General features: G+C 24.9%; 9 protein-coding genes across 10 annotated transcripts; 4 read left to right on the forward strand and 5 right to left on the reverse strand.

Annotated features, from left to right (window-relative positions):
- Positions 1-3,421: 3,421 nt before the first annotated feature.
- LOC145840330 (uncharacterized) lies at positions 3,422-7,862 on the reverse strand. Its single transcript, XM_082947553.1, has 2 exons — positions 7,725-7,862; positions 3,422-6,544 (listed from the first exon to the last, which is right to left on the reverse strand). The coding sequence occupies exon 2, from the start codon at positions 6,523-6,525 to the stop codon at positions 4,858-4,860; it is 1,668 nt and encodes a 555-aa protein (XP_082803679.1). The 5' UTR covers positions 6,526-6,544; positions 7,725-7,862; the 3' UTR covers positions 3,422-4,857.
- Positions 7,863-18,478: 10,616 nt separating this feature from the next.
- On the reverse strand, positions 18,479-30,042 carry LOC145840303 (uncharacterized). The gene is made up of 13 exons (XM_082947512.1): positions 29,828-30,042; positions 29,559-29,747; positions 29,224-29,345; positions 28,854-28,998; positions 28,172-28,312; positions 27,515-27,676; positions 27,093-27,263; positions 26,798-26,941; positions 24,897-24,976; positions 22,165-22,261; positions 21,631-21,842; positions 19,031-19,181; positions 18,479-18,710 (listed from the first exon to the last, which is right to left on the reverse strand). The coding sequence occupies exons 1-13, from the start codon at positions 29,900-29,902 to the stop codon at positions 18,609-18,611; spliced, it is 1,791 nt and encodes a 596-aa protein (XP_082803638.1). The 5' UTR covers positions 29,903-30,042; the 3' UTR covers positions 18,479-18,608.
- A 4,596-nt stretch (positions 30,043-34,638) lies between these two features.
- LOC145841491 (uncharacterized) lies at positions 34,639-55,488 on the forward strand. The gene is made up of 19 exons (XM_082948851.1): positions 34,639-34,730; positions 37,508-37,518; positions 38,035-38,079; positions 38,161-38,334; positions 41,167-41,256; positions 41,418-41,569; positions 42,768-42,933; positions 43,741-43,895; positions 44,253-44,307; positions 44,517-44,561; positions 45,756-45,938; positions 45,992-46,167; positions 47,285-47,450; positions 47,927-48,084; positions 50,204-50,273; positions 50,334-50,411; positions 50,876-51,016; positions 52,835-52,879; positions 55,436-55,488. The coding sequence occupies exons 1-19, from the start codon at positions 34,639-34,641 to the stop codon at positions 55,441-55,443; spliced, it is 2,010 nt and encodes a 669-aa protein (XP_082804977.1). The 3' UTR covers positions 55,444-55,488.
- An 11,179-nt stretch (positions 55,489-66,667) lies between these two features.
- LOC145841769 (uncharacterized) lies at positions 66,668-72,018 on the forward strand. 2 transcript variants are annotated; one of them, XM_082949125.1, is made up of 9 exons: positions 66,668-66,869; positions 67,200-67,313; positions 67,585-67,683; positions 68,680-68,778; positions 69,116-69,313; positions 69,442-69,533; positions 69,600-69,751; positions 70,285-70,422; positions 71,824-72,018. In XM_082949125.1, the coding sequence occupies exons 2-8, from the start codon at positions 67,212-67,214 to the stop codon at positions 70,413-70,415; spliced, it is 873 nt and encodes a 290-aa protein (XP_082805251.1). In that variant the 5' UTR covers positions 66,668-66,869; positions 67,200-67,211; the 3' UTR covers positions 70,416-70,422; positions 71,824-72,018. The 2 variants fall into 2 exon arrangements, with proteins under 2 accessions (XP_082805251.1, XP_082805250.1); XM_082949124.1 differs by having other exon boundaries at positions 69,600-69,702; positions 70,324-70,422.
- An 8,774-nt stretch (positions 72,019-80,792) lies between these two features.
- Positions 80,793-88,939, reverse strand: LOC145840401 (tetratricopeptide repeat protein 5-like). The gene is made up of 6 exons (XM_082947653.1): positions 88,367-88,939; positions 86,158-86,258; positions 85,364-85,563; positions 83,408-83,505; positions 82,879-82,995; positions 80,793-81,771 (listed from the first exon to the last, which is right to left on the reverse strand). The coding sequence occupies exons 1-6, from the start codon at positions 88,937-88,939 to the stop codon at positions 81,553-81,555; spliced, it is 1,308 nt and encodes a 435-aa protein (XP_082803779.1). The 3' UTR covers positions 80,793-81,552.
- A 1,027-nt stretch (positions 88,940-89,966) lies between these two features.
- Positions 89,967-96,925, forward strand: LOC145840217 (protein O-mannose kinase-like). The gene is made up of 7 exons (XM_082947388.1): positions 89,967-90,074; positions 90,147-90,226; positions 90,670-90,807; positions 91,122-91,271; positions 93,261-93,479; positions 95,126-95,229; positions 96,336-96,925. The coding sequence occupies exons 3-7, from the start codon at positions 90,718-90,720 to the stop codon at positions 96,640-96,642; spliced, it is 870 nt and encodes a 289-aa protein (XP_082803514.1). The 5' UTR covers positions 89,967-90,074; positions 90,147-90,226; positions 90,670-90,717; the 3' UTR covers positions 96,643-96,925.
- LOC145840218 (meiosis expressed gene 1 protein homolog) lies at positions 95,986-97,636 on the reverse strand. Its single transcript, XM_082947389.1, has one exon. The coding sequence runs from the start codon at positions 97,592-97,594 to the stop codon at positions 97,319-97,321; it is 276 nt and encodes a 91-aa protein (XP_082803515.1). The 5' UTR covers positions 97,595-97,636; the 3' UTR covers positions 95,986-97,318.
- Positions 97,637-135,119: 37,483 nt separating this feature from the next.
- Positions 135,120-135,763, forward strand: LOC145841492 (uncharacterized). Its single transcript, XM_082948852.1, has 3 exons — positions 135,120-135,127; positions 135,181-135,361; positions 135,518-135,763. The coding sequence occupies exons 1-3, from the start codon at positions 135,120-135,122 to the stop codon at positions 135,761-135,763; spliced, it is 435 nt and encodes a 144-aa protein (XP_082804978.1).
- Positions 135,764-136,721: 958 nt separating this feature from the next.
- On the reverse strand, positions 136,722-143,212 carry LOC145841493 (angiopoietin-4-like). The gene is made up of 7 exons (XM_082948853.1): positions 143,100-143,212; positions 142,252-142,371; positions 141,683-141,828; positions 140,387-140,483; positions 138,583-138,679; positions 138,349-138,413; positions 136,722-136,912 (listed from the first exon to the last, which is right to left on the reverse strand). Exons 3-7 carry the CDS (start codon positions 141,707-141,709, stop codon positions 136,722-136,724), a joined length of 477 nt encoding a protein of 158 aa, XP_082804979.1. The 5' UTR covers positions 141,710-141,828; positions 142,252-142,371; positions 143,100-143,212.
- Between the last annotated feature and the right edge of the window lie 967 nt (positions 143,213-144,179).

The following is a 144,179-nucleotide window of genomic DNA, read 5'->3' on the forward strand; positions in this document are numbered from 1 at the left end:
TGCTTAAGTTCAAAACTCACAAAGTAACACCTAAAGAAGCAAACAAACTTATCATATTAACTTATTTTCAAATCTTTTCAGTGTGATTAACAAGAAATAGAATAATGAGTTACTCAAAGTTAGGACCATGCTAAAAAAAACTTTATAAGTTTACCTGTTATATAGCAAGGTACAAGCTGTTATATAACAAATTAAATTTGTTTTTAAATCTTAAACTAATTTGTTACAAACTACTCGGAAGATTAGGTTGATTCCGATTTTTCTGTTTATTTTTGATAATTATGATGAGACTAGAACCTATATCTGAAAGAATTAACAAAACAATGTTATGACAACTGTAATTTGTAAAAATAAACTGCTGTAATAGTTAATAAGTTACTTCATTTATTAAGTAAAGTTTAGATAAGTAAAACACTCAAACACATTATTCGTCACCTGATGAAGTAAAAAACGAAAAAATAAGTTGTCAATAAAAATAAGTTTGTCAAAAAGTACCGAATGTCATATTATTACTTTTTATATCATAAGTATTTTATTTTATTAGTTTCTTCACGTTATAAATCATAATAAAAATAACCCTTTAAAAAACTAATTTAATGATAAATAAATTTTGAAAGCATTTGTGTTTTTAACTAAACAATGGTGTTATACATTATAAAAAAAAAATTATCACTTAAAAACGACCCTTTAGTAAACAAAAAAAAGTCAATGATTCTTTTGTTTACAATAGTTTTTTTAGTATTTTCAATTTTATCCTGTTCTTTTAAATAAAGTTGAGCTTTTTCAGTGTAGAACGATTTACTAGCTTAAACTTAAAAAAATTAAATAATGATAAAAAAGGAAGTAAGTTTTTTGAAGACGAACATAAGTGTATAGATTTTAGTTAGATAAAGTAGTCTTAAGAAGTACATTTATGGGGCTGTAAAAACAAAAGTTTTATTGGGTTAAAAAAGCAATAAATAATTGAATGAAAGAAACCTTGTTCACCAAATTTAAAGATAAATAAAACTTGAGTAACGAGGTATATTAAACCTTAAATTTTTTTATTTTAACTTCACCAAAGTTTGAACTTAGATCAAAAAAAACTGTTGTTGTACTGCTTAAGTTTCTACTGATTTAGCTTAAGTACATTAAAGGGTTTTAGAAAGTTTAAAACTATTTCACAAAACGTAAGTAAATGTTTATTAATGATTAATATTTAAAAATCAACTTATAACAGAAAACAAACTGAATTTATCTAGGTAAACTATTTTTAATTTTAATAATTTTATCTTTGAAAAGCTTATTTTGGGTATTCCTATCAGTTCAACAAATTATAACGAAATAAATGCGATTCTTAATTCGATGTTTCGTAAAAACTGTTACTTAACTTACTACCAAAACTTATTTTATTGCTTATAAAAAGCTAGCTTTTAACTGATAAATATCTAACGCACCTCAGATTTTGATTAAATTTTATCTGTTGTATTGTGGAAAACCATTTTATAGTTTTTCAATAATTGGTATACATAAAAAATCATTATACTTCAAAAAATGCAACAAAGCTTTTATTTTATACCCATCGTTATTGTTTGAAGTACTTTTAAATGCTTCATCAGCAAGCTTTTTAATAATCGCAAATTTTTGTCCCGTGAAGTATTTTTTGTGAAGATTATCAGGACATAATTAGCTTACTTAATGGTCATTTAAACTCAACTTTGCTAAAAACAGCATCATTTTTTTTTAATTTCATTGTCCGCTAACACTTTCCAATAAGCTAGCTAACACTCATAGGAACATCGAAAATTAACCAATTTTTCATCCAAAATTCGGCAAGTTACAGCTTCTGAAAACACTTTGGAACATTTTTGTTTGTATATAATTTCTAGTGTTTTTTTCTAGCCGTTGTTTACTATACAAGGCTTTTAAAAGTTTTTTTAAACAGGGTTGTTTTAACAAAAAAATACTGAGCATTATTAGGGTGCAAATAAAAATTGTTTTACACGTGGCAATAATCACAAAGCAGGGTTGCCAAATGTTCTCCAAGTTTTTAATATTTCTTCCAGGTTTATAAAATAACACGTTTAAGGGTCTATTTTTTTAGTTTATAATTTAGTCAAAGGTAAAAAGCTAAGATAAATTGTATAACGACACTGAACAGATATATTAAAACCTCTTTAAATGTTTTTACTAATAAAAATATTTTTTACAATGAGAATTGTTTTTTATCTATACGATAATTTTTTTGTGTCAAATCGAAATTTTACTACTTAACATATAAAAATTGTTTAAAACTCCAGGTTTTTTAGTGATTTTCGTCAAAATTCCAGATTTTTTAGCCTAACTTGTCAAATTCCAGATTTTTTGGCTACCCTGACAAAAACACTTTTGCGGAGTTTAAGACGTTTTTAAAAAATCATCATAGAGGCTTTTTCTTTCTGTAATTTTCTATAACTGTTCGTTAATAATTTTTGAAAAAGTCAAGAAGTTTCTCCATTAAACTTTTTTCAAATCGTCTTAAACTTTGCACATGTTGTTTTGTAAAAATTGCCACATTTAAAACAATTTTATGCTAGCAACTTGGGTATCGAGTTTTAAAATTCCCTTACAGTTTATATTGAGGTGGTTTTTAGAAAATCGAGCCAAGCTTCCCTGAAATTTTTTCAAATCACCTCAAACTTTGCACAAGTTATTTCTTTGATGTTTTATGAACAAAAACATTGTACAGCTGAAAATACAAAAAATCCTTTTTTTGTAAGCACGTTTAATGAGCATGTTTAAATAGCTAAGAATTAAGAAAATTTTTAAATTTAATCTTTAGCTAGAACTTGCAATAAATATGGATTTTTAAAACATATAATTACAAAATTTCAGTTAGTATTACAACTTGGGTAGATTAACATCAATCGATTTAAAGAAAATATTAAAGTAGTTTAAAAAGTAGAGAAAATCTTAGTACTAACAGACCTTAGACGAGCACAATTACTTTATTCTAAGGATAAAAGTTAATTATGAATTATAAAAGTTAGCTTATAAACAGTAATTGTTTTTGCATCAACCAGTGAACTATTGTTTACTTATCAGAAAAATTGATTGTGTTAAAATATTAAAAAAAAATACAATAATACACTTTTGAAGTTTTATTTTTTGATTTTTAAAACAAACAACAGAAAAGTTTATGAATAAAAAACTATTAAATTATTGAAAAACATTTTAAAAGTTAATTTTTTGCTTAGTTTTTAATAATAAAAAAGTTAATTAATATACCAATTTGAAATGATACATTGAATAATGTCATGATAACCAATTTAAATTTGTATTAAAAAAATTACTTAAAATAAGTGTTTTCTAAATATGTCTCCGATATCTTAATATCATTAACATCTAGTGTATGCTAGCTTAAAAAATTTTCATTAACAAAAACTTTATCTGTTTAGTTCGAAAAAAAAAATATCACAAAAGCTTGAAACATTAAAATGCAATTCATAATATTTTCATGAGATAAAAAAATACATAGTCCAAATACTTAGAAAGTTTTATCTGGATAAAATTCTGTTTTTACTTACATAAAGTAAGTTCAAATTTTAAAATGTATAAACAACGATTGAAAAAAGTGTTTTCTGCTTGCGAAAGTTAAAAAAAAATCTTTTAAGCTTATGAGCAAACAACTGAAAGTATAACTTTTTTTATTGGCCAGTTACACCTACCTAACCATAATTAATTTCATATACAAACACTCTAGTTGAAATTAAGCACCTAAAAAATATTAAGAAAAACTTGATCAATACACAAAAACTATAGTCGTACTATGTAAAGGGGGTGAAAAACATGATTAAAACACGATTTGAACGTATGATTTTTGAAATTAGCCAGTATTTTTTTTTTAAGTTTCTTCATAACTTTCAAAAACGGATTAAAAAAACGGAAAGTTCGGCAAGTGTCTCACAGACATGTAAAGTTCAAGTTTTTAATCAACTTTTAACGTACATTTGTTAGCAGCGAATATTTTTATCAGAAGTTTAAACATTTTCAATGTTGTGCAAATTTTAAATTTATACTATATATAGTCAACACATATGATTTGTATGATAAAAATCTCTTTGTAATTAATATTAAAATTTGTTAAAAAATAGTGCATGAATTTTTCAAAAAACAAACAGTTCTGTTGCAAATAAAAAAAATTACCTAAATACTATAGTGGTTGGTCACATCACTCTTATTTGTAAAAATAATTCTTTCGTTTACTTTTACTAATAGTATGAAATATTACATGCTTTTTACACAGTATAAAACCGATTTACTTTTAGATGTTATGCTTTGTGAAAATATTTCTGTACGTACTGTATTGAACATCACTGTTTATGTGCTTTAAGTTCATTAAAATAAAGCATAGTTTTGTTTCTTTCAAAAACTTTAAGAATATATATCTTTAGTTATCTAAGTTTACATACATGAAACATTACAAGCAATAAAAATGCATAAGTTTGATGAACAATTCCAAAAAAAGAAAACTTACTTCCAATTTGAAACTGTTTCTATTTATAGATTTTTTTAAATGAGTTAAAAGTTAGTTTTTTATGGTTCTGATGTAAAAAAAGTAGTAGGAGATACAACTTTGATCAAGTAAAGTTTCTTCAACTTTTTGGTTTAATCATTCCAGTAATAAACTATTGAAGTTTAAAAATCCGAAATGTTATGTGATATAGTCAGCTTATTTTAAGCTGTATTAATAACATGTAGTCAAGAAATCAAAATTAACATTAAAAAGTGGACCGGATGTTCTTAACCTTTTATTTTTTGAGTTAAGCTAAATACCACAATTGCAATTTAATGCCCTTTTGTGTTTTAATTTAATCAATAAAATTTCGTATTTTAGTTTTATTCCATATACATTGGTGAAATTACATCTAATCTAATAAGATCAGTACCTTCTTCTAATGGTGGTTCTACATAAATTTTTGTGTTAAAATTTGAACTCTTCTCTACAATTTCTCCATTTCGATAATTTTCAATAAACTCTTTAAATTCTTCATCAATATTATCGGATATATTTAGGGTTATTTCTTGACCGGGAGCGTAACTTTTTCTTTCAACAAGTCTCATGTAAAACTCCATTAGCTGTTCAGTCAACAAAAAAGTCAAATCGCTAAGACGTTTAAAAGAGTCTGGTATCAATTCAAGTGCACAAGAGTCAAAGCAAACGGATAAAACTTCTGAGCTCGTTTTTGTCGCATTGATGAGTTCGGATTTTAGTAAACCTACAACTGGAAAAAAGCAGCTACTACTAGACACGCTAGATTGGTTTTGTTTCGGACTGTTAAATAAGTCGACTGCACCTTGAGACCAAACTATAACGAACTTGTCGCACGACATTACTGTATCGTGTATGTACTGATGCACGCTGTTCAATATTAATCTCTGATTCCAGTTGTCATAAACTACTTCCACACCGACGCTTACAAGGAACCTGGACAACTTTTGCGCAAGAATCTCTACACTATTGTCAGTGTCAAAAAAGCACACATAAACTCTTGTTTTTTTTTCAATGAATTTATCTTCTTCTTTTAAACTTATTTCAGATTGATTTGAAAACAATTTTTTAAACTTTTTTTTCTTTACGTTTTTCAATATAAAGTAAACTGCAATACACAAGACGACAAAAACAAAAATAGTGACAACAATAACTATAGCAACATTTCTCAAACTAAAACTACTGGAGCATTCATCAATGAAAATTTTATCCCTTAGAGCTTTTTTACCGAACCTTACAGTTAATTTCATACTGCTTTGTTTAGGGTCGAAAAGAATTGTATCTCGCATATAAATATTTCTACAAGGTGAACGATAATAGGTTTTCATAATTTTATTTTGTGTTGTAGTTAAAACTACTTTGTTGTCACCATCTACAATATTTGATATTTTAGGCAGGTACACTCCTAAACTTATGCTACCGTTGAAACACAACGAAGTGTTGCTCAATACTTTTACATAAGGAAGGTCTTCACTTACGATTTCAAACTCATAGCTGTCATAAGAACTTTCTACAGGGGGACACGAAACAATGGTTGTAACAGTAAGCACCCCATTCAGTGTAGTCAAAGGTGAAACTTTGACCAGAAGAAAGTCATTGTGTCCTATTTCGTCAAACAGGTACATCGGAATCACCATTTGTCCGTAATCCTCTAAGCTATTTTTAAGACATACATACTTTTTGAGCCTCGATAATACTTTTTTCTCTATGTTAAATTTAGTAATGCTAACGGTGTAACCGTTTGTGTTTAGAAAAAAAGTGTCGAGTTCAGGAATAATGTTGAGTTTTATTGCGCTTGATGTTCCGTTTAAATATTTCAATTCCACATGAGGTGCAGATAAGTAATTGTTTGAAGTCTTGTTACAACTTTGATTACTAATGTAGCAGTCGACAGCTTGAAGTGTTTCGTTTTGGTCATCGACTTTTGTTACCCTTGTGGAACAATTTTGATTTAGAATATATGTGCTTGATACAACTTTTGAGACTACAAGGTAAAACAGTAGATAACGAAACATCACCCTATTTATAACAAATCTGAAAAAAGCTTTGCTATTTATTGAGTCTTGTATATAAACAACAAAAAGCGATATATAAAACCACACAATTTTTGTTTAATTTTACTCAAAGATTACAATAAAAAACAGTATTAAACTATTGATATTTTATAAAAATACAACTTTGCTTATAACAGGGTTCGTGCGCGAAATTTTTTTCATTTAGCCTGACAGGGACCAATTTAGCCTGACATTTTTTCAAAGTAAGGAAAATCCTCTTTAGAAGTCATTTTAGATATTGGGGGGTCTTGATTAGTACTATTGTAGTCTCCAACTTTAACCAGCTTAATATAAAAAATATTTTGAGCTTTAAAAATCTGCAAAAAGCAACTCATAGCTTAGTTACAAGTTACAACTCAATAAAATAAGACTAAATTGTGAAAAAGGTGATTGAACCCCCCTATGCCCTTAACATAACAAATTCAGTGATAAGTTTTAAAATAAGTGTTATATCTAATCTATTACTAGTATAAAATTTAATATATATTACTAAACACAATTGTTCAATGTAACAACATTATAACTAGAAGATTTATAATAAAACGACGTGCATTGTGGTGTTTTATTAAAATTTAAAATGAAACGCTTACACGAGTACTAAAATTCAGGCAAACAGCTAATTTGTTGAACTAAACTGTAATGTTTAAACTGTATATTTTTATGAATTTTCATAATTATGACGTATATAATCTACTCAGAATAAAATAATGAAGAATCTTAAAAATTTTTTAGAGATACAACAAAAGGTTTTAAGCATTTATTTTTACAAATACTGACTGATTTTGTCTTTAATAACTAAATCATTATTTATAAATTAATTCACATCTCAATTTGATCTTAAAAAGATTTCTCAATTTATTTTTTTATAAAAATTTTGAAGCATTTGAACTCAGAAAAACTGAAATTCTCAGATTTTTAAATAAAAAAACTGATTTAGCCTGACGTTTTTCAACTTTTTGCAAAAAAACTGATTTAGCCTGACTTAGCCTGATTTAGCCTGACGCGCACGAACCCTGTTATAATTTCTGCTATAAATATTATAAGTACCATGTTGTAAAAAATAACTTTTACAGCAAAACTCTAGTTAGTATTTGTTTCAGAAAACAAAATATTTTATTAGCTAGTGTGCTCTTGTACTGAAAAAGCAAATAATAACTTACTAATTTATTTCATCAAGCAGCCTTAATATATATATAAACTTTCATGTTGGTATTATAAATTACTTTTTTTTCTAAAGAATTTAAACAGTTTTAAATAAAAATATTTGTTAATAAAAGTTGTAAAACGTTAAAGTTATAAAGAGAGTACACAAAAAATTGAGCTAAGATTGAACAAATGTAATGATTAAATTACTGATAAAGACTAGTTATAGTAAAAGTATTAAAAAAGGTAGATGCTAAGAAGAATTACTAGTACGTATAGTATTTTTTGCAATCAAGTGTAACATGTTGAAAAAAAACAGCTAAAACTATTCAAAAGTCTATACTTAATAACTGTACCTACTCAATAATATATATTAATTCATAATACAAAAATTTAGTTCTAATAAATTGTTTTTTTAAACAATGAAAACTAATTTTTATATTTAACCAACTGTGATTTTTCAAAACAAAGTATATTTTTTCGGATGTTTAGAGTGTAATAATAAAATGTGTAACTGCAAAATTTTAAGACTAAAAATATATTACAATTATTCCAAGTACTTGAACTACTTTTTTTGGCAAAAAGTGCAAATTAACTTTTAATAAACTTATATAATAACAAAATACTTAACATATTGCTTTTTATCATTAATATTTAAAATAAAAAAACTTAGCTCTAAGATTATCAATCAAAGTTATTAAAATTAGTCATTCATTTAGTTATACTTGTCCTGGACATGACTTTAAACTGTATCCTGGTGTATGACTCGATAACCGAAAGGTTTTTTCGTACACCAGGTCCTTGGACCAAATATTTGAGCGTTTTTTTTTTGTTCAATAAACATTATATACATAGTTATTTTAAAAAAGTATAATTGAGATGTTTAACGAAAAGTAGTTATTTTTGTTTGTTTTGAATGAAATACAGTCGCAAGTTATAGAGTGTATAATTATTATTTAAAAATAAAAATTATACGATTTAATAAAACTGTCTTTTTTGTTTTTTTTTTTGAATTATCAAAAGCAGTAAATTAAATCAACTGAAGAAAAAAACATTTTAAATTGTGATTAATTTAAGGCATCAAAATTGTGACTAAGAAATTTATTTTAAGCTTTGAGTTGGAACTTTAAAATTTCTTTAAAATTCTTAACTGATTGGTCTATTCTAGCATAATGTTAAAAGATTGAAGCTAAACGTGTAAAACATTTTTGTAAACAAATAACTTTTTATATATTTAAATAAGACAATACTCGAACTATTAAGTCAATATGCATAAAATTGTTATAGCATAAATTGAATCTCAGTTGTACACAAGCAATTTTCTAACTATTATTCTTAGATATTTTGCTAAAACCATTGTAAAATTTTTTTGAGTCATTACAAAAGTTATTTAAACTATTTTTTTAAATATTATTTCAAATGAACAAAAAAATTTACATATTTTCTGAACTAATACAAAATGAATAAACACCATACATTTAGTATAGACAGCTTAAATAAAATACTTCGTTTTATGAGAGACAATTGTTTCATCAGACTCAAATAAAACTATAAATTAATTTATAAACAAAACTTTTTTATTTAAGCTGAATACTAGCACCTAAAATTATTATTTGAGTTTCTCTAAATCATTGTTTAATGTAAGCGCATAAACATGTAAATGTATACAAATATAATCATAAAAACTTAAAATAATAAATTTGACTGCTGACTTAGTTCTGTTACTTTTCCATATAGGTAAAAGCTTTTTTTCTTAATATTGATTCAATGTCATAGAAATAAAAAATTAGTCTGAGATTTACAACAATAGTTTTTTACTGGACTTAGTTCATAATCTTTATTAATAGTGAAGGGCATAGGGGAGTAAATCATATTTTTTAGATTTGATCTTATTTTGTTAAGTTTTAACTAAGGTACAAGTTGCTTTTTACAGAATTTTAAAACTCAGAACAAATTTTAAGATATAGCCGGTCAAAGTCAAAAACTACAATAGGTTCCTTATGAGAGGCGCAAACTAATTGGCAATATCTAGAAATCACTAAAAATATACCTCCTTCTACCTTTTTTGAGATAATTACCTAAAACTTTCAGAAAATGTTCCTTTAAGTATTACAAAAAAGCTGTGGCCACAAAATTAAAAAACTAAAATGATAAAAATTTCATGACAAAAAAAACAAATTTTTTGTTTATCTTTGAACTAAAATTTTGTGACTATACAAATCTCTAAATATTGCAAGAAACATTTCCTGACTTTTTTCCTTAAAAATCTTGAGTTTATATAAAGTATAAAAGTAGTGTCATGATTGAGTGGTAATCCTATAAACTAAATAAGCAATTAATTTTATTTTTATTTGATATTAAACTTCTGCAACCATTTTAAAAAATCAAAGCACTTAGTGCTCTGAAATATTTTTTTTTATTTGTAATTTGAGTGAATATAAATAAACTAGGCCTTAAAAATAGAGTTAATTACTAAATTACATGTATATTATTCACTAAAGTCAAAACTAAAATAGTCATTAAAGTCCGGAGGAACTACATCAACAGTTAAACAGTTTCCTTCAGGCAAGGGTGGCTCTACATGCAAAAAATTCTCTTCATAGTCATCATCAATTACAGGAGGTTTTATTAGTAAAGAAACTTTGCTTTCATCTTCTAATTTATCATCACGTGGTTCAGAATACTTTGACAAAACTTTATAGTTATGTAAAAGATTGTACATCTCTTGAAACTGATTAAAAAAATCAAGATGTTTATCAACTTGCTTTTTAAACCAAACTGGTATCAATTTATTGCACTCCTCTTCAAAATAAACAGATACAACCTTGTCTTTACTTATAGTATTCCTAAGTAGACTTTGTTTTAATTGAAAGGCCATGCTGCAAAAAATGTCAGGATTACTCTGAAACTCAGCTTCATTATCAAACGCCATAACAGCTTCTTTGGACCATATAAAAATAAACTTATTGCAAGTTTCAAAAATGTTTTCCATCCACGCACTGCCACTTGACTCACTTGTTGGGTCCCACACAGCAACATTTACTTTTATTCCCAGCTTTTCTCTTAAGTACCTCGTGAACCCAATAACTTGTTTTTCAAAACATTTTCTTCTATCAGAAAACCCAACATACACCTCTGTGTTGTTTTGACTTAAAATTGTTATATCTTTACATTCAGTTGCATTGGATTTACTGTTTTTAAAGAAATGATTATATACAATAAATACAGCAAACAAAACTGAAAATGCTAAGGAAACTAAAGCAAAGTTTGTGTATGAGGAACTATAATCAACAATTTCAAGGTTTAAAACTAAATTTTCATCTACTCCTATAGATAAATGTTGTCCAACAATTAATTTATGCTCTTTGAGATCAATAGTCAGCTCTTTTATTCCATAACCATCTTTATAGATAGTTCGTAAATATCCAATCATTCTATTACTATTTTTTCTATCAAATAAATTTATTTTCAAACTACTTTTTTGGAGACTCTGAGGTATTTGGACTAAAAGTGAAATCTTATCGTCAGTGATGTACTGTGTTTTATGATGCAGAAAACTCAAAGATACATTATTTTTTAACTGACATTGATCATAAAGTGTAATGTTTGAAGAACTGCAGTTTCCCACTTTAAGTAAGCAGCGTTTGTTGTCAAATCCCATGTAAACCATTTTCTTTTTAGTGCAGTTTTCTATTTCATATGTAGGAGGAAGCATGTCAACTAAAACATGCACATCATCATCTGGCTGAAAACCATACACTGATAAATGAAACTTACATTTAGGACATGTGATCAAATCATTTTGATTTTTAAAACACAAGTACTTTGTCAAATTTTGAAACTTTCCCTCATATTCAGATTTTACTACCTGAAATTTTAGCTTCAACCCAACAAAGTTTTTTCTATTATTTCCATTGTCATTGGGTTTTACAACCATGTTTTGAACAATTTGCTTACCATCAAAATACACTTCTGTAATCATAACTGAAGGTTTGTCAGTTCCACTTGTTTCTGAATTTATTATCAAGCATTCAGTATCCTGCAGTTTATAAGGCACTTTATACACTTTATTTTTCTCATAAGATATATGCCATTCATTGTCAAGTTTTTCATCAGTTGATATAAGTTCTAAACTTGTAACTAAACTTACAAGAACGAAGAGAATTAAAATACTTGAATATATTTTTTTCATCTCTTCATAGCTTATAAATAAAATTACTTTTTGACTAAGAATCTGTAAAAAATGTATATACATACTTATACTCTATTTTAAAAGGCTACTAAATAAAAGATAATACTTTTGTGAGCTTGTATAATATAAAAGCTACTTGCTTAATAAAAGTTAATTAATTTAAAAATTAAGTATAACCTGTGTAAATATAGGGAAGTTTTTTTGGCTAAATTAAAAAATATTTTTAAAATATGTTCAAAATTTAATAAATAACTGTTTTAATAAATTGAAAAAAAAAAGTATGCATATGAATATATTTTTGATATTAGTATTAAACCTGTATATAAGAAAAACAGCTGTAGTAAGAAAAAAATTACTTTAATGAATTCTGTATCAAAATTTTTTGATTTTCACTAAACATTAGTAAATAAACCTAAAATAGAAAAGTACAGAAATAAAAAAAAAAATTTTAACTTTAGCTTTTTATTACTATAGATCTTAAATTACTAGAAAATTAATTTTTGTTCAAATTTTAGTTGTATTTCATAAATAAATAATACAAACTCACACTTTATTCATAATCATAAAGTGTAAAGTAATTTTAGTAAAACATAATTTTTAACATTTTGGGAAAAACTAAGTATTAAATCAATTATAATGCTGATACGTACAATCTATGCATGAAACAGGTACAGACATCTTTAAAACTATAACTAAATTTGATTAAAAAACCATAAGTACTATTCAAAGTTGGAAGCACTATAGGGTTGCCCATTTAAAACAAAAAAAGACTTGAGAGATCAAAAACTAGCCTAACTATTGAAAATTATGGAAAAAATTGACCTTTTTAGTTTATAATAAATAAATTTAAATCTAACTATGTATTTATATAGATTATTTAAAACAAAACATCTTTTTAGATTAAACATATTAGGATTAATACATTGATTAAAATTATGGTTAGAAAATACATTGAATACAATATACTTGCAGCTTGATATTGATGCAACATCATCCAGTTTTCTTACTATTTTAATAAACATAATGTTTTTTGGTAAGTCTAACAATAAAAATTCCCCTTTTTTGAGTTTACTATATAGCTTTGTTATTTGTAAGTTTACTTAGAGATGCTCTCAAAATTGGTATAAAAATTATTAAAAAATTCTAGAATACGTTTTAAATGAAGCAAAAAACAACACAAAATTTAATGTAGCTATACAGTATAAAAATAATGATAATAATAATAATAATAATAATAATAATAATAATAATAATAATAATAATAATAATAATAATAATAATAATAATAATAATAATAATAATTTTAATAATAATAATAATAATAATAATAATAATAATAATAATAATAATAATAATAATAATAATAATAATAATAATAATAATAATAATAATAATAATAATAATAATAATAATAATAATAATAATAATAACAATAACAATAACAATAACAATAACAATAACAATAACAATAACAATAATAATAATAATAATAATAATAATAATAATAATAATAATAATAATAATAATAATAATAATAATAATAATAATAATAATAATAATAATAATAATAATAATAATAATAATAATAATAATAATAATAATAATAATAATAATAATAATAATAATAATAATAATAATAATAATAATAATAATAATAATAATAATAATAATAATAATAATAATAATAATAATAATAATAATAATAATAATAATAATAATAATAATAATAATAATAATAATAATAATAATAATAATAATAATAATAATAATAATAATAATAATAATAATAATAATAATAATAATAATAATAATAATAATATGACCTAAATTATATAAATGAATATCGAAGCAAAAATTATTTTAACTATTTATAATAATGTTTTATATGTTTCAGCACGTAGGTAATAATTTAAAAAAAAAAATTATTTTTTTGTTGCTAATTTATGTTTTTACTCTGTAGTTTTATTTATTTTTTAATTTGCTTTTTAATTTAACAGAGCAAAGAGATAGCATTAATTCTAAAAAATGTGTTTTGGTATGTTATCTACTTTAACTTTAATATTTTTACAAACTTTTGTTCTTTGTTTTAAATATGAGTTAACTTATATTTTGACTCTAATGTTTATTGACTCAAAAATTTGTATAATCTTTATGTAAACGCACAGTTTAAGAAGACCATTTTAAAAAACTTAAATTTATTAATATATTTAATGTTATACGATTTAAATCAAAAAAAAAAAAATTAGTTTTTAAGACATGAATACTAATGTGAGAAAATAAAAAAAATAGTTTAAGTTATACTAAATAATTATCTTTCTACACATTAGAAAAAAAGCTTTTTATCTAAGCTCTAAAACTTAATATTCAGATAAAGTTTCTAGGTACTTCTTGCAATTAGGTTAGGATTCTTTCACACTTCAGAAAACGTACAAGATGTTTATTTTAAACTTGTAGCCAAACATACTTTTTTGTTCGAAACTAAGTGAATTTTTTTTGTTTTATTAAATATAGTTAAATAAAATTACAGCACTCAAAATTTTAGTATGGCACAAATTGGGCGGTTTTTAATACTACACTTTCTTGAAATTAGATCGTAAAAAGTCAGTTTTGATAACCTATGGTCAAAAAAGTAATGATCCGAAAAAAAAAACTTTATAGATCTACTTAGATAGATAAACTTATTTATAACGGATCTACTTTAAGTTATATAAATAAATCTTAATTATTTTAAAAAATAACTTTGAAAAGTATGTTTACAATTATTTCTTTATTCCGGAGTTGATAATTAATGATGTGTAAAAGTTAGTAATTTTGATTAAAGTTCAACATTAATTTCAAATACGTTTCAAATAATCAAAAAATTTAACCCTCGAAATTAGTCAGATTGATTTTGGTATAACGTTACCAGGAAAAGAATTCTTTTAAATATAGCTAAAGCTACTTTAAATTACAGCTACACTAAAACACTAAAAAAGTACATAAACTTTATAATTTTTTTTTTGTTTGTTAGAAATATTTAATCTAAGTAATCGCTAAAGTTAACATAAAGGTTTGATCATACCACTACGATTACTGATCACAAGTTTTCGATGGACGGTGACATAGGGCTCGTTTTTGTTCAAACTTGTCAGTCAGCCGCAACCGAAAAAATTGCAGTTGTCAATCTACAAAAGATTTATCATTCACTAATCGCTAAAGTAATAAATTGGTTTTAAAAGGTAGTATAACAAAAAAAAAGCTTAAAAAACGGCGTGTCGTTTGCTACATGGTGTTTTAAAAATTGTTTCGAAATGCATTATCACAATACTACTCCGCGACTGAAGTACTCAAGTTCTAAAAGATCTTCGATTTGTAAACTTTTTATCAAAATTTTGTTTAATATGTGTATAAAATTTTCGCAACTTCATCGATTTATTCTTTTAGAAGAGCTTCTTAAGTCTATTAAATTATTTTGAATTAGTTCTATTTCTGCATCAAATGCTTGAATTTTTTTATGCATGATTGTCATATGCTTGGCATGGATGAGGTGAAGATACAAGCTTAGGTAAAGATACAAGCTTAGGAGCCAGTCCTTAATTTTTTTCGCAATGCTATGTTAACGATAAATTAGCATTGTCTTGCAAATTAATATTAGTTTTTCAAGTTTGAGTTCACTAAGTTTTTTAGATTAAGTTGATGTTGAGCTTAAATTTAGTTAAAAAATAAAGCTTTTTATTTCATAGAATATGATGTATTGTTTCTAATTAGTCTAAAAATGTTTAAATCTATACTTAAGTAAATATTCTAAGTTGTTTCAAGACAAACATATTTTTTGTTGTTGTTAAGCTGAAATGATTGCATAAAAGTTTGAGTTGTTTTAGGTGTTACTAAAATTTAGCAGAATTAATATAACGGTCTGATTGAGAAAATTTAAAGTAAAAACACTAAGCTTATTTCATATTTTCTAAGTATTAATGTATACATAAATTTTTTTGTTAAATAATTCTGAAAAATATAAAACATTATTTTAATATAAATAATTAAATTTTTTTTTTAAACATCTGCAGTAACTATAAAATTATATAATAAAAATTAAATACTACTTAAATAAAGACTTAAATTATATACCTTTTTTTGTATCGATACAATTTATTTCTATATTTACTTTTATATTTATTTTTACGAGTTATAAACACTAAAATATATTTATTGTACAGGAAAAGTTTATATCTTTCTTTTTTAACTAACATAAATAATACGACGTTATAATATAAATAATTTAAATAATGAAGTAAAATTTGAGATATTTCTTGAAGTTTAAAAAAAAATTAAAACAAAGGTTTAAAATAATAATTTTCATATCTTAAGTAAGCATAACATTAACTTTTAATACTTAATTTTAAAACATAAAGCTTGTTATTTAGAGTAGAGGTTATAAAGTTGCGGCTTGCTGGCCAAAGCAGCTTACGCTGGAAACGCGTTAGACAAATAAAATTTTGAACACAAACTGACTTATACGGAAGATTTTAACAAAAGGAAAAAGAAAAGAAATATATTTTTATTATTATTGTAAGTTTATTGTCATACAAAGGACCCAGGCATCAAAACCTAGGCCACTTATACAGAAAGACATACAACAAAAAGACAAAAATAAACCAAAATTGTACATTAAAAATGAAAAAAAAACTGAGTTTAACTAATTAAAGTTTAAAATTAACATAAAAACACAAAAATTATAACACAAAATTTATAATTCCGATGCTTCCGAAAAGGGAACAACAATATCCTACTTCAACTTCACCCGAACAAATGGTTTCACTCCAAAACTGGTTCCACTTTCATTCGAACAACTGGCTTCACATTATTTGAACAACTGTCTCAGCCTTCATTTGAGTAACTGGTTTAACTTTTATCCATACAACTTGTTTCACTTTATTCGTATAACTAGAACCGCTTTTATCTGAACAACGTGTTTCACTTTTGTTAGGAGAGCCTGCTTCATATTTACTTTCAAATCTTTAATACTCAGATAACTCAGCGTTTGTTGGACTTTCGTAGTAGTATCAAAAAAAAACTTCAGTTCACCATTTTGCGAATCAGTAAAGCCAAATGTAAGTAAATTATGTTTTGAATTAATAAACAAGCATTTTAAACAAAACAACAGTCTATGGCCTATGCAGTTTAATAAACAAAAACAATTGAAAGTTGTCGTATAGTTGCATGAGCAATGTAAAATTTTCAATTCAAGTACACAATAAAAAAACCTTTAAAAATATAGAAAAAACTAAAAGTACTAACACAGAAGAGTAACTCTGCAACTGCAGAAACAAAAACCTATGCCCATTCAAAAACAAATGCATAACCAACAACGTAATTTATAAAGCTACGGTGAGCACAAAAAAAGAAATAAAGAAATACGTAAGAAGCACTGGGGGGACCTTTTAAAACAAAGTGGTATGGCCATACTAGAGATTTAAAAGTCCACAAGGGAAACGGCACCGAACTGTCGAAATATATTTGGAATTTAAAAACATTAATATTGATTACAACATTAACTGGAACATTTTACAACACATCGAAGAAATAAGGAATCTGCAGAGAATCTGCATGACCTTGTACCTATGAGAAGATGGAAATAGCGAACGCTGACGGTGGAACTTCATTAAATTAAAGGAACGAGTCAATATGTTCATGTATTCATTTTAAAACTAGAGACAATTTGACAAAATTATCCCTACTTTAAATTGTACAAGCAGATATCAGAACCGACCAAAGTAACCAATTTTAAAGTATCAAATTTATAAAACTATTAGATTTTGTAAACCTAGCTTACAATTACGCAACGATACGAAAATTGAATACTTTTAAACAATAAAAGCAGTTATTCAGTCTAGTCTAGTGTTTTAGTTGCAAGAGTTTTTTTTTGTTCACAGTTTTGACAAGCCTGCTAATTGTAAGTATGTTTATTTGTTGAAATTTAAAAATTTATAATATTACTTAGTAACTTACATTTTTCTAACCTTAACATAAACTAATTTGGTAGTATTATGTTTTTCCTAAATTGATAGCTTTAATTAAACAATAAGTTTTATTTTGTTTTTTTTATACATAAATGCCAATTTTATTTCAAGTTTAGCCTAATGTCTTCTTGCATGTTTATATATAAAAAAATTACATGTTTTATTTTACTGATGATCTCCTTTGATTGAGTTCAAACGTGTGGAACATTGCTTTGTTAATAAAATTAGAAAAATTGAATTAACACCAGTTATACAAACAATATTCAAAATAGTTTCTTAATTACTTATAAGAGTTTTAAATTTTTATTTCTCAAGGAATCATATTGTTTGTATAAGTATACTACAATAATTTAGGATTTTTAAGGATTTCGTACTGTGTCAAGAGTTAGTAAACTTAATACAAGTGATGCCAAGTTAAAAATGACCATACAAAAATTTTTTCGTGTTTTTAGCTGAATTAAAATAAATTTTGTATATATGTTTTTTGATATCTGTGTACTATTTCTTAAACGTTTAAAACAAAATTGAATGATTAATTTAATATGAAATAAAAAAATCAAATATTTTTCATAGTTGATGTAGAAAATTGCAAAAGCTTTGAACAAATCTTTGAAAGGCCTTTAAAGTAAAAAAAATACAGTTTTTTTTTTCTCGCTGAAAAAAGTTTACAACAGAAAGTTACTAATACAAACATATTTTTTATTAAAAATTTAGTAGCATATAGTTCTAATCATTCCATTGAGTTCAACAAGTTGTAGGCCTTCAGCTCTTACTTCGTCCTTTTCTTTTTTCAACTCTTTAGTTTCCATACTCTGTTCAAGAAAACAAACTTTAAAAATTTACTTTTAGTACTGTATGACTTATTTTTAGATTTAAATTATCAGTAAAACTATTCGAAAAAAAGATCTTAAACGATTTTTATTATATTTAGGAGGTTACATCTTTAACTATAATTTAAAAAAAACTTATTATGAAATCATTTCTGTATATTTTTATATGTTCTTTTAAGGTATTTCTACTAATGTTTTCAAATGTGTTCACAAAAAGAAACATACAATATGTATTTTTTTACAAGCATAAAGAAGTAACTGTATAAAGAATATTACAAAATCAAGTATATTTGTAAACAAACTTTTAGACTTGCATCGTGACTTCTAAGGTTTGAAACAAATTTTGAAGCAGCAATATTCGCCAAATTGTTTTCAAAAAAGTATTTTGTACTAACAAGCTTTAAATTGCAAGTAGGACTTGGTATGTAGTCAACGAAAACATTCAAAAAGCACCTGAAATAATTAGTTGTTTGAGTAGTATAAGTGTACTTATTCTAATTTATTATATATTTTATATACTTTAATATAGAGTACTTTAAAAGATATCAAAAGTTAAATAATTTGATATCTGTTATTAATAGATAGCACTAATGTGTCAGCTTTGGTAACTCTTTACTAAAAAGTCTTTAGCTACGAAGCTTAGTGTCATTTTAATACTTTATCATTTAAATATGACTCCAAGTTATTAAAATACCTAAACTTACTTACAATCTCATCATCAAATTTACTTAATAATGAAATATACAAAAACTAATTTACTTGCTTAATTTTTTTATACTTTTATACAATTTTTTATATTTAGCTTAAATAATGACTTAACGTAAATGACTCAATTACTATAACCTCTATAGTAAGAAAACTTGTAAACAATGTTTTAAAAGATTTAAATCAAAATTAATTTTTTTTTGGTATATTAAAAAAAAATATTATCACTTTTTTTTTGTTTTAACACGTTTAATAAAAAGTCTTAATATTAAAGTGCTTATAAATTTTCTTAGAGTATTTTTTTAAAACTTTTATTCTACACAAAGTATTAGTAGTTGCGTCAAAACTGAAAAACCCCAAAATGCGCTATATTTAAAAATATCAAGTGTCTATAAGTTAAGAACACTTGACAATAGAGTCTACTAACGGTTAAGAGAGAAATAATAATACAAGTTTTTTAACTTTTAAGATATGCTACCGAAACTAAAAAAGCCGAAATTTCCTAGTTTTTCTATTAGCTCTGGTACAAACACAACTAACCCTAAATCTAAAAAGGTGTTCACACTAAGTATTTATGATATTTTATTGTACAATTATGCTTTGAGAAAACAAAATAAATGAACAGTTACGTATTACAATGTTTAGTTAACAACTTAAAAAAGCTTTAAAGCTTTTTAAGATTGATTTTCGTAGTTCATTATTAGTTTTTGCCTCTGTTTGTGGGAAAGGATTAAAGCTTTTAATACGATTTCATATTCATTTTCATTGATTTATGTATAAACAAACTAGTAGAATATAAACCTCTTTGTATAATTTAAATATAACCGATGTATTTTTATTGTCATTTAATTTGCAAAGTTTCAAACAAAGCTAGAAAAAAGAGATTTTATCATTACAAATATATATTTTTTGTTTATATTCGCAGTAATAATATTATAACATTTACGTCCTCCTGAAATGTCAACTTAATTTTTTAGTTATATTTACAAACAAAAAATATCTCAATACGTTAATTATACAGCTCATAAAAGTTTTCTAAAGTAATTTTGAGGTACTACATAAAAAACAGTATTCAAACCATAAGCTTCGTTTTCTATATAATTGTAGTTACGTCATAATGTGTTTTATAGTTTTACTGCATGAAAGTATATGTTCTTACAGTTATTATTTTATTTGCTTGCTGACAAGTGACGACTGTTTTGAAAGTACTTCAAACAATAATAATGACTTTAAAATATAAATTTTGTTTAAATTTTTGAGGTATGATTTTTTGTATCAGTTGCTTACGTTTGGAAACCTGCTAACAATAATATAGTAAAGAATATAAAAGTTTAATGGAAGAGAGCTAAAATCTGTCCCCTGCTTTGGTAAAAAAAAATATTTTATACTTTATCTCTTTTTATAAATTTGTCGTAGCTATCTTTTATTTTTGAAAAAAGAAAGAACTAAAAATTAAAAGTGGTTTTATATAAAGTTCATATTGGTGTTATTTCGTTTTTTATATAATAATTGCTGATTTGTACGTATATTAAGGTAAATTTGTAAATTGAGTAACTTTATTTTACGTAAAATGTATACAAAAGTTCTAAAGAGAAATGTTATACAATTTTACAATCAGAACTCAAAGCAAATGAATCATTTACCTCGTTAAAATTTATACTTCAAAACTTATAATTTTTAAATTTAGAAATTAAAACTTATACTTTAGTAAGAAAAATAAATTTTTTATACTAAGAAATAACTAAATATAGTTTATCCGTAATTTAAAAATAATTTAGGTAAAAAAGTTAAACACTGTTATTATACGTAAAAACAAATGATAAAGTTACTTTTCATTTCTTTTTTGTTTTTGCTTCGTAATTATATTTAACAATACTCAAATGTTAAAAAAATAGTTTTCTTATTATTAATGAGTGTCAATACTACCCTAAGAAATTAAAATAATAATTAATGGAAAATAAATAGAACAAAATTTTTCAGAACGGTTAAATAAAGTATATTTAGTTAAATAAATATCTAATGTCTTCCACAAATATTATATTTTAAATAATTCTTTTATAAAATATGCTTTCACTCTACTGGAGGTCATCATGTACAAATAAGTTCTTTTTAAAGAAGGAACAAAAATTTTGATGAGATTTAATTTTTTTTAACAAAATAAATAAATAATAATACTAATATAATAATCTAATCTCACCTCGTTCTCATAATGCTTCGCGATTTAATCAACTTGTTTGGATTCTTTTTTATCTCTTCCAACGTGAACTTTTTTCTACCTTTGAAAAGCAACGCGTCCCAGTACCTGTTTTTTTCATACGGTTCAAACGGGTACCTCATTCCCACACAACCGTACTTCCAAGCGAAGTACTTCAAGTACGAACTGTGATCGCTGTAGTGGACTATCGCTACCTTAATGATACAACTGTTGTTCAGATATTTAAAAATACTGCCAAATAGTTTTATTGTAGTAATATTGTGATTAAATTTTTACTGACACCAACTTACAGATAGATCAACTTTTTTTTAGTATTTAATGCAATCTATAAAATGATTAATAGGCATTAACAAACGAAAAAAAACATTTAATAAAAATTTAAGAAGGCGTTTTTCTAAATTTTGAAAAGCTATTGGTTTTTTAGCAGAAAACTAGTTAGATAAAAACTTTGTTTTTCTTTTTTATAAACAACAAAGCTCTCTTTTAAAAGTAACCGTTTTGTAGTTTTATTTTCACCTGATGTATAAATGTAGTAATCGCATCAATCATTTTTACTTCGTCGAAATTCGGAACATGCTCTGCAATTTCTTTTGATAACTTTTCCCATTCATCTCTATTAATAATAAAAAATACGTAAAAAAGTTTAAAAAAATTAGTTAAACTTTTTAAGTAAAGAAAATAAATTACCATATACTTCAACATTTTTCTGTTTGAATTTAACCTTAGAGCTACTTACTGGGACACACTTAAACTCAGTCTGACCCTTTGCTACTCGACGAAAACCAACCCAAATAATTTCTAATAAAATTAACTCTTTAGTTTTACAAAATTTAATCGTAAAAAGTGACACCCGTGAAAAGCGAAGACTTGTGCAAAAGTGACACTCGGAATTTAAATTAGAATAATTAGTTAATCGGGCTATAAATAGTTTGGGTGTAAATTTATTATGGTTGGAAGTTATACAGATTGGAAATCTTCAGTTGGAAAAAAAAATGGGTGTAATTAAATTAATGTTGGAGTTGAGCGAGCAGGTTTGATTTGATGTAAGTAGAAACTAATTGGATGAGAACTGGTATGGGTTTGAAGTTGTTTAGGGCTGATGATTTGGATTTAAACTAAATGAAATAACTTGGATAGGAAGTGGTAGTGTAAACTTAAAAAGTTGTATTAGCGTTTTTAAATAAAATATGTTTTGATTAGCTAAATATGATTTGATTAGCTAAAGTATATAAGCTATTTTTTTTTACGTAGTAATTGGTTATACTATCAATTTCAAACCAAAATATCTAGTATGCACAACTAGCACATTTTTAGTTTATTAAGATGTTACAATAAATCGTATGTAATTTAGGTCAGGGTTTCTCAAAGTGAACTGACTAAGTGGCTTCCTTGAGGGCCATTACATAAATTTAGGGGCCATAAGCAGCAAAGGGGCGAAAGGGGGCTATGAGGTCATAATTTGAAACTTACACTAGGTATTCTGGAGCTGATGATGAAGAGTAAAAAAAAAATAATAAAGGTCTTAGGTGTTTTTTATGATGGTTTTTTAAGAAATGTTGTTGGAGGGAACCAAATCAGTTGCATAAAAGTATTACTTTTGGTATAAGCTACGTAAGCAAGCACTACATTACTAAAATTTTAGTGTTGCTGAACAAAATATATCGTCTTGTTTAAATAAAAAAGCTAGTAAAACGAATTCGCCTTTATAAATCGTTTAGTGTCTAAAGTTAGAAAATAGTTATTCAATTCTTTTAAGTTTAACAAACACTTAAAGGCGAAAAAAAGCTATATTTTCTGAGAATCAGAGAAAAATATGTTTGATGAAAACATAGTAAAAAAATTATATACCATATGCAACTTATTATTAACAGATTACTCATTTTGTTTTATATTTTATTTCACAAAGCTTTTCAAAACTATAATAGTTTCATTCTCAACAGGTAATCTTAAATGGAATTTGAAAAAATTTTTGGTTAGTAAACAGCTGAAAAAATATTTTTTAAATTATGACGTATGAATAAATTCAAATAAGTACAAACTTAAGAGATTTAGCAAGTAAAACTAAAGTGAAGGTATGTTTATTAATTAATTGTTAATAATTTTGCTTTTCTATACAATGCTATTCGCGTATATAACTTAAGTCGCTCTTCCTCAATCAATATTGATTCAAGGCTGTAAAGTTTGCTTTATTTACATCGTTTTAAAACTTTAAAGTTTTGAACTATGTCAGAGTTTTGACAGGGTGTGCAATTAAAAAGATGTTCAAATATTGTGCTGTTTTTATCTGTTCCGCAGTAGTCTGTAATTTGTCGGACAACTTGCCGTGATGTTTCTCCAATGTAAGAGATGCTCTGATCTGCAGAGCAGGTGTATTTATAAATAACATTTGCGTCAAATACTTCCGAGCATTTACTTTTGATGTGAAATAAAATAGAAAACAAAATGAGTGATCTGATAATAATAATTTGCAAATGGTATATAAATACGTTAAAAAACCTTACTATAATAGTACATATTAAACAAAGAAGTCGTTTTAAAAGGAAGGTTATAAAAATACAAAATATTTAGTTTTATTAGCCACCGGTTTTATTGCTAAATGGATTATTATACTACAATGCTGTAAGAAGTGGTAAAATAAAAGTACAAAGTTACAAATGTTTTTATAAATGTAATTAGTTACAAAAATCTATAGAAAAACATGCTAAGAAAAACATACATAAAACAATATAAGAAAATACACGTAAAACATTCTAAAGCAAGCCGTGAAAGTAAAATAATTTTGGTGTCGTTTTTAAACTGACAATGTTTTAATGATTTATCTAATATCGTAGAAAAATTTTGAAGACTTAAGTACAAATGGTTGTTAAAGTCAGAAATTGATAGCAATTTTGTGAAATAAGTGTAATTTTAATAAGTATGCTGTTTCTTTTTTAAATGCAAAAAATATTTCTAGTCAAAAAAGTATATAATATTAATTTTTAAACTATTCTAAAAACATTTTTTTTCCAATATTTTATTATATACAAAAAACACAGAAAATTTAAGTACATATAAAAAATTTTAACTAAAACTAAAAGTAAAAAAGACTAAATACAGTTAAAAAAAAGTTTGTAATGATTTTAGATAAGGTAGTCTTACTTGTTAAGTTTTATATCATTAATAACAAATTATATATTTTTTAATACCCGTTAAATAAATATCATAACTTCATTTAAATTTATATTTACAATAGCAAACAAAATACTCACAAATCTATAAATTGTTGAATTTCTTCTACAAAACTTCTTACTACAAAATAATAGCCCCTTAAAAACTTCATGTAAGGTATCTAAAAAATAGATAGTCGTTATTAAATTTATTTTGAAATATAAAAAACCGGTCCTTAAGTAGTTTTTAAATAAATTAAATCTAGGAATTTATTAAACTATTGCTACTAAGTTGAAGTTTAGGTTTTGTTCGATTTATGAATCAGTTTGAAGATAGGTTGTTTATCTTAATTTTAAGATAATATATGTAACAATATAACTTTTTTATTGTTATTTACAAACAAGTTCACCTACCTAAACATTTTTTACCAAATTAAACTAGAAGCAAATATTTACAATTTAGCATTTAAAGTAGTAGAAATCAAACCTGTAAAAATATCAACTACTTTTAAAATGTTTAGTTTTACTTCTTTCAACACTGCGTATGCAACGTATTTCAAACATTTAGATATCGCTATCAATGTCATTTATGAATTTTCTATAGCTACAATTTTGTTGTTTACCTCTATTTAATATAAGAAGGTCAAGTCGTAATAAAAATTCCAGTTTTTTTTTACTTCAAATAATAATTCAACGGGGAACGGGTAAAAATTTCACGAAGACAAAGTTGCACGAGGTTACTAAATTGAACGAGGGGACTAAATTGCACAAAGACAAAATTGCACGAAGATACTTTTGCGCGAAGACAAACTTTCACGAAGAGACAAATTGCACGAGAGCACAAAATTGCATGAGAGTAGAAAAAAACAGAAAAAAACATGAAAAAAAGAAACTAAAAGATACACAAACAAAAAGGAAAACAAAAGTTACTGACCGAAGGTTAGGGGTAATAGTGATAGTAAAAGTAAAAATAAGAAAAAAACTAATAAAAAGTATTCAAAAAAAAAAAAGAATAAATAAAAACAGATTAAAAAAAAAAGCTACCGACCGAGGGTAAGGTTCAGGGTAACAGTAATAGAAAAAAAAAAAAAAAAAAAAAAATTATTAAAGAAAAATTCAACCCGTGCAAAATTTTCAGCTCATGCAAAAGTTTCTTTTTGTAAAAGTTACCACTCGTGCAAAATTGTCTTCATGCAAAAGTATCTTCGTGCAGTTATGTGCGCTTGTGCAATTTTGTCCCCTCGTGCAACTTTGTACGCTCGTGCAAATTTGACAGCTACCCAAGTTAACTAACCTTGAGTTTTTGAATAACTTTAGCTAAATAGTACAAAAACTTCAAAATAAAAAAACAGTAAATAATCTCTCAATTTAGTGGTTACTTCAAAAACGAAAATCAAAACAAAACCTATAACTCAAAAACTAAATGGGTTTTGAAATGTAAAACTTTTACTTTATTTTACAGCATTCTTTTTATGTATCGCTTGTTTAATTACTACATGTATATAAATATATTTTTATACATAACTTACTGTACAAAAAATTTCATTATTTTACGTCATAATACCGATAAAATTTTCAAATTATAAGTTTTTATTAAACATTGTTTATAGATATTAGCTTTACTGATGAGTATATGAGGTAAAATATCTCATATACGAAACGATCGTATAAACCTATTGTTTTTTATATAATCAAATAAATATTCAGCTCAAATTTAAATTGTCGAGCGCTATCGACCAGAACTTAAAAAAAAACTATTAACATTTTTTTCATATATATATACTTTTTTATCAGACAAAAATCCGATACAAAAAACTATACAAACTGTATATAGATTTAATAAATAAATAATTAGTTTTAACTAATTATAATTATATTTCTTAAAGTATATTATTATTATATCATTATATTTTTTTAGTTTAAAATTATGTTTTTATATTAAAACAAACTATGTTTGCAGTTAAATTTTAAAACAACGTAACTAAATAATTACTTTTATTTACCTGTGAAATTTTTTCGTTAGTAACAAATTTAGGTGGAAAAATATCGTGACATCTCTTTTTTGGTTTGACAACTTTTTTCTCCTTTAGACTATCATCAGATAAGACTTCACAAATTTCATTCGATGTTAGATGTTCGTCTTTTGTCTAATGCAGAAGTTAAAATAACTTTTACAATAAATAAATAATTTAGCCTTTTACTTTTGAGTATGTTTTTTTTCTGTCTCGAAAAGTTTGCCTTACAATTGTAAAAGTTTTCAATGTTTTAAGATTACAGCTTTAATTTAATAAAACTAGCTTTTTTCTGGGCGAATTGATCTTCTTCTTCAAGCTTGCAGTAGTACGACTCACACTTTTCAGCTATTCCTATCACAAATTGTTCCATGGTAACTGGAAAAGCTTGCCATTGCACAAACAGCCTATCTATTATCGAGCGCTTGTTGTTAGTCGCTTTGCCGATCCTTATTGCCTGAAAAGTTTTAAATCTATTATAAGTAAAAACTGGGAAATGTGCTTTATGATTGTTGTAGCAAAAGTTCAGCTTGTTTTGTTACCTTAAAACAACTTTTTAAATTGTTTAACTACAAATTTATATTAAGTAAAAAGTTGTTTAATAAAAAATAAAAACTGTCTATCAAAAGTACTAGTTTTTATTTCCAAATAATACCTAAAACAAGTTCTACCTGCATACATCACTATAAAGTTGTATATAAAGTTTACTTGGTAGTTTATGGCTTCTGTAAATCGAAAATGAGGTGACAACAGCTTGTACAGGTATCCTTTTTTGTTCAAAACTTGCTTACTTTTTACACAAATTGTGCTTGGAAGAACAAAGTGAACATGATTATGAGCCAAACCAGGTACGTAGTATGTCATACAAATCTGCCGTGAGTATTTCAGCTTTAAATATGGTTTGAGTTTTATCGAAGCTTTGTTTATTAATTCATATTAATTATCTACCGGGTCGGGAAGTCTTTTTCAACTTAATATTTGTTTAGATCCAGATATTTTTTACAAACCAAGATTCGGCCGGATCCAGATTTTGATTTTTATTCTTTATAATCGAGATCCGGCCGGATCCGGTAGATATTTTTATTTATGACAAAATAATTCACTAGTAAAAAACTGTTCTAAAACAATAATTTTTTATTAGCGTAAAATGTTTTCTAGTATGGATCTAAATAATTTTATAGTTAAAGAAATTAAAAAATAACGATGGTGGAAATTTCTAATCAGCTTTCTAGAATCTAAAACCATCGTATCATGATGTTTAAATTTATAAAAAAGTTCTATACATTTTAGCAAACTCTTAAATTGGCAATTTACTCAAACAAAAGTATTAATTTATTTTGTTAAGCTTAAAAAACACATAAAAACCTGAAGATGCAATTTAGCTTGCTTGTAGTTGTCTAAATCGTGTTCGCGATCCGAGTGGAACTCTTTACCGTTGTACATGACTATAATTATTTTTGAATAATCTTCTTTTATATAAACTTTTCTTGCGTCAAAAAAGAAACCCTTCATTTTATAATATTTATTATATAGTGATATTTCAGCTAGCTTTAATATGTATGTTCAATCATTTAAGGTCAAAACTGTGATAAAAAAGTAGTGTTGTACACAACTTTTTATAAAAATTACTACAATCTTCATATTAAAATTATAAAATTTTATTAAACACAACAAGTTTGGTTTCGAAATTTAATTTGTACACACAAAATTTTTGTAAAAAGAAATAAAGAAGTTTCAATGAGTTAATTAAAAGTCAAAACTATATTTTATTGCTGAGTTGTTTGATTTTTTTTTTCAGATTTTAAGACTTAATTTTTGTTTTTTTTAGCAATACAAACAGCTTTAGAAAAATCAATGAAGTTAAGTGGAAGTCTAAAACTAGTACTAACATTTTTAAATTATGTTTTAAAATATTTACTTTTAGTTTGAAATAGTTGTTTTATAAAATTGAGTCCTTAGATGTAATATCATTTAGTGAATTTGTTTTGTAACTCATTTTTTAACTTTGAAGAAGCAATAATTAAAACAAATAACTGCTAAACATTACTTTGAACAATGTTAAGCTTTCGAAGCCTTTCATATGAAACAGAAACATACTTTTCTCTTCACACCAACTAACTGAGTGAGCGCAGACTGAGTTCATGATGACGTATATCAACTGTGAGTCACTTATTAGCGGTATTGTCTGTAAGCTATTAAAAAGTTCTTCAATATCAACCAATGAGCCCGTGAAAACTTATAAATTAACACAGAAGCTTATGAAATTTGTTACAGATAAAGTTTTTACTTACGTATAAAATGTTTAATTGAAAAATTTAAATAAAGTTAACAAAAACGTTTAAATGTTATAAATTAACATCGTTATATTTAATTTTACGCTATATCCCTTCTAAATAAAATTAAACTTAAAAATTTACCCTGCAAACATTTTGGTGATTTCATAACATGTCCAAAAAGTAAATCGCCAATAATAAACAAAACGTCTATTTTGCATAAAGTCTAACTTTTCATCTGTACAAGTTTTTGAAATATCGGATACCTTAACCAAAATACTAGTTAATTTTTAGATAAAGTTAGGGGTAATTGTCAATAGTGTTTTAATACTTTAAACAACGTTTTTAGACAGGTAGAAGTTATCTGGCTTTAATTTATTAATCTTTGAGTCTAAAAACATTTTTTGTAAGCTAAAATAAAAGTCAAATATTACAAAAACATATTGCTTATTTTTATCAAAATTATTTTCTATACTTACATTATGTTTACGACTAAATTTTGCAAGTTCTGATTTTTCTACTATTCCAAAGTACCTGTATATTTTCAGTTTGGCTATCTTCACTCTTAATCCAGTATGCATAATAATATAAAGAGGAAGATAATAATTCAATAAGAAACAAAACAGGTAAAATGATAATATCCTCCTAGCTAGTTTCCGTAAAATACCCTAAAAATGTTAACTTTAACATTTCTAAGTTTCAAAAATTTAATTATTTTTTATGTTATTAAATGTGAAACAAATGTTACCATGAGAAAAAAACTGCTCGGTCTGTTTTCTTCCACCTGGTGAGAATAACTTCCATATTTGCATTTTTGTATCATTTTACATTTAATTGAAAAAAATGAATTTAAATTCTACACTAGGACAAACAAAGTACTATTTATAACAAAGCTAAGGTATTTCAACTTGTCTAAAAACTCAAGTAAAGCAAATTCATATTTTTTACAAGTGAAAGTTTGACTTAGATTATGCTCTTAAAAACCATTTAGGTGCAAATATTTTGTTTCTTTTGTTGTTAAAATATTCGTTACATTGTAAATAATTCAAAACATTAAACGCATCGTTTATTTTGTAGTTGATGCCCTCTAATAGTTTTAAGCTTAATAAAAGTTAATGTATAAAAAATACTTTAAACTATATCTTTAAACCAAATTAATCAAAAATACGTAAATAATAACAAATCGTTATGTAATTTGAATACAATTTCAGTTAAATTTAAACTAGTTTTGTATTGTTGATTAATTTGGTTTAAAGATCTCCTAAGTGGTTAGTACTAAAGTGATAAAAAATATTGAAAAACAACTTTAAAATGAATTTAAACCACACCTATATAAAAAGGTTTAAAATGTATTTTATTTCTGCGATAAGTTCTCAAAGTTTCAACATCAAGCATATTTTTTTGTAGTGGCGAGTTTTTCGTAACTAATAATTTTAAACTATTTTGTTTTCAACAGATATTATTTTATAAAATATACAATTAACCTTGTTTATAATAATTAGATGTTTCGTTCAACAGGTGAAAAGTGTTTTTTTTATAGTGAAAAGTATCTTTAGAAAAAACATTACTTAAAGTATACCTTTACTTAAAACTTTTAAACTCAAGCTTCTGTTACTAAACGATTCGATCATAATTTTAAAAACATTTCGTTAATTTATAAGCTTTTAAATATTTGATGTTTTTATAAGAGTTATAATTAAAACTATATCTATTTTCAGTCCTTAAGTAAAAAACTTTTTGAACAAAACTTATATTTAACATTAAAAAAACGTAAGTTAAAAATATTATAACAAAAGTCTACTTATTTTTATGACTAAAACTAAATTTTACATTTTCAAAGAGTATATTATTGTTTTCTTAATTAACCAAAGAGGCATTTTTAACGTAAATAATTATCATTTTATGTTTATGGTTCAGTTCGATTGAATAACATTTATAAACTAAGTTTATTAAAACTCACTACATCTTGCTAGCATTCAATTTTATTTTACTGTAAATATTATATTCTACATATAGCATTTTTGTAACAGCTTTATGTGAATTATGTATTAATTTTTAGCTTAATAAACAATCAAAATACAAAAAATAAAAGAATTTGAATTTTTACTTTTTTGGTTAACTTCACCATTATTTATTTAAGCTAATCTAAAATTTGTACGAAAATGCAAAATTATGTGTATTAGCTTAAGTTTAAATAACTAAACGTCTATCAAGCTATCTAACTCTTTTAATATTAAAACATAACCGCTTTGTATTTAGTTCTATTAAAAACTCTTGATAAAATCGATTTCTCTATAACTTCAGTTTTGTTGCTGACATTGAAGTTTTTTTAATTAAGTTTTTAAATAAAGTTCTTTCTCTTAAAATAAAGTGAATGATAATTTTTTTTTGTTATTTCCGCCTTATGCAAGTCGTAATAACATGAGTCAGAATAAAATGATTTACATTCAAAGTTTAAAAAATCTTTATATAACTCTTTTTTGCAATTATGAAAAATATTAAAAAGTGAAAGTGTTGTTATGAAATAACAAAAAAACACTATAGCTGAACTATAGGTGCATCCCTATAGTATTAAAAACATAAAGCAAACAGAAAACCAACCAACTATGAAAAAGTATTTATTATTGCTTTTTAACATCGGTTGTTTCGAAAAATAAAAAACTGAACGTTTTAAATTAGTTTAGTTTTAATTAACATGTTATTTGTGTGTTTTTAAGCGCCGTAACTTATGACTGCAAACTAGTTTTAACAGTTTAATTAAGCTAACACTTTAGAATCATTAACTGTAATACTTTCAAGTTGAAAATAAACCTTCCTCACTTTTAAAGTATTAAAGTATTATTGCTGTAGCTTTAAATTAACACTTTAAAATATGTCTTTTATATTGTTCTCAATTATCTTAAAAAGTAGACTTAAACTAAATCAGGACTTCCCAAACTTTTTTCAATAGGCCCCCTTTAAATAAATTAAAGAAGCTATGGCCCATTCAACAAGATTACTCAAAAAACTACCATTAAAAACACCTAAAACTTTCTTTTTTTTTTTGCTCCTTATCATCAATTCTAGAATATCAATTGTAAGTTTCAAATTATGACCTCATAGCTCCCCTGTGGCCCCTTAACTGATCATGGCCCCCATGGGGTCACTTGATCACTTTTGAAAACCCAGTACTAGATTTTATTTAAAAATAACTTGCTAAACTTACACTAATGTTTTTAACAGTATTTTACTTTACAACGGATTGATATGTATAAATGTTGACAACTCAACTTAATAGTAAATTTTTTTAATAGTTTTAAACTTGAGTAGTTAGTATCTATTCAATAGTGGATAGTGTTGAAAATTATATATATTTACTTTGTTTTTTCTGGTACTTTTAAATATTCAAAATAAAAAATGTCTTTATATTAAGTTTAAGTTTTTTATTCTTTTTATTTCATTTAATAGCAGAAATAGAACAAAAAGGAACTTTATGAATGAGGTAATTGAAAATAAAACGCATGCTATTATTGTTTATTGATCGATAAAAAATATCGCTCAAATAGTTTGGTCTAAGGACCTGGTGTACAAAGAAACCTTTCCATTATCGAGTCGTACTAAAATTTTTCTAATCTATTATAAAAACAAATATTTTAAATATAATAACTAATGTCATAATTATATTATTAAAAACTACTTAAAATTAAGAATATATAGAAATAATTATTTAGAAACTTTGTTGTTTGTTGTAAAAATATAAATTAGCTTTGTTAACGAAAAACAAAATTACATTTTTATTTTTTATATCAAAAATATATTATTTTCATTTAGTACTTACTGTAAATTACTACACATTCACTTTTTTTATCTTATGATTTTTTTCTAACGGTTAAAAAGCCTATGCTAAAAAGTTAAATTAACTTTAGGAAAAGTTAAAAGTTGTTTATCGTTTAAAATTTGTTTTAATTTTTATAAACTTTTTAACTTTATACATAATTTGTATATACAACTCAATAATTAAAAAAATTGTTTGTACTATGTAACTTACAATTTTTTTAATAGTTTTTTTATAAATAAGTTCTAAAATATTCTTATTAAAAAAACAGCTTGGTAGTTTAAAAATAATGTATGAATTATAAAACTGTTCTTAATTGTACTAAACTAAGGCATAAGGTTTAGTGAATATAAATTATTACATACTGAAGTAGTCTAATTTACTACAAGCCTAAAACAATTCAATGTTTAATATCTGTAATAAAAATCTAAAGAAATTAAAAAAACAAATTGTAGTAGTAATACGCCTAAGTTTTGTCTATACTTGAAAATAAATTTAAGTTTTATTAAGCTTATTCGTAATTTATTAGATAAAAGTGTTATAATAGTAAAAATCCGCCTAACGTAGCATTTCAAAATAGTATTTTTTTATAAAATTATTCAAAACATATGAAAACCTTAAAGAGTGGATATAAGAAAAGTAAAAAAAAAAGTTTTCTATTTAGCAGATTGTTGAATTTAAACAAATATAACTGTTTTTTTTACAGATTGGATACGATAAACTATTAAAAAACTAAAGATTTTAAGACCAAATACTAATGTTTGTAATCAGTTATGCGGACTCCTAAAAAAACAGATAACTAGCAATAAATAACAGTTGTTCATAAACAAATTTTTACTTTAAAGGAAAATTATAAAAAAGCTTCGTTTTAAGTTTATACAGCTTGTAATCAACTTAAAAATTCTTAAAAAGTAATGATTAAAAATATGATTGCTTACGTATTAAACTTACGAGTTTTTACAAATACTAAGTATTAGTTTTATTTTGATGAACATTAATCATCTCACAATTTTGTAACTGAAATCACGACTTCCGTGTGATTAATAGCATAACTGAACAAACTTAAATAGTATAGATCTAAAAGTATATATGTTAAGGTTTTTTTTTATTGACACTAAATACAACTTGTGATAGAATACAAGGTCAATGCCTTGTCTGATAACTAAATCTTTAGCAATCCCAAAACTTTAAGAAGAAGAATTTGATTTTTTTCTTATGTTGTTTTGAGTTGAAGTATATTCGAATACCAACAAGTATACATACTTATTTATCTGCTATGAGTAAAATTATATCGACATTCAGTGTACAATACACCCTCGCTAATCCAGTCATGTTAGGAAAGTTTTTTTTTGTTATTATGACCGGATTAGCTCGAGGCCGACTAAAATTAAAAAACGTGTTTTAAATGTTATACCTCTTTTATATTGTGCAAAGCATATAATAAAACTCACACTAAATATTCCATTAGTATAACTTATTTTCGTTTTTTTCAACGAACAAAAAATCAAAAAGTTAAAAAATTAAAAAAACAAAACTATGACAAAGTTTAAAATCTACTTAACGAAAAAATTTCCAATGTAAAATTTTAATTTATATCAGAATTCTTGCTTGAAAAAGAAAGAATAGAGGTTTTTTTGATAGTTACTTCTCGTTTCTTAGTAAAAAACTTAAAAAACAAAAGCACACTTCCTGGTATTGCTTTTGGTTGAAAACGATAGGAAGCTAAGTGTTCATACATTTTCTACATGGCTTCACCGTGTGGAAGAATGGAAACTTTGATGATTGTGGAGCAAAAATTGCGTCTTCAACCGATCTTTTTCGTTGTCTCCAGAAATCAGTGAAACAAAACTTTTTCATGTGCTTATACCAAAGACTATCATCGCGACTCAACCAGTTTTGGATATCACCGTCTGTAAGTTCGATATTTTTCCTCAAAAACTGCTTGATAAGCTCGCAGTTTGTGGTTCCTTCGAAGGGTCACTGTTTTCCGTGGCAGAGCTTTGTAGTTTCATAAATTTCTTCCGTAAGATTTTTTAGCAGTAGGTGTTGCCTTATTCCAAGTTAATGCAACAATATTGAAAATTTTGATCATGGCAGTTTTTTTTAAAAAAGATTTGTATGGTTAATGTTGATTGCAGTACAAGATCCCTTATGATTGATTATCTATAAACCCTTTTAATAGATTCGAGGTTTTCGATGCACCAAAATTTATTGATTGTTGGAGTACAATAACATTTTGAGGAAGAAATTTAATAGTGATTTTGTCATCAGCTGATATAAGGTCGTTCTTAATTGGATGGAGAGAGAATTTATCGAGAAACTAAATTGATCTTTCTTCTTTTCCGAGTTCTTTTAGTTTTCAAGTTGCAATTTGTTTCATATTGACTTATAAGCCCTATTTGAAATCAGACTAACATTTTCAATGTTTTATAAATGAATTTTACGTATTTATTTTTATTAAAATATTTACGTTTCCAGTTTAATTTGAATCTCATTATGTTTCAATTTTTGCTTTGCAGAAAGGGGGATATCATTATCAAAGTCAAACAATAACACTTAAAATGCTGGGTTTCCAGCTTAATAAAAGAAAAATTTTAACGTGTTCTTCATTACTATAGTAATAGATTATGGTTTTGAAATGATGATAAAAAAATTTAACATAATTTATACGGGAACGGGTCAAATATCCATGAAGACACTTTTGCACGAAAGAACATTTTTGCACAACGACATTTTTGTACGAAGACACTTTTGCACAAAGGATCACTTTTGCACGAGGGGTCTAGTAAAAAAGTGACAGTAAAAATTTAAAAAAATAACTAATAAAAAATGTTAATAAAAAAAGAATAAAAAAACATGAGTACAAAAAAAAAAAAAAGATTTACCTATCGAGCGTAAGGGTTAAAAGAAATAGTGATATTAAAAATAAAAAACAATGATAACTAATAAAAATTAATAAAAAAAAAGTAGACGTCATAAAATATACAAATAAATTAACTTGTATAAAAACAAAAGAGGAGAAAAACTTTACCGACCGAGGGTAAGGGTTCGGGGTAATAGTGAGAGTAAAAGTTGAAAAAGTTAAAAATAAAAATAGATAAGAAAATATAATAAATTTAACTGAATTTCTCCCCGTGCAAAAGCATCTTCGAGCAAAATTGACGCTGTGCAAAAATTTCTTCGTGCAAAATGTTCATCTGTTTAAAAAGAATCCTTCGTGCAAAAGTGGCATCGTGCAAAAGTGACCCTTCTTGCAAAAGTGTCTCTTTGTGCATATTTGACAACCGGCCATTTAAAACATTATATAATAGAACATTTAAACATTTTAGAATATTTATGAAAACTTATTAAGTTTGATTACTTATAAAGCAGTATCTTTATTTGATACTAAAAAATTGTAAACAGAATGTCATAATTGCTTCTTCTTTTATTTGTAAAAACGTATGCAGTTTTACTTGTATAAAATGATTATTTTTTTAACAATATTAGACTTAATAACTTAAACAAATACTTCTTTACGTCACCTTTAAGTGAAATTAAAAGTAATTAGTTCTTATAACGAAAGGATAGCGTGAAAAGTATTATGTTTTTTAGAAAATAAAACTTTGGAAACAGCAGAAAACAAAGTACTAAAGTTACCAACATGTTTGATACTTCATATAGTAAAACTTTGTGTTTCCTACTATCTTTTTATGCGGCTTAATATTGTCATAGACAAAAATTTCTTTACGAAATACTATACCTAGTTTTTCGTTTCACTAGGTAATGTTTTTTTATAAACTAAAGTTACAATAAAGGTTATTCCGTAAACTGACAAACATTGAAGTATAGTGTACTTAAAACGAGATTAAAACTTTTTTATTTCAGCTTAAGTTTTGTTTAGTATCTTTAGTTGATTTTATTTGTTTATCTAAACTGGTCTTGGCTAATTGTAACTGAATATATTTATGACTTTATCAACCAGACTTTTTTTTACTCTTAACGTAGTTCTTTGGTGGAATTAGTAAAAAAATACATACACTAATATTTTTAAAATAGGTTGTCTTTAAATTAGTAGATTGCAAATGTAATAAAATTTACTAAAAGATGTACGTACAGGCTTTAAAAGACAAAGTATAAACTTGTTTATATGATTTTATCACTTAACGTCAGTAAAGAGTCACTAAACACACATTACTTTTACAAAAGATTTGTTTTGTAATTAAAATTTTTTATTACAGACTGACATAAACAAACAACAGTTCAATGATGAACTGAAACACTTAGTTCAGAAGTTTAATCATGTTTAAATTTCCCTCTTCTGCTGGAATTATTAGTTTCTTATTTTTATATCTATCAGGTAATTTGTATTCAGTTTTAAATTTTAACAAATAAAACTTTTTGTACAAAAAATTTTAACAGATTTGTTTACTTTTTTTTATAAAGTTATTTAAATATAGAATGATGCAGCTAATTTAAACTTTTTTATGATAATTTTTTTATACTTTCAAGAAATTATTTAAACCAATTAATTATACTTCTAGATAAATAAAAACCTGACATAAACTCTTATAAGCTTTATTTATTAAAATCACTAACTAGCTTTTGTAATTTTTATGCTCAATTCACAAACAGAACAAACAGAAGTCAGTTATGTTAATACAGTATAAAAAGAGGTAGTTAAAAAAGTCTACTACTTGTTTCAAGTTAAATTGAACTTAAAAATTTGTTTTTATAAAAAAGCAAATAAAATATAGCTTTAAATTTGTTTAGTCTAGCTCAAAAATTTTACTTAAAGTGTTTGTTAGAATATTTGTTGATTTATTTAGTTTATAAACAGTTCTGATCAAATTGTTTAATTAAGAAGTAAAATCTATAATTTTTAAATTACGACTTTGTTTTAGTAAATGGAAAGAGAAGTAGAAAATGCTATAAACATTTTTTTATTTTCAAAAAATTAGCTTAAACACTTCTTGTTCGTAAAAACTTGAAACAATATTACATTGAAAAACTTTTTAACAAGTTGAAATAATCATTACAACAGCCTTGTTTTACTCGTTAAACTTTTTTAGAGCTTGAAGAAATAGCTGAGCTACACCCACTTTGTTTATACTTGATTTTATTGTATAATTGACCTATACTTATAAGTGTAACTTCAACAGGTACAATTGTTGAAACAAAAAAGTGGACTTATCGTAGTGATGACGGTAGGTTTATGTTATAATAATTCTTATTCATGTTATAAAACTAGTTTTAGTTTACCATTAATGCTTTTAGCATATTAACAGAAAAAGGACCGTCTCGTTGGTCGGTTGAGCATCAAGTTTGTGGGAATGATAACCAATCACCAGTTGATATTTCAACGGATTCTGTTGTTCCTGACCACGGTTTAAGGTCTCTGAAGTTTTATGGCTTTGATCAAAATCTTAGTTCAACTATTTACGAAAACAATGGGCATACGAGTTAGTTTTAATATATTTAAAGAAAAGTTTTGATCGATACATTTTATAAATAATTTAAATTTTTAGTAATAGTTTGAGTCCTTAAAAGTTTTATCACATATAAAAATTATTTCAAAGTTTTCAAGTTTTAAAACTTATGTTTAGGTTTTAGAGGCAACCCTTAATATTTCTTACTGAGTAAAGAATAAGTACAACTAAAACTAATATATGCTTTGACTTTTTGAAAGCAAACAAAAACATATTAAGTTTTTGAGGGGAAATAATATATTTTATTCTTTCAAAAGTACTATCATAGGAAGGTTTTTGAACGTATTTATATACCATTTGCAACTTAATATGAATAAGTTATTCATTTTGTTTTTTATATTTTATTACACAAAGCTTTTCAAAATCTTAAACAAAAAATTTTTATATTTATTTTAATTTATTCATACGTCATAATTTAAAGTTATTTTTTAAGCCACTCACTTAACAAACATTTTTTCAATTTTCATTTAAAATTTATCACTTGACAAAGAAATCTTGTATGATTTTGAAAAGCTTTGTGTAATAAAATATAAAAAACAAAATGAATAACTTATTCATATTAAGTTGCAAATGGTATATAAATTCTTTCAAAACTTTATTATGCAAACTAAGTTTCAGTAAATTGAGCATCTTTCTAGATTTTATATAGGCTCTGACGAGATCTTTGACCGAAACTTAGTTTGCGTAATAAAGTCTTGAAGGAATAAAATATAAAATATAATATTCTTACTTTAAATAGACTTTTCAAATTTAAAAACATTGAAAGCGATATAATTAAAGTATTAATATTTTTAAAAGCCATAAACTTTGACAAGTTAAAAACGGTTAAGGAACTAAAAACACATTTTAAGTTATATTTTAATAGAAACAAAATTATTTTCAGAATACGCACTTTAGGAAAAAAAAACACGAATTACTTGATTTTTAACAAATCAGGAAAAAAAATCCTACCCTTTGCAAATTTCAATGGGTTCTTAAAATATATAAAAAATACGCTAATAAACGTAAATTTACTATGTATTTAGTAACATTAGCTTATTAAAAGTTTTAAAATAAATTAAAAAAAAAAAAGTATAATGTTATAATTAAAAGCGTAAGCAGGTTTTAAGTTTAAGAACTATTTGCTTGATATACAAAATTATAATTAAACATTATTTGACATTAAAATAAATTCTTTCAAACTATATAAATGAGACTCAATTTTTAGAACAAGATATATTTCATGCTTCTTTCATCAGTTGTATACTAAGCAATAAAAATAAAGTTTGAAATTTAACTTATATAGTGGAAATGCAATCAACGTAATTAATAATAATAAAGCAAAGAGTAATTAACAATACATAAGTACTTATAATTACAATGCAACTAAAAAAAAAAAAAAATAATAATAATAATAAAACAGAGCAACAACTTATAAAACAATTTAAGAAAACAACGAAACAGTATAATCAAAATCTTTATGTTTACATAACTTAGGTTTTCTTAATAAAATACAAATAGCCTCAAGTTTAATTAAATCCGAAATGTGAAAACATTTTTTAACAATTTTAAATCTTTTTAAATTATAATTACTAGCACAATCAAGGTTATTTACTAAGTGTTCAGAAATAGCAGATCTTTTTGAAGCATTTATTACTCTAATAGATTTAATTTTCTCATTACTCTTACAAAATTCGTCAATACTTTTTGGAATATGTTCTTTTATTCTTTTGCCAAATTGTCTTGAGGTCATCCCGACATAACTGGCTTCACAGAAGCAGTTAAACTGGTAAACTACCATACTTTGTTTAAATTCTGCTATCGGATCTTTTCCTCCAGGTCTGAACATTGGTTTCGATATAAAAATAACAATTGGCTTAGCCGAATGATACGTCCTACTTACTAATTTACAAATCTCTCTTTCTAACACTCCTGAGTTCTTATTGACATACGGCAATACTAAAGGAATCAAGCATTTCTCAGGCCCTACTGGCTTTATTTTGTTCAAACTATTAAGATGTAAATTTATAGTTTTATTAACAAGTTCTTGTGGATAACCATTTTTATTTAATATCAATTTTATCTGTTTTATTTCATCATCAATTAATTCTCTTGAACAGATCTTATGTGCTCGATGGCAAAGCGTTCTTATTAAATTTGTTTTTCTCTTCATGCTACAGAATGAATGGAAGTTTAAGTAGTTACCAGTGAAAGTTTTCTTTCTAAAAACGGTTGTCAAAAATTGATTCTTGTGTCGTTTTACTAAAACATCAAGAAAAGCTAATTCATCACTGTTTTCTTTTTCTGAAGTAAATTTTATTGAAGAATGTGTTTTGTTCAACACATCAAAAAGTTCATCTATGTCTTTCTCATCTTTTCCAAGTACAAAACAATCGTCGACATATCTATAATAAGTTACTTTGTATTTAGAGACCACCTTTCTTTCTATAAAGCCCATAAATATGTTTGCCAAAGTTGGCCCTAACGGGGAGCCCATGGCTATTCCATCATGTTGGGAATACATTTGTGAATTAAATGTGAATTGTACACCACTAGTGGATAACTTTAAAAGTTCACGAAAATTGTTTTTGCTTATTCTGGGCTCAAGTCTATACAAAGTGTCAACACAAATATCCAATACTTCATCTAGCGGTACATTTGTGAATAAGCTCTTGACATCAAAGGATGCCATAAAAGTGTTATTTGAGTTAATCTTTTTTATTTGATCAGCAAAAGAAAATGAGTCTTTTAGCACATAAGAAGAGAAATGTTCCAATACCGGATAAAGTTGGTCATTAAGAAATTTTGCTAACTTATGTTGAGCAGAGTTCACCATGGATAGGATTGGTCTTAAGGGAACATCTTTCTTATGTATCTTTGGTAAGCCATACAATCTTGGAGTAATGGAACCAACAGGTTTGATCGAATTATAGATGTCTTCATTAATTTCTTTGGTAAAAAGTAGATTTTTAAGAACTTTAACAAAATTATAAGTCAAGCAAAAAATGCTGACTAACAAAAAAAAAGTTTAAAGCAAGGCATAAGTTGTTATTTAAATTAAGCAATGTGTATTTTAGTAACACTGAATTTTGGTACAAACGATGTTTATGTCATTGACGAGCTTGGACAAGAGTATAAAGCTCTTCAACTGCATTTTCACTGGAGAAAAGATGAAAAGAGTAGCGGAGGATCTGAGCACACTATAGATGGAAAACACTATCCAGTAGAGGTTTATAAATTTAGTTAACTGTTTTGTCTATTGATGTTTAATAAGTTTTAGCGATTTATTTTTGAAAATTATATCTACTTTTAAACTTTCAGAGTTACAATATTAGTTTTAATAAATAGTTAAGGTCGTTTATGTTACATAAAAATCACCCATTTGACTTGTTTTTGTCTTTGAACCTTTTACTCGTACACCAAAGAGTTAAATTTATCTAACACTATAAAAACTGTTCATAATATCATAAAAAAGTGTATATGTATTAAGTTTTTGGTGTGATTTTTTTAACAACTATCACATGCGAACATAATCACTTTTGTTAGGTCTAAATAAGTCAAAAAACTTTTCTTTAGTTTCTTGAAAATTCTAGTACTTTTAAAAGTATTCTTCTATTTTTTTAAATATTTCTACTTGTTTAACTTGTATACTTATTGTTAAAAAAAAAATTAGAAACATAAACAAGCCTATATATTTAGTATTAATCAAAAGTATTTTTCACCTTTAATTTTTAAAAGGTTTAACATGTTCAAATGTGTCTTTTGAAAATTTATTCCGATTAAAGCGGCTAAAACTAAATTATTTAAATTTTTTTAGGTATACGTTATAAAACTTTATATTAAGATTATTTTTATAAAACAAAAAATGAAAATCAAAGTGAATTTGCAGCGAAAGTCAATAAAAACTGTACAATAAATACTAAAGAAATCATAAGAATTAAAATAGTTAAAGATTAATACTTTATTACTTAAAAAAATATGTATTGTATTAAAAGGGAAATACAACAGCCAATAAAAATACTTGTTTATAGTCGTGTAAAACTTATATCTTGTTATAAAAATAATTTTTAATATTAATGTAGTTTTTTTACTAAACTAAAACTATTTTCTGTTTTCAGCCTACCTTTTAATGAGTTTAAAGCATAAAAAATATTTAAGGTGCTTTAAACTTAGTTCTAACTATTAATATATTTATTTTGTATTACACTTAACTTAAAGTTGAAATAAAAAAAAATGACATTCCAGTAAATACTCTAAAGTTAAACAAGTTCTAGACTATTAAGATTTGTTTGCATATAACTGTTCTAAAGAAACCATGTAAAAAATTGTTTAATCCGAAAAAAAAAACAAGTATGTATCTACAACGCATAAAATGTATAAATCTTAAATTAATACTTGTCATGAATAAGTCAGTTTATTATAAACAGGTACATATAGTTCACATAAAAAAAGGATATAAAAGTTTAGAAGAAGTTAAAACCGTTAGAGATGGCCTTCTTGTACTAGGAGTTTTCTTAGAAATTGATCCAAAGTTATTATACGAAAATGACCCCTATGCTAAGCTGTTTGAAGCTGCTCCGAAACATATGAACGGTACATATATTGAAAACATGTTTAAAAATAGTTTTTAAAATGAATTAAAGCTATAAAACAATATTTTTTTTTAAACTTAAAATATATATTTGAAAAAATTAGCACACTTCAATTAAATTTACTTGATAAAAAGAAGGTTTTGTTTATGTTTACTAAGTACGAATAAAAGTATCTAACACTAGGTAGCTTTAAAACAGTTTCAAAATAAGTTTTGCCTTTTAAGAACTTTTTCACTTACTTTGTTTTTTTTTCTTTAATCTACGTGAGGCGTACTTGATTCAATACATCAATAAAGTTTATAAAATGTATTAGGATATAAAGTACTGCCAAGCCAGCTGTACAAAATAAATCTGTCAAAATTATAAGAGTATGGAAAAAAATTATGGAAACTTGTAAAAATTATTACTTAATTTTCAAAAAACAATTACACAATTAAACTTTTAATATACTAATTTATAAAATTTCTTGCAAATGTATCTAAATAACATATTTTATTAAGTTATTATTCAATAATAATAACAACTTTTAGAATCGTAATTTAAGATACTTTTTTACAGCTTCATAGAAAGATTTAATACTTTTTAGCAACAAACGAAGTTTTAATAACAAATGTAAAAACGATAAAGCATTAAACTAAAACTTTTGTTCAGCAAGATACTTAATTTATAAAAGTAAAATTGTTATATAAGGAACTAGTTTAAAAGTAACACTAACAAAGGACTGCTTTAGAGAAAGGGATTCAGAGTTGTTCAACTAATTTTTAAACTTTCAGTTGATTTTAAATTTTTTTATTATATTTTTCTTCAGATAAAATATCTAGCAAAGTCGATGTTCGATTTGCTGATCTGCTTCCTACTTCAAAATCGTTTTACAGATATTTTGGTTCCCTGACAACCCCTCCTTGCTACGAGTCTGTTAAGTGGACAGTTCTACAAAATTCTTTCAAAATTTCTAGAAAATCAGTTTGTTGCAAAATGTTATGTATTATGTTTCGGATTTTAGTTTCAATGTGCATGTTAATCTGAAAAAGATCTTTTGAAACTTTGTATTTTGTAATAAATACCAATAAAGATAGAGACTAGTAAAACAGTACTTAAGTAATTTTTGTAGTAGCGTATCAAGATAATGAAATATCCTTAGATCAAACAAGAGTTTCTTGTAGCTATAAAAAAAAAAGTATTTTATTACATAGTTTTAAAGGCATTGTTATAGGCAAAAAAAAACAAAAAAATTAGTTGTAATTTTAGTGTGTACTTTTTTATAATCCGTCAAAAGTGACAAAAACAAACTATAAGTATTAAAAAAAAACTATTTTACAGCTCGAAGAACTAGAAAGCTCTGTGTTTCAAGAAGAAACGAGTAAGAAAAATAATGGTAAATGTAACTTGAAATTTATTTGTAAGAGCTAAAGGAATACTTTTATATTGTATCTGTTTAAGGTTCATATACTAGACTTGGAGGTAATTTTCGTCCAGTTATGCCTTTGAATGGTAGACAAATCACCGAGTTTAAAGCTTTCGGTTAGTTATTTTTTAATTATTTTCTCTTAAGAATCTATTTGAATTTTTCTTTTATCTTAACAGAGGAAGATACTTCAAATTACGACTGGGGATACACGGGAAATAAAGGTCTTTTTTTTTCAATTCAGTTCAATCAAAATATTTGATAGAGTATTTATCATTTTAAAACTTACTTTACATCAAACCTTTTAAAAAGAAAACTTTTTTTTTGATTACTATAAAACAAGTAACGAAAATTTTCATATACGCATTAGCTAAATTTTTAATAATTACGTATGTTAAACAAAGTTATGAAATAAATACTTCAGATAAACTTTCCTAAAGCTGTAGGGTGATAATAAAAAATAAATCTTTTAAAGTTTTAATGATTAAAAAAATAATTTTTGAGTGTTTAGTTAAAAAAAAAACTTTTTTAGCAGTTGTAGAGGTAAAACAAAATAAACAAACTTAAAAGTATAAAAACTAAACTTTATATCGAGCTGATTGATCGCTCTTTTTAAATTAAGATAAAAAAATATTTCCAGTAAAAGTTTTTAAATTTTTTTACAATGATTAGTCAAAAAAATTTCTAGTCCCGTGGTCGAAAATTTTCCAAATTGGCAAAATTGGCTGGTTGTGACCTAAAAACAAAGAGCTGCGACTCGCGCTGTTTTTCAACTAAAAATATATATGTATATATGTGTTTAAAACGATAATTTAAAAAGTTGCTGTGGTAAATACTTATATTTAAGCTCGTAGTTTAAAAAATAGTAAACAATAGTGCTTTTTTATTGTTTATCTATCATACTTTTAGATATAACTATTTTTTTTTTATTACTACAATTGCTTTAAATAACATCGACCGCGGGCAACTTTTTTATTAAAACTGATTCACTAATTATAACAGCCTGTCGACCCCTGATCTAGTAGCTAAGCACTACTGTCATTAAGTTAAACTGAAAATGAATGTAAATATATTTTTTATTTAACTTTAAAATTAAGACAATATTAAGTTGTGTTCAGTGTTGCTTAAAAAGTTATACAACATCTTTGTTGTCTAACACTCTTAACATAAAAACAAAACGTAATAGTAAATATATTTTTAACAATATGTGTGTTGACTTTACTGATAAGATTCTGCTTTTATATATTTAACTTTTGTTCGTGCATTTATGTTTACATAGGTGGTAAGCAGTTTTTTGATTCACAAAGTAACATTTTATTTCATGTTAGAAAGAGTTTTCCTAATAGTATAAAACTATTATCATTCATAAACGTTTTTGATTGCTTTTGCCAACAAAAGAAAACAAGTATTTTTTGCAGGCCCTTCCAAATGGCATGAAATACTAAGTTTGAAAAATAATTCCTGTAATGCAAAAAATCAATCACCTATTAACATTGTAACTGACTCTACAACGGTCAAGATTTTCACTAATAAAACAATACAGTTTTCAAAAAGCTACAGTGAATTCACAAATGGGGAGCTGGCCAATAACGGACACTCAAGTAATTTCTTGTTCATTTATATTTGAAAGCTAAAACTAATTAATGTTTTTTAGTTGCGTATCATTTGAACAAGACTTCCGATCTAACCTACCGACAAGATGAAAAGTTATATAAAGCAATACAGCTCCATTTTCATTGGGCGTCTGTTATGTTTAGTACATATAACCAGAAGTTTTCAACTAAAGGAGGTTCAGAACATACTATAGACAACGTTCATTATCCTATTGAGGTGAGCGTTCGAAAACTTTAGAAAATAGATTTAAAGCTACAGCCGGTTTCATTTTTGTTTTCAGTAGTAAAGCATATTATACTGTTAAAAACTCTAGCAATATAAGAAATTACATATATTTGTTGCCTAAATATTTTAAGCTGTGGCAGCACATGCACTTCTAATCAAAGTAACTTAAATTACGACATCAAAAAGTGTATCATCTAATATTATCAAACAAAGTAAAACCAAAATAATCAGAACACTTAATAAGTTTGTTTGAATGAAACTTTTTTTTAACATGACAACAAACTTTCACTTACTTACTTTTTAGTTTATCATAAAAGTATATATTTTGTTGTAACAGTTAAATGTTATGCACAACTTTAAAAAAAATCAAAACTAAATTAAGCAACTGAACTTTACTCAAGAATGTTTAAATTTAAAATAATATTTACAAAAGAATTTTATTAAACTACAAGTTAACCTAAAAAGTATAGTTTTAAAAAAGTAAACAGTCAGCCTGTTAACGGTTTTAGTAAATTTCTTTCGTAGTTTAAAAGCTTCATAGTCAAAGGTATCATTTTTCCACAATCTCGGGTCCGAGTGTGATTTGCTCTTAAAGCTAAGTCGTGGATAAACAAGCTTTGTTAAATATAGCGGCTTTGAAACTGATTTAGTTTGTAACTAAATTAGTCAGTACTGAATGGATAAAGACTTCAGTGTAAGAAACCATAGCATTAGAAAGCTAGACTAACTAAAAATCGTTTTAGGCAATTATGCTTACTTGGTGTTTTAGAAATCCTTAGTTTTTATGACTTTTTCTGTAGAAACAAACTATCGCTAATAAGTATTGAAATAAGGTACTCGGTTTTCAATTTGGACACTTTTTTACTTTATTACTTTTATTTGTTTATCTTAAACTTGATCCTACGATTTAAAATAGCATATAAACTATTTCATACTAACTATTATCTAAACTCTTTATATTTTTTTTTATTTTTCTTAAACGCTAATTTTTCTTAAAAAAGAAATAATTGAAAACTATTTATTATTATTTTATTATCATACTAATTATATCTCAAATCGAACTTGCTTGTAACTTTATTTACCAAGAAATGTATTATAAATCAAACAGATGCACATAGTTCACAAAAACAAAGATAAAAATTCAAAGCATAAGCCAGATGGCTATGCGGTTTTAGGAGTTTTTTTGAAACCTGCAGAAGATAATGAGGTAGACAAACAAGCGAACGAAGCTATTTCAAAGCTAACAGCACAATTTGAAATATCTAAATTCAAAAGTAATTAAAATATGCCGTTAAAGTAGATGAACTTCTGTGTAATTAAAAAAAATAACTTAATAACTAAATTGAGTTTTTTAAGCTTTATATGTATTGTACAGTTGTATGTCATAAGTTTATTTTGTTATGGATTTAGGAAAACGTCACTAAAATTAGTTTATCTGTAAAACGTTTGACATATTTGATTAGTATTCTTAAAATAATTTTTTAATTCATAAGTGGCTGAATATAAAAGCAAAGCATTCACTAACATTCTTTTGCAGTAATGTAATTCTAAAAACACCCATTTCAAAAATAGTTTAAAAATAAATGAAGCTTAAACAGTTTTTATGTTTTAAATTGTTTAAAATTTAAAGTTTTACAATATCTTGCTTTTATAAAAAATCTAGATTGAAAGAAATAAACAAAATTACATTAAAGCTCAAATATAGTTATAGCTTTTAGAAACTACTATTCAAAAAGTTTAAAATCTTTAGATACTAAAGCAATAATAAAACATGGACCTATTCTACTAAACTTGCTGCCAAAAAACCAAAGTTTCTACAGATACTACGGTTCACTGACGACACCTGATTGTTCCGAATTCGTTATGTGGACTGTGTACAAACAAGTTTTGAAAATATCTAAAAGTAATGTATGTTTTTAGCACATAAGAATTACACAAACGTATTAAGTCGAATAAACCATATAAATTCTATTCAAATTATATTTTAAATAATTTTACTTGTAAAAAGTTTTGTTATGTTAAGTAGTTGTTATTTTTAACTTTTTATTTTATGTGTTTTTTTTTCTGATAATAAAATATTAATTTTTAACCAAAAAATATGTATGAAAACAATAAAATTAAATGATTAAATAAAGTTTTTACAGGATTTAATTAAATTAAGTTTTGTAGTAATAAACTATAACTGATTTGAAAGTTATTGAAAAACAGTAAAAAATAATATAAGTTCATCAAACTCTCTTCTGTAATAACGTTTAGTTACAGTTGTCTGTATAGTTTATTAAACGAAAAAAAATTAATTGCGCAAAACATTTGATTCTAGAACCTGGTGCACAAAAAACCTTTCGGTTATCGAATCGCACACCACGGATACCTTTTAACGTCTTGTATGCTTATCATATACCTTTCACTTTAAAATATTTTCCTTTAAGTATGTTTTTGTGAAGTTTATTTTTATTTCAATAATACCTTTTAAAACTTACAATTTTAAGTATTGTTTTTTAGGACACAAAAATCTTATTTTTAGTTAGTAAAGCTTCTAAATTAACAAAATCATTCATTTTTTGTTGTATGTTTAATAAGGTCTACTTTTTTATAAATTGAAATTTTGTTTATAATTGTTTTTAGTTAAAATTAAACCAACGATCTTCAAAGTGTGCACGAAATTTATATTGGGGTGCACGAAACTTTTTGGAAGCACGAAATTTGTTTTGGGGTGCATTAATCGTGACTCGAAAAATTTACCTAAATTTTGAAACTTAATCTAGATATTCTGAAGTTGATTATTAATAGCACAAAATAAAAAAGGTCTTAGGCCTTTTTAGTGGTAGTTTTAAAACGATTATAAATATCGATTATAACGATCAAATATACGAGATATTATGGAAAAATTTAAGGAAATTTAGGGTCCACAAGCCGTAAAACGGGGAACCACAAGTCCATAGTTTGAAACTTACACTTGATATTCTGGAGTTAATGAAAAAAAAAGGTCTTAGACGGATTTTATGGCAGTTTTTTTAGAAACCTTGTTGGAGGGGATAAAAGCTTAACATAGCATAACGGGGAACTTTTTAAATAAAGTTTGAAAAACCCTACACTAGATATTACGGGAAACTTGAAACTTGTACTAGATATTCGCATACTGGGGTACACAGAACTTTGGTTTTGCAATTTAGGGTTCACATTTTAATTAGCTTGAATACCACTGACTTAAACCATTCATTTTTTATTAAAACAGGAACGTAGACTTTATTTCAACAGAAGCAATTGTTTTTTGAGCAACTTAATTTCATTATTTAGTATGTAACAATTTGAAATTAAGATGATAGTTTAAAAAGTAGAGTTAGGTGTTAACCAAAAATTCTCCATTATAGATCATCAGATAAATTTTAACATAAAGTCATAGTTTCATTAAATTAGCAAGAAGTAGCATTTAAGTTAAACTTCTAAGTTTTAAAGAGTGTTTAAGATTACAATATTTGATTAACACTACAAAATCTATTATAAAGTTATTATAATTACAACTTGTTAGAATAAAACAACAACGTTTCTTTATTTGATTCTCGCTTACATATTCATCAAAAAAAAAATTATATATATTTTTTTCAGTTATCACTTTTTTTTAATCAACTAAAGTTTTAATTCATACTTTTGTCTGTGAAAACGACACAAAACTCATGTTTTTAAAGAGACTTTTTTATGTTTAATAAGTTGTTCTAAAAAGTTGTTTTCTCAATAAAACCCAATCAAAAAACTTAATTTGCAATGCACTAACCTGTAACTAAAGTTAAACATGTTTTCTTTTAATTTATACTTTCTTGTTGTTTGTACTATTAAATTCTTATTTTGGATGGAAAAAGGTTGCTTTCGGATTATAATTAAGTCATATATACTTAAAAGACTTTAAACATACATTTTTACGTTGATATTACTAAAGATTAAACTGTATTTAGTAACATTAATTTATTGAAAAAAGTTTGTTTAATGAAATGAATTTTTTTTAAGTCAGTTAATAACTATACTTTTGCAGTTTTTCAAGTTTCAACAGCTGTTGTCGTTTTCAAAAGACACTAGTAAAACTTCAAAGAGCATCAAATCAAGTAAAAAAAAAACTTTAAGTGTTTAAGTTTTATTGCATTATATTCTTTTAATTTAATTAGACAACAAGGAAGCTTACATTTCTGGAAACTACAGGCCAGTACAAGACTTAAACGGACGCGAAGTTGATTTCTACACAGGTTAATAAAGTTCTGTTTTACATTTTAATAGTTTTATACTATTGTCATTAATATTAACAACTACATTGTAAAAAATTATCATAATTTAGAACAAAAACAATCATAATGTTTAAAAATGATTTTAGATAACGTCTAAACTTTTTTTTTAGAAAATTTAATTGAAAATATAACTTTTTTAAACCATAAAATAGAAAAATAAAATATCAACTTTATTTTCTTCTTCAATTCCACACATAAGCAATTAGTTCTACAAAAAGATTATTTTGAAATAGACTAAATTCATAAATTATTTAAACAATATTCTGCTGTACAATTGGTTGTCTGCTTAGCATTATATTTAATTTATAAAGTTGTATCAAATTTTATAACTTGCTTTGATTAAAAGACACTTGAGAAAATCCTCTACAACGAAAAATAACATTAAATAAAACAAGTAGATGTCAACCAAAAGTTTAACTTATTAGAAATTCCTAATGAAGAAGTAGATGCTGGAAGTTTTGTATTTTTCGCAACTGTTATTGCAGTAGCATTGGCAATAATTGTTTGTGGTATAGTTGTTTACAAACAAGCTTTGTCTAAAAGTCCTAGCTCAAATTACACTAAAGGTAAGTGTTTTAGCTTTATATGGTCAGTTAATCTCGCTTTAAGTCAATATACTACTTTGATCGAACATTAAATGACAAGTTACTAAATTAATACACAAATAAAAAATCATTCAAAATTCTGTTAAACATTTAACGGAAAATAAATTAACAACTTCAAATTATTTCGCCTTATCTTATAAGTTGTTAAAATATTAGTACAAGACAAGATTTTTAAACTTATATAATCATAATGTAATCAGTTAAGGTTAATAAAAGGTAAAAGAAAAAAGCAACTGTAAAAAAAATGTCAACAAAATACGACAATAAAGAAAATGTATAATAAAAGATTTTCTGTTTACAAAGGCTAAGTTTTTAAATAAAAAATGTACGATAAGTTTTAGTTAAATAAAAATACAATTAAAACTTTTACGAATTTAAATCTTTTAAAAATACAATTGTTTCAAATTGAAAAGTTATTTACTCATTGTTCCGAAAAAGATGATCGTTTTATGACATTTAGACATAAATAGATAAAAAAATTTCCTTCTGATTTGCAATAAATTACAATACTTTTCTGTATTTGTTCCTTAATCTTATTTTTAAGTTGCTTAGACATCATTTAGGATTAACTTGCTTCACAGAAGCAATCAAACAAGTAAACTACCAAACTTTTTTATACTTAAATTCGAATTATTACCACCATGGTCTTTGAACTAGATGCTATTATTTCTCTGATTTATCGTATAGTACAAGTTTCTAGTTTACTAATATAAGTATTTTTCCCAATTTTTTATATGTTGTTATTAATAAACGCTAATTTAAAAGTGACAGCAAAATTTTTAGGTTTTGATATTTTTGTTTTTTTGATATCGTTGAATCGATTATGATTGTCCTGTTTAAAAAAGTTTACATATATTTTTATTTAGTAGTGATCTGATCAGATTTATGATCACCGTTTACACAACTTTTTAATAAGTTTTTTTACTACAAGGCTATTAAGTACTTAAAACTTTGTAACTTAGGACAAAGTGTGATTGAAAACATAAAAGTTTTTAGATTGTTCAATTCTAGAGTCTTTGACAGATTTGAATAATTTTCAACTATTTTTAAGACTTGTAAACTCCACTCTTTAAATACAACAAAAAAAATTTTAAGACTCTTTTATTTAATTTTTTTTTTGCTATTAAGAGATCTGAAGCTTGTATCATAACCTACTTGTTTTGAGTTTTTTTTTTTTTTTTGATATTTGTTGTAAACTTAATAAAAGTTTTTCAATATATAAAATTTAGTTTTTTCTAGCTTTCAGGTAATAAGTAATCTTTTTAACATCTAAGATGTAGAAATTTTTATATTTTAAGTTTATTATTACTAATTATTTCGACTAAATAATGTTAGAAGTTTAATTAACATCCGAAATCATACGCAAAAAGTAACGTTCTTGAAATAGAAGTATGCTTTATATGTGTAATTAGAACAGCTAATATTCTACACACATTTATGTGTAGGAATATACAGTTGAGCTTTTGTCTTTGACTTTTGTCATTGTGTCGGTAAAATCTAGCATTTGGTATTGTTTTTTTTCAACTTGTTTTAGATATATATTTAGTGAAGTCACTTAAGCTCATCTTCCGCTAAATCCAGGCTTACTTTTGTATAGGTGAGAATAAGCTATTAGTTTTCTACAATTAAACAAAAAGGTTTCATTGTACAGTAGTTTAAACTAAAATTTTTTAAACTTAATTAATTTTGTAAAGTTTAAATAATCTACTAATTAATATTTTTTCAAATAGTCTAGATTTTTTAATTTAGATTTAAGTAAAACTTTTAAAAAATTAAAAGGTAAACAAGAAGAACAATTCCCAGAAACAGAAATGACAAACCTAGGTTAGTTTTAATTTTTCAAAAATATTTTTTCGATACTAAAAACAATTAGTCCTGGACAAGACGTAAAAAGGTATCCAAAACCAAAAGGTTCTTCGTTCACCAAATCCTAGGACCAAATACCTTGAGCGTTTTTTTTTTTCGTTCAATAAAGCATGATGATGATAGTTAAAATTCTAGGTTGTAGTAAAATTTAAAAAAGATAATCAAAAGTATGTGTATACAATTTAATTTTTTTCTAAATTAAGTTAGGTTTGTTGCAAACCATATATTTTGTCTGCAAAAGAAAGTGTTCACTAATTGAACTGTTTTTCTAATGAATGTATTTTAAGAAAAATAAAAAAACAGTATTAGTTTCTTTTTCTTTTAAAACTGACTTAACAACCAAATATAAATTTATAAAACTTTATTTTTAACGAGAACCTATTTATTTTATAAAAAATGTTATCAACAAGCTCAATTAATGCTTAATTCTAAATTTCTTAATGAGCTATGGCTTTATTTATAAATCTAAAATATATAGTATACACAAAAGAAATTTTTATTTTTTTTTATATATTTAATGAAATTCTAAAACTAAATCAAAACAGCTTAACAAACTTTAAAAATAAAAACAAGTTTACAGTTGTTTACAAACTTTGAAATTCAAGTAAGCATAGAATTAAAAACTAGTGTTTTTGTCAAGATCAGGGTTTATAAAATGTTTAACTTTTAATAAAATGTTGATCATGCAAAAACAACACTTTAATTATAGATTCGAATAGTTTTACACTAAAATTCATTTCAGGAATAATAATTTTTTAACAGAGTTTACATAATACACGTTCTAATTTACTAATTTGTTTTTGACCGGTTTTAAAGAGAAAAATAAAACCTTACAAAACAGTGAACTGCTGTTTAAATAAGCTCTTACAATGTAAATTGAGCAACATTTTATGGTCAAACAAGTAATAAAGTTAACAGAGTTTTTAAATTTTTTCATACATACATGTGTGTTTGCTTAAAGTAAAAAAACTTATACCACATTTTTGTAAAACTTTTAGTTTTTCGAAATAAAATAAACTAAATTAGAATGAAGGGCATGATAGTGTATATTAAAAGTAGAAATTTTTTGTAGTCAGTTGGACAAATATACTAGATTTTTTTTTACAACTTGTGAAGCAAAAAACTTCATAGGCCGCGTAAAGAGCATACTTGTGACTAATGATCACTAAATAAAAAGAAATGTGCACTGAAAATCAAATTAAGAAGCACTTTTAAGAACATTTTTTACAATTAAATATTTCTTTTCATAAGTAGTATTCAAACTAAAGATATGCTCGTGAGTCGTAAGTTGCCTACTACTCAACATTTAAACTTTTCTTGCAATTATATGAAAACTAAACTTGATGCAATGCTTAAGTTGTTTATATTTTTTAATTAAGTAGTTTCATGACTTGTGTTGAATAAGAGAGTAAACAAAAGTAAATTAAAATAACTTATTTACTTATTTTTTTTTCATTCAAAGTTTCAGTACAGTAATTTACTTGAGAAAAAATAAGATACTATTAGGATAGTTTGGCGTATGTTTTTTTTACTTCTCTATCTAATCTAATATTGTTTTTTTTTATTCTAAAATGTTATCGAAAAATAAATTCATCAAAATTACAACTTTATCTAAATATATAGTATTACTGCCGTTCAAAATTTATGTACTTATTAAAAAAATTTTTATTAACAAATAACTGATACAATCACCTGAATAGAAATAAAATTATAAAAAATAAAAAGATTTTAATCAATTCTACATGTAAAATTTTTTATATGTTCCTAGTAAGTTTGAATGTGTTAAGGAGTATTTTATGTTATTTAAAAAAGATATATTTCTTTATTAACCCGTTAATATTAATGTTCTCAAACAGTTCAAGTAAAATTTAAACTGATAAATATAACTTGATTTACATTTCAGATCAAAAACATCATAGTATTTGATTTAAACAAAGTTTTGATGAAATAATGATTCCTTTTTTTTTATTTAAGTTTGTCAAAATTTTAAAAATAATGTATTTGTAAAAAACAGTTATAATAGTTGAAATAAATATTTATATTACAACGTATTTTTATAAATATTGTTTATTGAACGAAAAAAAAGCACTCAAATATTTGGTCCTAGGACCTGGTGTACAAAAAACCCTTTCGATTATCGAGTCACACACCAGGATACGGATTAAAGTTATGTCCAGAACATAAAGTAGTATAGGATGTTTTATTAAGAATTTCTATAAAGCTAGCAAACAAGTTATAATTACAAATAGTAAGCTAGCTCTTTTAAAAAATGAAGACAAATATTTTTTTTTTCATTAAAGATGTGATATGTACAAAAATATTTTAAATAAATTTATATATATGAAAGTAAAAACTTTTATAAGTTTTCTTTTATTTAAGGCAAATTTAGTTTAATCTAACTAATATAACAAATAAACTTAACAAAAAGTTGACATAATTTTGAGGATAACATTGTAACTAGAATGACAATTTTTTCATAAATACTGTAATGATTAAAATCTTAAAACAAAACAGAAGCATAAAGAGTTCACATAAGAAAACAAAAGAAGACCTCAGTTTTTAAGCAGTAAAAAATTTGGTAAATCGATTTTTAGTAAACACTTCATTTATAGTATAACAAGTTTAAACTTTACTCAAGAGTTAGAATTATTTTTTGTCGCTTAATAACTAAATATCTTAACTAGATTTTATTAGCAATACTGCTATAAATATTATGAAAAGTGAAATGAGCAAAAACCTTTTTTTTCTAAAATAAGACTTATTGAACTACAGTTAAACTGATTTTTTTTTACAAACATAGATTTATCTAAAGTTTGTAGTTGTTAGTTGTTTAGTGTTTTTTTTTCATTGTACTATTTAATTTTTTTAATTTCTAAACAGTCAAACTAAGCCCTATTTATTCATCACTTAAAACTAAATAAAAGTTTTTTTTTTAGTTCTAGACATTAACTTTAACAAAATTGTGTCTTTGTTTTAAATGCGTTAGGTTTAAGTTTAACTAAAATTAAAGTTATTTTCTTCATTTTGTAGTTTTAAAGAAGCTCAGTGTTCTTTTTTTTTATTGTTTAAATTTTGAGTTCTAAAGAACAACCACTTCATTGTTTAGTCTTAAATTATCGTTTAACTTTCTAGTAAATATAAATGCGTACATTTTGATGTTTTATACAACATTACTTAAAAACAAAAGTCTTATAAATAAAGCTAAAAGGTAGAGCGAGTTTATTTTTCTGTAGTTTATATTGAATTACAAGTATAAAATGCTCCAAAAAAAAAAAACAAGAAACAAAAAGCTCTAAAATTAAAGAAAAAATATATTTATCAAAAACATTAGTTACTGTTAAACAATACTTTACCACTGTGTTTTTATATTTGAAGCTCTTACGCTTTATTTTTTTGAATAAACTATAAAACGTAGTTTTCAGTTTTATTATTGTATGATCTTGTTTCATCTTTTCATTACTTTATGTGTTAAAAATAAAAAGTTTTACTATATTAACCAAAAAATTTCATATAAAAAAAAAATTAAAATAATATTGTTTAACTATAATTGATACTATATCAAATTTGTTTAAAACAAATTTGTTAGTATAAGCAGCAATTTTTACATAAATCTAAATAAGTCTCATGCTTCTTAAGCTCGAGATTTTGGAATTTTAGGTTTTTAAAGTAAGTATAAAAGTTATAATAAGAATAAGTTAAAAAAAAAGTTATTAAAAATTTCAAAGCATATATCCAAATGTTCAAGGATAATGTTTATTAGAAAAAGTTATTTTTACCACAAGTAAAATAGGTAACTACTTCAGCAACAAAGATAATACACCTCACGAACTGAAATCTAACGTGGTCTATGAGTTTAAGTGCTCTAAGGATAAGAGCATCCAATATATTGAATTCACATCAAGACCACTACTTGAAAGAGTCAAAGAACATCTTAAAGGTAAAACCGCTGTATCTGACCACATTAGTAATTGTAATATTTGTAGAGATGAAAGGATAACTGTTAACAATTTTAGTATTTTAAAAGAATGTAGAAACAAACTTGAGACCCTGATCAGCGAAACTGTTTTAATTAAACGTCATAATCCAATTTCAAAAAAACAATTAATTAAATCAGGCATTACCCACACACTAAGAATTTTTGACTAGTTAGATATATTTTTCTTTTAACAATTAATAAATATTAATGTAAAATGTAATTTTGCTGCAGTTTATAACTTTAATAACTGGTTGTATATATCTTAATATCTAATATATCTTGCATATTTAGTTGTTTTAACACTATTTTTAGTTATTTGGCACAGTTTTTATTTGAAAATGACTAATTAAAAGTCGAAACGTAAACGTCACAAGTATGTAATAAACTATAAATCTACAATGTGTATTTCTCTAAAATGGTATTTGAAAACTCCTACATCTCCTACTGTATTTTATATATCCAAAAGTTTAAAGAAAATGTTTATTAGAAAACTGACTCAGAGCAAAGAAACAAATCTTAAACATAAATGTATTCTATAAGTTACAAAAAAAATATCTTTGAAAAAATTGCTTAACTTTTAAATAAACGATATATGATTGTATGGTAATACAACAAAACTTTAAACTACTTTTAATATTGTCAATAGAAGAGTAGTACTATAAATTCTCATAAGAATTCTAAACAGAGTAATATAATAACAAATAATCAAGAACTCGAAATTAAAAAAATATTGTTAGTATAAATACTCAAAACCATTAAACTATTTTTTGACAAAATCTTCAAACTGCGTTTAAATAGTTTTACATGATATTTTAAAAAATATTAATATCAAATAATAGTTCAATCATATTTAACAAATAAGATCAAATAGAAAACCTTACATCCATTTATTAAAAAAACTGCAAAAATAATTTTATTGTTATTGTAGCACAGATTTTCATATAGTGATTGTAACATTTGAAACTTGAAACTTACATAAATTTCAAAATTATGTTTTATTGTCTGAAGTTAAATTTTTTGAAAGCTTCGATAGCTTTGAAAGTATACTTTCTGGTTTTGAAGTTAAGTAATTTTATTTACACTAAAACTTTGAAAAAATTATTTTTTATTATAATTATAAAAGTTTAGCATATGCTGTAATTGAAAAAATATTCTTCATACTTGAATTTTTTATTTTTTATTTTTACTTGATTGAATATTTTATTATGTTAACTATGTTATTGATTTTATAACTTCATTTATACCAACCAGAAGAAACTTCTTAAAATCAGCGAATTCTTTTTTTGTATTAGTGTTATTATTAAAATGATTCATTTATATACTCCTTTTTCGTTTTATATTTTTTGTATAATTTAAAACAAACTTCTTTTATTTTACAACGAAGGCTTTAAAGACTTAAAAGAATTTAGATTCTTTGTATTACCTTAGCCAGAATTTCCAAAAATAGTTGTTATTGCGCATCTGTGAGAAAGATTTTGATAAAGTTAAACTTTTCATACATAGAGTATTGCCAACCTATCGCAACCTTAGTTTTACAATTCTTGGCTAAGACTATACTTTTTAAGATTAGTAAAAATAAAAACCTGAAAACTTGAATGGCTATTAAAAATAATAAATAAAGTTCTTTTACTTTATTCTTAATTACTTTTGTTTAACGCATAAACGATAATTTTCTAATAAAACAAAGAAAAATTAACAGTTTAGTTAAGCATATTTCTTAATTATATAAATTATAGTTTTAAAATTAATATTAGCATTTTAGTCAACAACTAATATAGGTAATCTTTTTTTTTGCTTAAATCTAATTCCTTTATAAGTTTTTGTTTATATGTTGTACAACTTCTACTGTTTTAAAATCAGAATAAAATTTTTGGTATTCAAAATTTTTATCACTGAAATTTAATTTTTTTTGTTATGCAATCTTTTCAGACAGCAATGTCAATCAGAATTAAAAGCAATTAAGTCAAGCAGTTTATTTAATCATAAAAGTATGTTATTTTAAATCGAAGTTCAACTTGCTTCTCTAAAATATCCAATTAATGATCGTGCTCTTAAAGTTAAAAAATAGCAGTCAATTATAATACTAAACTTTTTTTAAATTTTAATCTATAATATATAATACTTTAATTTATACTTTAGAAAAATTTGTGCTTTAAAGGAATTCAACTTGGTTACTTTAACTAATAAACTAATAAACTATCATAAACTAAACATGTTTTTGATATAACTTCTGTAGCTACAGTATTTTTCATAATTTTAATTTAGATTACTTTTATTTTGCAAAAATATTTTAGTGAGTAATAAAAAAAAATAATTGTGTATACATTATACCAATCTAAAATTATTTAACATATTTCTAATATTAGTTTTGTACAAACTATAGTTTCTTTTAAACTATTAAGCACTTTTGAACCACTATAAAATAAGTTACAGTATGAATAGATTCACTACAACTAGTTTGATGTGCACCAGGGGCGTGTCTAGAGTTTTTTCAGTGGGGTAGCACACTTTTTTGTTCAAAAACAAAGTATATTCTGTAGTAACTTTTAATAATATTTTAGAAATTTTCATGAATGTCTATTATATGACTCCTTAAATTTTTCTTAGCTACATTTACTTTTAAGTACTATTCAAACAGAATGCAAAATCTTGATAGGTAATATAGTTCTTTAATTTTTAGTAAAACAATTAAAATATACTCAAAGGTCCTTTATTATTGACAATGTGAAAATTTTGCCCTACATTGTGAAGCTAACATGAATAACGAAAACATTTATAATTAAGAAACTGAACACGAAAATTTATCAAAATTCGTAACCAACTTGTCTTAATATTAGTAAAACATATTCAATACATATAAACAAATTGACAAGTCAAACAATTCCAGCAAAAATAGCTAAACATCAAATTCTAATCAAAAATTATTTATGTTTTTCAAAACGAAAGATAAGCATAAGTAAAAGTTTCTAAAATTAAAAATGAAACCCTTTGAACAGTAATAACATTCTAAAATAGTTTTTTTTAAACAATTTTGATTAATTTTGCAAATTTATATCAAAAATTTCATTTTTCATGTGTGCAACTTTTGCAATTATAACATTTTTAGGCAGTTCTTATTTTTTTTTAACATAAAAACTTACAAATCTTCGTCGACATATTTAAAATAAGATAATGTATTAATTGAATAATCTAAGTTTTTTTTCCTGATACTTCTTTTTCCAGGGGGTGCACAGGAACAGAAAACTAGTCAAAACACGCCCCTGATGTGCACTAATTTTTCGTTTAGTGGTGTTTGTGAATCACTTTACTAACGAACCTTTTTAAAGAAATTAAAAAAAAATTTTTAGGAATAATACACAGACTTTTGATTAAAGTATTAAAAATGCAATCGATTCTATTGTCACAATCTAACAATTTTGAAATGTTAGTTAAGTTTTAAAATTTCTCACTTGGCTTCGATACGCTTCGAGGTTTTAGTTGAGTTGCAAATATGAAGAATGGAAATGTTTTTCAGAATTCGCAGTTTAAAATAGTAAATAACTGTTTTAAACAAATTACATATCGTTAAAACCAATTAAAGGCAGTTTATGAGATAGTTAACTGTTATCTGTTATTATTTTAATCTTTCTTATGAGTAAATATTTTTTATCTGTATTCTAGTGAAATTAGTGTCTAAAGATAAAACGTCTAGTTTTATAAATAAATTAGTCAAAATGTTTTTGTTTGTTCCATAAAGCTGTTAGAGTAAAAAATCTAAAACACTTCGACAAACTAATAACTTTTTCAACAACCTAAAACTAGTTATTTCTTAAGATTTAGAGGGATATTTTGTTCAGTAAAAACACTTTATTAAAAATTCAATTCAGCCTTTTCAGATTAAGTTATTTCTTTTATTAAAATTGGCTATTTTAATAAGAAATAATTCATTATCATTTTTCGTTACTGTGATAAAAAAATCGATCTAGTTAGATAAATAAAACTAATCTTTGTTCATAAATTTAATATTGCTAAATATAAAAATTGATAAATATTTATCAAACTAGTAATGTATTATCTATTAAAAGAAATATATAAAATATCTATAATAACTATAAGGCTTTAAAGGCCGCTAGAAGTTACTAAAAAATAAATTAACTTTTTTTTTTAATTAGAATAATATTGTTGTACAAAACATGTAAAAATCAAAATAACTGTTTTGTTGTAATGCAAAAATTTTACTAGTTTGATTAAATAAAAGCTAATTAAATTTATTACTCGTTAAGAAAATTACATCAATCTTTTGCAAACTTTGTGGTAAAAATGTGATTTAGCAAAAGTCATTAATTGGCTCAACATTTCAACTGTTGAATTAATAAAGGTCTTTTATTAAAAACTACCACAGTCGGTTTTTTTTAACCGCAAATTTTTAAAAATTGATTAGTTTTAATTTGATTGATATCTTAGGAAATCTAAAGGATATCTTTTTTATATCTAATTTGTTTTCTTCATAACTTTTACGTTTTCAATTAATTATTAATGTGCTGTAATACTCCTCGGTTTTTTACTTTATTATTAACCGTTTATGAAGTATCTTACACAGTTTGTATTTTTATAAATAAATCCTATAGACATTGCAGTCTAAATGAAGCTATGATGCAAAAAATAGTTATTTTCAATAGTATGCAAGTTCAGTCAAAAAATATCAAATGATTTAATAATTACATAAATTTTCATGAACTTTTTATATAGCTGTGATTATTTTTAACTTTTGTTTTCCTTTTTATTCTGAACTAGTTAATTCTACTACATTTAATTTATATGGTAAACAAATTTTTGCTTTAAATAACAAACACTTGCTATTAAAAAGATTTTTATTATTATTCGAGTAACAATTAAATATATTTTTTTTATAGTTTGCTTCTGACAGTAACATTACCTAAACGTTAGTTTACTTGTAACACTTCCCACAAACTACACTCTAAAAAAATTTGTCATAAAAAAATATGTAACTAATTTTTGTAGACACATTGATATATAAAACATAAACATTGTTTAAGTTACAATTAAACTACTTTTGATAAATATAGCCAGAAAAAAAAAGCTTTTAGATTTTTTTAACAGCTTCGCAGACTAAATAACACAAACATAAAGCATTAATAACCAAAGTTAAAATGTTGTTTACATTACACAATCGCACATATAAACTGATTGTCAGCTGTTATTATGCTTAAGCTCATAACCTATTAAATAGATTTGTAAGCTACTGACTAAGTAAGCTTAACATGTAGCTTTTACTTAAAGTTTTGAACAACTTGTGTTCATTTTTCTCTAACATTTTGCAATTTTTAGTGATTTTTTGAAGCAAAAGCGTTGAAATAGTAATCAAAGTAGATTTTTTAACAACATTTTATTAGATAAATTTAAGTTTATTTGTTTAAGCTAGTTATTGTTTAACGTAATGTTAGTATAAGATACTTAACAAAAGATGCTTTAAAAGAAACTAAGGGTTACAATGTTTCTAAACTTTTATTTAAACTAATATTTTTTTAATGTTTCTTATAAGTTAACATAAAGTTCAGAAGTAAAAAGATAAGTAATCACTCTGTATAAGAGGAAAAGTAGCCGTTATACACACAAAATTTATAGCAGTTGATAAATAAAAAGTAAAACTTGTATTTTGTACATTAATTTTTAGTTTTTTAATTTAAATGAGTTGTCAGTATATATTAAAAACAGATAGTTTTCTTTTTAATTTTCCCATTTGTTTGTATAATTATTAGTTAGAAATAGTTTTACCAATCAGGACAAATGTTAAGAGTTGGTTAAGGTTTTGTGAATAACATTTTAGACAGTTAAATAAAGATCAAATCCCGAAGTGCTAATTTTAAACAATTAAACTGGTTTACTAACAATTTTTTATAAAGTTTTGTTTAAACAGATAATTGTAAAATTAAAAAAAATTGTGTAAGTACAGGAATAATTTATACTATTGAAAAATTTTAACTTTTATGAAATTTATTCTTTTACCAAAAATAGTTGAAAATAACTATAAAAGATTTACAAATTTCTGTATACATGGTGCAATACAATATTATAAGTTATTGAACGACAAAAAATACGCTCAATATGTTTGGTCCAAGGACCTAGTGCACGAAGAACCTTTCGGTTATCGAGTCGCACATCTCGGATACCTTTTAACATCTTGTCCAGGACTATAGACAATAGATATTTTTAACTTTACAAAAGCATTTTTACTCAGAAATTTTAAAAGTGTTTGTAAGTCTATACAAATAACAGTTGTAGTACATATTAAAACGTTTTTTACAGAGGTTATATAATATTAATTATATTAATTATAAATCTAACTTATGTTATTCAAAACAGAATAAACGCTCAAACAAACGAACTAATTTTGTCTACAAATCTTTAGAATTGAATCAAAATACCTAACTTCTAGCTTCAACTCCTTGACTAACTAAGTACATAATTGTAAGTTTAAATTTACTTTAACTTTTTTAAATTGTTTTTTTTTTGCTTTTGCGGCTAAAAAAACGAATAACAGTCTTATAAGAATTTTTATAGTTTTTTTTGAAACTAATAACTGTTTTCAATCGGTATTTTATTGTTTTGTTTAAATGTAATAAAGTAAACTTCTGTTTCTTAAGGATACTTGTTTTTGGCAAGACAAGCTTTCCTTTTCAAATTAACATTCTTTAAAATTATTTAATTATGCAAAACAAATTGAACTTAATTCCAAATATTCAGTTAACCTAAGTCATTAAATAAATAAAGCAAAATTAATTCAAAAACAACCAAATATAAGTTAAGTTGTGGCCGCTTTATAAAATTTTAGAAGGAAATAGTTTCTGTGTGTGCAAGTTCCGATGAGCTCAGAGTTTTTATTGATGGAGTTAGGTTTAGATTCTAGTGTCATAAACCCTTATTTTAAGCTTAGTCTGAAAGTTTCAATATAATGTTTGAATTTAACTTCTGACGCTAATATTTTACATTTTTTTTCGTATTCTACTTTGCTACTTATGAGTTTTTGGGTATGTTTAGAAAGCTCTGTTGCTTTTACATATTAGGAATTATTTTTGTTTTCGTGTTTTAATCTTATTTGGTTGTTGTCTTGCTGATGGCTTTTTTTTAAACTGGTTGGTGCTTAATTCTATGTAAGTTTTGTTTCCTTATCAGTTTTTATTTCTGCTTTGTAACCGAACTTTTAACAAAAGTTAAAAAACGTTTTGTATAGAAAGCAGAAATAACTTTTTCTGAAAATTTTAAATAAAAATATCAGCAGGACAAAAATTTATTTGAATTGAAAAGTTCAATGCTATACAGTAGGGTTAATGCCTCACAAACTAAAGTTAAATGACAATATTTTAATATATGGCGTTTTCAAATAGTTTTTTAACTAAATTTGTTGTTGCATTGTTTTATTATATTCATTTAAATTTAGTTGTGAAAAACAATTTAAAAAGTCAAGTTTCTTTTATTTTTAAATGTTCAATTAAAGTTTTAAGATTGTTCTTTAAGTATACCTTAGTACAGGAATAAGCAAACTGTTGGGTATAAATTACGGGTAGGTGTCAAATTTGCACGAGCGGACAGAATTGCACGAAGGGTCACTTTTGCACAAAGATAATTTTGCACGAGGGGACATTTTTGCACGAGCAGACATTTTTACACGGGCTGAATTTTCTGTTTATTTTAATTTCTTATTTTTTATTAGTTTAAATTTTTTTTTCGAATTTTAGTTTTTTATATTTTTTATTTTACTATCACTGTTACCCCTAACCCTTACCCTCGGTCGGTAACTTTTTTTTTATTAGTTATTATTATTTTATTTTTACTTTCACTGTTATCCCTAACCCTTACCCTCGGTCGGTAGCTTTTTTTTTTAATTAATTTATTTTTATTTATTCATTTTTCTTGTTTTATTTAAAAATAATTTCTATTAGTTATTTTTATTTTTTTTGCTATCACTGTTACCACTAACCCTTACGCTCGGTCAGTAACTTTTTTTTTCTTTTTGTTTTTTTATTAAGTTATCTTTTAGCTTTTTTTTCTGTTTTCTTTTAATGTGTACATTTTTTTTTACTCTCGTGCAAAAATGACCCTCCGTGCAAAATTGATTGACCCTTGGTGCAAAATTGAACCTTCATGCAATTTTGTCTTCCTGCAATTTTGACCCGATTCCACAAATAACAGATACCTTTAAACTTTTTGTAAAACTACATGTCAACCTTAATAATATATCTGCTTTTACTAAACACTATTTAGAAAGCTTTTAAGTTATTTTTTTAATGAATACTTTAAAAAAATAAGTGTTTGTTTTCCTATAATTTTATGAATATCTACTTTCAATTAGTATTGCGAGTACTAAAATAAATGAATAATTAAATACAAAACCTAAAATCATGTATTACCGTTAAAAAACTAGTTTAAAAAGAAAATTTTCTTTTATAAGTTATTTACTGAAATCGTTAAATTTATTTTTAATTAACCCAATTTTTAAACAAGCTGATGTGAACGTAGTTATCTATAACATATAGCTCATAAATATTGCAAAATTTTAATTTCTAAAACTTCGAGAATCCTTAAAAATGTTTTATAAGCTTATTAAAAATTTATAATACATTAATAGTGTAACTTTATTAATGTCGTTGTCATTTAGCATAAAAACTTAATAACGTACTGTTACCTATTTAAAGTATTATAGCATCATACTAATAAATGGCTTACTGTAAACTAACCAGTTTTTCAAAATATGTAGTGGTTGATAATCTTTAAAACCTTCAACGATAAAATGTTTGGCTTGTATTTAAGAAAAGGATTAAGTAACTTTACTCGAACTTGGCACAACTTGTTTATTAAATAAGTCATTTTATGCATGAGGTAATGAACTTTAAAAACTACTGTAGATGCCAAGTTCAAGTAAATAAGTTGTATATGGTAACAATTAATAAAAAACTGTTACATATACTTTTAAAAACAAAAAGTCTGATCATCTTTGTGGACTATTTAATGAATACAATAAACTAACAAAACTATCATTATAAAAGTTTTTTTAAACAGTAAACAAAACGTTTATTAACTATGTTTTCAACTATAGTTAAAACTTGTTTTAGTCTGCTTAAAAACTTTACAGAGTTTTCCAATTAAATAACAATACTTTAAGAGATTTCCAAGGTAAAGCTGTCTTAATTAAAGCTTAACTCCTCATGATTATTCAGATCATTGCGGTTTTGTCTTAATGTTGATAGATTACCTCATGAAAAGTCTGTCTCTTGGGCAGTAGTATAAGTCGACGTCATAAAGTTTACAAAAGAAGAATTCTTCTAAAACTAGATAGTTGAACTCACCGCTTTGTAAGGCCGTGCAAATGTTAATCATTTAGAAATATCACAATATAATGACGTAAACATCTATTATATGTTGCGGTTAAATTCACTAATTTGAAATTTGCGGTTGAATTTTCTTTCTTTTGTTCATATAAAAGCGTATGCCATCCTTCTTCATAGTTACTGTTTTTAACTAGTACTGTTAAGAGACTGTATGAAAACTAAGTAAAGTTGTCAAGTTATTGCGCACTATTTTTTTACGATAAACATTATTTTTATATATATAGACGTAAAAATTTAAACCACCGGTTAGATCATGTTGTGAAAAATATAATAATATTAGTTTTTTAGTACTCGTTAAGAGTTTGTACATTTTGTACACCTACAGCTTCGTGTGTTAACAGTTAAGCTAAAATACAGTACTAATACTGATAAAAAATTAACGTTCACCAATTGTTTTTTTTTGAATAGCTTAGCTAAACAGTTAGTTTACAAAATAAGTTGTGATGACAATTGCAGAGGAGAGAAGTGTTGCCAGTGGAGATTTTTTAAACTACAATAGAAACAGAAGAGTTGTTTGTCTACCCGGTTATTCGGCAGTACACGAAATAGTAGACCCTTCAACACCTTTGAGACTTTGCACACAAAGGTTGTTAATTTCAGTTTTCAAAAAGCAATGAATACCGCTAAACCTGTACTTTTTTACTCTTAGTGTGGTTAACCTAAAATGAATAAACGCACTAAAATACATCTGTAATCTAATGAGCTTAATGATTGCTGAAAAAAAAATTTCAGGAACTAGTTTAACTTTATTTGTTTCAAAAATAAACTTTTAACTTTGTGAATGTTGTTTCAAAAAAAAAAACACTTTACAATAAGCATTATGTATGAGTGTTAGTTTCAACTGAATTTTTTTTTTATTCATAGAAATCTAACAATTTTTCAAAGATTATCTTTACCTTGAATTACAAATTTTTAGGCGATTCAGACCATGGAGGACACATTACGCGTCTGTGCAGCAACTGGAAACTCAAAAGAGTTATCGAAGTTAATTCATTCCAACAAAATAACAAATATCGACGATTCTGATGACGTTAGTACAAAATTTGGAAGAACTTAAACTTTTGTATCATCAATAGTCAAATAAAAAGTTAAGAAAACATTTTTTTTATAGATCTGTTTTCTCGTTTTAGATTTATTACTAAATAAGCAACTTAGAATAGTTTTCTCATTTACTCTATAAGACAAAACGTAGTGAAATATTTAGCGATAAATCAAATTAATTCAAAACTCAGAAAACTAATTAAGCTTCTAAAACTATGATTACACAATGTTAATATAAGAATAGCTGCAATACTTTTCAGGACGGGAACACTGCTTTATTATTGGCTTGTTATTCAAACTGTTTAAACTGCGTGAAAATTTTACTCCAACACAAAGCATCAACTAATTTAAGTAGAAAAGTGAGTTTCTTTTTGTCTGTAAAGTCTTGATTATTTTTTTCAACTAGCTTCTTAAAATAATGCTATAATTTGTTTTCCTTGACTTTAAAAACAAAAGCAACTATAATGTTTCTATATTAATTGTAAATCATTACTAAAGAACATTTTGTCACGTATCTAACTTATAGAGTAACAAACGATAGTGCAATTAGTGTGTGTTAACGTTTTAGTATTTACTTTGTTGTCATCTTTTTTTAAGTTTTTTGTGTAGTCTTGTTTTTATTAAGAATAAGTTATCATTTTTAAATAAAAATATTAAATATGGATACTCGTAACAGTTTTTATTTGGTTAAACATTAATATATATTAATATACCTTAAGAGTAGTAATAAATAAGAAAAATCTATTAAATTATGCCTTAAGAGTTAACATTGAAAAATCTCCGTATTTTTCATTACAATTTTTTTAAAGAAAAATGTGTATATTTATCAAAAAATATGTGCGTATAAATGTACATCATAAATAGTAATACATATATTTTTTAGGCATACATTTTAGAAGTTACATAATGAAAACACTTAGTCTAAATTAGATACTAATTTAAGCATTTGCACTTCGTACAATAATAAAAAACTCCTGACTAAGTACTTTAAAAATACAATTAATTTTTCTAAACCAAAACCGCAGCTTACTTGTACAAGCTATAAAAGGTGTTCAAAAAAGCATTATTAAAACAAAAGTTGTATAAAAAGTAAACCAACATCCACTTTTTTTTCTATATGCACTATTTTATCGAATGCTTTTAACTAACTTTAATGTTTAGATTTGACTAATTTAAATCTTATGTGAATTTTAAATATAGACAATTAAATTTTAGAAATTAGACTTGCAAATCCTTAAAAAAACTTACTACAAAATACTTAATTAGATATGTACGTAAATATTAAAAAAAATTAAAAATATTTGTAGTATCTTATAAACTAAAAGGTTAAGATAATAAAATAAATTTGTTTACAGTCAGGTTCGTGCCCACTATTTTTCGCTGCGCAATTAGGAAATGTTCAGATCGTTAAGCTTTTATGTGAATACGGTGCCGATATTAATTGTACAAACGTTGTAAGTTTATTTTGTAAAAGTAAATTTAACAAAATTAGTTTTTAATAAAAATATTCTGTAAAATAAAAAGAATAAAAAACACCTTTAATAAAAAATGGTTTTACGTGATCTTTTTACTATGTAAAACTATAGTTTTTATGTAAAAAATATGTTGGGTGTTATGTTTATTACCATTTAGAAATATGTTAAAGAATTTATTATTTAACAAAAATATTAACTCGTTTTAATACTTAATTTAAACTTTAAACTTGTTATAAAAACATAAGTTTTTATGGAAAATATTCCTGTCTAATTCTCCACTTTAGTTTTCATTTATAAACCGCACATGCTTAAACAGATTGGAGCTTCCCCTTTATTGGTAGCTTCGGAACAAGGGCATGATGACGTAGTTAAACTTTTGTGTGAGTATGGCGCAGACGTTAATGCGTCATTGTATGATGACGTAACACCAACGTTTCTAGCTGCACAAAACGGAAATGTTAAAGTTCTGAAACTTCTTCTTAATTACAATGCTGACGTAAATATAAAAAGAGCTGTAAGTATACATTTAATAAAAGCTAGCACACTTAAATTATTATTAAAAACTTTATTACTCTTTAGCTTAAAAAACTTTTACAACAACGTTTTCTTGAAACTTTATGAACAAAATTGAATTAATTTTAGGATGGAGTTACACCTTTGTGGATAGCCGCTCAACTCGGTCATTCTCAAATTGTCGATATGCTACTTCGACACGGAGCGTTAGACGACGATAAGTATGTACGAAATCTACCATTTTTATTAGATTAAAAAAAAAGTGTTATACTGATATTTTCTCGCAGGAACCACATGGGGATGACTGCACTTACGAAGTCAATAGTAAAAGGCCATTGTAACATCGTTAAAATATTTTTATCTAACGGACCGTATGTGGGAGTTGAAGAGGTGTTTATATTATTTTTGTCGTTATTAAAGGACCATTTGCTATTTAAAAGTAATGATTTCCTTAACTTATAGTATTTTACAAACTAAAACAACTTTTTTCTATAAAAAGTTACAAATGTTTAGTTTAAACTTGTAAATAGACCCTAAAACAATTAAACTTTATAAAATATTACAAAAACTGATGAAAAACAAATACTAATTACCCATAAGGTAAAATTAAGTTTTATGTTACATGCTTATTGCAGTGAACTATTTCAAACCAAAAATGTAGTATCAGTGAAGATACATTTAAAAGATCAAAAAAAATCTAAATGTTTTAATTATAAATTAATTATTAAGTTTATAAGCCAAAAAAATAGTTTGCTTAATTTAATAAAGAGCAGGTAAAAAACTCCGTGAATATTTGTTTATACTTTTCAAAATGAAATTTTAAAAACTAATTATTTTCAACTTAGCTTATAACTCAAAATTTATATGAATATATCTAACTAAATTAAATGTGAATTGTGCTCAGTCAATTTTACTAATACACATTTAACTTGTGCTTTATACTTTTTTATATTTACCGTTTATAATTTTCAGAATGTCACAGTAATTTACTTTTAATATATTTGTTTGAAGTGTGGTTACTCACCATTACATGCAGCAGCATTTTGTGGACATCAAAGTATAGTAGAAGAACTAATCTTATCTGGATCAAATCCCGACAGTAGAGATAAGGTTTTCATTTTTTCCTTATATTTCAAAAGCTTATTAAGTTTATTGAAGTTTTGCAAAGTTCTTTAAAAATTATAATATAACAAACTAAAAAATTTGAATTTCTTTTTAATCTTAAGTTACATGATTAAAGAAATAAAACTAAAAATGTTGTACTTGAAAAATAAGTCTTCAACCATAGTTTTTTAAGAGACCATTTTTAAACCAGTTTTTTGCCCCATCTTATTTTGCTGCTCATTTAAGAGCTGTGGTAGATAACTTCGTAACAATTTAAAATCTTTAATTCTAGTAGATTAATAACCAAACAAGAACTCAGCTTTTTTTAACATATAACTTTTTAGACGTTTATATAAAAATCACTTTTAATGAGTACTTAAACAGTCCGAACTGTGGGTTGCCAATTGGGTTTAGTTATTTTTTAGTATATAATAATATACAAATTTTATCCAAATTGTACTTAAGTGAAACTTTGGAAGCACTTTAATATATAATGTGTATTGAAGAATGCTTTTTTTTTGACTAAATCTTTTGATTATAGTTGTTGAAAAGTACATATGATACAGCACTGATTTACTATAGACCGTTAATACTTAAAGTTTGCAATGTCTTTTGCAAACAGTTTACAATACTTTTTGTTAGTCGAGAAAACACGTTTAATAAGAAAAAGTTAATAATTTTTTTATAATTCCAGAACAACTAATTTAACCTAAAAAACAAAACGTACTTTGCAATATAGTTCTATTTATTTATTTCATTACGGTGCTACGTTAAAAATCGAGAATATTTACAACGAAACTTAAATAGCAATTTAAAATGTGTAAACATATTTTTATTGTTCTCATTAACTAGCCTTTTTTTTTAAATAAGTATTAGACGCTTAGTTCAAATCATCCAATGGAAGTTAAGTAAAAGTTATGAATTACGTATAACCTATATTTTACGTTTTAGAATTGACAGTAATATTAATTAACCAAAAAAATATAAACCAAAGTATATTAAAGGTTTTATACAAAGTTCTGATCGATAGTGCTCGAAAAATCAAATTGGAGCTTAATATTTATTTAATTATATAAAAACTAAAATTCAAACAGCTGTTTCACACATTGAAATGTAAAATTTCATGTGATCGTCAGTAAGTTACAGTTTATTATAATAGTGAACAGAATTTTCGATTTTAGAATTTTTTATAATAATTATGACGTAGTAATGGTACAGTTTATTGTACGATAAGTTGAATTTGAATTTCCAAAATAACCTTTTTAAACTTTCCTGAAAAGAATTGAATTTTTTAGTAAAAGTATTTTGCTAGATTAAAACAAAAACAAGTCATTATTACACATACATTTAATACAAAAGCTTAACACACAAATGTTGATTTTTTAAACATGTATTATTTTCTTACAGGATGGAAACAGCCCTGCGAATTTAGCACTTAAAGAAGGATACAAGAAAATTTATGATTTTATTAGACAATTTCAAACAATAACATATTAATTTTATAGCGTTATTTTTTTAATTGCAATGCTTTTTATATGAATTTTAGTTTAATTTTTTTTCTAATTTTCACTTTTCTCTAAATACATTGACGTTTTTAGTGTAGGTTATAGCAAACATGTATATATATTTCTTTTAGTATACGAATATGTTTTAAGGAAGTTATTCAAACTTTTTCAATAAAAACTAAAGAACAGTAATTTATTAAAACTTCTTAGATGTAATAAATTTCAAAAGAAGTAAGTCACACATTTCATTATATTTTCATGTAAAACCTTGAAATCATTAATACTACAATGAAAAATTAAGAAATGTTTAAATATTAGCTAATGAAAAAAAAGGTTAATAAACAAATTGACGATATATACTAAATGTTATTGAATATAGTTAAAGTTTTAGTTTTTGGTTTAAAATAGTAATCTAACACATCAAGAGATCCGGATTCGAAGATTTTAAAAAGAAAAAGTCAATTTTCTGATAGAAAATTTAAGGTTTTTACTTAAAAAGGAACAAGCATATTTTATGTATAACAATAAGCTCCCTGAAAATGCAGTAGTAAACCACCCAGCAAATTAACACAAATTTAAGTACTTTTACAAATTATGATGAATGTTTATTGCTGATTTGCAGGTATTTATAAATTTTTCTTGTTGCTATAGCTTAGTTGTAAATCCAATGACAAATATTCAATTCCTACTTTGTTGGAAAATGTTTTTTTTGTATGTCAAACTAATGCACATTGATTGATTCATTGTAACTCTGGTTACTTCCTTTTATGCGACACCAATTTAACTACACTCTTTGTATTGTTTAAAATATTACTGACTTTTCAAATTATTAAATTAATAGATCTTTATATTTTTTACCTACATGTTCTAACTTTTATTATAGGCTTTGACTACTTCGCTAGTCTGTTGGTCGGATTTAGTAATCTATTGTACTTAACATACCGTATATTTTCGACCTAGACCAAAAACTTATTTTATAAATGCTCCTTTTTCATAAATTTAAAAAACATATGCTCCCAATCATTACAAACAAAAGTATTTCTAGTATGAGTTTTAAAAATGTCTCGTAAACTATGCGTATGATCATATTTATTTTTTATCTTTTTTACAAACCCCATAGTGTCTAGTGTAAGTTTCGAATCTCCTTTAACTTGTACTTCAGACATTTTTACTCCAATAAAAACCGCATAATATCTAATGTAAGTATTGAACTCTCGTGAAATGATTTTTCTCTTAGGGACCCTTTAGTAGTCACGCCAATTGGCCCATTTTTAGCTTACCATTCCCTGATTTGTTAATATGACTACTAATGGAAAACTCTGAGTCTGACCTAGACTTTAGCGGGCTTCGTTACTTTTGTAAAATTAAAAGTTTTTTTGACTTGTCCAGGTATCAAATTATAACAATATAAGTATGTAATTAGCGCCACAGTTTACTAGTAATTTAGTTTATTTCAAACTTAAAAACTTAATTCAATCATTTTTTCATCAGTCTTTTTTAGTATAAACTTTTATACCTAAGATAAAATTGTAGGTTGCACCCTACCAGCATGTCTACTCTTGTTATGCTACACAAATTTGATTTAGGCCAACATACCTGAAACTGTTATCTAAATCAACTATTTACTAGAATATAAGTTTAGGTTAGAGATGGGCTGCATACGGCCTGCAAGTAGGACTCAGCTTGCGGGAGTTTTTTTTAGCTTGAAAGCAACTGTGAAACAAAACTAACTTGAGGTTTTTTACAACAACGTTTTTGGATTGTGCTCTAAAAATCATTTTTAGCACGCAGTAAAGTAGTGTTTGTAATCTTTAAGAGTTTTTAAAATAAAAATAATAGTAAGCGTTCAGGCCCGCTGAGACTAATTTATGGTATGTCCGTTCGGCAAAAATGTTTTTTAGTAACTCTTGGACGCCGAATATAGATGGTTCTTTCACACTCTAAAACAGATAATAAACGAAAAAAAACTATACTAGAAACTTATAAAGAATTGAAAGTTCTAAATGTTTTTGATTTTTTATTCCTAACGGATCTCAACTTTAAAAAAGATTTGGATCTTAACTTGTAGACCCGAAAGATCACTGGTTTTGAATAAATCAAAAAATTATATATAATACAGTTTTTGTGTTTTATTACAAATTTAGTAAATATTTCAATTTTATTTAGCATTAACAACTGTTAGATTACTAAGACAGTGCATTCTTTGAAAAATTTTGCATTTTATAACTTTTGTTTTATACTTTAAGTAAAAAATTATTTCTCATAAAAAAACAATAAAAATATAGTTTAGAAAGCTTTATTTAAACCAGGGTTTCCCAAACTCATTTACTAAATCGCCCCCTTTTCAGTAATTTGAAAATAAAATCGCCCCCCACGATTTTACAAAGTAGTTTTTCTTTTTAGTACAAACTTTTGAGATAAAAAAAAATTGTGTTCGATATGTAATTTAGTCTAGTACTTCTTATGCACGCACTATTGTGTTCAAATTAGTTTACAGGGCTTTAGAAAATAATTTACAGTTATTTTCTTAGAAGCCCAGTAAAGTGTATTAAAATACTTAAATAATAAAAAGCCTTGTGTAATCTGTAATCAATCCTGTTTAAACATGAACTGTTTTGAAACTAATGAAACTTTTAGGTCAGTGGTGGACAACTTTTGTAGTGAGCAACTCATATTTACTAAAAAATCTTTTCTAGTTTCAACTCGTTAAAAAATGTAATTGCGGGCTGCATGATTTAAAAAAATAAAAATAAAAAAATTAAAAAACTCGAGCAAAATTGTAATAAAATTATTTAGTATTATTGTGATCTAGGAAATACTATTGTGAACTGAAAACGAAATGAAAGTGTAATTCAAAACAGTCAGTATCAAAAACTAAATTTTATTTATTTTGCACAAGTAGTTTTCAATTTACTTAGCGGGTCGAAATTCGACTGGATCTGCGACTGGATCTGAGCAGTACGTTACCTATCTGAAATCTTAAATGAAACCTGACATTATAATAATATCTCATATAACGAATTTTGGACATTTAGAAGTTAATACTAAGTAACTTATTTAAGCCGCACAAAATACTTAAATTACTTTATAAATAGGCATATTCTAAAATAACTATACCAGAGATTAAAAAACCATAAAAAAATGAACAGTTTATTTTACACATAATAAAATAAAAATTGAAAAATAATTTCTGATCTAGTTTGAGGAAGTTTGACCGACTGGTTGATTATCTCACATGAAAAGTGGTTTCATCAATTTAATGCAGTAAATTTATTAATTTCAATGCTAAGATATATTGTAAGCAAGTTAGTTGTAAATTAAAACTTTAATTTTAAACTTTTTAAACTATTTGTTTCGTAGTAGAATACCATGAAATAGTATTTGACTGGGAATAATCTTTAGGGAACTAAACCTTAATTCTAACATTTTTTTTTCTTTGTTTAAATTCAAAAAAAAATCCAATGTTTGACAGTTAATTCTGTGAACAGAAAGTAATCAATTAAAAAAAACTTTTAACTAGGTTAAAATTTTGTTTTGTAATTGTAGCAGTCTTTTTGATGGCTTATTTTATTCTGTTTAAAAAGTTTTTTTTTCTAGCTATTAGCCTATGATAGTTTAACAGAGGAAAATAGTGAAAAACTAAAAGCTAGTGTTGAAATATTTAAATAAACTAAGTATATTCTAATTGCTAATATATATTGAATTAAGATAAAACAAAAAATAGTTGTATTAACAGTTTAAAACTCCTTATATGATAAAAAAAAATTTAACAATAGTAAATCAAGTTAGAAAATAAAATTGAGTTTAAGAAATTTTTAAATGAAAACGTAGAAGTCATTTCAAATAGAGGCCTCAAATTTATACTCTTTTAAAACCAAAAAACTATTTTAAGAAATAGAAACTTTAATGGTTATCAAAATTTTACAATCAGTTAATAGTTATATAGTGATATAAGTTATATACAGATTAAACAAGTAAAAACAAAAACCTGTCAAATAAAATTTCAAACAAATATTTTAATCACTATGCTATAAAAACTTTTAGTGTAATGTAAAACGACGAATATGAACTACAAAATTAACCAGGTCAAAATAAAACTATTAACAACTTTAAAACATAAACCATTTAATAAATATAGTAGACTTCCGCTTGAATTCAGACTTAAAAAAAAATCAAAAAGTGCAAACTCAAAAAATTATTACCACATTTTATTTACAAAATGACAAATTTCAATGTGTTATATGCAATAATGTTATGAAAAAACATGAAATCCACTAAAACATAAAACAAACTTTAATTAAAAAGAATAGATCTATATAAGCTATTAAATATTATATATAATTTGTTTTATTAATATTTAGTTAGTAATAGGATTTACTTTAGTTTCATTTAAGAAAATATAAATTTGCAATTTTTTTGGGTAAAAAGTTCGAACTCAAGAGGAAGTTTACCGTAATTAATATTTATTTGGCATTATGCAAACCTGTTTTAGAATAAATAGCTTAATACAGTTGTTATTATAAAAAGACTACTTAAATACAATACAAACCAGGTTAAATAAGAAATATTTTAAAATATAAAATAAAATTAAAAAACTTTCATAAAATAAAGTCTGCTACTAAAGTCTAATATAATGTGAAGGATTAGTTCATGACTGCTTGCAAGTTTTTCTAATCTGATTCTTAATCAGTAAAATAGAGCCTTAAGTCACCTCCTTTATAAATATCTAGATAAAATCTTTTGCTCAAGATGTTGATAACTGAACTGAAAGCTTTCTCAACAATATAGCTAGAAGGAAAAGCTATAAACAACAATCTAAATTCCTCTCAAATGATTGGATACTTTTGCCTTAGTTTTTGTTGAGTCCAAAAGCTTTCATATCGTTCTTTGGAAGAATTTACTTTAAGTTCAAGGTCAGTTTGTAAGTCTGAGAAGTTTTCCTGCTAGTCGTTTACTTCAAAAGTATCTGCCTCGAAGGAATCCATATTTTTATCTACATGATAGCTTTTTTGTGTCAAATCTAAATTTTACTACTTAATATGTTTTAATTGTTAAAAATTCCAGATTTTTTCCAGGTTTATTTTTGGCTAAATTGTCAAATTCCAGGTTTTTCCAGGTTTCTAGGTAAATTGGCAACCCTGTATAGTTTTATTTCTTAGTCTAACTTAGTGACTTTTCAAAAAACAACTGGAAATATCATGAGGTTATAGTTAAAAATAAATAACATTAATTTTTACCATTTATGATCCCAAATAACATATCTGTCAGGTTATAAAATAGTGAGAGGGATTCCAATCGTCTATGATCTATGTAATTTTTAAATAAGGAAATATATGAATGAAAATATAGTATTTACTTGAAAGTAGGAGTCATAAGCACTTGATTTTTTTTTCCATTTTTTACATAAATAAAATTATCTTTTTTGTTTAAGTTTTACCTCAGGGTCAAATAATTGATAGCAAGCTAAAATTAGTAAAATAGCAAGAAAAAAAGTAAAAATCTTATGACAGCCCAAAATTTTAAAATCGCCCCCATTTCGCCCCCTTACTAATTATCTCCCCCCGAATTACTAAAATCGCCCCCAGGGGGGCGATATCGCCCACTTTGGGAAACCCTGATTTAAACTTATCCATATTTCGAAAAACATCTTACCATATCTTTATTTTTTTATAACATAAGTAATTAGTTTTGAAAAACTTTCAAATATAAATATTCAAAAGCATAGATATTAAATGTAAATGAAATGTTCAACAACTTATCTACGACTAAGTTTCTGTGCTATGCACCTAATAATGTGTGATGAAGCATAATAAATTTAATCGTTCTATCTTTCCACTTAGAAGTTTATTACTCTCCTAGAATAAATTTGATTCTGACAAAATCGTTAAATACAACATAGTCAGATAAAAAAAGAGGTTTATAAAAAAATTTAAACGATAAAAAGTACTACTTATTATAGTTTATGTTATAAAATATAGGAGTAACTCTATTTTTAGAATTCAAGTTTTATACAAAAAGCCTACTTGTTTTACAAATAGGTACATAGAGGGTTACGGCACTTTACTCTAATTAATTAATAGTATAATAAAGGTCTTTAGTTTAGTCTAAAAAACAAAAAACATTTATCAAATTTAACTATATTACAATTAAAAAAAACAAAATGTTTAAAGCAGTTTGTTCAATAGAGTACTTATATTTGCTAGACCAGCATTTTTAAAGATTTTTGGTGTGCTACATAAATAAATTCAAGAATATACTCTTAACATTTATCACGTAGTGTTGATCGTAATGTGTGTATTGAAATTCTGAATGCAAGCTATAAAAAGTAGTAACTCCGAGTTTGCATGATTGTTTAGCTCTTCCAAGTTTAAAACTGATTTTTTTTTTATAAAAAAATGCCTTTACTTTTACAGGTTTTTTGAAGTAACACTTACTAATACAAATATATTGCTATTATTACTAAAATTCCCGGAAAAAAAACTTTAAAAACAAAAGCTAACTATTTTTTGATAAAATTTTAGTTTAAAGATTACTAGTTATAAGCTGACAACTTTGAACAAGATTGGTAGACTATAAGAACTTACAAAATTTTAAATCGAATAATGTAGTAATTATGTTTCTAGCACTACCTATTTTAATTACACTATAAAATAGTCTATAAAAAACTGAAGTTTTAAGGAACTTACTCAACTTAACTTTTCTGAACATATACCATTTTATTTAATTTGATCTTTTGTAGTATAAGTTATATTTGTTAGTAAAATAGTTTATACACTATATTTATATAATACAACTTAGATCTGTTAAAAATTAGCTTTAACGTTAAAAAATATATACTTAACATTTATCCAACTATTTTAGATTGATGTAGGTTTTTTTTTTGAAGTTACTTAAGGTAAGTTAAATATAAAAGGCCTTTTATGTAAATATAGAATAATAAAACAGAAAAGAAAAAAATTACTCTAAAATTAAAAAACAAAAGTATTTCAGCTTTCTTGTTTAAGGTCTTTTATTTATTAAATAATAAAGTTGATGAAATATGCTTATAAAATCGCAAAACTACGACACTACGGTTTTAATTAAAAATTTATTATAAACAAAACTTTAAAACGAAAACAAAACAAAAACTTTAGACACTTGTACATTTATTGAAGATAATATCAAGCATAATAGAAAACATAACAATGAGTTTAGTAATCTAATAATCATGAGAATGTTATGCATTGTCAGCTATTTCTAGCTTTGGAACTTTTTATTGAGCAAAAATATTAATATTTCAAATCAGTAAACAAAACGTCTAAATAAAGGAAAAATAATAAATAGTTCAAAGAAATTTAAAAAAAACTAAATTTAGTTAATAATTACATTGGTCTTAGAGTGAAAAATACTAAGTGAAATAACCATAAAAAAATTAACATAAAACATACTTTTTCATAAAATACAGCACTTCATTTTAATTTAAAAAAAGATATATACAAAATTTTAAAACAACTTTTTCACGTTTTTACAAATTATTATGAATAAATTAAATTTTAGTTCTTTAAAAGTTTTTAAGTACAAGTTAACGAAAACTTCGAACTTTTATTTTTTAACTTTAAAATCAATCAAATAACATCAAATTATTCTTTTCATAAATACAACGTTATAAATATTTTATTACTAGCTACTGCTTTTTAGTGTGCTGTGATCAAGCTGCAAAAAATCGTAGTTTATTATTGTGTACAATTATTATTGAACATAACTGATCGACATAAAACTTTTTGTGGATAAATATGGCTATACGTTTAAAACTCATCGTTCACTTAATATTAAAGTTAATTTAATAAACCAGTTTTGAAGTATATAATAGTCTAAAATTGATAATATTATAGCAACTACATTACAAAAAGCATGTTTAGTTCAAATCATGTAATTTCAAAACTTATATTAAAAAAAAAATAAATAAAAAGTAATATGAAATAAGTAATCACAATTTATAAAACTATTACTGAATAAAGCTACAAATATTCAAAAGAGTGCTATTCTATTATTTAGAACAAACTGCTTCATAACATATTGTTAATTCATTAAGTCTTATTTTTGTGTAAAAATGTACACATTATATTTTTGCAAAAAAAGTAAAACATCTGAAAATAATTTAAGGTTCAACATGTGTATAATTCAGGGTTCGTGCGCGAAATTTTTTTCATTTAGCCTGACAGGGACCAATTTAGCCTGACATTTTTTCAAAGTAAGGAAAATCCTCTTTAGAAGTCATTTTAGATATTGGGGGGTCTTGATTAGTACTATTGTAGTCTCCAACTTTAACCAGCTTAATATAAAAAATATTTTGAGCTTTAAAAATCTGCAAAAAGCAACTCATAGCTTAGTTACAAGTTACAACTCAATAAAATAAGACTAAATTGTGAAAAAGGTGATTGAACCCCCCTATGCCCTTAACATAACAAATTCAGTGATAAGTTTTAAAATAAGTGTTATATCTAATCTATTACTAGTATAAAATTTAATATATATTACTAAACACAATTGTTCAATGTAACAACATTATAACTAGAAGATTTATAATAAAACGACGTGCATTGTGGTGTTTTATTAAAATTTAAAATGAAACGCTTACACGAGTACTAAAATTCAGGCAAACAGCTAATTTGTTGAACTAAACTGTAATGTTTAAACTGTATATTTTTAAGAATTTTCATAATTATGACGTATATAATCTACTCAGAATAAAATAATGAAGAATCTTAAAAATTTTTTAGAGATACAACAAAAGGTTTTAAGCATTTATTTTTACAAATACTGACTGATTTTGTCTTTAATAACTAAATCATTATTTATAAATTAATTCACATCTCAATTTGATCTTAAAAAGATTTCTCAATTTATTTTTTTATAAAAATTTTGAAGCATTTGAACTCAGAAAAACTGAAATTCTCAGATTTTTAAATAAAAAAACTGATTTAGCCTGACGTTTTTCAACTTTTTGCAAAAAAACTGATTTAGCCTGACTTAGCCTGATTTAGCCTGACGCGCACGAACCCTGATAATTTAAGAAAGATTACTATAAATCAGGGGCGACAATTAGTCAATTAATTTTATTTATCAATTAGTGGAGCCCTATAAACTACCTCAAATATTGTTGTTTTTTAATTTAAAGTTGATTATTTATATAAAAACTGCATAGTTGAAAACTTTTATTATAAATATGATTAAGAAAGTTTTGTTTCCTCTCATCCTGAATGTTTTTATTTCTTACTCGTCGTACTTAATATTAAAAAAAATCCGAAGAAATTAGTAAAACATCGGACAAGTTTTAATCAGCAACTAAAAGTAGAAATATTAAACAAGGATAAGAACACGTACTTAACTTATACCACTTGCCTTTAACCCCTAACAACTCATAATCGGACTTGATGTAACAAATTTTGTAAAGTTTAAAAAAAAAAAAACAGACTACACTTTAACCCTCAATATCAATCGACAATTACATCATATATAAAACTAATACAAAACCTATAAAAAAACTTCTAATATCAAAATAACATTTACCACAGGCGTTTTGCTAGCATACTAACTTTTTTTAAATACATCAAAACAACATCTACTCAAGCGCATGCAGGACGGCCTGATCTTATTTTTGAGGAGCGGAGTCGGTAGCAGTCATGTTGGCAGTGGTGTAGGCGCAGTGTGATTGACTCCACTTCTTTTTGTTCACCACCAACTCGGCCGGGTTCTCAACTCTGATGCTTCTAAACGCCCACTGCTTCTTATCGCCTTCCAACGCGACGCTGTGATTGGTTAAAACCGGGTTGGCGACGGCCACCGTGTCGCCAATTATCACTCCTTGCGACTTTAAAATTATGTTTTTTAATTAAGGTGTTTTATTAAACAAGTTAAAAGCTAAGATTTGATAAAAAAAATCATATAAACTTGATAACTTTGTAAAAATGATTTGTTTATATTGAAGTGAAAATATTTGTTATGATTTGTTTTCTAAAAAAACTTGTTACAAGTTGTTTTTATTTTTAAAAACTACTTCCGCTTAAATAAAAATAGTAAGTAATATTTGTTACCAAACTTATTTTTTGTTCTAGAAAGTTAACTTGAAAACTCTAAAGAAAAAAATGGTCACATCTTAGTCTGTTCTAATATTCAACTATTTCAATTGACAACCTTATTAAACTTGTTGTACGTGTCATAAGTTAATTAAAACAAAAAATTGAGTTCAAACCCTCCAAGCTAACTAACTTTTGAAATAATTACCACACATAAACATTCAAACAACTTTAACTGTTTAAGATTGATGTTTTAAATACTTTAATACAATTGTGATTAGGAAAATTTTACTAACTAATATATAGTATAAACTAAGGCTGTAAAGGATCTAGGCTTGTTTTTACAAAAATAAAAAATAAATTTATGCGAAATTATTATAAATAAACTATAAATTATTTTTTATAGAGCAAAATAAACTACCTAATTTTAGAAATAAGCTATGTAAATTTGTTATGTAAGTGTATGAGAAAGTACCTTAAATTAGAAAAATACTTTTTTTAAAGTACTAAATGTTAAAACCAAATCTCATATGTCAAAAATTCTTAATGCTTCTTTAAGTATTATGAAACTTCTATATTTAGGAAACTAGAATTAGAAGAAAAATGCTTAAAAACTAAAGGAAGAGATACATTTTTGATGCTCAGTCTTTTTTGTTTATATTTATTGCACAAACTACAAAAATAAATTGATCACATCAACTTTAATACCTTATTCTATAGAAACTGAAACAAATTGAATTTTGTTTAGTTATAAAATATCTAGTATTCAAATTATAAAGTAGACCTAAATGGCTTTAAAAAATTTTGTTATTGTACAAAAATGAATTACAAATAAATTCAATATCAAAAATAACTTAATAACTAATTCACATTATCAGATACATTTTTGGGAAAAAACTCACTTGATGTAAGTTGAAAACGGATACAGCAAAACACTCTTCATTTTTGTCAATTGCTATAAAAGTAAACGGCACTAAAGTAACATCAGCTAAATTGCATAGAACTTTCATCGGTATTACCTGAAGGTTTATATAAGATAAGTTGTTGAATTATTTTATACTACACTAAAAAATTATTAAAAGATACTAAAATTAACTGGTATTAGTTATCACTAAATACTTAAATAATCACTATAACGACTAAGGTGATAAAGTTCATAAACAAAATTCAACTCATATTAACATTTCGATATTAAAAGTCACACACATTTTTTAAATACTAAAGCTTAACAATCCATAATTTTTATTATTGTAAACATAAATCTAGGGCCTTCGACACAAATTTATTATTATAGTCTTTATAGCAGTAAATATTTACAACTAAAATCAAAGCCTAATACTTTTTAATATTAAAACGTTTAATATATAAAACACAGAAACGATGATTAATCATCAAGATCATATAAACAGCATTTAATTTAAACAAACAAACTTTTCCATCATTACTTCCTTCCTCCAATGAAGACAAAGAAACTTCTTTTAAACTTTCACGTTTTCCATTTAATTCGTAATAACCATCTAAGTACGGACCTGTTAACCGAAAAATTACAAGTTTTTATGCAAGTGAAAACTTAAAGCTTAAATTATAAAATGTTATGACTACAATTAAGCCTTTTTCATGTTAAAATTAATATTTAATAAACTAATATTTTAAAGAAGCCTAAATTTTTTAATTAATTCTTAAGAGTTACAAATTTTCACTGTTCTTTTGGAAAATGTGAGTCTTTATTTTAAGAAAAGACGCTTAGACAAGATTTGTCTATGTTTAAACTTATAAATTTGTTCAAATGTTTAAAAAAATATTGATGTTTTATAAGCAAACATACAGAACTCTTGTAAGTTTTCTATCGTCTTTTATAAAAACTAACATTCCTTATTCTCAATAAAATATTTATAAACTTATAAGCATTCTCTGAGCTTATAACAAAGTCTGACTACAAAAAGAACCAATAATACTTTTTTACAAAAATATAAAATAATTTATTTTACTTTTAAAATTTCTTAAACTTATAAATTTAATACTTAACGGTTGTATCAAATCAACAAAACTTTTTAATTAGTTATGTTTTACATACATAAAAAAAATTATTTAAATACTCATATTGCATTAAGTTAAGTAAAACTTTCTCATTTTTTCTCCATTACGTATATATTTCTAATAGTCAAAGATTAATTATTCATTACGTAATCGAAATCACGCATACAATCATTCGTGCAAAAAATTTGTGTTTATTAACTTTAAAAAAAAAGTATATAAACGTATCTAAAAAATATAGTACGGTATTTATAGCAGTTTTAAATGAAACTAGTAAAAAAATAGCACACACTAATAAATTCAATAAATTTTAAGTAAAAATAGTTTATTTAAAAACGCAGACTTATAAATAACATCAATAGTTCTCATGGGTGCACGACTTTTCAAACTCGGACAATTTAAATTCACAAAAAATGTTTAAAGGTCCACGACACAAAAAGTAATAAAAAATCAAAAATAAAAACTGCATATGTAGGTCTAATTAATATCTACAAATAATTTTTTGTTTTTTGTAAAATTAAAAATATTTTTTGAGATATAGCTAAAATTAGATTTTAAATAAAGTAATTTTCAGTAATATTGCACGTTATACTTTAATTAATATTTGTTTACAGAAAAAAAAATTAGATGGTAATTAGACCTACATACGCAATTTTTATTTTTTGAAATGTATTTTACTTTTCGAGTTATGTACCTTTGAACATTTTTTTTGAGAATGAGAGTTGTCCGAATTTGAATTGTCATGTAACCAGTTCTCACAAAGTTAAAAGACAAACTAATACGTTTTTTTTAAATTTAAAAGCTTACTTATTGCCTTCTCTGTAAAATCATTCTAAAAAATTGTGAAAAATAAAGTGTAAATTAAAAGAAAAAACTATGTTATACTTTCATTTAACTTTTTTTTAAATAGTAAGTCTTAAAGTTTTAATTTAAAATAAGAATCAATTCAGTATTTTAATGTAAAAGTTTGTATAAAAGTTTTAAATAAACTAAAAACTTTAAAACTTTTAACTCAATATAACAAACAAAAGTTCAAATTTTATTTAAGTTAGCATGGTTAACAAAAATTTGTTAAATATGCTCTTTCAAAAATGGAACCAACTAGTATATTAATCTGTTAATTTAATGTTTAATATAAAATTTATTTGTGTTTGTTATATGATTCTTAAACCAATCTAACTTTTTTCATCACTATAAATTTTATACAATAAAAATAAAACATATCCTATATGTGTTTACAAACTTGTTGGTAAACACAGGAAGTTATTAATTTTTAAAAGTTTATTGTAAACTTATCGATACTAGACGTTGAAAGATTCACTAACGAAACTAAAACTTATGGAACAAAATTACCTAAATCTTTTGATGTAAATGATTTCAACAGTTGTTTAATTCTTCTGTTGTTCAATTTTCCCCTCGATTCAACAAGCGAGGTTATCTTGTCAAGATACTTATATGTTTGTTGTATGTGGTTGTACGGCTCTTTCCATAATGGGTCGAGCTTGGCGGCAAGATGTAGGTCTTCTAAGGATTTCTGAAAATTCTCTTTATATCTGTATAAAAGTGCTATGTTTTTTATAAAGACTTAAAAACAATTTAAATAATTCTAAGAGCACTTAGATTTTAAGTAGATGTGAGTTCTCATAATAAAATCAGTCGAGATTATAATTGATGTTTAAGCAATATTCAGTTAAGAGAGATGCATTATAAAATTAAAAGTAATAAATGTAAAAGAATACATATTCAGTTGATTATAAGATTTGTAAAATGTAAACCCATAAATAATATAATTACACTTTAATGTCAAGTAGCTAGATATTTTGAGATGAAATTTAAAACATTAAACTACAAGCTTAAGATTTAAAAACATTACTTTATCTTGAATAACTAAAACTAATACAAAAGTCTTATAGTTTTGGCATCTTCCTCTAAATATTTAGACTACTAAAAAAAATTTACCGAACACTTTTAAGTTTTCTAAAAACCTATATATTTTAGCAGACAATAATAGTCTTAAAATTATGGTACAAGAAAAGGAAAAAAATAACAACAAAAACATTTAAAGAAACTATAATTTTAAATCAAAAATTAAGACCACAATTATAAACAATGTATATTTATATTGAGTAAAAATTATAAGTGCTAACTTGTGCGCTTGAGATCGGTTGAAGTGAACATCAGGATTATTCTTAGAGCTCTTCTTGGAATTTTCTGATTTTTTGTAGCAGCTAAGAGATAAATTTAAGACCTGTAAAAATATTAAAACTTAAAAGTTACTACAACAAATTATTATTTTACTTTTGTAAGAATATTTAAAAATTATTTAATTTATAATACTATTTTGGTAAACTTTTTTGGTGAAGTGTTCATAACTACTTAATGTTTTATAATCGTCAATAAATATTACAAACCACAAATAATTTCAAGATGTTTATAGCTACTTCAAATAACAAATATATGTTTACAATATTACTAGCACTAGCTATTAAACAGTTTATTTTCTTCAGATACTATAAAATCACGGTTTGTATTGAACTATCATACTAATAAAAACTTTTGTATGCATTTTAAAAAGTTTATAATGCTATAATTTCAAAGTTTAAATTTTGTGTAATCAAAGAAGTATAATTGCAAAAGTAACTGCTTACAAATCACTGGAGAATTAATAGGTATACAAGTAAAGTTTAGAATCTGATGGCAAAGCTAAAATTGTAAATATTACTCTATAGTAAAATTATTCCTTTGTTCATTAATACCAGTGCTAGTCAGACTCTTAGAAAGACTTAAAACTACTATTGCATTCGTCAAGTAATAAAAAAGTCATTTAAAGTTTTGAATATACTTTTGTTCTTTTAATTTTTTTGTTCCTAATGTTATAATAATATACATGTTTATCTAATAAAAATATTTAATTTATTAAAAGTAATATGGTAATAATGTAATAATTAATTCCTATACTTATTTCCGTATAATTTGAGTAGATGTGTATGTAAAAAAAAAGCAATGTTAATAATCATTATAACTTTGAGTAATATTTAAAGACAATATTATTTTAACCATTATTAACAGAGTTGCTTGAAAAATTTGGCAAAAGAATAGGTATTCAAGTTAACAAGTAGTTTTGTGAACTAAGAGGTTTCTTAATATTTTTTAACAAAACAAACATAGATTAAAACTTTGTTGTTTTAAAATAGTTTCTGAAAAAATTTGAAATTTGATTTAGGATTTATATATTTTTTAACTAAAAAATAATCTTAACAATGTACAAGAAAGCTTAAAATAGTTTAGAAATGTTTTTAAGCATTTTTTATCAATTTTTTAGTATTTAAATTAATTAGTAATTTGATTTGTTACTTATATGCATAAAAAATAGATAGCTTCATGTATAAAAATATACTTTCTTTAAATATTATTTTATTAAGTTCCTAAAAAATTTAAAGTTTCGAGTATGTACGATGTTATTTAAAGAGTTAGGTAACAGATCTTTAGGATATTAACTTTAATATTAATTAAATCTTTTTAAATAATTAGATACTTTAAAGTTAAAATTTTATATATCGTGATATCTGTGAAATTTTTTTTTAATTAGAAAAAATTAACAGGATTGTACAATGGATATATACTACGTCTATAAAATATCCATCAAAAAGTATATAAATAATGTTTGAAATTACCTGTAAAATAAACATAAGTGGGCCTCATTTATATATTTATTTGGTTGAACTTGAAATTAGTTTAAAATTTACTTTTAAGTAGGTTTTTAATTAGATACTATATTAACAAAAAAAATTTTTTTCACATTAATGTATGTGAACTATTTCATGTTTATTGAAACTTACAACAATTAAAAAAAAAAAATTACAAAAAAACGTTTTTACTAAAAATTACTAAGTTTTAGGATACCTAAGAGATATTTTTAACATGTTTCAAGAATTTAAGAGAAAAGTGACAATCATGTTCTTAAAAAATTAGAGTGGAAAAAAGTATTTTTAATAGTTTTTTTTATTCATAGTTTAATCTAAATAAAAACTAATGTCAAACAACAATCTTAAATAATTACAAGGTTTATTAAATATCTATATTTGGTATTATAATGTTTTAATCAAAATTTTTCGCAACTGCATTACATAAATTTTAAGTTTATTAAGTAACTTGTTCGATTTAGACTATTAAGTATTTTTTAACTTAGTGAAACTAGAACAAGTATTATTCTACTTTAATCTAATAACAATATCTAAAGTCCGAAGCAAGACTAATAATACAATAAACTATTTATCTAATTTATTATAGGTTATCAAAAAATTTTTTTTTTGTGCAAATTAGCAAAGTTAACTACGAAATTTAAAAAAATCATACCTGATGGTTTTGCTGAGTGAGGAAAAATAATGACAAGTAAGCATTTCCTAAAATATACCACGAGTACCCGTCATCACTGTCTAGCTGGACAGCTTCTTTAGCATAAGTCACACTGTCCAGCACGTTCTTTTCACTGTCTCCTGCTTTCTCTTCTTTCAGTTGCCTCAAAACCATGGACAACGATCGCAGTGAAACTTTATTCTTCTCCCTTTTCAAAGCCCCCTCAAAACAGTTTTTTGCCCCTAAAACATCGCCTTTCTTCCAAAACGTTTCTCCCAACATGTTCCACCCACTCACTATTGAAGGATCCCTTTTAACGACTTTGGATAGGCATTCCTCACACTCTTCTTTATAATCTGGAAGTACATTCAGAACTTTACAATATTGCAGCAGGTAAAACGTTTTGGAGCAGTTGGCTTCAAAAGATTTCAAAGCATCTAATGCCTTTTCCACTTCTGCTTTCACCAGTGAAGGTTTGTTTTTTAGTTCTTCAGCTCCTACTACATCAACAAAGTTTTCATTGTAGTTGCACAAATTATCAACAACATTTTTAGCTTCTTCTTCACTAGTCATTTTATAGCTAAAAAATTAAGAAATTAAAAACAATAAATTTAAATTAATGGAACCATGAAAAAAAAATACTATACATACAAGACAATATTTAAAGTCTGTTTAAACTTTAATTAATGTTTAAAATTAATTAACTATCAATACAAAAGGTTTTACTCCAACAAACAAATTATCAAAAACGAATTATTTTACAGTTATAATAAGTAATAGTATTCTGCAACAAAATAAGCTAGTTTTTTATTCAAATCTACCTTCAACAAACTAGCAAAATTATTGTGTTTCTTATTCGGTGCAAAATATTTTTGACAAGTTTAAACTTAATTCTAAAATCAGATATGTTTATTTTACTACATAGGGACCAATTTAGGCTAGTATGCAATTATAAGTAATCAAATACAAATAATATTGAAAGCTTTTACAAATAAAAAACTTTAATTGAATAATATGTATAACAATCTTAAACTTTTAGAAAATACTAAGTTAGTATTAGGTGAAAAATATTTAACAATTAATTTTTAGCTGACTTTTAAACATAAAAATATCTCGATTATGTGAACAATGCTTACTTTTATATTAAAATACTTTATAAATAAAACTATGTTTAAACTCTATAAACTAGTTAAAAGAAAATTATATTCTACTCTGAAAAATAATGAAGTACATAAAAAATGTTATAATTTCATTTTTTTAAATAATTTGCATTTGTTTGACGTATAATAAAGTTTTATAAATAATATTTTTTACAACTCTTTTATATCAATAAAACATATATATTCAAAACTTTGTTTTAAAAGATTATAATTTTAGATTTTATAATAACTAGTTCAGTCAATGACTTAAATAACTTTGTAGCTTTTAACTATTTATTTGAATAAAGTGGTAAGTTTAACTCAACTTATGTTTACTATATAAAGTTGGTATCCTAGCAAATGCTTATAATCTAAATAAAAAAGACAGATACCCTAAGGCTATTTGCATTATATCTAAACTTTAACACAAGTATTGTTATTATTCAAAAACATGAACCAGGCTAAAGGTAAAAAATTAAACCCTAAAAGTTTTATTTTTTGGATTCTAATACTTGTTATAATCAGCTTACAAATACTCTTATTTGAATGTGACAGAAATATTTATACAGGTTAGTAAATATCTTAACAGCAGTTTAAAAAAAAACAACAGATTAAACATTAAGTAATATATTTAAGTGCAGAAAAATCTGAAAGAAGAAAAATCTTGCTTAACAAAGAAAATAAAAACCAAAAAAAAGAAAAAAAACAAACAGAAATAAAAGTCAGTAAGTTAAAACAATAAAAAACTATATAAAGCTATTTGGAATCATAAACATTTTTCAAAAAATACTTATACTTACTGTATACCATTTTTAAAATATAATTATTTTTGTTTTACTTAGTTATTTAGAAAAAAAAAAAGTTTAGTTGAATTCATACCTAAATTTTAGTGGCTTTTAAAATGATCATCTGATTTTCATCATGATAACTTTATTATTAGCATTATGCAGACAATAAATTGACTATATACAAATGTTTAAAGTATTTTTTTTAAATTGTTATACATTTGAAATGTAGTATTTATACTATTCATAAATACTATGTTGAACATGGTATTTAATCTTATTAAGACTAAATAAATAAAAAACAAAAACAGCTACTTTGGTTGAATCAAACTAGAGCACTTAAAATTTAAAAGAAATAACTTAGTTTTAAAATTAAAAGCTCTTTGAGAATTCTGAATGTGAAAATGGATATTTCAAAATAGCATCAATGAAAAAATGTATGAAATTGTTGAATTGCCAAAGCATAGAAAAAAGTATTTCTATAAGTAAAAAACTTGGAGGTGGGATTGGTAAAGAGGTATAAATTAACATATATTTATTTTTTAAATTTTATTTATATAATATTTAATCTAACTAGTTTTAAATTTTTTTTTCAATAAACTTTTAAAGTTCTTAATATGATTACTAATAACTCCGTGTAAAAATATTTTTTATGTAAAAATCATTGTATTTCAACCTTTAAATATTTTTTTAATATATAACACAAACTCTATACACTTTAAAACTTTATAAATGTTACTGTCAATGAAAAGCGTTTCATATTAAAAGGTTTATTTTAGTATTCAATTGTGTACACTTTTACTTTGTTAGAATTTTTTTATATACTTATAGGCGTTTTTAGTGAAATATGTTCCTCAAAATATTGAACTAGTGATGTTAAAAACGAGACTTAAAAGACAAAAAGACTTGTGGATAAAAAACAGAGTTGAAGAAGGATTGGAAAATTTAATATATTTTCAAAATAAAAGTTATGTGAACAAAGTAAGACTACAAATTTTTTTACACTTATTGCAAAACATAAAACTGTATTTTATTGTTGTATAAATTTAAGTAGCTTAAAATTAATAAGATATTTTTAAAACTATATGAATAAATTTTCTTATAACAGTAAAATTATTATTTTCAGAGCACAATTTTTTTTACATATTGTTTTTTAATGCCATAGGAGGGGGGTATATCTATTTTTTTCACAACTTGATCTTATTTTGTAGATTTTTAAGCTAAAAGTTGCTTTTTATAAATTTCTAAAACTCAAAATAACTTTTGAGATATCCGGAAAGTACAATAGGTAAGTTATGGGAGGAGAAAACTAAAACGGAGAGTAAATAGAAATCACTAAAAATCTACTTCCTCCTATGTTTTTTGAAAATAGTTTTTTTTTTTTCAATTTTGTCATAAAATCTTACTTTCAATTTTTTTTAGCTTGTTATGACAGATTTTTCTAAATATTGCAAGGATCATTTACTGAAAACTTGATGTATCTATCTCAAAAAACGTAGAAGGGAACAGATATTTAAATGATTTTGATATATTTGTTGTTTTAGTTTTCTTGTCAGACAGGCTGTACCTTGTCAGATTTACCTATTTTACTCTTTAACTTTAACTAGCTAAATCTCAAAAACTATTTTGAAATTCTTAAACATGTAAAAAGCAACTTCTAGCTTAGTTAAAACTCTACTAAAAAGATCCAATCGTAAAAAAGTGATTTACCTCCCCCTTGGCCTTAAACAATGTGATAGCTAGTGAAAGATTTTAAAGACAATACTGTAAATTTATTATATTAAAATTGAAAATCAAAGCTAAAAATTTCTAAATAATAATCAGGATCTTAATTTAATAGAATAAGTCATGAGTAAAATTTACGCTAGTCCACTAATAAATAACTAAAATGCTTGAAATAAAATAACTTTTTTTTCAATTCATCAAAGAATTAACAAAAGGATAATAAAATAGCAACTTATTTTTAAGACAACGTGGAGTTATTTTACTGTAACAAAGCACCTAAAACATAGAAAATATTTCAGCATTTAAAAAACTATCAAGTATTCTTAAATTGTTTTTGGGAAACTATAAAACAGAACCGTTTACACTAATAAGAGTGGTACACAAAAAGGATACTACCATACATGAAGCAAAAACATTCACAGGACAGAAAACTAACCAAGTTTAAAAAAGTAGGGTATCTCAAAACAAATGATGAGAACTAATCCTAAGTTTAAATTTATTTAGAATAAAAAAAACAACTATTTTTGGTAAACTATACAGCAAGCCATAACAAAATATAATAAAATGTAAAATGTCAGGTAAAACTTATTATTAGCTACTTGGGTAACCTATTTTAAAAAGTGTGTGTAGTATTCTGATATTTTTAAAAGTTATTGTTGGAAACTTTACTTATGCATTTTTTAGCATAGCTTTTAATATATAAATTTTAAACTATTTTTTAGATTCTTTTTATCTTAGCATAAACAGTTACATCAGAGACAACATTATATTTGAGAGCACAAAGATTAAAACAAATTACTGTAAATAACACACCTCAAAATTATTAGAGTAATACTAAAATTAATAAAATTTACTAGACTATGTTGATGGTGAAAGACTTATTCTTTTATGAAACTTAGGAAACAAATTAGTAATAGTTAGCTATTTTAGACTTCTTATGTAAAACTATCAAAAGCTGATCCGTTTTAGTAACAAAACAAGTTTATAACCAATCTTAAGCTTAATTTGCTCTTGTTTATGCTTAACTTTGACTCCAAATAAATAATTATATTAGAATTTGACTGCTGAAGCAAAATTAAAATAACTATCCTCATAAATTAAAACTCGTTCTTGCATAGGATCTTGGAACTACATCTATAATTAAACTTAAAAAAACGTATATTTAATACTTAGAAACTATCTGCTAAACTTAAATTAAGGTAAAATAAGTTTAAAACAACGTATAATTTCTCTATAAATTTAAAGTTGGCAGGTTGGTGTATTAATGGTACAGAAACCATTATACTAAGTGAGAGTTGTGCCAAATATGGTGACCTTGAGCATTTTGTGAAATCAGAAGAATTTAATAAAACTTCATTTAATAGGCGTTTCAACATGGCAATAGACCTAATCAAATGTCTTGTGACTTTACATACAGACGAAAAAGGTGAACGAGTACATTGTGATCTGCACGAAACTAGACAGGTACAACAAGAAAAATAAACAAACGCAGCAGTTATAAAAATATTTTGCCAGAAAACAAGTTTTATTTTAACTTAATTTTAAACAAGTTATACAAAAATAAGTACTTGGCCTAAGACTCCTTGAACAACATAAATAATATTTGAAATAAATATGTAGTTAAAATGTTTATAAAATACTTTAGAATGAATTTATAAAACTATGTTTACTATACAAGTATGATGACAATGTTTAAGAAAAGAAAAGGGTGGGTAAGAAAAGGCTTAACACCATTTAAGCAAGGTATTCTAATACAAAAAAGTTTTAATTTTTTATATATAACTGATACTATTAATTATTATATTTTTTGATTATAATGTATATCTTTAAATATTTAACCTGATACTTAATTAAAAAACATAAAACTGATCATCATTCTCAAAGTAGATTACACTGACTACTTTAATTTTAGTTGTTTATGTTATTTGTTTTTTTTTAATGTTGACCTAGCTAATGGTTGTCAATTTTTTTTTTTAAGTGTAAAACTTTCATAGATACCTTACAAATTCTACAAATTTTATTATGACTTGAAAAATGTTAAAGGCATAAAATTTGCGAACACAATATTTAGAAAATACTTAAGTTAAAAGACTTTGTATTTTACACTGTTTCTAATAACTAGAAAAATTCTGAAACAAAAAAACAACTACATCTTCAATTTTTTTTTATTTACTCCAAACTCCACTCTAGGTACCTTATATAATAAATTTACTCAGAAATAAGAAAAGAAAATTGTACTTCAAAATTTTTTAAATGAATTAAGATGTAAGGCAATACTGGGTTATGCATTTTTGTGATAATTTGTAAAGTCACACCATAGATAATTTTAAAAACATTAAAACAAATTAGACTTATTACAACAAACTCAAAGTACTGTTATGTATATAAATTATATAATTTTGATAAGTAGTATGAGAAATTGATCTTGATCAAATATAAAATATGACAATAAACCTTAGCTAGCTTTAAAAAATATTACGAGCATTAATTTAACAACATTGTAATATAAGTTGTTTTATGAAATAAAAACTCAAGTATTTTTTTGTTCTGTAAATATGGAAAGGAACTAAATTTTAATACAAGTTAAGCTAACATCAGTGAATTCATTACCTTACAATTAAATGTTTATAACATAACAAGTTTTTGACTGATATTCTTATGGACAAAAAACAGTGGTAAAACTCAATCTATACTAGTATTAAACATAGTTTATTTATTTACTTTCACCATTGTAGCAAATAAAATTTTAATTTAAACCAAGTGGTGAAATCATTCTGAAATGAATCCTTTTATTGAAAAGGTAAGAAGATATAAGATGACATTTTACTTAAATTTACAGTAGTAACCTTTTAATAATTCTTACTTTTTACCAGAAACAACTTTAAGTGTTAATAAAGTATAGTTAATATTTTTCTTAAGTAAATTTATTGAAGTGTCACATAAGGGCTATAGGTAAACCAAGCTAATATATAAAATAACATTTCATGCAAATCTGAAAAAAAAGTACCAAAACCGATTAATTTCTTGTAATACTGCTAGTAAAACAAGTATATATAACTTAAAATTACAGAACTAAACGTCTTATATCTAACTGAATAACTTAAACACAGTCATTGGGACAATTTCTCGTTAGGGATGATTTTAAAGTAGTGTTGAATGACATTGATGAAATTCCAATCAACAACCCTCAAGCTGGTAAAATAGCAAGATGCAGGTAATATAAATTTGTAATGTTATAGGAAGTAATTTTATTAAGTAAAAAATACTACTTTACTACACATTTATTTATATTTGTAAAACATTTTGCTTTATTAAAGTTATAAATTATATTTGATTAAGGACGTGAAAAAAATAAAAATAAATTAATTACGTCCTGTGCGGTGTTTACATTGATATGACATTAATATAAAAAGTAAAAGTTTTTTCTTATTGTAAGAAAAAAAAAAGTTGCAAACTAATATTTAAAAGCTTAAATAGCAAACAAGTGAGTTAAAAGCATCGAAATTAAACAAATGCAACTAAAGTTAAAGCCTTAAAACAGCTAAAAAAATGTTTAGAAATTTTACATTTACTGAAACTTAATTCAATAATTCCAAGTATATAACAAGGATGAAAAAACTTTCATTTAGTGCCAAAAATGATTGTTCGTTGACATACTGTTATTAAATTTCAAAGTGTTACAAAACTCGTTTAAGTTTTATACAAGCTCTTTTTATTGTGTAGCGTGATAGTGTTCAAAAAAATCATCTGAAAGTTTGTAATCGTTGCAATCAAAAAAGACTAAGTTAAAAATCTGTAAAAATACTAAATATGTTAAAGTGAAATTTAAATTAATCTGTCTATAACTAAACTTTAAATTGTTTAAACATATACAAAAGATATACACTTCTTTTAACATAAATACTATTTTGTTTTTATTTTTTTCTGTAGAAAAGTTATCAATTATATTTTTTTTAATAATCACAGCTTCAGAACAAAACAAGTAAAAGTAAACAAAACTTTAATGTTTTACTATAGAATGTTTGGGTATCATTTTAAATTGTTTATTACAAAAAATTAAAATTAAGAAATCATAAATATTTTTCAAAGTTCATTTACAATTATGAACGATAACAAACTTGTTTGAAAAGATTAATTACCACAGTGAAAAATTAAAAGTACTCTGTTAAAGAAAATTCAAAAACTATTTCAAAAAAAATATACAAAAAGCAGTACTTTTATGAACCTAATGAAAATTACCATTGTAAAGATCAGATTTAATATTTCTAATTCCAGATGTTTTCAAATCAAATAATTGTAATGGTTTTGTTTTACAAATAGGTATCTACAAGCGTGCAAAACTTCTGATTTTTTAGCTCCAGAACAACAATACACTTACAATGAATGCAAAAGTAAATGGAAGATGGGTTATATTGGACTGAAAAGGGCAACTTCAAAGTCAGATGTTTGGAAAATCCCCGAAATGGTTAAGGTACTCCTACAAAGAATACCAAAAGAGTACAAAATCATTAATGTGGATTTAAATGAAATATTTTATAATTGTAAAATAGTTGATGGTAATTTAAGGTGGAACTCAACAAAAGTATTACAAGCATTTGAACACATAAGAGAAAAGTCTACTTTATAATTAAAAAACCAAGGTTTCATTAAAAATCTAAAATTATTTATCATAGTCCAGTTATTTAAAACCAATTTAGCAACTAACAATAAAAATTTAAACTTTATTGAAATTGTGTCTTAACAAAACTATAATTTAGTTCAGAAAATGCCTTATTTCAAATTTATTTTTTTAATAGTACAACAAATTTATTCAATGGAAAATTACAATACAAAAATTTTTTATAAAACTATTATGACTCCTTGCACTAGCTTAAAAATTATTTTAACTTAACTAAAATTATAATTTTTTTTATTTCTACTGTAAAAAAATCTTTTTTGTATCACAAGTTATTTTAATTTGTTTTAAAAAATCAGTTCGTTTAAATAAACAAAAACTATAAATTTGATTTTAGAACAGAAGAAATTTTAGAATTTTTAAAAGGTGGCTTTGGTAAATTAATATAAAATAACTTTAACATTCGCACAAACACTATTTAGTACATTGCTTACAAAATTTCTTTGGTAGAATAAAAACTTATCACAGTAGTTGAAGAGGTTAGTTTAAGAGGTGTATATACAAATCAGTTTTTAAAACACTTATACTTAAGTATATAAACAAGGGGAAAAAAAGTAATTAGTTTTAAAGCTATTAGTACTATTAAGAATAACAAATAAATCATAAATTCAAAGTGTTAGCAATGGTTTTAGTCATACTTATACAGTTTTACTTTGTTCAAATCCTTTTCTTTGCATTCACGAAGCTTGTTATAGTAGTAAAATGTTCCATCTCTTCTCTTAAGCTTTTTAACATAACCAGGGTGCACTTTCCATCTTTCAGGATCATTATTTTGAATACGCTTGTACTCAGCTTCGTCTCTATACCCAGCTTCTTGAAATCTAAAAATATTTTCAACTTCCTCACTCCACTGCTTTGCCCTTTTCATTGATGTAGGCTTTATTTCACTAACTTTGGTTGACATTTTTACGCGTTTATAAATTGAAACTAATAAAAAAAAATTATGAATTTAAAACACTGTAAACAATACTTAAAATTTAAATATACATAAAAAGGTAGACACACAGCTTGTTTTAATCAACTTTATTTTTATTGAATTACTTAATTTACAAACTATTTTTACAGTTTGTTAGATATTAAAACAAATTTATATATTAAGGGCATAGGGGGGTGAACACCCTTTTTTGGTTTTTGATCTTATTTTTTATAGTTTTTACTAGGCTACAAGATGTTTTTACAGATTTAAAAAATTCAAAATAATTTTTAAGATATAGCAGATCAAAGTCGGAGAAAACAATAGGATTCTTATGGGAGGCGCAAACTAAAACGGCAAATAACTAGAAATCACTAAAAATCCATCTCCTCCTACGTTTTTTGAGATAACTACCTCAAATTTTCAGGAAATGTTCCTTGCAATATTTAAAAAGTTCTGTTGGAACAGAATTTTAAAAAATTTAAAAATTTATAACAAAAAACTAAAAAATACTGTTTTTTTGTTTATTTTTTATTTTAATTTTAATTTTTTTTAAATTCTTGGCAACAGAGTTTTCTAAATATATCAAGGAACATTTCCTGAAAATTTGAGGTAGTTATCTCAAAAAATGTAGGAGAAGATAGATTTTTAGTGAAATAGTCAATCTTTGCCGTTTTAGTTTGCGCCTACCATAAAGAACCTATTGTTGCCTCTGACTTTGACCGGCTATATCTCAAAAATTATTTATAATTTCTTAAATCTGTAAAAAGCATTTTGTAGCTTAGTAAAAATAATATAAAATAAGACCAAAAACCAAAAAAGGGTGTTTACCCCCCCCCCTTTTGCCCTTAAGTACAATTTCAGCTAAGAACAAGCTTTTCAGATTAAAGAGCAGATTAGAACTTTTTTAAATTGTACAAACTTCTAGGTAGTATAACCAGAAAAGACTTATTTTTATTTTAATAAACAATATACTAGATAATAAGATTTATTACTGTAACAAAAATAAAGTATCTTGTAAAAAAATTTTACCTAGAAAAAAAAAGTCAAAAATTTTGTAATTAAATATACAAAAACAAACTAAGTATAAATTAAAAGTAATTTTTATAAATAAATAATTTTGATAGAATATTTTAAAAAATAACTATCTTTACAAAATATGTTTTATTTTGGTTTTTTTGGTATAAAAGTTAAAGCAGTATTTCATATTCATCTCCCTCTTGTGACTTTTACCTAGGGAGATCAACTTTTAGAGAAATTATTTCAAGAAATGTTTATTATTTTCATTATAACTTTAAGATAAAGCAGTACAGTGCATCCTTGAATCCTGTCATGTTGGGCAAGCTTTTTTTAAATATTGGCCAAATTAGCATTTGGCAAGATAAACAAAACTTTGTTTTTACCTTAAATTTTCTACCTATTTTGAAGTATACCATGCATACAATAAAACTCACACTAAACATCTTGTTAAGTTAATGTATTTCAATATTTTCAACAATCAAACAGAATAAAATAAGCGGAACAAAACCTTAATAAAGTTTAAAGTCAATTTAACAAAAACAATTTAATTTATATTGGTTATAAGCAATTAAATGCAAAAATTTATTTTTTCAAAATTAATTTTATCTACTTTTTGACTAATAACAGTCGGTTTAGCTAAGAATCAGATTAGCAAGAGGTAAATAATGAGGATGCAAAGTACTTATTTTCTTTTTACTTGTTTTTACTTAGTTGTTTTCAACCTTTAAAGTAATTTAACAAAACTGATTTATTACTGATGCACACTCATTATTGGTTTGGACTTCATTATTGTTTTAAGATATACATATTTGTTAATTTTATACTTATTATAACCAAAAAATATTATTTAGTATTACATTATTCATGAAAATATACATTTAGATTTATTTTTTTTATTTTAAACTTATGTCATGTTATTACTAATAGATTTTATTTGTTTCTATTTGAAAGGGCTGTAACAAATTATGAAAACTTATTTTATTAATTATATACTTGAAGTAAATTATAAAAGTTTAATAATTTCAATGCATACAAATTAAGACTTTTTTATTTACTTGTAGGTTTGAATACAAAAATTTCAGTATTCAGTTTTATCCAATTATATGCACTTTATCTTTTTTACATATTTATTGCTATTTTTATGAATTTCTTTATTTGAATTTATTATGCGAATTTTAAAAGTGCATCAAATGTTTCACTTTTCATATAAAGAGTTTTGAGCTTAACAATGTTTATAAATATTTTGTTATCTTTTACCTATTTTTGAATTTGTATCATTAAGTTATATTTTTTTAATTACTACAGTATAAATTTATCTTGTACAATTTTTTTTATTGTCCTAAAAAATTTAATTGATTTTTTTTCTGAATTGAAATAATGCATTACTGAATTATCAGTTTATTTTTTTCAATATGGTTGCTGAACATTTTCTTGATAAAATTTTGTTTCAATACTTTATACACATTTATTTATGTTTAAAATGATTTTAATGGATGCATGCTACATAAATTATTTTAACAAAAGGTGTGATACTTTATAAGGATGTTATTTATATGTTAAATAAACTTAACTTTAGAAGAAATTGTTAATTTAAATTAAAGGGTTATAATGTAAGTTCTAAGAAGAAATATAATCCTTGTAAAACATTCACCATTGAAAATAATTTGAAAAAAAAAGTTGTGTTATTAGTTTCAAACCCATTGCTAGTAGTTAGAAAATAGTTTTTATTCAGTTATAAATATATACAAACAACTTACAGTTTTACTACATTTAGTTACTCTTATATCTAAATATTGGTTCTTAGTTTCTTAATATACAATATAACTTCTTAAACTAACATTTACACTTAACTTATATGAAAGCTTTATGTCAGTTTTTTAAAGGACAAACTTTGAATAAAGATATGGTTGTTTTGACTAAATGCTTCCTGTAGAAATATATTGACCTCAACAATTTTTTAGTTAATTTTCTCAGGAAAATTGAAAGTAAAAAAAGTATGTCTGCTTTTTTTATTAACATGAGACCTCAAATTTTAAGGAAAAATTTCTTTAAAAATTTAATATATTTTCAGCTTAATACTTTTTAAATACTTCAAATCTAAAACTTTAGATGAAAACATAAAACAGTTGTTTTAATTTAAAAAATTAATAAAAGATTTAAAAGTTATAAATTGACTTACAGCAAAAATAGTAAAAGTTAATTAAAAATAAGTAGTTAAATTTTAATTTAACTGTTTTATTTTGAAGTATAATTTGCTTTTTTATAAGAAACATTACTTATTCACTGAGTAAAATTTTATATACTTAAATTACTTAAAAACTACTTAAGTGGCTACAAGGTTGCAATTCTTTGAGACAAAAAGGCTAACCTGAGTAACCAAAAACTAGCCTTATTAACTGCAAATTAAATCAAGGTGGCCTTATGGCCGTAACAAATAAGAATTTCATATGTTTATTAAAATTAAATAATAAGTAAAAACAATTGTGTTTTTAAAAACATTATAATAACTTTTCTAAAGCCTTTTAAGTTAAACTTGTTCATGACCATTTTTATAATTGGTTTCCTATTATATAAGTATAGAATTTAGATAAGCACTTGTTACTGATGCACTGTTAATAAATGTTACTTAAACTAAATTTGGCATTTGGCCGTCAAAGATCAAACGTTGAAGATTTAAATATTTGGTTAATATATAGTCGTAGTTTTTAATACATAAAAGACCCATGCATTTAGTGTAAGTTTTGAATTATCTTGGCAAATGAACCAAAAACCTTATTGTCATACTTTTAATCTCAAATCCCATAAGTCTAGTGTAAGCTTCAAAATTTTCTTTTGTGAGTCAAATTTTCATGTTTACTGGCCATAAGTTTTATCTTCCATGGAGTGCATCTCATAAAACATAAAAAGATTTTAGCAGGCCCCACTTTACCCTTTGGGGTTGCATGAGGCCCATGGGTCACAGTTTGCCCACCTTTGAACTAATCTAAAAGGTATAAATATTTATTTTAGAAAAGAAATTTAAAATTATGACATAACTGTAAATTATTTGGATTAAAATTGCAAATGATAATAGTTGAAATAACATAAACTAGTTTTTAAAATACTAAGAAACTAAGATACCATATTTTTAAGCCTAATACATAAACTTTATTAAGACATTTTTACTAGTTAAGTGAGTAATGATGTTTTTACACTAAAAAAGTATAAAAGTGAAGCTTTCTAAAGTAAGGGAAGGAAACTTCACTTTGAATCTTAAAACTTTATAATAAAAGTAATGTTTAAAGTGTACAAATAAATTTATCATAAATTATTTATTTTGTTGTAACTAGTCATTATTGTTATGGTCAATTAAAAGTTTTAGAATAGCATAATCAGAATCTGAGTATCATAATTAAAAGTCTAGTAGTGTTAAAACTTCGAGTAATTCAATATTAACACTGATATAGATGTGCAAAATTTGCCTTAACAAAAGAAAGTAAGTATCTATTTTGAACTTAATTAATATATGTAGGCTTTTAAAAGTTTAAGCTAGTTTGTTTTATTAACTTTTTTACAGTTTGTTTTCAATTCATTTAAAAAATATCTACTTAGTATTTATTACAAACACACATAATTCAAAAATGTTAAGTTTTCAAGAATTGATTTCAAAGTTTTATGATATTTATTACAGTTTAAAGTGTTGCTAAGGCTTACTAATAAAACTGACATTTTTAAATTATTTGTGTTCACTATTTGAGATTAACAAAAACTTAGACAAAACCAGATACAATAAAATGATAGTAGTTTTTATCCTGCTTAATGAGAAAAGCAAAGTTATATTAATGTTAGTTAAAAAATATTTTAAAATTTTCAATTCTATTTTATAGTTTCATAATATAAACTGTTTACTTTTATATAATTATTTTTATGTATCTTTTAATAACAAGAACACTTTAGCTCTCAGTATAATTTTTATCAATAAAAAGTTTTACTTAAGATCTTATTTTGTTTAATCAACTCTATCTTTATAAAAAAAAAACTGTACAATATTTTTAAATACTAAAAGAAATAAATTAAGGTGTAAATTATTTATTAACAAAATTGTATTGAATTGAATAAAACAGAGGTCGGCAGCCTTCTATAAGTAGCGGGCCAATTTTTTTACAAAAATTTTCTCGCACTATACAGAAAAAAGTCTTCGCGCGCCGCAGTTTTTAGAAATATGTTGTAATAATTTATACATAAACACTATTTTAAACCAAAAAATGTGCCAAAAATAGCTATAATAGAGCACTAATAATGCGTAAATACTTAAATTAAACCCTAGTTGCAATTTTTTACTACCAAAATTATTTTTTGTATTGATTTAAGAAATACGTTTTAGCTGAAATGTACCTCGCGGGCCACAGATTTTGTCTTCGAGGGCCGAATTTGGCCCGCGGGCCGCAGTTTGCCGACCCCTGGTATAAAACGTTCGAGTTTACTTGATATTAAAAAAAATAAACTAAAAGTTGGTTTTATAACTGTTTCCAAACAATAAACAAAATAAAAATTAATTTTTTAATAAACCATTTTATAAAATTTATCAAGTGATATAATGCAGAGGGCAAGATTCACCAAAAATAATATTTTAAGTTTAGTTTAATTTTAAAAAGTTATTATTAATTTAAAGTATAATATTGTTCTTATTAATAAAAAAACCTTAAACCTCTGTGTATAAGCAAAGTTACATTAAAACAATTATTAAATTAGCGTTAACTCGTAAAAAAATAGAATTATGAGCACGTTTCAAAGTTTTTATTTAAAATTTTTACATTTCTAAAAAGCTTTTTTAAGCTATAAAATAAGTCTTGAACCAAAAGTTGCCTGGGTAGGTGTCAGTCTGACGGCTTGAAGACCTGCTGAAAACGATTATAGCAGTAGTCTACTTTCACTGTTACCCCTAACAAATATCAGTATTAACAAATACTAGTTCTTTAATCTTTAACTCTTTAACTCATGTCTCTAACTTATTATTTTTTTTTAACTTCATTTTGTTTATAGTAGTTATTTCCATTTATTCTATGGAACACGATTCTAGTTTGTGACTAACTGCTATAAAGTTATAAAGTTATAAACACATTTCAGGTTCATGTTTAAAGAAATATTATTAAAATAAAGAATATAACAAAAGATAAACAAGTAATACTTTTAGATACTTTATATATATACCGGTAACCTAGAAACTTAATTTAAAACTTTTAACTAAATGACGTAATAATATAACAAAAACGAAAAAAAAGTTATAATATTTGGTCATAGGACCTGGTGCACATAAACCTTCCAGTTATCGAGTTGCACTCTACGAATACTTTTTAACGTTTTGTCCAGGACTTAATCGACAGTTAACATATTCTAACAACATTTTCATACTTAAATATCAATTTTTACTTTTTACAGTTTATTATCAACAAAACAATGTTTCACTCCTATATTGGGATATAGAAGATCATCAGTTGTTATAAACAAATCTAAAAAAAAAGTTTTTGAAGAAAATAAATGAAAGTTATGTAAAAGTATTATATAAAACAAAATAAAAACCAAAGTATTGAACTTATGGTTTAAAAACTTGTCGTTTAACAAAAACAAAACTTAAAAACAAATTACAATTGAAATTTTAAAACCTTAAACTCTTTGATTTTTTGTCAATTGTTTGTCAAAAATTTGATGAAATGTATTACGTATGATTTTACGCTTGAGTATTAAACAGTGCTTTTTCACACTTATAAAAGCCTTCTCAACTTTGATTTAGAGTTTTGCACACAATATAAAAACTATGTTAGATTTTTTTTGTTAGACTTTCAAGTATAACTAATTACATATTTAAAGCGTTTAATCTCAGCTTTTTTGATAATCAATTTTACTTATTCATCATATGTTTAATTTTTTATGTTTGCTCGTGCACTTAATTCGGTTCAAATAACATTTTGGCTTTTCTCTTAAAAGAATATAAAACATAAATGTACTTGTAAATAATTTATTTAGGTTCATTTTAGTAAAGTTTTCATCAAGTCACCTTAGTTCAGTGAAATCTTATCTGCATAGCTCAGGCCTAACCAAGTTTTTTTTTCAGACATCTCTTTTAAGGTTAGCTTGATAATTTATGAAATATATTTTAAGGATAAATTTATGGAGTTTTTAGCAGAGAGGTCTAGTTTACAAAGACCATGCAATTATTAAAAGTACCTTTTGTTTGATTAATATGGTTTTTAGTTTCCATTAAGATGTTATTGATAATTTATTTAATTATGTCATAAATTATTTGTTACAAGATTCAATAAGTTTTATACATTTTACTTTTTTGCCAATTTTTAATTTTTTTCATGTTTTTGCGTCTTTTTTGGAGAGCCTGTTAGTTGGAATAAAAAATCTCAGTTATGATAAGGTTGGTTTTTTTGATATTTTTCATATAAAATTAATTATTTGTAAAAAAAAAATGCAACTTAAAAATGAAACATTAAAGCAGGTGCTTGCTTACTTTTAGCTATATACTTTTTTGTTAATATTTTATTATTTATTTAATTGATAGTTTTAATTATGTTATATTTTTATTTTCAAAACAAAGTTTTTTTTTTTAATTTGTTAGTAATAAAATCTTAACTAATGTTATATAAAAAAAAGTCATATAAACAGGTGAAAGATTGTCATGAAAAAAAATCTTAAAATAGTTGAAGTGAAATCATTCTCTTTAGCAATAAGTGGAGACCTTTAGTTGTTTTTTATTTTTAAAGACAAAAACTTTATTTTAATATGCTAATTAAATAATTTGGCTTATTTTAAAATGTTTTTAATGTGGAGGTATAGCTTACGAAACCATATATTTTTAAATAATTGGTTTGTTAGCTTTTATTATATTCAACACTCAAGGGTTGCCACACACTCAGGGTACTCAGGCAAACGCAGGGTACTTTTTAATTTTATAAAATCTCTGAAAGTTTGAGGGAAACTCTGGGTATTTTGACATTTTTTTTTAAACTCAGGGTGACTTAGAGAAGTTTTGAATTTTAATAAATACCTCAGGGTAAACTTAAAACTTTAATATGAAAGGCTAGTTTTTTCATATATTTTGAATGATAAATAGTTGATTTAGCTTCAATACTTTGTTATTTTATAACCAATTTTGTTAAAGAATTGATTGTTATTGATTTTGAAAAGTTTTTAGTTTTTTTTTAAGGATTTGATAAGTATCGGGTTGACTTAGGACAGTTTAAGTTCAATCAGGGCAGTTTTTGGTCACTCAGGGCAGTTTTTTGAATTAATGAGTTGCAACCCTAAAAAATTTAAAATTTATTGGTTGTTTATTTATGATGAATTTATTTTTTATACCTTTCACAATTTTATAAAGCTTATCTTGTTAATTTTTCCATTTTGGAGACTCCGTAAGTAAATTTAGAAATATTTCTTTTTTATTTAAGTTTTCTACTTTATGTCAAATATTTATACCAAGAAAAATAAATAAATTTATCAGTTAAAATAAGAAAACATTAAATTATATTGAAGCAGATTCCCGCATACTTTTAGCTCTATATTATTATGTTGATATATAATTACTTTTATTTTTGTTTTGTTAGAAATGTAATATACATCATAGGCGTGTATTGACTGGTTTCCTGTTTCCTGTGAACCCCCTGAAAAAATAGAAAAGAAAAAAGGATTCTTAGAATATCACTAAAAACGTTGTTTATTGACTTTGTTTTGGTTATTTGGTAAACTTTGAATAATGAATGTTGAATTTATAACACTGAAAGATTATAAGTTTCCGTAACAAAAAATGCTCGTTTTTACACAGCTGAATTAGATTTTAAACAAAACTTTAATTGTGACGTAATAATAGGTAAAAGTTGTAAAGTAGCACTTTTTTTCTGGGAAACTTTTTACTAAGATGCTCTTAGTTCCCATTATAAATTGTAAATTAGTGTAAATAACTTTTGATTAAGTATTGTTTTTCAACTAGTAAGTACAATTTTACTTGAAAAATGTCCAGTACAATCACGAAAGTTTTAATTTACTTAGTTAATTGTATAAAATAATGTTGTGTAAATTATTTTATTTACATTATAATATTTTTATGAAACACTTATTTATAAGTTAAAGATACTTTAATTTAACTGTATAAGTCTTTAGCATTTTTTTAGTGAAATTTCAACTTTTATTTAAGTTGTTTTATTTTTGTATATCTGTTGGCCACAAACTTTATTTTTGATTTTTTGAAATTTTCAACTTAGAGAGATTTCAAAACCATTATTAGAATCCCTACACCCTAAGCAAACATTAAATAATAATTTAAAGATGTTTCAATTTAATTGTATAATTCTAAATTTTTTTTTAGTGAAATTTCAATTTTTATAGATTAAATTACTTTAAAAAAATATTTTTATTATATATAGATATATAAATGTAAAAAGTTTAAAATTTTAAAGAAAAACTTGTAAGAACTGTTTTTTTTAGTTTTAATTTATCCAGATTTAATACAGTATAATAAATTTAAAAACATAATTTATTTCTTTTACTACTTAATTTTTTTTTCTAAGCAGAAAAAAGCATTTTAAACGCAGAGTTTTTCGGCTAAATATTGCGTACTTAACTGGCAGTGCAGACCTAAGAAATGCGTACTTAAGCGGCAAATTAAGAACAAAAAAAAGTTGTGAACCCCTTTCGGAAAAAGTCTATACACCCCCCTGAAATACATACAAATGCTAAAACACAATGTGTTTAAATTGTAAATGTTATGAAAAAATTAGACTCACTAAGTCAGTATAAAAAACGCTTGAGTTTTTCAATAGCATAAGCTTTGTAATTATTTTAAGATAAATTGGTCAGTATTTTGTAGTATCATTTTTTGCAAAGTAGTTTAAAATACAGATTTTTTTTGTATTCATCAAACGTTTGATTTAACTGAAAACATAATTTTAAAACTTAAGCCTGAATGATAACAAATTACTGTTAGTCACAACAGCTATTAATCCACGATATCAAGTTTCCGCTTTCCCTTCTTACCTCAAGTAATGTTAAAGAACAGCTAAAATTAAATGTTAAAAAGTATATCTGTTTCAAGGCTGATCAACGTGATGATTCTCCTATATTGCCACCAGAGAAACCAAAACCAAAACCTGTTGTAAATTTTGATCAAAAAAAGTTTCTAACTTAAATTTCTTTGTTTTAAATAGAATATCTACTAATTAACACGTTAAAAATATTGTTCAAACATTTTTTACAGTTTCAAACATGTAGTAGTATAATATATAATTATTATTTTAAACTTGTATTGTATTAACATGACAAGCTGCTTAAATATATTAATATATTAAGGATTCCAATTGATAAAATATTCGGATTCGGCTGAATCCAAAATTTTTGTATTCGGTAGATCACTGTTAAATACTCGTTCCACTATAGAGATACCTTATAAAAAAAAACTTTTATTATTGACAACTAAAAATATTTGCAGAGAATTTAAAAAAATAGTATGAACACCAACAATTTCAACACTAAATGGCATGAAAGCCTTGCAGAAACCAAAATGTTTCCGGGAATAAAAAACTACAAGATGAACTGCTTCGCAAACAGCGTCTTGCAGGCGAGACACATTTTGTTTTTTACTGATTTTCTTTTTTGATAATTTGTTTTTAATTGTTTAATAATAACTTCATGCAGGTGTTCCATCACACGCCCGAGCTCGTCAACTACTTCAGAGAATTCACTTGCAACTGCGGCAAGAAAGAAGAAAAGCAAGATGGTGAGTCTATAAACGACTGTGTACCTGACAGCTGTACGGAGGAGAAAAACACTAAAGAAGATAACGATTCTAATCAAGATGGTATAAACGAACAACTTGCCCTTGTCGGACAACTGGAAAAAGATTTAGTGGATGATGATTATGAAGATGATAAGGATTCAAAATCAGAGGTTAAAAATTTCAACGAAGATTGCGAAATGACACAAGACCGTGGTGTCTACCAAGATTCAGAGAAAGACTTAGACACAAAAAGTCTTTTGAATGAAATGAACGATGAAATGGATGTTGATGCAAACTTTGACTGGGAAGCGTATTTTGAATCTGACGAGTTCAAAAAGGAGTTAGAGTTGGGAAACAGTTCGGATCACTTCGAGGAACTTTTTCAAGAGGAGGTAGATAGCAACTCCGATGAAGACTCCAGCATCCTAAGTTTTACTGAAGTGGACGGAAAAAACGAGAAGGACATTTGCTACCCTTGTTTGATGAAAGAATACTTGAGCATGTTCGAGCGTTGTGCCTTAGAGAAAAAGGACGCGATCCGCCCCAAAAAGTTTCTGAAAACCATAATGGACAACTCTGGTTATTTTACCTTCGACGAGCCGGGCGACGCGGACGAGTTCTTCATGGACATCGCCGACAAACTTGACGGTCCTAATACAAACAGCGTGATCGAGAAAATATTCGACAGCAGAGTGCTGACTGTCTACAGATGCAAAAATTGCGACCACGAGTGGCAGTTTGCTACCCGCTTGCGTATCGACGTCAAAAGGGGGGACATCAGGCAGGAGCTGGCCGAATGGAGCCGAAAAAAGGATTGCGACACCAAGCGAACTTGTGATGAATGTGATGAGAAACGGGACTGCACCGAAAGAACCCTCATCAGAAGCCCGCCGCAAATTTTGAGCCTGAGGGTGTTGAACTTTAGAATGTACGAGAACGGGCCAACGTCCTTCCCCGAAAAAATAGACATAAGGCCGTACATTGAGGACCAATCAAGTGCAAGTGTTTACTACGAGCTTTACGCCGCAATCATGTTGGTGCCTGTTGAGTATTCCAACGTGGAGCATTACTTCTCTTACTGCAAGACTCCCGGGGGTCAGTGGAATCTGTACAACGACAGAATTGTCACTGAAACGTCAATTGAACACGTGTTGAACTGCGACCCCTACTTTTTATTTTACCGGAGGTCATCTGGTGATAACTGCACTGTAGAAGAAAAAGACGAAAAAATGCTAAAAGAAGTTTGTTCAGCAGAAGAAAAGGAAGTTAAAAGGCCAGAACTGAATACACAACTTGCTGAAATGTCCGCGAAACAATTTTATGGTTCTTAGCTAAAGATATTGAGTACTTCAAACACTTGTCTTTTAGGAAATATGTTGGAATTTATTTTTTCTGTTGTTTTTGATTTTTACTCTAGGCTATTTTTGTCATAATGGCTGATATATAAGATGTTGTCGTTTAATAAATTTATTTACACGAAGCATTTTTATTTTTCGCATATTGCTTTTTGACTAAAATTTAAAAAAAGTTGAAAGACTGTATATTTAGACGAATAAAAAAAAAGTCTTTTTTTTATATACTTTTTGCTAGGACCAAATAATACATGTTAAATGTTTTCAATCAAACTTCAAAAAGACGAATTATTTTTTAAATCAAGGTTTTGCCGAATCTAAATATTAAAACTCTAATATCATATATGGCTAACTTAACCTCGTATTATTATTTTACTAATTTATAGGAAGGATAGGTAACTTTTTTAGTCTACGCACCAACATTAACAAAAAAAAAGTACTTTGTCAATCGGACATCTTAAAAAACTTAGCGGGCCATGAGCTATTGGAACACTATACAAAAGTTATATAATTTGTATTAAAATAATCAAATGGCAAACAAAACTGTGTGGAAAAAATCAAGTAAAAAGCGCACTTTAAAATATTTACTTGAAAAAAAATGCTAAAATTTAGTTTTTTTGACCAAATTATTTTCAATTCCGAAATTTACGTAGCGCGACAGGTTTCCAAAGGACGTAGTGGGTACGGCCCACAATCCGTAAGTTTCTTATACCTAAACTATGATTATATATAGGTTAATAATTATATAAAATCAGATGGTTTATCAAGTTTAGTATATATTATGGGTGGACTGGGCCTGCTTGTAGGATTCGGCTGCGGCTAATTTATTTATTATGATTTATGTTATAAGCAAGTAATCAAAAAATATGTTTGAATAAAAGTTAAAAAGTGTAATGTAATCTATGTTGAGAGTAAAGTGCACAGAAGAGGCGGTTTAGACTGGTTTTTATGGAGCCTGTGCTATTTTTGAAATAAAGAAGAAAAAGGGGAAAAGCCTATTTTGTTATTAAGTATAAACGTTGTTAAACAATAAAGTTTACACGTGTTTATGGATTTGCTTTTTGACTAAAATTTTAAATAATGAAAGTAGAATGCATAAGATATAATCATTAGAAATATTATTGCTTCATTTCAGACCTGGATTTTCTTACAATTAGCTGTTACAAATTTTGAACTAAAATTTAATTTTTGTAATAATTTACAATTTATGTAAGAAGTCTCTTTTTAAAAATAAACCTCTAATACAAAAGTTATGTTTAGTTTTTAATTTAAAATGCTAGGATGGTTAAATAAAAAAAGTTCTGTACCGCTTTTGAATTAAAAACTAAAACTTTACTCTAAAATGTTCAATGTTAATTGGTAAAGTTAAACTACACTTGATATCTTGTTGAAAATATACTTGTGTCAAGCAAACTTTTATTTCTTTAAATTATGCATAAATTAAAGTTGGGTTATATTAAATCAGATACTTGCACACACTTTACTTCGATAATTTCATATTAATATTATATCAATTTTTAAGTTTTAAGTTTTATTGCTTTTATTCACTAAAACTGACCATTTCATTGTTGCATCTAGAAACAATACTAATAAAATGAACTGTTAGGATAAAAAAATCATTAATGTTAAAATAATTCTTGTTGTGATATTTTTAAAGGCTAATGTATGCAGGTAATGTGTTATAATATGTTGTTTGTTAGGTAATAATGTGGTGTACGACTCGATAACCGAAAGGTTCCTTTCTACACCAGGTCCTTAGACCAAACTTTTTGAGCGCTTTTTTTATCGTTCAATAAACAATAATATGCCGTTTTGTAGAGAAAGATAAGAAAGGTTGTGGTTATTTGCTTATGCACTGAAGCGACCGTTTATGGGTAAAGTCCGAAAAACCGGTCGTAGGTTGTCTCGGATGCTGTTGTTGTTGTTGGTCGTGCAGTGAAGTTCATTATTTATTATCGATAGCGAAAACATCTAAACTCTGTTGATGATGGCCGAAATAAATACTAGCTAAAACTGATAAAAACGAGGATAGAGCCTAAAATCTTACTTTAAGCGTACAATGTCTTAGACGTTGGGCTGTGAACGATTTGGCTGCGTCAATTTTTCAAACTTAACCCACAAACGGTCGCTTCAGTGCATATGCACTTAAGCTTGCTTGGTTAAGATTACAACAGCGGTTTCTCACGACTATGCCTGCTTGACGAGTACTAAAAAGGACGAAACCAGTCGTAGGTTGTCTCGGATGCTGTTGTAGTTGGTCGTGCTGTGAAGTTCATTGTTTATCATTTAAATAATGTAGAAATAAAAAATTTGGCTTTATTAAATCAGATTCTCGCACGTATTTTACTTTGATAATTTCATATCAATATTGTATTATTTTTTAAGTTTTTATTACTTTAAATCACTAAAAACTGACTATTTCATTTCTGAATTATGCAATAACATTAATATAATGAATCTTAAGCATAAAAATTAGCATTAATGTTAAAATAATTCATGTTGTTATATTTTTTAAGGTTAATGTGTGCAGGTAATATGCCGTTTTGTAAAGTAGATTAAGACAGGTTGTGGTTATCTAAAAAATAAAAACTGATTAAAAAACTATTTAAAAAACTTTCTTGTTTAAAACAAAACACATAGAAAGAAATCTTTAATTTATAAAAACATTTTCAATTCTGCTGAAATATACATACTAATAGAGAAATATAATTAATTGTTAATTTAGACATGTTTAGCCAAGAATAAAACTAAAGTATACGACTGTAATTTAAGACTTATTATCTTTTAAAAAAATATACTTAAGCAAACTAATTTTCACTAAAATTTTTATTGTAATTTACTATTACTAAGGGTTACTATAAACAAGAACTGCAAACTAAAAAGAAATCTATTATGTAACTTGATAACGCAAACTTTGTACTTTATTTTAAAAATTTTTGTTTAAATTGTTGTTTAAATACATTGTTTAAACATTTTTTTGCTTTAGTGTTTTCTTAATCCTGCTTTGTAAAATCTAAATTATTCCTTATTGGTTTTTTTCAAACTGTACTTTGCATGCATCTTCTTTATTTTTTGGTGTATCCTTTTATGATCTTTTTTTAGTGAATAACTACTGCAAGTTGGTCTTTTAGCTTTTAATTTGAATTAACTATATTACTTTCCGAAATAGTTTTTTTTTTCATTTTATAGCAGAACTATTTATTGTGTGACCAATGTCTATTTCATTACATATAAATTAATTGTTGAATAAAAGTTTATACAAAAATATCTAACATTACAAAATATTTTTGTAATATACACATTATTGATATCATTATTTTCAACCAATGCTTAATATTGAAAGTTTATGTATTTAATTATTTACTTGAAATTAGAAGAAAGTTTCAAAATATAGTTTATCTAAAGTTTTAATAAAACAAATTAAGTCGTTAGTATACTTTTTCATGTTATTAATGATATTTTACTTATAAAGTTAAAGCTTTATATCTTTAATTTTATTAAAAAAGGACACGTTTGTCAAATAACTTACAGTTTAATGTTCGACGATCTTTTGTTATTACAGCAGTTTTTCTATTATGCTCTCAAAATGTTTTTTTATTTAAAAAAAGGATAAGTATGACTAAAACTTACAAAACTAATAAGCAACAATTATTCCTTAAGTATCCCTTAATTGTAAAAGTATCAAAACTTTAGATAACTAACCGCTAGGTAGTGCAGCAGTTAAATTTTTTTTATAGTTATAATTTTAAAGCACAACACCAGTCAAAAGATCATTTTTAGTTTACCTTGTTAAACGTCGGGGCTAGTAAAATTAAATGCAATACAAATAACTACCCGTCCAAAAAAGTGCAATATGAAGTAAGCTTGTATTTTTTAAATTTTAAACTTAGTAAAGTATTAATCGAGTTAATTTTATTTATTATTTTTTCGATTGTTATGAAAAGGTTAATTTATTACAGTGTTGAACGACGAATTAAACTCGGCTATTCTCAGAATGGTTGCTTGAACAAAAATAGTTATCAAAAAAATGTTAACGAAGACTATAGAAAGTTGATTCTTTCTAAAAGTTTAAAACTAAAGTTTTTAGTTTCTTGCGAAAATAAAAACACTAAACCTAAAATGAAAGTCAGACAGGTTCAATATAAAAAGCAAACAAGACTACCGCTTATTTCAAAAGAAGTAGAATTGTCAGTACCAAAAGTAAGAGTTTAGTTATAAATAAAAACTAAAAAAGTTAACTTAAAGTTTCTGCATTTTTTTAGTTTGATTTAAAAGCTTTCAAAGAATATTTTATTCAAAAAAAACATTTCATTTATACTAGTTTTAAAAACTTTTAAATAGTAAAGTGTTTTTTTAATTTAGAAATTCGAAAAGGGAGATTTTGTTGACATTACAACTTTTGTTGTGGATCATCTACGATCACGAATGTGTAAAGCGCAAAAGAAAAGACATCAGTATGCGTATAAAGCGAAATTACAACGAATGAAAGAACAAGAACTACAAGGTTTTCAAAAACATACAGTAGGCGTAATTTGGTCTTTAAACAAGTTCATTTGTTTTCGTAAAAGAAACAAATATTGATGTTTAAGTACCAAACTAAAATTACAAGAAGCGAAAAATAAATTTGTTTAGTTTAAGTAAAACACACTGTTAATAAATCATTTTCTTTGAAGTACCACCACGTAATTTTGTTGGCACGCTACAGTGTTGATTGTTTGTTTACTTGTTTTTTCAGAAGTGCTTTCATCGGAAGGTGGAAAGTATTTCTGTCTTTTGTTACTCACTTTTGAGTGCTTAAATCACTTAAGTAAAAGCTATCTATATGTATAAAGAATTTTGTTTTGTTTGATGCTAACTTTTTATTATAAAAACGTCATACTCAAACTTTTGCTTCGTAATTTGTTTAATAAAAATTAACTATTCAACAAACCTTTTCAGTTTTGTAGCAAAAAATCTGCATACAAACAATTTCTAGTCTTATACGATAACGTTTGCGAATGTAAAACAGGTTTTAGTTAACAAAAAAAAAGTTAAATATTTTTTATCAAAATAATTATTCTTATAGTCAATTGTTTAAGTATAAATACAATCCTGCATCAAGCTAAAAAATAAGTAGTGAATTTTCCGCAATTTAATATGCTTGTATATTTCAAAACTTATTAATAAAAGTTTAAAATTTGCATATTTTTATTTTGTATATTTGCAATTGTGTTTTCATATTTTTGAAATAACTTGGCTTGTGTATAAAAAAACGATTATAAAGAACATAGTTAAGTTTAAATTTATTGTGTATTTTGTACAATATGCTTCTGTTATACATATATTAAATTATACATTTGAATACTTTGCTGTTAAATATTTTCTTGTGCTGTAAAAGTTTTTTTTTTAAGGAAACCTAAGTTCAAAAGAAAACTATGCTTTAAGCAAGAGCAAAAACTTGTCAACAAAAAAGCTACAAAAAATACGATATACAGATAGACTGCTGGATCAGGTTAAAACACATTTTTTACGATTCGAGTGCTCAAATAAAATTTTCTATACACTTTACAGTTATGCCTTCCAAGAAAGGCCGATAGCGAAGTTATAAAGCTTCCACCGACGCCAGAAATTTATAGCCATGTTGGGTTTTTCGACGATAAACTATCGATAGTTTCATCTTCTTCCGATGTTTTCGAATTGGAAAAAAGTGTTCCTATAAAACCAAGAATTGAGGTAATACCTAGATCTAAAGTGGTAGTTTGTAAAGTATTTGTAAGTTTTTAAGGATTATGGTGGATATTTTAAAACCTTTTTTTAAATAAAATCGTTAAAACAAATCTGTTATAAGACAATTTTATTTTCCTTATCAGTTATTTAAATCAATATACAAGTTTATAGTATTGTGTTAATAATGAAAACTAAAATAATTTCGAATACACGACTAAGAAACATTATAGTTTATACCTTTTAAAACTTTACGGTTTAAATAAAAAGTACTGTTTTTCTTTAAGTATCTTAAATGCAGTCAAATTATGTATAATATCCTAACTAAAACTTAGTAGGAATAAATTTTAAAAAAGCATTTTACAGTTCAAAAAATATTAAAAACTCTTAAACTTTGACTTTGTTTTTGACATAAACAGAATCCTCAAAGTATCGTCAACACAGAGTCAAACAAGGACTCAAGCAACGGATGCAATCGACCTTCGATTGTTGTAAGCTCTTGGTCAAAAGATCATCTGGAGAGTGAGTACGATCACCCTAATAACAATGAAAAATTTCATGAAGAAATAAAACGTGGCTCCGTTATATGGAACAGCATTTTAGGCAAAGAAAAGTGAGTATTTAGCTAGTGTAAATAAAAAGAGTTTACTGTAGTTTAGAAGAAGTTTTAAAGTTGCTTAAAAATACAGAAGCATTATATAAATGGAGTATGTAAGCAATCAACCTTTAGTTCTAAAAAATATTGCACATTCCTGTAAAGCATAATTAACAATGTAAACATGTTACTATTCGTACAGTGTACACCTAGTCGACTTATACACTTTGCTTTGAAATTAACTACACTCTTCAAATCTAAACTAATAGTTTAAAGTTTGTATATGCTTATTAGCTGTTTTTTATTAAGTTTGTAAAACTAAGATTTAAAAATTGAGCACGTGTTCTAAACTGTTGTTTAAGTATAATAATTTGAGGAGTTTTTACTTTCTAACACTTGGTTAAAAATTTTAAGTTTACGAAATTGAATAGCTTAAAACGTAACTAAACAAAAACAAAAACCGCTTAATATTTTTGATATGATTTTAAAAAGAAAATTTTTGTCTAACAATTTTATACGTTAAAACTTATTTGCATCTTCTTTTTTAACTCATAAAAAATGATAACATAAAGAATCAACCAATACTTTAACTAAAAGACTTTTTTAATGATAATAAAATGTACTCATAGTGTAGTTAAAACTATAAATTAGTTCTTAATAACTTCAAATATGTTAAAAGTATCAAATACTTTACATATAACACATAATCCACCTGCAAAGCTATTATTTTAAAGCAAGGTTATAAAGATAGCATCAAATATATTCGATTTTATTTTCACTTGTTTACTCATGTTAATTTTAGAACAATGCCAAAACTAAGAAGAAAGAGCAGTACAAAAACTATTTATTTTGATGACAAAAAACTCGACGAACCGACTATAAAATGCATGAAGAATAAAAATGAAATGTTTAACAAAAACATTTTAAATGTTAAAACACGAGTGTATGACATCGAACCATTTAGAAAAAAATGTAATTAGCAATTATAATTTGATTTTTTTTTATACTATACAGTTGGTTACAATTAAAATATGTTTCTGTTTTAATTAAATTCGCCAAAAAGATTGCAGTTTATTTTATTTTTTTAAGCTAAAAGCTGTATAAAATCAATAATTATAATGATTTTTAGTGTAGTAGTTAAACTGTTATAGTTTATTTTTCAATCTTGTATTGATGATATGTGTTTTAAAACTTGTAATGGTTAATATAAGGTTTATAACTCAAATTTAAAATACAACAAATGTATATTATTTTTATTTATTAAACCTTTTAAATGTTTTGATAAAGCTTTATAATTAAACTAAATGCAACAGATAAAAGAAGATTAGAAGGAAACTATCGTCTTAAAAATGTAGAAAATACTGATAAAAACAAAAATGACATAGACCTTAAAACTAACTTACACCAAAACAACCTTCGCTCAAAAAGACCAACTTACTTAAAAAATTATAATAAGAAGGTCAAACGTCCTAAAACTTCTCATTACAAAGCATTAAAACAAAACCGTCCGTTTTCTTCAAAATTAAAACTTTTCCCTAAGCTCCGGCCTAAATCTGTGTTGTTAAAAAAACACCGCGCAAAGGTGTTTGTCAGGTTAACAATGCTTTTGATACTACATCTATACAAACTTAAACGAACTTTTAAATTCTGTAAACGTAAGCTTTTATGTTTATTGACGTTAATCTTTTAAGATTTTGTTCCACTGTGTAAAAAATATTATTAAAGAACAAAAGTAGTTTTAGCTAAGAGTTTCTTTTTGTTAAGCAATAAAGTTTTCAATAGCATTATCACAAGTTTTTAATGCTACACATGAGATAAGTTATTATATTCAAACTTTAATAAATCCAAGGCATTTTTAGACCAATTTCATCACGAAGAATAATTAAAACACAAAAATTAGAATTACCATCAGAAAAGATTATTGCAAGCTTAATAAATGGCTACTTGGGGAAAGTTAATGAACCTGCTGTTTTAATTAAAAAGAAGGTTATTAATTATCTATACAAAGGCACAATTAAATTTTGCATATAACATTAACATTTATGAAGTTTCAAAAATTCTAGTGATATCTTTTGGTTTAATTTTTATATTTCACTTAGCTTTTAATAACTTTCAAGGAATTACAACTTTAAACAGACTTTAGAAGACAATAAAACTTCTAAAATAAATAATTTTAGTATTACAGAAAAAAAAACTTTATATAATTTATTAAAGCCTATTATACGTTGCATACATATAGACTTGAAAAAAGTTTAAAAATAAAAAACTGCATTGCCTAAAAAATCTGCTTAAATTTTTGAATTTGATTTAAAAATATAGTTGTACTAAAAAAGGTCCATTTAACCTCTTCTTTATAGTTTTTTTTTTGATGTTTTACGGTATAAAATACAAGTACAAAGACTTTATAAAAATGTTCAACTATAAACTAACTATTTATTCATACTATGTTTATTTATACTTGGTATAATCACTGTTTATAAAGTTCTGATCATACGATGTACTAGCATTAAACGGTAAATATTACATTTATAAATTTCAGGTAAGTGTATACGTATCTTCACTAGGAGATGAATTTTGCATTGAGCGTGAAGTTTTAAGAAACGAAGTAGCACTTTGGCTGAGAAGCTACTGTCGAAGCCGAGGTCTAGAATTTGTACTAATTGATTTGCAGCCAACAAGCAATGAGCTAGTGTTAAATTTGAAACCACACGATATAGGAATTTTTTCCAGCTTTACAAGTTCGTTCAGACACAAAATAATAAAACATTGCACTACAGACGGATTGGGACCAGTTTTTTTAGTCAGTAGTTAATTACTTGCAAACTTTAAAAAATGTATACATTTTAAACTTATTAAAAATAAGGTATAAAAACTTTTAGTATATTTATTTAGTAAACATATGTTTTAAAATCTAAAAATTCAAAAAAACACCTTTTTATGTTTAATTTTACCTATGTGAAAAATGCAGAACTTTTTATAGCTGAAATAAGATAGTATCGAAACATAACGTCAACTAAACATAAGATCATAATATTTGCAAAGATAATATAATATCTACATATTATATATATTAAACTCATAACGAATTTTAGTCAATAATTGGAACTACTTATAATTCTATAAAACTACCTGCTAAGATTCCAGAAGATATTTTCAACTTTATAAATTATTCATTAGACGACGAAATAAAACAAGAACAAGAAAAAATAGAAGAAATAAAGAACAATAAAGGTTTGTGTGAATTAAAAACTTTTTTAAATTGTAATTAACACAAAACTAAACCATGTTTATGTTAAAAGCTCTTTTGAAATATGTATTATATTTACTCAGAAAATATCATTTTCGACTGTTTTAATGAGAAGGAAAAAATAAAAGAACTAAAGACAAAAAAGTCAATATTACAAAAATATTATCATAATGACTACAATACAGACCCATTAAACTACCAACTTAAAGAAAAAAAGTAAGAAATTAAAAAATGTTTTTAGGACATTGCATGAAATATTTTAATAAATTTACTAACAGAGTAAACATAAACTCAATTCCTAAAACAAGAAAGAGAAATTTAGGTAAAGAGGAATATGACTTATCAAAAATCTTATTAAACTTTTTGAACAATACTACTACATACGAAAAGAACTTAAGGATAGAAAAATGGAAGAAACAAACAACTAATTCAAGTTTGTTGTTTTGATTGTACTATCTTAAACTTTACATTAAAACATTTATTATAATCTTTATAAGTTTCATAGTTACTGTAAGTACTATTAGCTAGGTAAATACTAATCTTTTATAACCAGTAAAATTACTACTAGTGCTTGGTAAAGTAATAAGTTGACTTATCCAATAAGTACTTATCACATGAGCTCATTAAATAAAAGTCTAAAGTAGGTTATATTGATGTTAAAAATTCTAGTTTTAATTTTTATTTTATAATGAACAAACTTATATACATAGCAGTTAAACTAAATAAGTATGAATATTTTACGCTTTTTATTACTAATCTATTAAAAAAAGTATTTTAAAGTCAAGTTTCATTATACTTAGTTGAAACTTATTTTTTTACCTAAGCAATCAGAAAACTACGTTGTAGTAACCTATAACATTTATTATTTATACTTACTTTACAAATCGTAAACTTAGAACTACTTTTAAATTATTTTTCACTACACTGATAAAAAATGTTGAGTATATAACAATTTAAAACAAATACTTAATTTCAATTCAATCTGTACATTACTTTGTAAGCTTGTGTTATAAGTTAGAATTTTATAAAACTTGAACTAATCATCGACTTAAAATAATTTACACTGTAGTTTTACAACTTTTAAAGTTATTATATTTCAATTCAGAATAACTAACTAAAATTATTTCTTACAACTAAACTAAACTTTAATTTGGAAAAAATCTTATTTTGAAAACTACCAAAATTAAAAAAAATAAATATATTTAATAACTTTTCTTTCAGTACACAAAGATGACTTAGATTTATTAATTGCAATGATGTCAAAAAACGTTAAAAGTCGAAACCAAAAAAGTAGTTTATTGTGGGTATCAAGGAATTTGATCAATAGTTCTACTTCAATAAAAGACAACGAAGCCATCAATTTAGAGAACATGTTTATTAACGAACAACCAAATAGAATAAGCAAGGAAGTTATTAGAAAAGTGAGATCTTGTTTTAAGTATTTTTTAGGTAGAATATAGACTTTTTGTACAAAATTGCGGTAGTCGTATGTAACTAAGCATACCATAGTTTGTAATCAAAAGGATCTAAAAAATCGAAACTGAATATTTTTCAAAATCAAGATCCGGCTATATCCAATTCTAGATAGTTTAAATAGTTGAAGTCTATTAATGGCATTACTTTTCAAATAAAAAACTTTATTTTGATATTTCCTATAACAGGAGTCGGCAACTTTTAATTCGACGATAAAGATTTATCTGAAAAGTAGTTTGCGGCCCAGACATATCAAAAAATAAGATCAATAAGCCAAAAAATAAAAAAATATTTCTATGTATTTTTCTATTAAACCTTTAAACGCAAAGTTGTATCAAAATACCTATTCAATGCTTTAATTTGTCGGGTATATCAAATTAGTAGCACACTTGAGCTAATTGTGAAAAAAGGGTAGTTTTTGTTGCTTTGCATAAGTTTCCGCGATCACAAAATTTATGCTTAGCAGGCCTCGGGTCTGGTCCGCGTACATTGCCTATACCCTACCTATGACTATGTTCTGGCTAATAACTAAGTCAAATTAAGTTAACTACTTCTGTTTTCTTGATTTTCTGTTCAATCAACTTTGTCATAGGTAGACAGCATATGAGTCAGGCCCGACTAAATTTATAATGATAAAATAAATACAATTGTATTTGAATTACAGTTTAATAAAAATACTTGTTTGAAAAGTTAGAACTGTGGTACAAACTAAACCAATTGTATACTGCGTTGCTAATTTAATGGTCATACTGTTATAATTTGGTTCAAAGAAATATTCAAACTCTTATTTAGTCTAACTTTAAAAAAGCAAAGCGAGCCGCAAAATTCTACTTCGAACGAATCCGACCCGTTCGGCACAGAAGGCTATCAAATATAAGTTGCCGATTAGATAAATTGCTATACCCTACAACAGAAAAATTAAAAAGTATATAACAACTAATTGATTTAGAAATAAATAACCTAAAATAAAAAAAGTACTAAAATAAAAATATATTGTTGTGTCACCATAACAAGAAGATTAGTTGCTATAAACTAATAAATCAACATGCTTTTATTGATTCAATCAAGGAAACAAATTGTCAATAAAATGAAAGTTGTGAAATTGTTTACCTATGGACCTATTTCTTTAAAAAAATTTTGTAACTTTTAAAGCATCAGAAAAAGGTTTATAACTTTTTCAAAATTACAATGAACATCACTTACAGTTTGTAAAGTATTTATTAGTGTGGACTTGTATATGCTTAGCAGTTATCTTTGTCTTTTGAAAAAACTTTGCCTTACAAATTTAATGTGATTGTTTTAGCTTTATTACAGATGTTTTATTTTTCTAAAAACTAACTAGAACTCTCTTAAATAAATCGACCGGGTACGGCAGATCACTAATTTTAATCAACTTTTAAACTATGTAATGCATTTAACAAGTAATTAATAAGATTTTTTTAGTATATAATATACTTCAGGTAGATAACGCTGTACAAAACTTAACTTAAGCAATATAAAAATTCAAACTAGTTTGGATACTCTTTTGTGCGTCAATACGATGTCAGTGTGGAATCGTTCAGTAATGCTTACAATTCATTACAAACAACATCATCTAATGATGATCTTGGTGTGAATAAAACTTGGCGACATTATTTAAATAAAATAAGAAATGATGTAATTATGAGCTTCAAGACCAAAATAGACCGTGATATAAGAAATAAGTACTATAAGGTAAAAAATAATAGTCAGTTCAATTAATGTTTTTACTCATATTTTTTGTTTATTAATATTAAACTAACAAAGAAAAGTAATCGCATGTATTGTATATATTATATATTTTTCTTTATAAAGATTTAATTTATGTTACTGTATGTGATAAACACTAACTTTATTAAATAAATATATGTTAGCAAAATTCATTGTCAAGTTTGTCATTAAAATTTAGTTGATAATTTTATAATTTTTTTACAGATTAAACAAGCTTTAAAAGTTAATATATAATCAATGAAATTATCCTTGCATAGTTAATCTTAAAAATAATAAGTTACTATTAAATTTTAGTTTTGAATACTATAAAGCTAAATTTTTAAACTATATATCCTAAAAATGATAGTGAAAATAAAAACAATGCTGAATGTTTTTATTTAGTGTTTTATTTTTTTATTTAAGAACTTTGTTTGTTTTTATGTGAAAAAAATGTAGAAAAGTTTGAACAACTTATAATCTTCGAAGTTATTAGTATTTTTATTATAAGGAAAGAAGTATTTTACTCAATGAAGTTAACCACCATATAAGATCTGCTCAAAAATTGTTTAGAAGGTGCATTGGAAGAAGTGAAGAACTAAACAGAATTAAAAAATACATTTTATCAACAGAGACTAGGTAAATTGAACAATTTGTAGAATTTCGTGCAATTTATAAAATTTAAAAATATTTTAAAAGATCAACATTAGTACTTCATGGAGATAAATGTTGTGGTAAAAGCTCTATCATAAGTAAAGCTGCAATGTTAGCTGAAAAATGGGTACATGATACCAATACGTCTGATATGACTAGAAAAGAGGTATTCATTCTTTTAAGGTCAGTTAATACTATAGTAGTAATGGCTTTTGTAAAACTGTTTTTTACATAAACATTGAAGACAGTATTACGTTTTACTGATAAATAACAATTTTTTCCTTACTTAAAACTTTAAAACAAAGTAAAAAGCTTCGAAAAGCTAGTAGTAGTTTAGCTAGAACTAAGTAGTATACTGTTTTTACAAGTTATGCAAAATGTATAATTATGAAAAATAAAATTTTCAAGTACCTACTATAAAATTTAAGTTATATGTAAAAAATTAAAAATCAACAGATTAGTTGGAAGTAGCGAGAACTCTAGAAAATTCAAACAAATGTTACAAAGTTTAAATGTTCAACTACAGCATGTTTTAAAAAATTACAATTTTGTTAAAAACAATAATGAACTGTTTGAAGAGATACCTTCAAAGCTCGACGACAACAAATCTTATTCAGAACTAAAGTATGAATTTAAAGCTGCAATTAAAATATTAGAAAAAGAAGCTTTTAAAAACTGCCTAATTATCATTTTTTTAGACGGAATTGATAATATTGTAGTAGAAGATAAATCTTTTTTATATATATTTTTTACAATACTACCAAGTAATGTGAAAATCATATTGTCAGTGGATGAAAGCAACTTTAAAACCCCAAAGAATTCAGTATTTGACTTTACAAAGTTAACCTCTTTAAAAGAAATTAAAAACAAGTATCACAACGTTGAATTTGTACCAATTTTTTCTATAAACAAAGAAAATAAACCAAACAATGATGTTAAAGTATCTTACAATTATACAGCGAAAATAATCGAAGAACAACTGACCGAAGAGCAAAGGTCTTTGACTAGAGAGCAAATGAAAATTCTATACCGAACTTGCAAAACCTTTCAAAATCCGTACCAAATTTTATTGTGCACTAGCCTAACAAAAGACTGGACTTCAAGCTATACGGAAATGTCGCAAGATTTGTTTTCTAAAACTGTTGGGAGCACTGTAAGTAGCTGCTTGAGAGCTTTGATTAGAAAATTTGAAAGCACTTTCGGTAAAAGTATAGTTAAAGCGTTGTGCAAATTTTTGTACTTTGCATTTCCATTTGGATTGACCAGCCAGGAACTTCAAGTATTAGTTTGTTACGATGAAGAAGTGGCTAATATAATCAATTTTAAAGGTTTCTTTACATTAAATGCTAAAGAATTTATTAAAAAAAGTTTCAAATTTTAGCTGGAAGTTTATATAAGTAAGTCAAATTTCAAAATATAACAATGAAAATTTAACCTAGAACAACGGAATTCTCAAAAAAGAAGAATTCCAGATAATATTTGGTTACCATTTATTTTAGAAGTGCAAGACTTTTTGCTCAAAGATAGCTACAGCGAAAGTACTAATGAATTTGTTTTGAGAAATACTATTGTTTTTGAGGTCGTCGAAAACATGTTGGTCATGTTTTGACATTGAATTCAATTAATGAACATTAAACATAAATTTAAGTTTAAACTAATTTAAAAAAATTGAAACTATCCATAACTGTATTTGTAGAAGTCATGACTGTTAATAAATAGGAGGTTTTGTAGGTAGGATTTTGTTTTTATTTAATTTAACGACATTAAATATTTAGCCATCAATCAATAAAAACTTTAACTTTCTATGTACTTTTGCAAAATAAAAACACACACTATCTTAAAACTAAAAAGTTTAGAAATCTATATAAAGTGTACTTTATTTATACTATATAAAATTAGATAGTTTAAGCTTTTACCGTATCGTAATGCGTGCTACTAAACATTCTTAATATTTAAATTCTTTATTGTTTTTATAAGGCAAAATTTTTATCCAACTTTTTTCTATGAACCGATCAGATAACAAACATAATAGTTTATTTCATAGTTTGTAAGTCGTTGTTATACGTTTGAGTAATACTTTTTAGATAATGTGATTTCTCAAAAGAAACAACAAATAGGACTGTTTTTTTAACATTACCTTTAAAAAAAACTTTTCACGTATTTATAACTTTTGATTGCAACAAAAATGCTTGCTTTTTTTATTTTCTTTGATGTTTTAAAAATAATACTTTAAAAACTTGAACTTTAATAGGTACTGTAAAGATATAAATATCGAATCAAACAAGTACAACTCATTGTTAGCGAGGTTTTTCAACAACGATTTTACCACAAATGTTAAAGCTAAATTCAGAAAAACTCGAAGAAACATGATGGCAAGAAAAAGAATTGAAACAAATTTATTTACAATGCAACCATTAATCTGGAAAACTAGCGAAAATGGTTAGTTTTTTTGTTGTTACTTTTAGTTTAAAAAATTTAAGCGTTTATGATTTAGACAAGTATTACGTAAGTCTAAAAAAAAATTACTACTTAAAAAAGCTGTAAATTTTTGGTTAAAGAATAGGTTTGTACTTATTTAAATGTTAATTCATTTAAAAATAACTGTAAAACTGCACATAGTAAGTATAGTACGAAATTATTTGTGTTTATGTCTAAATTTTAACTTGTTGGTTTGTATAACTCGCTAAATAGTATGCTTTTTTATACTTCCTTTTTAACTTAAAGTTTTCTAAAATACTTGATGTGCCTTTAAATAAAAAGAAAAGTTATCGGTTTTAAAGCATGATGTTTAATATTTTTTACTGATTTTCTTGAAAGCTTTTTACATAAAAAACTTCACCAACCAAATTTAAGCAAAAGCGGTTAACAGAATAAAAAATGTACTATTGTTTTGAATTTCCTATGTTTATAAAAGCAAAAAATTTCGTATATTTTTACTTTATGTTTAATCTAGTTTTCTTGAAAGTATTACTATCTTAACACCTTTAAACATTTCAAATTTAAATAGTTTAAACAATCTGAAATTTTTGTTTTTAATGTTTTCTTTTGTATAAGCCTAAAGAAATTTGTGCCTGTCACAAGGTGATACAATTTAAGTAAGCATTTACTTAAACAGTTTCAAAAATTGACCACGCTACTAAACTAATAAAAATTAATTATATTAAAAATTTAAGGGTAGGTTAAAAAGACATTTAAAAAGATTTGCAGACTAAAAAAAAATTACCTATCGAAATATTAAGTTTTAACTAATATTTTCATAATTTGAACACAATTTCATCTGATAAATTTTGTGTTTAAAAATTACAGATATCATTATATAAACAAAAAAAAAAAATTTTTAATGCTCATTTGCAATTTAAAGTTGATCCATGCTAATATGAATGCTTTGCCCAACAGAGAATGGTAAAGTAAATTTAAGAAGAGTAAGCAGAGCTATACCGTTTGCAATACTTCATTATAATGTAGATGAAATAAAAGCAAATATCCTATGTAACTACGAATGGCTCTACGCAAAGCTTGAAGGAACATCATATGAGGTAAGTTCAGTGTATAAAAATTAAATATCTATAACTTCAAATAAACAGAAAGTTATACGATAAGTTAAATTAAATAAAATGTACATAATTTTATCTATATGTGAACATAAAACTTTATAAGCCACTAAAGATGCAATTTTAGTGAAATATTTTATAAAGAAAAATACTTATAATGTTAGTTTAATAATAAATATTTAATTTTATTTTTATCTAACGTAACTAACGACGTTTATAAGTTTTATTTAAACAACCAAAATATTTTTTTAATAAAAGATGCTTAATTAAAGCTAAGTATTATTGCTGAAATATTTTATCAAATAAATAAAAAATTTTACTTGCTTTAAAAGCTCTATTTTGTCTGATAAAAGATTTATTACAAAAAAATACTTATTTTTGGCATAAACTATTACATAACTTTTTAGATGTAATCCTAAAATGAATTCACTAAGTGTTGATAAAGGGTTTATGAAATGACAGTGATGAATTTTTGCATTCAATAAATATTTATTTTTGTACAATAATAAACAAAAAAATTATACCTTGCAGAGTTTGATGTTTGATATATGCAGTGCTTGCAAAAAATTCAATAAAGACAAGGACCTTAAAGTCCTCAGTAAAGCTCTATATCTGTCGAGAAAAGTGCTTCGAGTCGATGCAAAACAGCTTGGAAGCCAGCTTAGTGGTAGACTGAGAGACCTAGTTAAAAATGACAAACCATTAGCTCGTCTCGACCCAAGAAGTTATCCATATATAAAGTATATATATATATTCGTAGAACATGTTAAAACCTGTATATGACTCTTTTTAAATTATAGATGTATACTATCTAAAATTTAAAAGTGAAACAAAAGTCGTGGTATTGTATATAAATATTTTTTTAGTTATACTGATCTTTGTCCCAATAAAATAACTATTTCTAAAGACTTTATATTGTATAATTTTTAAAAGTACCTCTAATTTAGTTATCTGTTTTATAGTATTTAAAAAAAATAACTTTATGTTTTATTTAGATCACTAGTTGCACAAATACGAATGTCACCATTACCAGTATTCATTCCGTCATCATCTTGCTTGACGTCACCTGATAATGTCTTGTACGATGTTGAAAACGAAGGAAATGACGTCATAGTACAGATTGATTTTACCAGCGATGGTGATTACGTCATCACTGTTTCCGATAAAGGAATTTTAAAAGTGAGAACGCATTAAAGCTTAAAGTTTAAAATTGTAGTCTGTCCAAAGACTTTAAAATATCATTAAGTTTTAAAATTTTATTTTCTATTTTAGTGTGAGATTTTAGAAAAATGTTATGAAAGTGTTATAACGAATATTTCATTTAAAACTAAAGCATGTACCAGTGTTATATTTCTACGTATTAGTAATCATAGTTAAATTTTAAAAAGTTTAAAGGACTTAAACTTTTAGTAAACTTTAAGTTGTTAGTATACAGCCAATTTTATAGTTATTTTTGTCGTCTGCGAAGGACTTCGTTACATAGTAGTATAGTTTTTAGATGAAATATGAGTTTTGCTTTAAGCAATTTTAATTCTTTTTTACTTTAAGTTTTAAAAGTTATAAAATAAAAATTAGAAATAGTTTTATTAATGTGATGCATATACAACTAAGTTTTTATTTTTTAGTTTGAAAAGATTTTTTTTTTTAATTGTTTATAGTGCACTCAGTTTAAACTAACAAAATTATCATACACTATCAAAATTTAAATATTTAACAATATTAACTCAGTTTTGGCATTTGGCTAAATCCAAAGTTACGAAAACATTACAAGGAGTTGGAAAAAATGTCATCAAAGTTTTGGCTTGTATGTTCAACAGATTTGTTGTTGTCGTGCATAATAACAACTTGGTTTGTTTTTTGTAAAAATTATATCACTTTCGAATAATTTTTTTATTTTAAATACTTAGTGCAAAACTAAACAAGAAAGTAAGTCTCATTAACTTTATTACAAATTACATCGTATAATTTATTTTACCATAAAATCAATAAGTTATGTTTTTTATCATGTAAAAAGTAACAAGATTTCGGAATAAAAACTATTCAAAAAAGCTAACTTTTGATGTTTTATTTTAGGTAAGAGTTTGGAACCTAACTTCAGGAAAATGTGTGTTAACTATAAATGAAAGTATAGAACAAAAAGGAATAAATAGTCATACATCAGCAACTACCTGTGGGGAAGGGAATAGTTTATTGGTTATAATAACATCACACGATTACAAAATTGAAGTTTGGTCCTTAGACAAGTTAGTAAGAGTAAAAGCACTTTGTGTTAGATAAATCGCAATTGCTGATATTATTTTACGTTTTGCTTTGATCCTTAAAATAAAAAGACATCAAAATTCGAATAAGAATGGAAGGACTGTTTTACTTTAGTAATATAGAGTTAATTTTTTTATAAACTTATTTTTGATCTAAAGTCAGACGGACTTTATAATATGTAAGACAAGTTTTCCCCGTTTTATCTGAACAAAACTTTGAAACTTTATTTTAATAACTTTAATGTTTAAAAACAGTATAATATTTATTTTTAAAATTAATTTTAGAGAAAAGTATTATACTTAAATTTGCAAATGTTGAATTTTTAAAACAATTCTTTGTTTTACAATCCTTAGGTATTTACAAAGGCTTAGATTTTTCGTATTAAATATTTTTTTTGGAGAAATTGTCTACTTTTGCTTCAAGTCATCAAGTTTGGTTTTTTTAATATAAATAACTTATGTTCTTGTGATTTAGCTGAAAGCTTTATTCTATAACGAACTTAAAACTTTATAATTGATAATATTTCTAAAACTGTTTTTGATTTTTATGTAAAACTAAGTTATGATAAAACTAAAACCGATTTGTAGTCAAGTTTCTATTGCTCATAGTAATTTTCAAATGTACTACAAGAATTTTAACTAGTAAGTTAACAGTTTTGTTGTGTTTTTGATAAACTACTAGCAATTTTCGCATCATAAGTTGTTATTTGAGGCAATTAAAACTATGAGTTTAGTATTTAAAGCTATATAAATTTCAGATTAAAGAAACTTTATAACCAAGAATTCTACCCACCCTACATATCTAGAAAAAGTAGCAAGGAGTTTATAGTAGCACGTCAATCTAATATGGACAAGATTTTATTTGCACTTCGGAAAAATAATGAGGCTTATGTGTATGACGTTACCTGTAAAAAGCTTGTTCGATGTTTACAGGTGAGTTCATTAAGGTTCATTGAGGCTTATAAGCTTTTACTTCTAAATGCAGTTATTGTTTTAAAAGTAATTGTTTACTTCGAAGCCAACATATCTTGTTTTTTTAACAAATAAGTTAAACGTTTGAGAAACTTCATACCCAAAATGTTTATTTGTCACAGTATTTCAAGAAGCTTAAAATATCTAAATTGTAACTTTATAAATGTCGTTGTTATGTATTAAGTGGAAGTTAGCTAATGAAATACCTAGATTTTTTTAATATTTTGTTCGCAATTTTTTTAACTATGTATAAAGTAATACCAATTTCATCTTGATTTAATATTTATACATTTTTTGTCCTGGAAAAGACGTTAAACTGAATCAAAGTGGTGAACGAGTTGAAAACCAAAAGGTTTTTTCGTACTTTAAGTCCTAGAAATAAATTTTTTGAGCATTTTCTGTGCTTGTCAAAACTAAACTAAGTAATTACAAAGCCTTTACGATGCGCTGTAAGTTTATTATGTATTGAGATATGCAATATTAAAAATTAAATCAAAGATTTCTTGCATACATCCTAGGAAGAGTAAATCTTAGCTTAACGCATTCATTTGTTGCGAATGGATATTTTTTATGTTTAACTAATATGAATAAAAGTATCTCAGCTTTATTGGCAAATAATTAAACTGAACATTTATAAAAAGTTAAAAAAAAGTTTCGTAGCTTCTAATCTAGGGTTCAGGAACCTTTTGTAACTCGCGGGCCAATTTTCTGAGAAAAAATTGCTTGCGGGTCGCTTTATTCAGAAAAGAGTCTTCGAAGGCCGCAGTTATTTAAAATAGTTCCAGTAATTACTAGAAGAATAATAATTTAAACCAAAAATATAACAAAACAAGCAGTAAAATACCATTTTCAAAGAGTATTTATTAAAATAAAAGCCTAGTTGTAAGTTTTTATTAAGAAACCTTTTATCTCTATGTTTTTTCAAAAGTATGCTTTTGGCTAAAAAGTATCTTGTGGGTCGCAGATTTTTGCTTTGAGGGCCGCATTTGGCCCGCGGGCCGCAGTTTGCCGACCCCTGTTCTAATCTAAAATATTTTTTCAAACCAGTAAACATTTTAGTAAAGAAACTGTGATAGTTTCAGATACTTTTTTTTTCTTTATCGAACAAAAAAAAGATTTTAATCATGCATTTGTTTGTCAAGAAAAACCATTAAAAACTAAAATAAAATTTTAGAAGAACCTACATCGTAAATTTGTTAAAGGGAAATATAGAACATATAAAAATTGGAAATACAATTTAAGAAAAGTTTTGACAGATAAACATTATGTTAAGTTTTTTAGCTTTATGACGACTTATTTTCAAAGTTTGATCAACAAAAAGCATTAACAGATTAACTCGTTTCTCTGTTATCTATCATCGAAAAATTTGAACAAGTTATTTTACCATATTTCAAGACTTATTAGTTAAAGTTTATGAGTTAGATTTAAAGACTTCAGTAGTTTGGTTATTTAAAAGTTTAACAAAAGCTACAATTTTATTTATTTTTAATTGAATTTAGTTACATTACATCCATTATATTATTATTTGTGTAGCGCATTTTATTATATCTATAGCGCAGAATATTGTAATTTTTATGTGAAAAATTTATTTCTTTACTTAATTACTAGCAGCTATATCTTTTTTTATATAATAAAAACTAGCAAGTACTTAGTAGTTGTGAAAATTCAATAGTTTATTTGATAAAATTTCTAGATCTTATTTTATATCCAAAAAAGCAGCAGTTTTGGTATCATTTATTTTTAATATAATTCTTAATTTCTCAATATAATCCATTAGTTTAGTTAGTCAACATTGATGATTAAAGTTGTTTCATCTCATTTATTATACTCAATCATATATTTTTAATACTATAACTATAAAATCGGTATATTTATAACTTAATTTTAAATAAATTTCAGCTACCAAAGAAAAAATCGCAAATAGTCTTTGTAGAATGTTCATTTGATTATTACGTAATAGCATGTACTAGCAAGCAGTGTGGAGCGCATGACGTTCAACAGTTTTGTATATTTGACAATGTGTCCAACAGATGCATCAAAACTATTACAGCATGTCCTGGTGATCAGGTAATTGTTTTTTATAGGACGGTAAGAGTTAAAAAAAAATATGACAATTATTAATCCGAAACCTTAAAAAAATGAATAAAGTACTTTTAAAACAAAGTTTGCCCAACTTAAAACTTCAGAAGATACTGTATGTTTAAAAAACATGTATTAAAGTAAAAAATACTGTATTATAGCGAGTATAGAAAACAAGCTGAGATGTTTATTTATATAAAGGTCTAAATGAATAAAGTTAGTTTTATTTAAAATCTTCAGTTTTAGTTTACATTTAATTAATTTACTTATAGTAAAATTTAAGTTATTCTTTTGTTAATAAAATTTTAAACTTACTGCTTGAATTCATTATAGATTTTTAATCTGATGATAAATCGCCTTGGAACGCACATAGTATGTTTGTGTAATCAGGAAAAATGTTCGTATGATATTGCAGTGTGGAGTTTGGAAAATGGCAGGCATCAGCACATGTCTACTGGCTGCTCTGAGAAGCCTATTTGTGGTTTGTATAGCTTTAAAAATATAACAGTTTAAATAGAAGCAAAAACTCTTAATTAATTATGGCATAAAATGTTTTACTATAAATTTGCTATGTTTTTTTAAATGTACTTAATTGCAAAAAAAAAATACATAAACTCAAACTTTTTTAAATATACAATATTCTACAATATTATTAGAAGTATAAGTTTGATTATATCATTCTATTTTAGTTATTAAATTAGATTAAAAATTGTTAATTGAAAAAGAAAAACATATTAGAAACAAATTATAAACATCATACTTACACTGGACCCACTCAAAATTTATTTCAAACTGTCTTGTCAATGTTGTTATATTTTAAACAAAAAAAAGATATAGGTTTTCAAACTTAAGGTTTATTTTAATCGAAACTATATAACTTTAGCTTAGTTATTTTTTTTTTTTTTTGATAAAGTTTAAACTTATTCAAACATTGCAAAGGTGGTTGTTCCGACCTTCAGTTTTGTCTGGTTGGTTTCGAAAACGGCAGCTGCTTGCACATTTGCAAGTTGGCAGCAAAAATAATAGATGGAACCATCAGCAGAACGAGAGTTAGGAAAAAAATGCAGGGAATAAGCAAGTTCTATCCGCTGGTTAAAAACAGCAAGTTAGTTGCTTGAACAAAAACAAGTTTTAAAAGTGTTTGTATCAGTATTTTTAAGCAATCGAACGTGACTAGATTATTAAACGTAAATTATGCCCTTAGAACAAGAATACATATTAACAAATACAAAGATTGAAACATTTATGTCAGGTATATCGTTGGCCGTTCAAATGGTACTAATGGACCACTGACAATTTGGAACATCTTCGGAGGCAGGTGCACTGGGAAAAATGTGAGCGCAGAACATGGACTCGCTGAAAAAAACGACTTTGTAGTCATTCGAGGAACGTTCGTCTATGTTCTCAGTGATCGAGGATTTTATCTAGATAAAGACGAAAACTATTTACCAGTTATTACGCTTTATTCTTTTTCTATAGTACACTAACTTGTCTAAATTCTAAGATTTTAGATAGTAGCAATCGAACGAATTTTACCACTAAAGTTTAGTAAACTGTTGCTTTTTTACCATTTATCATCTTCAACTCCCACTAGATAAAAAAACTTAATATTTATCAAGTTTGTATAGGCTTACTTTGTATACTCTATTGCTAACTTACTTTTAATTGTTTAACTCATGCTATTATAAACTTATAAACAAAACGCAGGCTTTTACAACAATTTACACGTACGACCTTGTAAACAAAAAATACAAAAATATGCTTAAAACCGAAGGAGTAACAATTTGCCCGCCTAACGACTATGCAGTGTTAGATGCCAATGAAAATAGAAACTTCAACTGTTTGATGGCCCTTACTCACGACAGAAAAGGATTTATCTTATACAATTTGAACAACGGAAAGGTTTTTTCCCTATTTTTTAGGTATTCTTAGATCTATTTCGATAAATTTTGGATATACTTTTTTTCACAGATGGAAAAGGATATAAAGCTAGGTAAATGTGAAGTAGAGCAGGAAAAGTTGAGCAATTTCGAACTATCAAATACAAGTGCGGCATTTAGAAGAAGATTGCTTGTAAGTGAGTTGCATCATTACAAAAACTGCTTGGAAAACTTATTTTTTTCCATTTTGATATTTCTCATAACAAATGTAAATGAAAGTTAATAAAAGTATCAGTTATTTTTTTTAGTTTTACAAATATAGATAACGTTGGTATGTATATTCGACTTATAACATGTTATTCAGCAAAGATCACGTAACGGTATGGATTTTGACTACAGCTCCACTCGTGCTTTTTCGAGGTGTTCTTCATCAAAAATAACACCTTTTGAATTTACGCAAGCTATCGATACTTTTCTAATTAGTGAAGACCAGTCTACGATAGTGTGTTCGTTTTACTCACAGTATCTTGCGGTTGTAAGCCTTGTAAAAGAAAGACACACAACGACTTTGAAAGATCCAAATTCGCTACTGTTACTATATTCGGTTTGTTTTTCTAAACATTTTAAAATACGAAAAAGAGGCGTAGTAAACTTTTAAATTACAATTAGTAAACTAAAAATCTCAAATTGAATTGGAATGACTTAAAAACTACCAAAATATATATTTTAGCTCAATATACGTACTTAAATTTTATGAACTAGTATACAGATAAACTATTATAAACTGACTTTTGTTTATGGATAAAAGAATTAAGGTTGAAAAGATATATTTACCAGCACAATAATTTAAGGCAGTTATAACTAAGAACGGGTCACACCTTGTACATCCTACATACGACAGCCTGAACAAAGTGGCCTACATAACAGTTTGGAACTTGGAAAGTGGCCTCGTTGAGCGCAGGTTAAGAGATGAACCTGGAATTTGTGCTCTTGATGTTGGCGGTTCGGCCGATATTGTAGCATTTACTTTACAGTCGGGTTTTCTTAGAGTTTGGCAACCGTTTGTGTGAGTTTTTGTTTATTGAAACTCGTTAAGTTAGTCTCTTGTTGCTTTTTTATCATTTGTTTTGTCATTTTTAAGTTCGTTGCTACAATAAAGTATGGTACAATAGTAAGTATTTATATATTAAACAATAATATATTTAAAAAAAATATTTATGGTTAAAAAGAGTTATAATATGTATATAGTTACGATGGAAAGGTGATAAATATTTTCAACTTGATTAAATCTTAAATAACATTTTGATTTGATAGCCGGAAATCAGTGCGTGTAATCAAAAATGAATTGTTCAATAAGATAAAGCGAAAAACAAATCTCAATCTACAAGTGCATGTAGTTGAAAATTGTAAAAAGGCTGTTGTATGTGAAGATAGTATTTCGCTGTACGATCTAGAAAAATATGTTCTTATAGCTCGCTTTACAAGCGACGTTCCAGTTTGTTTTTATATTACTTTTGATATGCATAAATTTAAAGCTCTAAAGTTTTTCATTAATTTAAAAAATGTTTAAATATGTTGTTTTTAATTAGTTTTTAACGATAAAAGTACGCATTTGTATTACACAACAAAACAAGTATATTCAATTTTTCAGATACTTTGCTGTACTGTAGCAATGCAAGGTAACCTGGCCATCTTAGGAATGCAAGGAAACCCGACCGCAGTGACCCTTCGACTGATGTCACGTGATCAAAACACAGACTGGTTTTTAAAGCAATCTGAGCATGTCAACAGCGAAAACAAAGAATTTGTGCTGAAAACAGAGAATAAAACCAAGCATCAAACTAGCTCTGATGAGGAATTTTCTTCGGAAATTAGTGATGATGACGGTTTAGAATGACGAAAGGTATTGAATGAGTTTAACCTATTTAAACAAATATTCAAATTAAAAGATAATCGTTTGTTAATAAAGATCCTAGCAAAGCAATTTCGCTGCAATATATAATAAAAACAATTTGTAGTTATTTTAACTCTACATTTTCTACATTTCTTTATATTCTTTTTCTTTATTGATCTGACATATGTTTTTGCGTGTTAGACAAGTTAACACACTTCAACAGAGCTCTGTAAAAAATAAATTCTGCGAAAAATTAACAAAAACTAAAGTATATATAAGTTCAATAAAGAAAATGTAGTTTGAATTTATTTTCATTATTTATTCGATTTATTAATTTTCATTAAAAGATAACAACAATCAAGTTTAAAGAGAACAGTTTTTAAAAAATATTTTAAACTTTGCTCTGTAGCTAATATTTTGTTTTAAATTTAGTGTTTAAAATTTGTTAAAAGTTATGAAGTTATGAAAAAAAATCACGATTTGTTAATAAACCTAAATGACATACCAACCTATACAACTTTACTGAATTGGTAGAAAATAATAGTTAATATATAATATCGGCTTTTTCTATCATTTTCTTAAAAGTTTATTATAAAAAACCTTTTTATTAATTTTTTAATTGTTCATTAGTAATGATAAGTATTTAAGTGTGAAAAAGATAACTGTTTTAAAACTAAATTTAATATTCTTAGATATAGATTTTGACAGCTACTGTAAAGGCAACATCGAAGTTAAAAACGTTAAAAACTTTTAAAACTAAAAATACATTTTTTACCACAAAAGTTTGTTTAGTATAGAACAATTAAAAAGATTCAAAACCTGCTTTAATATATATCATTAATTTTATGCATATGAGTTCAGACCAAATTAACACATTAAATCAAAGCAAAAATTAAAACATATAAACTTTCTAAAAATACCAAAACATTTTTAATACAAACAGTTTTTAACACGTTGATTTTTAATTAACTCTTCTGAGAAACATTTCTGTTTTCCTTAATGAAACTTTTGCTCCAAACAATTTAAAAAGAAATGTTTCTTCCTGAGTACTTTTATCATTTTTCCGATGATAAACAGTAGTATTTAGAATAGATGATTTACCGCTGTAGAACCACCGATATCCTTCCTTTTCTAGCACACAGTTTTTATTTTCTGAAATATCTTTATTATTACTATGTATTCTTTTCTTGTGACTTATCATTATATCACCTTTAAAGAGTAGTGCAGATTAAAAGTAAAGGTAAGTTTAGATTAAAAACTAATAAAATAATGTTGTGTTTAAAATATAGCAACGCTTGTCCTCGTATTAGTTTTTAATACCTACATGTTGATCTGTAAAGTATTCATAATAAAAAGTTTAAAAACCAAAATTAAGACAATTAAGTTTAAAACTTATTATGATAGTAAACCACTTCGAAGTTTTAATTGGATATTAATGTTAACAATGATTAAGTACATGCATTGATTAAATAAAAAGTATATATTTTAACACTTAAAACATTAACTAAGTGCAAAAAAAAAAACTGTATAAGATACTATACTGCATAATGTTACTTCAAATTATTTTCATTATTCATTTTATTTATTTATCTAATAATTTATATTTAGTAAACATATTTTATCCATTAGTTGGAAAACTTGTTACACGAATTTATGAATAATAGTTTTAAGGCCTAGTCAACTCTAAATTTGTACAAAAAGGCTATTTAATCTTAAAAACGTTTATTAACGTCAAAAACAAACTTTTAAGTTATAACAGCCTAAATTATCAAAGCAAAATTATTTAAATTTAAACTAAGGCTGTAATCAGAATTTTGTAACTAATTTGTCTGTGAGCAGCTACGTTCTTCTAAAAGCTGTCAAAATTTATTAAAAAACCCAAAGCGGCTAGTGAGATTTATTAGGTAAGCACGCTTTCCATTAAGTTAATCTGCTAAACATTTCAATACAGGTCAAAACAGAAATATTTTACTTCGACGATAGTTAGTATTAATTTGTAACTAGTTTTGTAGACGGAAAATCTGACACATAACATACTTTCATATTTTTCCAAGTTACATGCTGATACAGCATTAAAACCTTCTAAGAATATAAAAATCCAGAGTTTTATACTACATTAATTTAAGTATAACGCGATTTATGTCTTTTTTTCTTAATATTTACAAATCATTTTGTCAAATAAACATTATAGGCCTTGGTCGATATAAATGCACAAATAAAACGAAACAAATTGAAAAGCACACGAACTAATGCTTGAAACAACTAAATTTTACTTATATTGATTTGATATTTAAAGTTTAAGGAGCAAGTAATAAAAATACTAACTTAGCAATACAAATTCTCCATAGCAACTACCTATTTTAAGAAAAGTGCAAGTCAATCAAAAGTTGTGTATTACTTGTTTTAGAACATTAATTATTTAAAAGTATCGAACTATACTTTATACTTAATGTATTAATCAATATTGCCTAGAAAATTAATGTAAATTATTTTTTATTTAATTTTAAAGTATTCTTTCGAAAAATTAATACTTTTTATAAACATGTTTTATTATTAGAAAAAAATAAACAATTAAATAACTAACAAACCTGCATTTCCGCTGTATTTTCCAACATATAACTTATAGTTTGGTTCAGATTCAATATGAAAATGGCTGTTACAAATGAACTTATTTGGTTTACAAAATTAATAATGATAAATCTTACATTTATTCAAAAAACTAAGACAAAAACGGATGTACTTTACATAACAAGAACGTTATGTTTGTAATTTTAATAAATTAACAGATCTATCTTTTTAAATCATGTACAAAAATAACATACCAAAAAGTTGTACATATTTCATTGTCGTAGAAATCACCAATTTTTATATCTAGTTGGTAAGTATTTGCTTTTGTTAATTGATGTACTCTCGATAAGCCTACAAATAAAACTTTCTATAAACTGTAGCTTAAAACTTAATCTAATGTTTATGCTACTTTTAAAGGTGAAGGGTAACAAAACTAAGTTAAAATCCAACTTGTCGAAATAACCTTATTTGAACTTAAAATGTTTAGTATGAGTTTAGGTTTTTTCGCTTTATAATAAAGTTTATTTTATTTTTATCGAACTTAATTATGAAACTACAATTAATATTTTTTAACTATATTAAATACTTATTTTATTGGCACTACCTGCTTGTTTAATTATTCTAAAAACTTATACTTTTTTTGTTTTAAAATTGTTATATGTTTTAGTCAAGAATAAGAAAATTAAACTATTCAAAGAATAAAGAATAGTTTTAGAACATAAATTATACATATACTTATTTAAAATTAGGTAAATAGAAATTTAAAAAAAATAGTATGAAGTTTTGAGTTTTCTATTCTATAACTACTTATCATGAAATAAACTTTATTAAAAGCACAACTTGTGATGACTAATTTTATACCAATAAATCTTTTCACTAAACTTTAAACATATTTGTTTTATTAGAGATGTTAATTTAAAATTTAATGTTTTTTTTTAGTAGTTTTTATTAGTTATTACTTGTTTCTGTTTTAGTTTTATTATCACTGTTACCCCTAACCCTTTTCCTCGGTCGGTAACTTTTTTTTTAGTTAACTAATTTATATTTATTTATTTTCTTGTTTTTTTTCAATAGAAATTTTTATTAGTTTAATTTTCATTTCTATTTTTACTATCACTGTTACCCCTAACCCTTAGCCTCGGTCGGTTTTTTTTTCTTGTTTTTTTTTTATTAATTTATCTTTTTTTTTTGTTCTGTTATTTTTTATAACTTTTTTTTTTTTAATACTCTTGATCAAAAAATACCCTCCGTGCAAAATAGTCACTCGTGCAAAATTGACCCTTCGGGCAAATTTGTCTTCGTGCAATTTAGTCCTCTTGTGCAATTTAGTCCCCTCGTGCAAATTTGTTTTCGTGCAATTTTGACCCGTTCCCAAATACTTATATTAGTAATATTTTGATAGCAATAGTTAAAAACAACAACTTTATATGTAATCTTTTAAAAGGTCTAGTAGACATTTTAAGACTTTAAGTTTAAGGTTTTTGAAAAAGTTATTATATTAGAAAAAACTAAATAATTTTATTGTAATCCGTTTGAAAATTATGGGAAATTTATGTAGTAAATAAAATAGAAAAGTTAAATTAATTCTACTGTAAATTTTAAAGTATAAAAACGTTTAATAATAAATAAGTCTATTTGAACAAGTTATAATAAAAGTTTGTACTTTATATGAATTCTTTGTATGGCATTAATTAATCTTAAATTTTATATATTAAACTAAGAATCAAATAAAATATATTAAAGAAAATAATTAATTTTTTTTTTTTTTTGAAAAAAATCTAGTTAGAGTTAATGGTTTTCAACAAGGTTTAAGTTAAAACTATTATAATGTACACTGTGCACTATGCAGTACTGACTAACAAAAAAACAACTCAATTTTGTAGCTAAAATGAAAAGGTCAAAATAATTTAAATATCACATTTTAGAAGTTTACACTTGTACCGTAAAGAAAAATTTAAAAGATGCTTACTGTTTATATTTAAAAGTATTTCGACCTTTTCATTTTAGCACAAACTAAAAAAAACTAAGAAATTTTTAAACTAATGCAAGTTATCTGACCAAGCCAGAATTCGTCAGACTTTAATATGAAACCATGTTTATACTCATTCCAAGATCGATTAAGGCTGCCAGTTCCATTAAAGTTCTTTTGAATTACCTAAATCATTCAAAATAGTTAAAAGTACAATAATGTTTCTTAGTTTTTGGTTAATATTCATTTAGTTGTAAAATTCATACATGTATGTCAAAAATGTGTAACAACATAAGTGTAGATAGAAAAAACAACACATTTAGGACGCTTGAGAGACCTTAAACTTTGGTATAAAAAACACAAGTGATACAGCATAACTATTATTAGAATGCTCATATCTGTATACGTGAAAAACAAAGTATCAATTAAAAATTAAAGCATATTTAAATTGTAAATCTAAAGTAAGATATAATGACTTTACTAAAATCTTAAACTATGTTGTAATATTTAAAAACATTATCCAGAAGCACGTAGAGTTTTAATTATTGTTTATTTGATACAGGTAAGATAAAGTACGCTTTTTAAAAAACATTATTATTTTATATTAATTGTAGATAACTGTTTTATTAAAAAATATATCACTTATTCAAAGATATTTTGTTATCTTAAATAAGTAGTACGTTACAGTTTTTTATATAATTTTATTATTTGAACCGTTTATCAAGTATTGTTAATTTTTTATTGTTAAGTTCTTCCTATAGTTTTTGTTTTGTGAAAATGATGTTAACTTATATTAATTGTTAAACGCTTTTTAATACAAAACGGGTTAAATTAGTTTACTGTCTTCATTGAACCTCCAAAGTTTATATTTTATCTACTCAAAGGTTTAAAATTATAGCTAATACAAACTGTAGTCAGTTATAAGTTTGATATCGTAACACTTATAGTAATTTTTATAAGATTAAATCAAAAAAAAAAGAAAAAACATTAAGTGAATTTATGTTAATTTTCGATCTTTTTATTGTAAACTTAGAATAAAGTTAACTAATAAATGTACAAATATATTTAACAGGTATTTTGAATAGCTCATTATACTTTGGCATATGTGTGATAAAATAGAGGAAAGTATAAAAATAAATACATAGCGTAAAAAATATACAAAATTGTCTAATGTTGCAATTTTTTTTCAGTTTTTTTTTTTTTTTTGAGAGTTCACCAAAGCCTTAAATTTTTATTTAAAATCTTAAAGCTTTAAAAAGAGCATGAGAAGGATGAAAAATTTTAAAAGTTAACTGCAGTTAACATTAATCATGAAAAGCTTTTAACATTAAAGTAACTTAAGAAAAAAATCTAAACTAAAACTTGAAATAACAATACGAACGAACCGTTAGACCTGTTTTTTCACTGGTCATATCGCAGTATAGTTCAACCGGGTCAGCGTGAAGGCTGGGAAAAGAAGTTTTGTAGATTCCGTTTCTAGCATCAGGAATGAGTTTTTTCCATTCATAACAGTCAGCAGGCTCTTGTATTTCTGTTAAAGTCTTTGTTTTTAAAACGTGTATTTAAATAGATTGGCTATTTTTGATTGTTTTTACGCATTAAGTTGAAGACTAAAGTATAGATTATTTATTTTTTTAAAAATTATTTGGAAATTTTGTAAAAAGTAGTTTTTTTTTATTGATAGAATAGTAATTAATAGAGTAGAGAGATTCTTAGACTATTTTAAATGACTTAGTTGAAGATAAAACGTTATGTTCAATCTAAAATAAATACTTAAAAAATATTTTTAAGTAAAGTTTGTAAACAATTCCTATTAAGTAGAAGTACTTTTTCAAGTGTAGCTAAATATTCTAGCTTTAAAATTTTATTTAGTTGTAGTAAGCTAGGTTATATATGTTCTACAAATGTCGATTAAGGTCATTTTACGAAAAGTTTGACTGTTGACTAACAATACCTTTAATTCTAAGAATAATTTTCTTTGTCGGCAAACTTTGATAACTTTGAAGTTTTTCCAGAAATTCCTTATAAGTTGTTAGTTCAAAGCAACTTCTGTTAGTTGAATTTTGTGCAGCAGCTAAGAAAAGTCGTTTTAATTTGTATAATAACGAATAAAATACTATAGATTTTTTAATACTTTTATTTTTTAAAGTATTTAAAACTAAGTAGGATATATAGTAAAATGTTTTATAAATTTAAGTTTAAACAAAACTAGTAACTAGCGAGATGAAAAAATAGGATATTGTTTATCAGTCATTTTTAATCAACAAGTAGTCATAAAGATAGTTATCATAAAACTACGACACTTGTTATCTTTTTTACTTGTATAATTTCAGACTAAAATTACTATTTTATTTGTACCAACAAAAAAAAGAAGTCTTTTTTATGTAAAAAAAGTTTAAGAAGACTAAAATAAATTTTTAAATACATTGTTATTTGAAATTTCTTAGTTATATGTCTCAAAAACGCAAAAAAAAGGTACATTTATATGGTATTATATGTTATTTTTGTAACTATACAAAAGTTGTTTTACTAACAGAAAAAAAAAAGATTTTAAATAATATAAATAGTTTATGACATTAGTTTATAAAAAAAGTAAACTATGAACATATTATATTTTAATTTTTCTAAATTATATTTATTTTGAAAAACAAAACTATGTTTAATATATTGATTAACAGTATTCAACTATCTTATAAACCAAAATCTTAAAAATTAAAAACTACTTTTTATAATCACTAAATGTTTTTTTAAATTCCAAAGCTCAACATTTTGTAACTTTTGTTTCACCATCATTCAACATACCATTGCTTTTCAATTTTAAGAAGTTTTTATTTTGGGTTTCATTAAACGATACAAATCTTTTATTAAACAGTTCTGGTTTACATGTAATTATGTGGTCAACAGATCCATCGTTGTTGATCATTGTCGTTTGAAGAAAACAATTTTGCAAGGAAACTTCACATTTGGAAATTATTGGTTTAAAAAAAACAAGTAAAACTAAGGCTTGATACATTTCTAAAAAATATATAAAGTTATTATTTTATCAGTACATACAATGGTGGTTTTTACATCTTGTATAAGATTCTTTTTTCATCATACAATTTGAAGTCAATTAAAAACAAAGCTTGTAATTCCAATAAAAAATGTTTTAGATTTAAATCAGTCTGTTTTACCGAAAACATGTTTAAGTAATGCACTTAATAAATTTTAGTTTTAAATATTAACTTAAGAAAACTAGCTACTTAAGAAAAACCAGTGAGGACAAACTTGCGGTAGTATTTCATAATAAAAAATCTCATATAATAAGTGTAACAGTTTGAAAACTTTTTTTTTATTCATGTAAAACTTAATTTAAGTTATAAAATAATAATAAAACTAAAACAAGCTGTAGTTTTGTTATTAAAAGTTAAAACACAAAAAGAACTAAACAAAGTATTTAAAAAAAAAATAAAAGTAGTAAATAGTTTATACTTAGCCTAAATATATTGTTTAATAAATTAATAGAAAATAATATTGAATTACATGTTTACGAAAAGTAAAACCATACAAAGTTTATTAACAAAAACTAATAAAGCACAAAAATAAATCAATTTAATTTTAAAGAAATTTAACAAAATGTTTATCAATCAAATACTACCACCACTACATCTTTATTCTAGGTTTGAAAAGGAAAAGTACACTAGTATACCACTTAAGTTTTTTAATAAGCGTTGAGCAAACATGCTTTGGATTAAAAATTTTTATATTGGTAGAATTTTAATGAAATGTGAAAAACTATCTTGTTTTTTTAAAATATTATCTTAATCTTAAAGTTTTAACACCCTTAGAAAAATATGTTCATTTACTTCTAAATACAAACTATTGAAATTTAAGTGTTCTATA

Source organism: Thalia democratica, chromosome 7 (assembly GCF_965202585.1).
Source record: "Thalia democratica chromosome 7, ktThaDemo2.hap1.1, whole genome shotgun sequence".
In the NCBI taxonomy this organism is placed as follows: domain Eukaryota; kingdom Metazoa; phylum Chordata; class Thaliacea; order Salpida; family Salpidae; genus Thalia; species Thalia democratica.

Excerpts from the sequence above, each read along its gene's own strand:
- LOC145841491 (XM_082948851.1), top strand. The coding sequence starts at position 34,639 with ATGGCTTCACCGTGTGGAAGAATGGAAACTTTGATGATTGTGGAGCAA. Across the intron at positions 43,896-44,252 it reads TCAAAATTTCTAGAAAATCA|CTCGAAGAACTAGAAAGCTC; the intron begins GTTTGTTGCAAA and ends ACTATTTTACAG. Across the intron at positions 50,274-50,333 it reads TTCAAAGAGCATCAAATCAA|ACAACAAGGAAGCTTACATT; the intron begins GTAAAAAAAAAA and ends TAATTTAATTAG.
- LOC145840303 (XM_082947512.1), bottom strand. The coding sequence starts at position 29,902 with ATGATACAAAAATGCAAATATGGAAGTTATTCTCACCAGGTGGAAGAA. Across the intron at positions 28,999-29,223 it reads ATCACCAAAATGTTTGCAGG|CTTACAGACAATACCGCTAA; the intron begins GTAAATTTTTAA and ends ACTTTTTAATAG. Across the intron at positions 27,264-27,514 it reads CAGAAGCCATAAACTACCAA|GCAATAAGGATCGGCAAAGC; the intron begins GTAAACTTTATA and ends AAAACTTTTCAG.
- LOC145840330 (XM_082947553.1), bottom strand. The coding sequence starts at position 6,525 with ATGTTTCGTTATCTACTGTTTTACCTTGTAGTCTCAAAAGTTGTATCA.
- LOC145840218 (XM_082947389.1), bottom strand. The coding sequence starts at position 97,594 with ATGTCAACCAAAGTTAGTGAAATAAAGCCTACATCAATGAAAAGGGCA.
- LOC145841492 (XM_082948852.1), top strand. Across the intron at positions 135,362-135,517 it reads GCTTTACAAGCGACGTTCCA|ATACTTTGCTGTACTGTAGC; the intron begins GTTTGTTTTTAT and ends TCAATTTTTCAG.
- LOC145841769 (XM_082949124.1), top strand. The coding sequence starts at position 67,212 with ATGGAGGACACATTACGCGTCTGTGCAGCAACTGGAAACTCAAAAGAG. Across the intron at positions 68,779-69,115 it reads ATATTAATTGTACAAACGTT|ATTGGAGCTTCCCCTTTATT; the intron begins GTAAGTTTATTT and ends ATGCTTAAACAG. Across the intron at positions 70,423-71,823 it reads ATCCCGACAGTAGAGATAAG|GATGGAAACAGCCCTGCGAA; the intron begins GTTTTCATTTTT and ends ATTTTCTTACAG.
- LOC145841493 (XM_082948853.1), bottom strand. The coding sequence starts at position 141,709 with ATGACCAGTGAAAAAACAGGTCTAACG. Across the intron at positions 140,484-141,682 it reads GTGAAAAAACAGGTCTAACG|GTAATTCAAAAGAACTTTAA; the intron begins GTTCGTTCGTAT and ends TGAATGATTTAG. Across the intron at positions 138,680-140,386 it reads GTCTGACGAATTCTGGCTTG|GCTTATCGAGAGTACATCAA; the intron begins GTCAGATAACTT and ends TTTTATTTGTAG.
- LOC145840401 (XM_082947653.1), bottom strand. The coding sequence starts at position 88,939 with ATGACTAGTGAAGAAGAAGCTAAAAATGTTGTTGATAATTTGTGCAAC. Across the intron at positions 85,564-86,157 it reads AACCGATCTCAAGCGCACAA|ATATAAAGAGAATTTTCAGA; the intron begins GTTAGCACTTAT and ends ACTTTTATACAG. Across the intron at positions 81,772-82,878 it reads CCGTTTTCAACTTACATCAA|TCGCAAGGAGTGATAATTGG; the intron begins GTGAGTTTTTTC and ends ATAATTTTAAAG.
- LOC145840217 (XM_082947388.1), top strand. The coding sequence starts at position 90,718 with ATGAAAAAATGTATGAAATTGTTGAATTGCCAAAGCATAGAAAAAAGT. Across the intron at positions 91,272-93,260 it reads ATAAAAGTTATGTGAACAAA|TTGGCAGGTTGGTGTATTAA; the intron begins GTAAGACTACAA and ends ATAAATTTAAAG. Across the intron at positions 95,230-96,335 it reads GGTAAAATAGCAAGATGCAG|GTATCTACAAGCGTGCAAAA; the intron begins GTAATATAAATT and ends TTTTACAAATAG.